The 124,464-nt window shown below is 40.8% G+C and overlaps 1 protein-coding gene across 1 annotated transcript; it reads right to left on the bottom strand.

Moving 5' to 3' along the window:
* Window positions 1-8,269: 8,269 nt before the first annotated feature.
* LOC311046908 (solute carrier family 23 member 1) lies at window positions 8,270-86,650 on the bottom strand (the record flags this gene model as incomplete). Its single annotated transcript, XM_084059487.1, has 12 exons — window positions 8,270-8,802; window positions 9,911-10,006; window positions 28,634-28,742; window positions 31,174-31,338; window positions 32,394-32,647; window positions 36,776-36,932; window positions 46,289-46,406; window positions 49,886-50,067; window positions 50,760-50,952; window positions 58,373-58,530; window positions 66,714-66,863; window positions 86,576-86,650. 12 exons carry the CDS (start codon window positions 86,648-86,650, stop codon window positions 8,615-8,617), a joined length of 1,845 nt encoding a protein of 614 aa, XP_083915613.1. The 3' UTR covers window positions 8,270-8,614.
* Window positions 86,651-124,464: the final 37,814 nt, after the last annotated feature.

The raw sequence follows: 124,464 nt of genomic DNA, 5'->3' as shown, positions 1-124,464 counted from the left end.
AGGGAGTGATCAGTGGTGTTCCACTGTCAGTGAGGGCAGGTTCTTTTGTTGATGGAGTATGCGATGCAAATCGGCTCACGCGGTTCAGAGAAGGGTAACGGGAAGAAACCAAATCTGTGTGTTTGACTTTTGAAGGGGATCAGTTATCAGAGTGAGTTTACTGCAATTTTTACAGGGTTAGGCTATTCGAAAGAACACCATTCAGGTGCTTCTGCTGTCAACAGTATGGACACGTCTCTGCAGTGTGTAGGGGAAAAAGAGTGTGGTGGTGTAATGAGGAAAAGTGCAAGGAGGAGTGTAAGGAAGTGTCCTAGGAAGTAAAGGAGATCAAAGTGAATAAGATTAGAACAGGAAAGAGGGGAATGTCCTATGCCGAAGCAGTGAAGAGAGTCGAGGGGACTCAGGGGAGTGAAGAAAGGAGCGAGGTAGGAATGGCAGAACAACAGGAGGAAAGGAGAAATGCAGCTGAGAGGGGTATCTGTATGGACACGATTTTTGGCGTTCATCGCTACGGTTATTAACCGTAGCGAGAATACCCTCTCTGCTGGCACAGATGTGGCGGGAATGCACAGGTTTTGAGCCAGGCGTGACAGATTCTTGTACCCGTTCTCGTTTAGTCCCACCACACAGCTGGGTCTTGTGTGTGCGAGATGGGGTCTTTCCCAGGTACCGCTCCATTTCAGACTGGACAGATGAAGTCGCCTCCTCTACGAAATATACATCCCCGAAGGAGTCTATGATTGCATCCGCATGTTTTGCTCTCTATTCGGGCTGCGAGACCCTAGGCTCCACATCCTCGTCCTCCTCAGTAGTAGCATCCAAGGTCTCGACGGCACAAAAGCATGTCCTCATGAGAAATCGTCCTACACCACACATCTATGTGAAACTTCCATTTTTAAGCCGGCTTTCAAGCATGAAGTAAACAAAACTAGTCAGCGCGCACACGACAACTGGCTATTGTGGAAAACGGTAACGTTTATAAGGTTTTTGAACAAGCCATAAACATATTTTTAGAATCGACAGGAGTATTAACATCCCTAATGTTTGTCTATAATGCAGTTACAGTTGATTCAGAATGATGCTGCCCGATGCTGTCCTTACTAATACCAAGAAAGTGAGGCATTCCAGTTTATATTAAACACACACACACACACACACACACACACACACACACACACACACACACACACACACACACACACACACACACACACACACACACACACACACACACACACACACACACACACACACACACACACACACACACACACACACACACACACACACAGTGACTGGAAACTAAGAGAGGAGAGACATGCAAGACAAGATGGAGGTTGGATTTAAACACAGGTCGGTGCACTAACTGGCTTAGCCACTATGCACCCATATATGCTGGCTTACTTTTTTCTGCCCTCAGAGAAGGGGGTTCTGGGTGAAAACGACTTAACTCCTCTACAACAGAGCTGCGTCTCGGCCAAGTATAGTGTTTCGGTCAGAGTGATTCCACTAGGAACGGTGAAACATCTGGGCATTAGGAAAGTATGGTAATGGTTTTGTCATGTCCACTAAATCAAATTCTTGGGTACTGCTGTAACTGCCTAATGGGGTCTTGGTTGACGATATTAGAGAGGAGAGAGACAATATTGAGAGAATGGCTGGAGGCACTATTAAGTCACCCCCGGGCTGAAGGGACCGTTATCTCCAACTTGGCCTGGTGAAATGGAGGAGGTTAGAGGAGGTCTTGGCAGTTCTGCTCATCTTGTTGCTACTACTCATACAAGCTGAAAGAATGTGAGGTTGATAACAAAAAACGCCACAATGACTTTAGCAAAACACATATCCATAATACTTCACACATCTGCTTTCAGTATACTGCAACACAAATAAACTTTTAGACAAAGTTAAAGAAAAACATCACATGGATGCACCTGGGACGTATCATCAGTGTTGTAGCCTGGGGTCGACGGGTGTTTCGGGTCTCGCAACATACATGTACACCCTCGCCCAGGTGACCTAGCCGGGGTTGATCAAGCCCCCTACTTACGTCCCAGTAGCTACCCACGGTCAGTCCTCTTAGGGCAAGATAGAGCCATTCAATCCGCTTCTCCGGAACTACTCTGCCGGGACTGGGGGAGAGCGGATATACATACGTCATCATTTAAAGATGGCGGACGACTTTGTAAAAAGATATTTGTCTCGGCCAGGCTGAACGCCGTGGCCGGAGACTATGTTTTCGCCCCTTTCCGTCCGTCCATGTGTGTGTGTGTGTGTGTCTGTGTGTTTCTGTGAGCAGCTAATTCTGTTGGACTGATCCGCGTCAAACTTTGTACGCACACTCCCTGGATGCCAGAGCAGAACCTCTGCCCCAAATCTTTCACATCGGCCTGTTATATAGCGCCACCAGGGGGCCGAGTTTTGCAAAAAAAAAATAAAAAATGAATAGCTACTCCTACAGAAATTGTCCAAAAATCACACAAATCTGTACACCATATCTCTATAATCATGTGATCAAGACAGATCCGTCAGATTTTTCATATTACATCCTGATTGTCTAAGATTGGCTTCCAAGGTTTGCAGGAGTGGCCTGTTTTGAACAAAATGCCTCAAATCATGAACGCAGCGTCCGATTTCCTTGAAACTTTCGCACATTCCCACTAGGCCATGGAAGAAATGCCACCTGACATTTTTCAAATGGCCCCATGGTGGTGCTATAAAAGGCAGATTCACATTTTGGCCTATAACTCTTGAACAGTAGGTCATATAATCAAAATAAATTTCCCTTGGATTCCTCAGATCATCAAGCAACTTTCCAAATCATCCACGCCCATTTCCACCTGAAAAGTTTTCTGTCATGTTTTTCTTTTTTTTTGCAAAACACACTTGTTGCTACTACTCCCATCGATTTTGTCCAAACCTCACCATAATTGCTGCACCGTCTCAGTAGTCATGTGATCAAGATGTATCAGATTTTTGGGATTCCGTTTCCGATTGACTACGTTTGGCTTTCTAAGTTTGCGGGAGGGGCCCATTTTGCAAGAAATGCCACCAGCACAGCTGGACCGATCGGTGAGAAACTTTGAACGCATACTCCCAGTAGGCCAAGGAAGAACCTCCACTCCAAATGTTTCAAATCATCCTGTTATAGCGCCACCATTAGGCAGATTTTTGCATAATTCTTTTTTTGCGGCTATTCCTACAGATGTTGTCCAAACCTCACAGAATTCGGTACAACTTACCTCTGTCATGTGATCAAGAAGTATCTGTCAGATTTCTTTTTCATTCCAATTGGCTATGATTGCCTTCCAAACTTTGCAGGAGTGGCTCATTTTGCACAAATAGTAGAAGATAGTTAGTTTAAACACAGGACCTGTACCACTATAAAAAAGGTGGCATAGTCGGTTTGATACATTTTTATCGTCTTGACACAGCACACTGCACTTTAACTAGCCTGTGTCGGGGCAAGGGCCACATACAGTGTGCCTGTATTGTATTTTTGCCTATTTTGTGTACGTTTAAACCAGAGGACCTGTACCTCTATAAAAAGGTGCCGTTGTCGGTTTTAATCATTTTTATTGTCTTGACACAGCACACTGCACTTTAACTAGCCTGTTTCGGGCGAGGGCCACATTTAGCTGTAGTCGGCAAGGACAAGAGAGCAACGGCAAAATTGAAGCAGGGTGTTCTTTTTAATAATAGCCTGTTTATTAAATAGCCATTATGATGATGCCAAGTGTTTAAAGGTGTAAAGTATTTTGAATGGAAAGAGCAAATTCTAGGGTTGCTGGGGTCCCAAGAATTGACATGGGAGAAAAGCAAGTAACCATTGTGCTGGGGGTGCTTGCAGGTGAGGTTAATATGAGTGGGAGGAATGGATTCAGGGTTGCAGGTACTGCCAAGTGCCAACGTTTCAATGTGGGAAGTTTCTGATCAAACAGCACTTGGCCTACGTAGCATGGCTATGGATGGGGCAGGATGATCCAAAATTGCCAAATATGTAGTTCACTCAACATACTGTTTTAGATCTTTGGGTGACTTGTGGTGTTAACAAACACGCTGCACAGCTGGGTTTGTAAAACAGGACAGAACTCGGTCCTCCACCCCTCCACATTGCTTTGGTTGGGACATTTTACTGCACAACCATATGTGCGGCAGCTGGTCTAGGGTTTGGGTATTACCGTATGCACGGTCCCACTCTGAGCTTTCTCTCTGGTGGATATCTCAATGGAGTAGTGAGTAGGGAGAGGAGCAGGCTGCCATCTCTTCAACAAATAGCCCTATTTAGATGATCTATGGCACAGGGCAGGGCACAAGGCCCAATGCATTGTGGACGTGTCTTTCTCGGCGCACAACGCAAAGGGGTTAGATGTAATCTCTGAATTAGTCATGGGTGTGTTTTGGGCATAACATAAATTAGACCAATCAGAGTGTCATCTCCCATTCCCTGTACAAGCTAGTTGCGCCTGCTAGTTTACTATGCAGATATATCTTGGACACTTCTCATATTCCCATATTTTATTTCATATATTCGTTTTTTTTTGCCAAAACTGAGCACATTTCGATCTATAGGCCAAATCTCATTTGTAAAAATATATTAAGAGTATATGATCCCCGTCTCTCTCTCGCTTGCTCGCTTTGAGACGGGGAGAAACAGTGAATGTAGGTTTTCATAGACCTAGTCGCTGGTTTCACTCATAGAATCTGTCAACATTGAAAGCAGCGTGGATCAAACCTTTACCCCTTGCTCTCCCCCCTCTTTTTAATCCGACGGTTCGGCGCAAGAAGTGAACATGTCGGGTTCCCCTGAGTCGGCCGAAAAGGCGGCGACGGACCACTTGATGGAACACTAAACGACAGGACGACGATATCCAACGCTTTCCGACGCCCAGTCGGGCCAAAATCGGTGCAGTGGAAAGTTACCTTTAGACTTAAATCTGGTACAATTTTTTTTCAGATATGGGGGCCAAATACGTAATCAATTTGGGTGTCCAATTGACGTGAAGATGTTTAATCCCTGCAAGGCCCAGATTCTTTTCAAGTTGTGATGATTCCTGGCTCTGTGGGGGGTATTTATATGCAAATATCCTGGCCAATGGCATTGTAAGACTAAACAATAGGACCCAATGAGGATTTAGAGGTGAAAAAAATAAAAAATAACAGAAAAGAAAAATGATTTAAACTCATTTCTCAATAAAACATACATGTGATCGTGCGATCACACTGGGCCTTGCATTAAGAACCACTGTGCTGTCTTCAACGTTTTTCAGCCCAAGGACCCCCTAGCTGAGAGAGAGATGAAGCAGGGACCCCCCACTACATTGCATACAATTGTGTTGCAGATTAAACTTTTTCATAGATTTAATAGATTCATTGACTATCATCAGTGTTGTGTAAATTCATGTTTTTGTTCTTTTCAGACATTTAACCACTTAAAAACCTTCAATACTTAGTACTTGATTGGCTCCCTTTCCCCCTAAACCAAACCTCTTTGCCGAAAATAGCCGATCTACTGCGAGGCGTTGTGAGCTTGTAGATCTGCTATTTTTGGCCAATGTATCTCAGAATGGAGATGCTAGGGTTCAGGTGGTTAATGTAAAAGAAAAATCCTATCACAAAGATTTGGCGGACCCCCTGGAGTAACTCTGAGGACCCCCTAGGGGTCCCGGACCCCCTATTGAAGACCACTGGCCTAGAGGGTCTTCTACTTGGCACAAACACTGTTCAGGGGTTTGCCATGACAATAGACACACCAGGGGCCACATGTGGCTATTCCTATATTAAAATTGCTAAGTGGGTCAACCGACGGCGGGTGGGTGGACGTCACAATCGTGGAATGCAGACCTGCGAGGCGCAGCGATGCTCTGATCCACACCAAACTTGGCACCAACACTGGTCAGGGGTCTGTCATCAGAATAGCCACACCAGAGACCACGCGTGGCAATACGGGCCCCTGGGTACCACAGGTGCACCATTGCTCCGCCCCCTCTGTGTATTTATTGGCTTGGATTTAAACAGCCATAACTCCAGATCTATGCTAAATGCCCCAAACTTGGTAGGTGCTTTTAGACGGCCAATAGGGACAGGCTGTAATTGCTCAAGCCCCGCCCCACTGTGTTCCTAATGGCTGACTTTAAACAGCCATAACTCCAGTTCCCAACCTGCTAAAGGCTTCAAAATTGGCTGGTGGTCTCTCGGGACGAGCTGTAATTGCTGAAGTCCCCCCCCCCCCCTGCTTATTGGCTACGATTTAAACAGCCATAACTCCAGTTCCCAGCATGCTACAGGCTCCAATCTTGGTGGGTGTCTCTGCTCTAATGACCACTTGCGTTTTTTCCTTCCCACTTCCAGTTTGTCTGATTGCCTTGAAACTTCACCCACACACTCTCTGAGGGGTGTGGAGTTTAATGGTGCAACCCGGAAGTGTATCTGATTCACTTCAGGTTTTACCAGGAAGTGTCCGTAGACCCCTACCTCCTGAACACAAGGTCGCACAGCTACGACAGTGGACCTGGGTGCTGCAAGTGCATCACTGCTCGGCAGTACTGTTATAGCAGTCTTTAACACTTCAAATGGCCATACTTCGGTGACCATTGCTCTTATCAGCGCAACATAGGACTAGGTTTGAAGGCCGCCATGCGGCCTGAAAATCTAGTGTTGCATATTCATGTATTTATACAATTGTTTGTCTATGGTGGTGAATGTGTCCATTATGTTTTATATATATTGTATATCTCTTGCTCACTTTTTTCTATGCAAAATGTCAGTCACCCCTGCAAAATAATAAAACGTGCAGACACAGTCGAGTGCTCCAATAGGATAGGATATCCCCTGATAGGATGCTATCAACTATCAACTATCAAAGTGCGTCACAAGAACAATGTGGTGTTAGATAATCTAATTGCTAATTTATTTATAGATGATCAACTATGATCCAACTTTAACACTCTTCATAAGTTTCACCTTCAGTTCGCCAGGCATTTCTTCAGATTTGTGATGTCATGGACGTACAGTGGCATGAACTGTTTACTTTTAAGGAGACAGTAATGAGTGCAAAACAAGGAGAAACAGGCTTTATTCCTCCATTTTGAAAGCCATCCTTTTATTGGGTCATCTCAGGATCGATTCAAAATATATTCTATAAAATTTAGTAAAATTACAGTTTATTGTAAAACATTGAAGATTTTAAATAAAAAAATAGCAATCAAATAAATGAGATGCCTTTTAGAAGCAACTCTTAAATGTACCACATACACAGTAACTGTTAGTTTGTTTTCTAGTTGGTAGTAGTATTTCGTTTTTAAAAAGTTTCTGTAATCTGCTCACTGAGGTAGTTATGATCAAACTGTGTTATGTGAATGTGATGCTTAACACTGGAAAAAAATATGTTTCCTTTAGTCTATTAATCTTGCCTTAAGACTATGTTGATATCAAGTGATCTGTCTTATTTCAAAGTAACGTGACTTTTTATACAGGATTATTTTACATTTATGGAACATATAAAACCAAGTGGCATGGCCCGACCACACAGGCATGTATTCTTTCACTTGTTTTAAGAAATACAACTGTCACTCAATATGATACACGATTAAAAACTCTGTTTTAAGATAGATATTTCTCTATAGTATTTTCAGGTTATAGTTGTTAAATTATGACTGTAGGCCTATATACAGCTACACAGCAGCTCAAATCTGTTTTATAATATAGATACTTGCAGGTCCTCACTCACTGCAAACAATTTATCTTTTCCCTCAGAATAGTATGCTATCTCAGCAAAGAGGGTTGGGTTTGTCAGTATAGGCAAACCTATATCTGGAGTGGTACAGTAGTCCAAAATTTATGACATTTGATGGCTTGACCAAAACTCACCCACACTTCTCCCCCCAAAACACGCCTTCTCTTAGTCTCTTTGTACAAAAGAGTCAGACATTAAACTCCATCTCCAAATCTGGCAGAGTAATGCTATATTGCTTAATTGACAACTTTGTGTACACCAACATCGGTTGGGCACCACAATTGGGTGACAAAGTAGTTTCAGAGAGCAGTGACATAATAGCTATCTGTATTAGAAGATGATTTAAGGTCTTAATTGTTTCTCTTCACTGGTAAGCTAGCCATTCTAACAAACAAGCTAACATTGTGGTCCATCAAACAATCCTTTGGGTTAGCTGATGATCAGGTTTGCCCGCATCATGTGGTACTGTACCTGGTACAGTAAAACAAAAGAATAATAGAAAAAACATGACATGACAAAAAATGAATTAGAGAGAGAGAGAGAGAGAGAGAGAGAGAGAGAGAGAGAGAGAGAGAGAGAGAGAGAGAGAAACACTAACACTAACACTAACAATTAGGAAAGGTTTTTAGTCATAATTGTATGTGGCACAGTATCCCCCCTCCCAATAGCAATGTTACATTAAAATGCCAGATTTCACTGTGATTTCAGTGAATATGAAGCATTGTTCTGCCCTCTGCTAACAGAGCGAGAGAGAACGCCAAGTGTCAGTGTTAACATGTAGTGAACTCAAAGCCACTTCAATTCTACTCCAGGCTGTGAATAGATGCTACAGATAATACTGTACGTTGGTATTCACAGCTAGTGGGTAATTCCACTTGATCGCTACATGGGTATTCTCTGTTCTGGGGCCTTGTAGGACGGTAGGAAAGGTAGATACTGGCAGCATCTGACCCGCCGCAAAAAGCCACTGCATAGAGGGATGTCATAGCAGGACTGGTCCACCACGTGACCTTTGCCCTCCTCCTCGACTTTCTTGCGCCAACTCTTTAGACCCCTCTCTTTTTCGGTTCCTAAAACAAAAAACAAAACATGAAACAAATGAAAGAGACAAGGAGCTATGAGGTGATGACGTGGCTCAGTTATTGTGTCCCTATTTGGGGCATGTCATTATGGGAAATGAAAGAAATTCCAAGACGATTTTCACAAAATGTTAAAGAATTTCAGAATTTTCAAAATGTAAACAAATGTGGAAATGGTGAAAATAGCTGTCCATTCATCGCATGATGAAATACGTATATAGGGCATATGTGGTTACAGTTCATTGTTTCTTGTGTACAGGTACTTAAAAGTATTAAAATGTTATATTTTGTTCTGGTTCCTCAGACATTGTAGCAGCAATAATAATAATAATAATAATGATGATTATTATTATTGAACAGAATCAGAGCAGAGACTTCTCTTTATGTTCTTATATAGGATTGTGTATTTTGTTTATTACAAAGAAGACACATAGGACACTGATTAATTTAGCAAATTCCTTACTTGTGGCAACAATTTGAAGGGCTGTTTTCACACGCACCCTTCGTATGTGGCCCAAATGATCCAAAATAAAGGCCTATGTTCAGTGCTTAATTTGTAAATGATTAGGTGCCGGAGCTCATGAACCCGTCAGTCTTGCCAACCCAACCCCGCCAACAATAATGATGTTTCCACATCGTTATTTCATAATGATGTGGATTCAGAACTTTAACATAGGAATGTAGCAATAGAAGAATGCTATTATTTATGAACGATTCTGACAACAGAAAAACAGGATGGGAAGGGACGCACATTGAAACAGCTTGCTCGCTCTCTCTCTCTCTCCCCCTCTCTCTCGTCAACTGTGCATGCCTTCTTCACTGACTTCCCTTGTTTCTCTTCTGTCAGGATTTGCCAGAGAGGGGGGGACATATGGACAAATCTTGTTTTAAAATGTGCGCCTAAGAGTGCCATTCTCGGCATTAATTAAGCACTGGCCATGTTGGGAAAGAAAGAAGAATGCGCAATTCCCTTTTAAAGTGCTTGAAGGTGCTGTGAGCAAGGTTGTTACTGCTCTATAAACATCTATTTACATGTCTGTGTGTATAAAATCAGTAAAGTGGTTATGGCTTTGGTTGTGAGGTGGGGATGATGTCATACCTGGTATGGTGTTGTCCAGAACAAAGCCAAAAAAGCCTCCAATGAACATGTGTGTAGTGAACAGAACCACAATAACTTGATCCAGCTCTTTAACTCCTGAAAGCAGAGGGAAAAAACAAACAGAAAACATTTGGTGGATGACTTAATCTGAATATATTTCCTGTTCACAGAGATTCTAAATCAGCTGCTATTTTAACCAGGCACAAGCGACTGTGATTTGATATCTGCTGCCATTTTTATCTGCTGTACATGTTTCTGTACCTGCACCAGAAGCATTTCTGCCTAATTGTATTGCTATTTTAAGCATAGAGTTGACTTAGCTCTTATTACATTAGGAATATTTGACATATGTGACTTGTTTTCTTTGTTTCTTTCTTTTACTATTCTTCGCCCATTTCCATCACCAGGATCAACACTAGAAGGCCTCGTTGAGACATCAGACATAGAGCAGGAGATGTACGGTCAAGCAAATACCTAGCTGAAACAAAATGTTCATTAAACAGATCAGCAATACATTGTTTATTGCCTGCACGATTTATTTGAAGTGGGAGCAACACAGAGGGAGTTGGGTTTAGAGACTTTAGAATTTTCCAGAATTTGAAGGGGTTATTTAAGTTGTCAGAGATACAGTAGAATGTAAATCAAATTCAGCTTTCGATTTCCTAATGCAAATACTGCATTTATTATGGAGATGTTGAAATCTAGCCCAGAGAGAAGGGGAATTTAATTATCTGGCTTCATGCCAGGCAATGTTACATTCATGAAGTAGAGTAGAGACCTCTGAGGAACACCATGGGTTACTGACTTTCATTATAATTCTTTGTCGTGGTGCGTGTTTCTGTGTAACTATTTTCTGTTTAACTGTTTTCTTAACCGGTACACACCATCCACATCTGGGATCATGCTAATTCTGCCCAGGTCACCATTATCGAGATCATGCAGTTTTGGGAAGCCTAGTATATCTGACACATGTGTTAGCGCAGTGGTAGTCTGGGAGGCATTGCCTCGGAGTTTGGACAGCGGGGGCGCGGCCACTGCGTTGTGATTCAAATCAACAGCCAATGAAGAATAGGGGGCGGGATCCACATGCAGTGGGTGTTGCATCTAAATAGGATCGACGGGAAGCAATTTCCCCTTGAGAAATTTCGACCGCCATTGTTGTGTACTGCTGTTTGCCTCTCGTCGGACTTTTTAGACGAGTTGCAACCGGTAAGAGGCGTGTCCGCTCAGATTCAGAGCGTGACGTACATCCCGCCCACAAATACAGGGGGTTTGGCCCAGAAGTTCCTCGCCGAGCCGGCGAAAACTTCTGGGAACTCAGATTAGCGCAGTGGTCACTTTAGATCATTTGAGAAAACTCAGACCAGCAAGAATTCATTAGGATTGTTGGTTATGATTAGGTCCAAGAGAGTAGATTTATTTTCATACTTAGAATTAGGACGTGTTGTTAAATTAACAAGCTGGGAGAGGTTCCACTCACAACAGACGCCTTTCAAACCGTCTGAGACAGGAGTGAGCCAATCCCACTTTAAACTTCCTAGAAGCACAAACTGAGAATCATGAAATTCAGCCAATATATCCAAACGAAAAGACAGGAAGCAGAAGGAGCTTTGCATTAATCTACTATAACTGTAATGTATTGTCAGGGCCAGTCGTACTGCCACGAATTCAAGTAGTAGGGCAGTTTCGAGGCTCCGTGAGCACCCCAAAAACACATCTCTTAAACCTGTTTTTTCAGGACCCTAAAGGTGTCTAGTTATGATTTCTGCTTGTTGCCCATGTCAACTAATGTCCCATGGGATTTATTTTTAACCCTTTCTGACACCTACCCCCAACCCAAACCATAACATGGAGATAACAGAGAATACCATAACTCTTGAAGTAAACAACATACAGCAACAAATGAACACATTTTTCTATATCATTTTGACCCAAGGAATTCATTAAAGTAGTTTTTATTCAGATTCAAACACATATTGACTCTATTGCAGGGCAGAAACAGCCAAAAACTAGCAGAAAATGTTGAAATCATAATGATCACATCTATATTTCTCTTTGTACTAAACCTTTAAGGTGTATTCTTTTTTACCATATGTTTTTTAGGACCTTTATGGTGTCTAGTTAAGATGTATTCTTGTTGCCCTGGTCAAATAATGGCCCATGGGGTTCATTTTAACCCTTTCTGACACCTATTCCCAATCAAACCATAAAATGGAGATAACAGAAAATACCATAACTCTTGAAGTAAACAACCTACAGAGACAAATTAATACATTTTTCTATATCATTTGGACCCAAGGAATTCATTGAAGTGGTTAATATTAAGATTCAAGCACATTTTGACTCTATTTCAGGACAGAAACAGCAAAAGATAGCAGAATATTTTGAAATCACATTTATATTTCTCTTTGTACTACGTTTTTAAAGTGTATTATTTTCTACCATATGTCTTTTAGGACCCTAAAGGTGTCTAGTTAAGTTTTAATCTTGTTGCCCTGGTCAAATAAGGTCCCATGGGGTTTATTTTAACCCTTTGTTACACCTATTTCCAACCCGAACCATACAATGGAGACAATAGAAAATACCATAACTCTTGAAGTAAACATAGAGACAAATTAATTCTATATATAATATTTATATATATAATGTTGACCCAAGAATTCATTAAAGTGGTTATTATTAAGATTCAAGCAGGTCTTGACTCTATTTCAGGACAGAAACTGCAAAAAAACGAACAGAAAATGTTCAAATCACATCTATATTAATCCTTGTATTAAATACTTAAGGTGTATTCTACTTTACCCCATGTCTTTAGGACCCTTATGGTGTCTAGTTAAGATTTCTTCTTGTTGCCCAGGTCAACTAATGTCCCATGGGGTTCATTTGGTGACCATTTTAAATCGATGTCCACAGGAGTGGCGTTTTCATATCTGAACCAAGACAAATAAACCCACCTTTTCATAGAATGTTTACACCAGGAATCTAATGGAAAGGTCACTGACATGGTACAACCATTCTTTATTGGTGAAAAATACACAAATATCAAATTCTGGCTTATATCAAAACACAATTTCACTGATCAGTATCATCCATCTCATCATCAAACTCCTCCTCTTCCCTCACATCATCACTGATGACACCAGCAGCCAAGAGGTCAATGAGAGATAGGGGCAGAATTGGCCCACAAGACCAGACAGGCTCCAAAATCCCTCCTTCTGTCTTCTGCCACCCCTGACCATCATAGGATTTAGGCCTCCAAAAGATTGGCCCAGCTGCTCGCTTGTAACAGGTCACTCTATAGTTCACCCACTGGATGTGGGGGATGAGTGTGTCCTGGCATGGGGGCAAGCGAGCTGGTCCACGCCTCAGCCTCTACTGCGCCTTGATGGAATGAAGACCACTCTTGATTCCATCAAGGGCGCAGTAGAGGCTGAGGCGTGGACTTTCTGAGAAATTCATAGTGCAAGGTCAAGCCACCAGGAAACCCCAGGACTTTAAGTTATTTCTGGGCAATGCGGAAAATATGCGACAGCTCTGCCAGTTGATGCTCAAGGTCTGGGGGAGTAAGGAGGCAGCATCCCGGCTGGCAAAAACAGCTGTGAAACAGCTGCTCTCATCGTGGAAGGAACAGCTCATAAACTTGTGGCATTAGATTGAGAAGTGAGTTGATTGATCAATACCTATATAACTTTGGTGAGTTCTTGTGTTAGCAGATTTTAATGATTGTTGATGTTAATGACGACATCAACCTGCTCATCTACCTTGACACTGGCACAGGCAGGCACCGTCAGCTGGTAAATGTCACAGAGCTAGGAACCTCTCTTGGGCAGCCATACTGTAGCACCCTGCTTGGGTACCATACATGTATTCAGTGATCAGGGCTGTACTAGTTCCTTCAAGGGCAAGGTGGCACCACTCAAAAAGCTCCAGAAGAACCCCAAATTTCAAAAGGCTTTCAGGTTGGTGTATGATCATCCTAACAATATTTAATGATGATGATGATGATGATGATGATGATGATGATGATGATGATAAGAGGGAAGAGGTTGAGATGGATGATACCGATCAGTGACATTATGTTTTGATTATTCAATAAAGTTATATTATGCCTAAATATAAGCCAGAATTTGATATTTGTGTGTTTTTCACCAATAAAGAATGGTTGGACCATGTCAGTGACCTTTCCATTAGGTTCCTGGTGTAAACATTCTATGAAAAAGTGGGTTTATTTGTCTTTGTACGTTGTCTGGTTCAGATATGAAAACGCCTCTCCTGTGGACATCGATTTAAAATGGTCACCAAATGAACCCCATGGGACATTAGTTGACTTGGGACTTGGGAAGAAATCTTAACTAGACACCATAAGGGTCCAAAAAAAACATGGGGTAAAGTAGAATACACCTTAAGTATTTAATACAAGGATTAATATAGATGTAATTTGAACATTTTCTGTTAGTTTTTTGCAGTTTCTGTCCTGAAATAGAGTCAAGACCTGCTTGAATCTTAATAATAACCACTTTAATGAATTCCTTGGGTCAAAATTATATATACAAATGTGTTAATTTGTCTATGTATGTTTACTTCAAGAGTTATGGTATTTTCTATTGTCTCCATTGTATGGTTCGGGTTGGGAATATTTGTAACAAAGGGTTAAAATAAACCCCATGGGACCTTATTTGACCAGGGCAACAAGATTAAAACTTAACTAGACACCTTTAGGGTCCGAAAAGACATATGGTAAAAAAGAATACACCTTAAAAATGTAGTAAAAAGAGAAATATAGATGTGATTTGAGTGTTTTCTGCTTGTTTTTGGCTGTTTATGTCCTGAAATAGAGTCAAAATGTGCTTGAATCTTTATAATAACCACTTCAATGAATTCCTTGGGTCAAAATGATATAGAAAAATGTGTTCATTTGTCGCTGTATGTTGTTTACTTCAAGAGTTATGGTATTTTCTGTTATCTCAATTTTATGGTTTGATTGGCAATAGGTGTCAGAAAGGGTTAAAATGAACCCCATGGGCCATTATTTGACCAGGGCAACAAGAATAAATCTTAACTAGACACCATACAGGTCCTAAAAAACATATGGTAAAAAAGAATACACCTTAAAAGTTTAGTACAAAGAGAAATATAGATGTGATAATTGTGATTTGAACGTTTTCTGCTTGTTTTTGGCTGTTTATGTCCTGAAATAGAGTAAAGATGTGCTTGAATCTTTATAATAACCACTTTAATGCATTCCTTGGGTCAAAATGATATAGAAAAATGTGTTCATTTGTTGCTGTATGTTGTTTACTTCAAGAGTTATGGTATTCTCTGTTATCTTCATGTTATGGTTTGGGTTGGGGGTAGGTGTCAGAAAGGGTTAAAAATAAATCCCATGGGACATTAGTTGACATGGGCAACAAGCAGAAATCATAACTAGACACCTTTAGGGTCCTAAAAAAACAGGTTTAAGAGATGTGTTTTTGGGGTGCTCACGGAGCCTCGAAACTGCCCTACTAAAGAAGTTTAGGCTTAGAGAATGATTTTCGCAATCATATCGAATCATATTAGTAAGCCTGACATCAGTTTAGTCGATCTGCACGACACAGATTGTAAGCATTTATTACAACCAAATGTAACAACATTATGCTTTATCCTCAGTATTCTCTAGCCAGATCCCTATCCAATAATTCATTGCATGTGAATATGTGGAGCACTGTTGGAGAAAATAGTTGCTCTTTTGCGTTTGGGGAGATCCAGGTATGGTATCTCTCTACAAAACACAGAGAAATGTAAGGAGGGGGAAAACTGTGAGGAATTTCACTTGTCTGTGATCTGTCACTTGTCTACTTTTGACGTAATGGCATGCACATATCTCTATGCACAACTTAACTACGTAGTTAACCACATATACCCTCTAGACTTAGTGGACCTGAGTTGGCCCTGTACTTGGACCGCTTTTTTCCGTCTACACAAAGTTTCTTTGACAAAAATAGGCTATTTTTGGCTAATGTTGCCCCCAGAATATCGATGCTGGGTTTCAAGTGATGAAAAAAAAATGAAAATGAAATGTATCCCAAAACTCCATTTTAACATTTCACTTTTTTTCATGGACTGAAGAAGAATTATTTGGATCTCGTAACATTACTGCAAGATCGTATGAAAAACAGACTTTGCACGGCCAGCTGATGTAATTTAACAACAGCGGTGAGCCACACACGTGAAATAATATAACTAACCCTGACTTGATATTTATACAAAAGTTCTGACTTTTAGGTATATGATACATTTAAAATCTGTGTTCTGTCTCATTCTCAACCTCAAATCAATTTAGGCACCTTTTTTAGCTCGCCTGTAAAGTGTGCCCTTGCATGAAACCCTAACCCTTGCACGCACACACACACACACACACACACACACACACACACACACACACACACACACACACACACACACACACACACACACAGTCTCCTCTGAACGGAAAACAACCAAACAGTTATGTTCACAAAGAACTCCAGTTGCCTATTGCCCTCCTTGGTGTGGGTGCATTGTTCACGTGTGTGTGTGTGTGTGTGTGTGTGTGTGTAGGATGGGATGGTGATGATGGTAGGTGTAGAAGAGATCTGCCGTCAAAACGGCTTTGTCCTGGCCATGCTGATTATAGCAGATTACACACAGTGACACAGGATAGTGTTGGCGGTTGCGCTGGGGAGGCTGCTATAGCCAAGAGGATTTGTTTAGGTAAGTAGCCCAGACCTTAAGTGACCAGACAAAGTCCTCGTGCCTAGCTTTTGGATTAGCTACGACGGATCAAGGTGTTACACATGCAGAGAAGAGTAGGTTTAATCTAGCAGATTGCTCTTTTGATGTTGCATGTAAATGGGCGCAAAAAAAAGGTTTTTGATTGATTTCTGTCATGTGTCAAGCTTTGTGAAAAAGCTTGGGAGCACTTTCTACGTATATAATGCATTATAAATATACTTATATATAATATTTATATATAACACTTATATACAACATTATATAACACTGTACAATTATAGTTATACTCACTCATAATGCTTTATTACAATAATCATAACACATTATTATTATCATTATCATCATCATCATCAGAGCATTACGCCCATGTGGTATGAGCCCAAACCATTCGGCTGTTCCAGTAATCATAACACATTATAAAGCATTTTATAATGACTTAGAAGTATAAATACATTCTAATCAGCATAACACTCTATAATTATAGGTGCTGGTCCATACCCGTGGGGGGATATGCGCATATGATCTGGCAACCCGGGGGGCCATCCCACAGATGGGCAGCCGTAACCATGGCATGTTGTTACGCAAAAACAAACAAAATAACCGGCAGAGATTTGGTGAAATAAAAAAAACGGGCTTTGCTGTTCCGTGCACATCGTAAAGTGAAATTGCATTGATTCCGTGCAAGAACATCCCAAAACATCTCTGCCTTCAACTTGGGGAATGTCATTACTTTACTTAAAGCACCAATGACCACTTACAGGCACTTACAATAACACAGTAATCACACTATAATGCATTATTACAGTGTATAATGCATCATAAAATTATCATAATGAAATAGTGATGGGTTTTTGTTATGGGTTTCTTAATCCCGCAGTTAACTCATTCTACTCCTTCTGTTTATTCATGTATAGTTAATCCAGCTGCATTGACTGGAAGCACTTTATGTCAAATCCTGTTGTTGTTTAATGTGCTGTATAAATCAAAGTGACACACGCACGCACGCACGCACGCACGCACGCACGCACGCACGCACACACACACACACACACACACACACACACACACACACACACACACACACACACACACACACACACACACACACACACACACACAGGATAGAGGAGCGGGACCTTACGTAAGGAAAGCTGTCCCCTTCCATTACATTCTGTAATCAAATAATTGATGAAAAACAATACTTGTGTTACGACTCTTGGATTCCACATTGGCTGCTGGTGCGCAGTGCGCAATGCAAGCCTTTTGTAACCCTGCTAATCTCTCAAGCTGGAAAACACATTATAGCATGTTTTTATGCATACACACATGACAATGGTTAATTGCTTGTATCTTAACAAAACTGTTGTACGTCATGACGCGCAGAGAATGCTCGGCATCAATCAATCTGTCGTGAATTTGACATGAGCATAGCCAACGGTCAAATGTGATAAATGGCTGCATCTAAACATATGCCGCCATTTATTTAATTAAAAAAGATTTAACCTATGTCAAACAATTCTATTTCGTAAAGATCAACATTAACCATAACTTAACGAAGCTATCCTGACATAAATAGGTATTTCCAAATTGTTTGCAATTAATGGCATGAACAGGAGACTGCTGGTCACTCGCAGACTTTTTCATTTGGCCAGGCTCATACAGTAGCATATTTTAATTCTCATAGATGTAAAGAATTTTAATAAAGTAATTACAAGCAATTAAAAACAATGTATATCTCCAATGTTATAGGTTAAATGCTTAATCACCTACAGTATTTAAACAAGTTTTGACAGTCAACCACAAACCAAGTCATAAACCTTGGTGTAGTCCTGGAAATGAACTTTAACAGCCACATTAATAACACTATCACCTTAAAAATATACCACGGGTTAAAGGACTTATGTTCAAACAGGATTAGGAATATTTCTTCCTATTTCCACTTCTTTGTTCTTACTATTTTTTATTGTGTTTTTTGCTCTGTGTCCTGAATAGGTGTTTTCTATTAGATACGTGTTTAACTTTTTTGTCTTTTCTTTCTGTTTACTGAATTAAAATGTCCTTTTATAATGTGTTTCCTATTGCTTAATGTTTTGCGTAAAGCACATTGCATTGCCTTATTGTTGAAATGTGCTATACAAATAAATTTGCCATCAGATCTCGACAATGGCAGATCTGGCTCTATTAAAACCTCTATGCGCGTGCAAGTATTTTTGTATCTTTCCATGGCACGTCCTTCTGGAGTTATGCCACAATTTGTAACCTCACTTAAGGAGAGAAACCCAACAATCAAATGCCATTCCTTTGCCAGTGCATGTGATCTCCAGGTCGAGGGTTTTAGCCACTGGGACCTCAGCAGGAGATCAGGGATAAGTCCAGTATATCACAGCCAACCATTAGCGATGGAATCTCTCCTGAACGTGGCAGTCTGGTGGCACGGGGGGACGCACGAAGCCTTAATTAGTCAAAACGGCAGCTTAATTACTCATCTCCAGGAGGGTGCACTGCAGGGTCCGGGAAAGAGTAATTTCCTCTGTAATACGTTAAATTAACCACATGTTAGGAGCTTTGATCGGCTATTTTCAGAAATTTGGTGTAGAGGAACAAGTATATACCCCCTGGGGCCCCTGGCCAACAAAGTGGTTTTAGTAGGGGCTGCTAACCACATAAAATGGCCAAATCGTTACGCGGCGGATAAAAGCACCAAATTTGATACAGATGTCCCTTGGGTCATCCTAAAACATCCTAGAAGGGGTGCCCAAAAAAATCTTAAACAGGAAGTGAGTTATGGACAAAATTCAAAATGGCCACCTAAACTGTTGACCGTTGACTCAAAAGACACCAAAAGAATCTCCAAAAATATAAAATTTGGCACATATGTCCCTTGGGTCATCCTAAGACATCCTAGAAGGGGTGCCCAAAGGAATCTGAAACAGGAAGTGAGTTATTGACACAATTGAAAATAGCCGCCTAGTGTTGTCGATTGACTCAAAAGACAACTAAAGAATTTCATAAAAGCATACAATTTGGCATACATGTCCCTTGGGTCATCCTAAGACATCCTAGAAGGGGTGCCTGAAATGATCTGAAACAGGAAGTGAGTTATTGACTAAATTGAAAATGGCCGTGTACAGTGTTGACAGATGATGCAAAAGACACTCATAGAAAATAATCTCATAAAAGCATGACATTTGGTACAAATGTCCCTTGGGTGATCTGAATGCATCTTAAGGGGTGCCCAAAAAAAGTTTTAATAGTCTCTCAATGGAAAACACTCCTCCCCCACGGGCTGCACTGCTACAACATTCAAATCGAGCAGTTTGCCAATCTGGCATTTGGTCCAGAAGCCTGAAAGCTATGCAATCTCTACCATCTCCTGACAAATATGGATGGATTAAAGTCGCTGATTCGTGGACACCTTTATGGACACCTTTATGGACACTCTTGCCAGAGGCTGCCAAAGTTTATAGAGAACTCAAGTGTGGCTGCAAAGCTGAGCCCTTCTGTTCGAGAAAGTGTAGATGCCGGGATGCTGGATTACCTTGCAGAGCATTATGCCAATGTGCTGGTAATTGCGAAATGGCACACATGAATACATGTAGTTACTAAACACTAATCACAAAAAAACAGTAATGATTAAGAAGAAAATACATGAGAAGATAGAGTGTAAAACCAGCAAGAAGATGTAGAGTGCAAAATAAACAATATGCAGAGAGTAAAATAAGAATATGCAGAGTAAGATAAGATGCAGAGTAAAATAAATAAGAATATGCAGAGAGTTAGATAACTAAAGAAGATTCAAAGAGTAAAATAAAAAAATAATGCAGAAAGTAAAATAAATAAGATGATGTAGAAATGAAAACAGAAGGTAGACTACAAAATACGGCAGGTTATGCACTGCATAACCTGTCATATTGAGTCTGCATAATATGCAGACTGCCGTGGTCAACTGTTTAAACAGCCATTTAGAATTTCTTCAACATGGTCCCTTCCTAAAAAGTTTAATAAACAAGCAAACAAACAAATAAATAACCCCTTCTAGGCTATATTAAGAAGCACTCAATGTACGTACCAAATGGTACACTTTTAAGACGTCCCTTTATGTTTTCTTTTGTGTCAACTGCTTTAGGCGGTCACTTCCTGTTTAAAACCTCTTTGGGCACCCCTTGTAGGATGCGTTCAGATCACCCAAGGGACATTTGTATCACATTTCATGCTTTTATGAGATTCTTTAGGTATCTTGCATCATCTTTCACACTGTAGACGGCCATTTTCAATTTAGTCAATAACTCACTTCCTGTTTCAGATTATTTTGAGCACCCCTTCTAGGATGTGTTAGAATGACCCAAGGGACATATATGCCAAATTGTATGCTTTTTGGAGATTCTATAGGCTTTTTGAGCCAATCGCCAACACTGTAGGCGGCCATTTTCAATTTTGTCAATAACTCACTTCCTGTTGAAGACTTTTTTGGGCACCCCTTCTAGGATGTCTTAGGATGACCCAATGGACATGTGTGCCAAATTTTATGCTTTTTGGAGATTCTTTAGTTGTCTTTTGAGTCAATCAACAACACTAGGCGGCCATTTTCAATTGTGTCAATAACTCACTTCCTGTTTCAGATGTTTTTGGGCACCCCTTGTAGGATGTCTTAGGATGACGTAAGGGACATATGTGCCAAATTTTATGCTTTTTGGAGATTCTTTTGGTGTCTTTTGAGTCAACGGTCAACAGTTTAGGTGGCCATTTTGGATTTTGTCCATAACTCACTTCCTGTTTAAGATTTTTTTGGGCACCCCTTCTAGGATGTTTTAGGATGACCCAAGGGACATCTGTATCAAATTTCATGCTTTTATCCGCCGCGTAACGATTTTTCACTTAGCAGCCCCTACTATTTAAGTGGTTGGTGGTTTTCGGTGACGTAGTATGTGGATATTCGGTGGCGTTGCAACAGTGATGTTCGGATGGGGGAGGCAGGTATGGAGCCTCCGTGGAGACAGGAGAGAATGGGGTCTTAGTGGAGATGGGAGAGCATTGGGTCTCAGTGTCAACATGGAGTTGAGTGAAAGGTACGGTTTGTTTCCATATGGAATTCAGCATAAGACATGTTTGTTCTGTTCCTGTGACATGTGATTATTGAAGATATCCTTTGGGGGAAAACGTTCAATGTTTAGGGGTCAAGGTGTTATGACCCTGAGGTTGTGTGAGGTTGTTCATTTTATGTTTGTTTGTGTTGTAATCATCACTGTGCCTCTGTGTGTGTGTGTGTGTGTGTGTGTGTGTGTGTGTGTGTGTGTGTGTGTGTGTGTGTGTGTGTGTGTGTGTGTGTGTGATGAGCTGCAGGTGTGCTTGGCGTATTGAATGAAGTGGATGATTGAGTATGTATGTTGTTCCAGGGAGCTGATTGGTTCCAGGCTTCCAGCGGTGGGTTTAAAGGGCCGGCTTTCCCTAGTGCCTGCGGGCTTTCCTCTCTGCAGTCCAAGCCAGACTGCCAGCTAAACTGTCACTCTGTGTGAGATGTCTTCATAGAAGTGTTCATTGATTTCACAGCACAGAGCACACTTCATCATCCACTCATTCAATCAGTCAAACACACCTGCAGCCCATTAAGCACACACACACACACACACACACACACACACACACACACACACACACACACACACACACACACAAACACAAACACACCAACAGAGACATAAACAACAAACACAGAGGCGCAGAGAAGATTAAAAACATACAAGCATGGAATGAACAACCTCATACGACCTCAGGATCGTATCACTTGTGTCTTCCAGTAGATGCCCGCTGCTTAAGAGCCGGCAGTCTTGTCTACACATTCTCATTCTCACTCGCAGGTCACAGTATTTAGGCATGTCGACTTTTGCCCCGAGAGGCCCCGAGTGAGGCGATGTTTCTTTTACTAATATTTTTTAGCTCAGTTTTCTTGATTTATGTTTTAGTTTTCTGTTCAGAATTTCTTTCCGTTCTTGGGCTTTTGTTTTTCTCACGTGTTTACCCTTAGTTCTACTTTTAGCCAATGTTGATAATCATTATAGTTTTTTTTATATGTATTATTAGACCCTGCTATGAGGGAGCCTGTAAGAGTGAACAATACAATAAAAAATATCTAATATATAACCACAAACAGAGAACGAGAAAGGAGCGTGGTAGGGATTTATGGTCCCCTGTCTGAGGGAGAGAGAGAAGCAAGAGGATGGGAGGATGCATGTGTGAAGTCACTGTCCCCAGCTGACCACACTGATGACTAAATGAGAGGACACTGTCATAAATCATATGTACACTGTCAACCTGTCATGGGTGTTACAAGTCACAACTTATACAGCATAATATCATAAATTATACCTGTCAAACACACATCATGTGCATCAACTCACGTGCATGTGTGGCACAGCAACTTTATGTAAAACTGGCCTTTTACTGTGTGTTCTATTATGTAGCAAGTGACAGCTTCGCTCATATGGTTATAATCAGAGGTCCTATGATCCCCACACATACTGAAACATTTTGTTGGTAATATTGTCATAGTAACAGATTTGCCTCATTTACTGTCTTGTCTACAGTAGGTCTTGTATGCGTTATATTCCCTCATCTAGTCTTCATAGTTCTACAGTACGTTCACGTCTTTCTCAGTTGTATCTGGTTTGCAGTCGCCGCTCATATGAGGAAAAAAATGGGAAAAGTGGACACCTGGGAACTCTGGGCAGAAGAAATGTCCCCGGAACACATGGGCACCTAATTGGCAAATTTCCTAACTGTAAAATAATTCAGAATAAATGTATGCTTTGGGAAATGAAGTGTATGACAACCTGTTACACATGGATGTCTGACTATATGTAAGAGAGTCATTAAGAGATGAGATTTTTCTTGAAATGTTTAGTGTTGGCTTGAATGAATAGAAAGAAGTTACTATGTAATAGCGTTTGTGCGAATGTTCTCATGATGCAAACCGTTCCAAAGAATATACAGTATTTCCTTTCAGAATATGACTCTCAGAATCCTTTCAGAATATGACTCTCAGAATCCTTTCAGAATATGACTCTCAGAATTCTTTCAGAATATGACTCTCAGAATTCTTTCAGAATATGACTCTCAGAATTCTTTCAGAATATGACTCTCAGAATCCTTTCAGAATATGACTCAGAATTCTTTCAGAATATGACTTTCAGAATTCTTTCAGAATATGGCTCTCAGAATTCTTTCAGAATATGACTCAGAATTCTTTCAGAATATGACTCGGAATTCTTTCAGAATATGACTCTCAGAATTCTTTCAGAATATGACTCAGAATTCTTTCATAATATGACTCATATCCTATGCTTGACGGAATGTGTCCACACAAAGTGAGCGGAGGAGCGCTTTGTTTTCGCATGGAACATTTATTGACGCCCACATTTTTACCATATTTACCAGGTGCCTAGTCTTCCGAGGTCGCCGGATTTGCGAGGTGCCCACAATGTTTAGGTGCTCACAGTCAGTCCATTTGTCTTGTGTTGCATGTCTTGTCTTTGTTACTTGTTTCACCTTTACAGGAGCTGTATGTATTAAAACACCCAAACTTGGGTTAGTGTTAAACCACCCAACTTGTTTTTGATTTCTGCCTGCCTCGCTGTCCTGCATTTTGGTTCTCACCACACCAGCATATGAGAAATATGAGGTTTAGAAATAGCTGCCACTATTGATTTTGCACAAAGAATGGGACAATTCCAAATAGAAGAAATTTGCTTTTATGGCTTTTGCCATATAACGCCTTGGAACCAGCTCCACAAACGTCTCTGTGATGGCCATTATTATGTATTATGGTCTACTCTAAACATTCTCAAGCTCCTTTGTACACTTGTGGCAAACTCCACCCATCTGACCCTGAGCCGGTACGGTACACAGCCTGACCTACAGTAATTATATTACATTGCCTCTAACCTTAGCACTAACAGATACATGCTTAACCCTTACCCTAACCATAAACCCTAACAGACTCCATGCTTAACCAACGCTTAACCTAATCATGTGAAACTGTCGTAAAATCTGGGGTCACCGATTTTGTCCGCAATTTGATATTCTGTTTGTAATAAATAAATCAAGGTGTTAACCTTGATCTTTTTATTTTTTTTGTATTTAAGTTGTGGGTTCTCTGTCTGTAGTTTGCAAAAGTAGTAAATTATGTTAAAAATGCTAAAACAGTTTTTTTTTTTTCATTTGTCACTTTAAAGATTCTTTCCATTGAGAATTATGTGGAAACACCACTCACAACCTTGGTGCTGAAAGCAGACACCAGAACTAAAAGTTTCATGTGTATGTCAAGATGTGTGTGTGCCTACATGCATATGAATGTGAGTGTGTGCGTTCCTCCATTGTCTAGTAGTCATTTTCAGATGAGTGTGAATTCATCAGTCTGAACACAAATTTAGGATCTTATTTACTGTCATCGGAATGAATGACCTGTAGATCAAGAGTAATGTAAATAAATAAATAAATTATGAAAAATATATCATGTTTCTGACATTTGTCACATCCGTGCCTCCCCACGGGTCTAAGTCATAGGTTCTTAAAAACATTTATTTCAAAGATCCCCAAACTTCGGTTTGGTTAGAATGTCTGGCCTACAGTATTGGCAGCCTGAACGAAAAGTTTGACACTGGATCGGTCCAGTGGTTTGCGAGATAAGCTCCAGACACAGAAAGACACACACAGGGGCGAAAACATTATCCCCGCACCTAGCCTTCGGCCTGGCGGAGATGATGAGCTGCGTGTGACTACACATCTGTGGTGCATCCAGCTAATCGATGCACACAGGAAATCAGCCATCCCAACACTCATGACAACTTGTTCCATCTGCACTCCTTGGATTCCAGAAGTTATGTGTGGTGATACAGCATCTTTAGTGAGTTTAATACTTAAGGCCTGGCAAGCAGCTGGATGTATGTTTCCGTACAGCTCTGGAATCAAACGAGAGCAGATGGAAGTTGTCATGACTAAGGTTCTCATTTGAGTGTGTGACTGATATAGACTGAGTGGACATAATGATAATAATAATGTTGTGGAAATTAAATAATTCCTCGGTGAGAGAATGACGTGTCAATACTGAAATATGGTTTCAGTAGATGTATTAAATACAACAGATGACATTAATATAACAATAATTCCTATGTAATATAATAATGAGAATAATAATAAAGAACAGAGAGGGAATGGGAAAAGGGATGGACGGACATGGAGGAAGGGAAGGTGGACAGGGTCCGGTTGTCTCAGAAGGCAACGGGAGTCCGACACAGATCTGTATGTTGGGGCAGCTTAAATACAGATTCTACATGGATACATACACATTGTTAGGATAACACTGAGGACTGACATTCTTCTGTCTGACCAAAAGATGTGTTCTTAGCACTTGAGTATGGAAGGTCAATTCTGCCTGACTATGAAATGTGCAGCTCCACGCTCAGCGTCCAAGAGCAGCGACACTACCCTGCCCAACTATAAACATGTGTTCCATTCTCATCGACTGAGAATGGAAGGCCCACTGCTATGCCGAGGCCATAGTCACTGCCCTAGCCAGCATACTGACGCCTGATACGAGAAACAGTCTCCTTGCGTTCATAAAATCGTATAACTCGTCGTCTTGCTGTCTAGGTCTGCCGCTTGCCTACAGAGGAATAGCTATTTGACCTTGCTGTGTGAGCCTGCTGCTTAATAAGTACATATGGGGTTAAAAGGTCTGTGATGTAAGGGCCTATGCCAAGTTATGCCTTAAAGGTTTCATGACGTTCAGTTTTACCACACATTAAAAGTCTTTGTCATGGTCCTTCAAACGTGTATAAAAAGTTTTAACAAAAAATTCCACTCAATGTTATGTTTTATTTATTTGATATGGACATCACAATTACATTGGACAAAACCAGATGCATTGTTTACAGTGTATATAGCACGAGTGCTAATTTTCAACACCTGTCCACAGAAGGAAAGGATAGGGGAGGGGAGGGGCTAGGAGGAGAGTGGGCGGGATTAATCGGCTGTGACATCACTGCTGAAGGGCCAAGCTCAGATTACTTTTCAGCCTAATTATTCAGAAAACCCCAGACCACAGAAAATCCACTGAATGTTCAAAGTTCAGATTTTTTGGGTGTAATTGAGGTCATAAACCCCCCCAAAAAACATAAAAAAGTGAAAATGAATGTCATAGAACCTTTAAAAGTAATCAACAAAATCTTGAAATCAACTAATGAATGGAGGCTAAAAGAGGTATAAAGCTTGACTCACACTACAGGATAATTGGGACAATTTTGGGTCCGATTCATCCCTCCCGATAATCGAAGAGGTGTTCTCAATTTGAGGCTGATCGGAACAGACACAATTGTGAATTTATAGGCAATAGTGCAAATCCAAAGCGCTACAATGTGCATTACATTCACCCATTCACGGACACATTCACACACAGATAGCAGAGAAATCCATACAAGGCACCAACCTGCTCACCCGAAGCAGTTAGGGATTCTTTGACACTAACCCAGGGGGAGCAAGGGATCGAACACTCCATTGTTGAGGTGGTGCGTTGTTAATAATATCCCGAAGTGTGTGATGCGCCATTATATTCTAATCTTGTAGTTTGTGCATGTTTGAGATTAGAGAGAAGAACATTTGTGAAGATTGTCATGTGTGTGTCGCAACAACAATTTCAAAATCGGTTATGATTTTAAAACTCCTGTAGAGTGAGCCCAGCTTAATTGCTCTGCTCTTCTGTCATTAGTTAACAGCTGGCTGCTGCACTCTGCATAATTGGAGATGGGATACGTTTTTCTTTTTGATGCCAGAGCATATATACAGTTGAGCAGCAGTAATCTAGACGGGAGGAGATAAAAGCACAGGTGACTTTTTCTAGATCAGTAGGAGTCACAAAATACGTTTTAGATATTTCTTAGCTGGTATAATGTAACTGGACCATCCATCTTATTTACCTGTATGTTAAACTAAGATCGCTGTCATAGGCTTTACAGTAGCAGCTAAGTCACCAACATTATGTTGAATTATTACGGTGGCGGATGGACGAAACAATAGAATTACTTCTAGGGTTTCTTACCTCACCAGCCCAACAATATTCCGTCATCTTTCCTAGGAAAGAAGTAGTATACTATACTATGTACTGTATATGTATACGATACCTGTTGTGCAAATCAATAAATTAAATAAATCAAATCAAATCAAATCAATTGCTTGAGAAAGTTGAGTTAGGCTATGAACTCACATCTGTCTCATGTAAAACAATCATTGCTTAAAATGTTCCTTGACAGTAGGGTGACTGTACAGTCTGTACCTAGATACTCCTGATAATCTTGCTAGATCATCCTACTAACAGAAAAAACCTGTTAGTTCTCAGTCCATTCTTTCTTACGCATTTTTCTCCTCATTGGGTTGACCAATCGATCTGACATACCTGAGCATTGAGGACTGCCATATGCAGGGACTGATGAATTACAGCTATTGTTTAGCTGTAAAAGGGTGTGAGCTATCCAACAATGTAAATAAGCTAAACATGCTTTGAGAATTGTTAGGCAACCAGATTCCGGAGAATTAATGGGCAGGTAGAGTTGTGTATCATCGGCAAAACAGTGGAAATTGATGTTGTGTTTATGGACAACTAGTCCATACCCGGGGTTATGTGCAGTCAAAGTATGTGCAGTGTTTGGGTTATGAGCAGTGCAGAGTATTCGACAATGACATCATCAATGGGGAAAAACATAGCCTTTCTCTACCTGGAAAGTTAGCATGCTGAAATATTGTTCTTGCAAATCAAATCTGCCTACCGATGATGTCACTGGTGTGTGTGTGTGTGTGTGTGTGTGTGTGTGTGTGTGTGTGTGTGTGTGTGTGTGTGTGTGTGTGTGTGTGTGTGTGTGTGTGTGTGTGTGTGTGTGTGTGTGTGTGTGTGTGTGTGTGTGTGTGTGTGTGTGTGTTAGTCACCTGTGTCAATGATACCAGGGTTGGAGTGAAACCAGGTTGGTAGGACAAGGCCACTGAACGTAGAAAAACCAAGAATGAGGAGGTTTCTGGATGAATTGAGATCCACATACTGGAACACAGAGAGAGGGGAAGTGAGTGAATGAGAAAGGGGGGGGGGGAATAAGAGCAAGAGTTTTGTGTGTGTGAGAGAGAGAGAGAGAGAGAAGAAAAGAGAGGGGAGAGAGTGAAAGGGAGAGTGATAGGCTGGTGCTGGCATGAGTAATGAATTAGACAGAGGAATACAGGTATGTGAATGTGTGTGAATCAGAGAGATTAGAGAACGAGTGAGTCATTATATTGAGTGAACGGTTGACAGTGATAGTTGTCAAACTTTTTCATGTCAGGGACCCCCAAATTAATATGGATTTTTAGGGAACCCGGACCCCACTTTGAGAACTACTGCTACAGGAAACATATCTGTTTTTTCTTTCCCCTCTTTTGTTAAAATTGACATAATACAAACAAAGTGAAAACATAAAAAGACATTTTGGGGGTCAGATCAAATTAGGTGCAGGTCAGAGGGAAGTAGAGAGACAAGACAATGAGGACAGAGAGGGGGAAGGACACGCATCACAGGCCTCCAGCCTGGAATTGCTGCACCCATGTGGTCGGCATAATCTCTTTTCAGCCATCAGCGTGCCCCCATCACATGTTTTCAATCCTGTGGCTCACTCACTTATATGTTGTCTAACGCCATTATCAAATGTCTAAATGTATGTCCTGTAATGTCCTGTAGCACTGCACTGTACATCAGCCTTATACTGTATGTCCATGTGACTTGTTGTCTGTGTTAAGGGACCATTTTCACAGCAGACATTATGCCAGGTAAACACAGCCAAAGGTAATAACATTAATAGCGGGTGTGTTTTCATTTAGATGTGTTTCTGTGTGCCAGCATGAAATTAACTGGCACTACAGGAGTTGTCCACGGTAACACATACAGTACATGAAAGCGTTAAGCATCAGCTGTGTTTACCCTTCACAATGTCTGCTTTGAAAAGGATATTTTATAACACTTTCTGTGTCTGTAATGCATATAAACATACTTTTATTGCGTTATACTGTACGTTACAAATTTAGAAAAATGCTTCATAAAAGGTTATGATTATTCTTATAAAGCATTATGAATATGTATGACTTCTTATAACTATAATTAAACGGTGTTATAAGCAGATCATAATGCATTATATATCATTTATAAAGCATTATAGACATGGTTTTCATAGATAATGTTACAGATCATTTTGATTAATTTATGTGGTCCCTACCTTGAGTGTTTGATGAAGAGCCGGAAGGCTCGAAACATCACGTCCAATGGTGGTGTAAAGGAACCAATAACATGTTTAAGCTTTGGAGCATGACCCAGTGTGCAGACTTTATTCTTTTTGGATTCTGACCTCAGCCCAGCACCTGTTTTTTAGTGAGTGGATGTGCGTGACTTAGTGTCTGTTTCCTATCTGGAGTGCTCACTTACACATGGACCCCAAAACAATGAAATAGTATATACAGCTGCCCTGAAATACCCTTAGATCTCCCCCTGTCCTGTGCTGTAGTTCAGTCAGTGGTTCCCACAATTTTCTGGATCAGGGCGCACTTGAAAATCTGCAAAGCGTTCGTGGCCCACACATCGGGCCACTTAAAAGTGGACAGATGTGTGCATTTTCATAGCATGTTTATTTTAATGATCAATCAATCAGTCGATTGTGTTCCAGCTTGGGTCATTGGAACAAACGTAGTGTACTTTAATCTCCTATTTATTATTATTTTATTAAGTATCACAATGAAAACATATTTTTAAAGGTTTTTAAAAAAGAAGATTTTTATATATATATATATATATATATATATATATATATATATATATATATACATATATGAACCAGCTAACTCCATTTTTCCACTTTTGCATTTTTTCCCATAAATCAGTGCTATTGAACACCCTTTACGTCTGTGTGTTGATCCAAAAGATATCGAACCAATGAAAAGTATTAAAAAGTGCTTCTGACAAAACCAGCTGACTCCATTGGAGCCTCAAACCTTCTGCTAAACCAGCTAAGTCCAGCAAAGGGGTGTGGAGTTAGCTGTTTTTTCTGACTCCAGGCTCCACCCCCTTTTGACCTCCAACCTCATTGTGAGCATGGAGGTCCATTTAGCAGCTAAATCCTCCATCCTCCATCCTCCTAACTCCACTTTTTGTTTTGTTTTTGTAATTTCCTGAAAAATTTACATTTGGGAGTTAGCTGGTTGCTGCCGGACAGCAGAGATATATATTTATATTAACGTTACATTATCATTAAAATCTTTTACCAATTATTTGGCGGCCCACTTGCCATATCCTCACGGATACGGAACCAGAGTTTATAGCTGTAGTTGTAGTAAACCCTGCCAATTTTCCTGCCATCAAATTACAAATGAAAATACATTCGGCCAGGGTAGTGGAAGCAGCATGGACCTAATTAACCACCCTATTTGTTTTAATAGTTTGTTTGTTCTTTCCATACCTGCAGGTTGGATATTCCCACCGCTGCGATCATTCCGAACATGACGAGGAACATGCCACCTATAACAGGGTCTGGGATGGTGATGAAGACCGCTCCGAACTTCCCAAAGATCCCCAGGACTATCATCAGCAAGCCTGTTGTCTGAAGAACCAATCTGCTGCCAACCTGGCACCCAACAACAACGAGGGCTTCATTATCAAAGCAGAGCCACTGAGACTATTCATCATCCCAAACTCAAATACATGCACGCACGCATGCACATACACACAAACAGCCTGATAGAGGGGGACAGGGAAGAACTGCCATGCCAAAAAAAACAATGTGAAATTTGGCAACATTGTTTTTGCAGATTTTCAAATCATCAATCCTGTTGATTTGTTGGTTTTGAAGAGCGGTAAGAGAAGAATAATGAGGTCAATGTTCAGGAATGCATGACATTTTAGTAGTAGTAGTCAACTATTAGTACTAGTATAAGCAGGGGTTTTACTTTTAAACGATTAGTCTTGTTAAAATGATAAAATAAAGGACACATGAATCCTGTTGATGATGGAAGTGAAGAATAATGATAGAGAAGGTCAATGTTCAGGAATGCTTATTATTAGTCTTGTTAAAAGTACTATAAAATAAAGGACACGGGCAGAGTGATCTTGTGGTTAAAGGTAGGGTAAGTGATATTTTTGGGTTAAAACAAAAAGTATTTTGTTAAAAGGTTAAAGCACTATATTCTGATAGTAATCATTGCTATAGAGTGTTTGTTCAGTAACAGGAGTCTCCCCGTCTCTCCAGCTTTTTAATAAACAGAAAATACATTTTCCGGTAGGTGTCAAAATCTCAGCCAATCAGGAGAAAGTACCCATTTTTAAGCTTCATTTTGATAGTGTTCCAGTTCCAATTTTGCCTGATCATTTCTTAGTGTCATCACTTCCAATTTCACTTGTTTAATCTATATCCTGATTGAGTTCTCTATCCTGATTGGATAAAATTGGAAATGAAACTGAAACTGAAACTAAAATGCATTTTCTGTTTTATAAAGAGCTGGAGAGACAAGGAGACTCCTAATACTGAACAAACACTCTATAGTCTATAGAGTCTATAGCAATGAGTACTATCAGAATATAGAGCTATTTAACACTTATTTTAACCAAAGATAATCACTTACCCTACCTTTAAGTACATAAACATAAGACATGAATAATGACATAATTAGTATAAGGCAATACCTTTGTAATGCCGAGTGCTGCGATATTCTGGCTGTAGGAAGTGGTGCCGTTCCCAGTGCCCCACAGGGCTGCTAAGATGCACCCGATGCCCTCGACAGCAATGCCTCGGTTAATGGCATGGGTGGGTGGGGGAGGGGCCCCGGATAAGCGGGCACAGGCATAGTAGTCCCCAATGGATTCCATGGTGGAGGCCAATACCCCCGCCATCATGCCCAGTACGGAGCTCACACTCACAGTGGGAACACCCCACTGACCTACAGGGGAGGCATGAGTTGTTGGTGTTAATAGCGCGCGCACACACACACACACACACACACACACACACACACACACACACACACACACACACACACACACACACACACACACACACACACACACACACACTAGATTAGAGCCTTTTGAATTTAGAAATCTTTGACATTGGTTACAGTTTTTAGCCCCGCTACTGGTGGGGTTCTACGGATGGCAATGTTGGTTTGTCCATCTGTCCAACACTTCAGTCTCAAACAAGATATCTTGAAAACTACTGACTGAATCTATATGGAATTTGCTGTTCATCTTTATGCTCCCCGGAGGACAAAGGTGGCCTTTATCCTACTGGCCTTTCCTCCAGTGCCATCCTTAGACCAAAATGTCAACTTCCACACAAGATATCTTTAAATCTGATGGCTGGATTAGCATGAAACTTGGTGAGCACATTCAAGATCACCAGAGAATTAAACCAAGCCATTGAGTGACACCATGATCTTTGCTTTTAGAGCTACCCTTAAACCCAAATTTCCATTTGTATTCCATTTTAAAGACACTTTGTATTTTTGGTACTTTATTTGATTTCTCTTTAAAGCTTGTGTTAACAATTCCGTATGTTAAGTGGATTAAAAAAATCCCCAGGTCACTGTGGCGCTTTTCAACTAGAGAACTAAGCAACACGTGTGGTGCCGTGGCGTGTAACACATGTCATGGGTTCTTGTTTCTACACACAGATATGGTTCTCAGAACCTAATTACTACTCTGCTCAGGGGGTAGTACAAACCATGAGTTACAGTAGTTGGCCTTTTAGACTCCTCTAGCGTGTTATGACTGTAACTACACAGCACAGTGTTTTCTATGTCTCATTGCTATGGATGTGTCTTTCTGATGTGCATGAGTCAGCAATAATTCACTGACAATGTGCCGTTTGATTAATGACAGCTACGTCTAAACTTATTCCGAGAACCATACTTTTTCAACTGGGTTGGGTGCAGAGATGGTGAATTAAAACCCTCCAAATCCACCCACACACAAATACACAAATTAATGATACTAAAACGGCCAACACATAAATTTATAGCATACTTCCAGGATTCAAATCATGAATGGCAAAAACAAAACAAAAAACAATACATTCCTTATCATCTGTCACTTTCAGGATTCTCCATAGACAATTAACTGGCAAGATGGCTGACATTCCTGGAACCACTTACTGAGATCTGATAGTGCCATTTATCACACTTTCCAACTTGTTCATAAACAAGTTGGAAACTGTAAAAATAATAAACTGTAAAAATAATAAAAGGCCTGTGGTAAACCTCAGCCATTAGTGTTGAATAAAATAAACACTCTACTGAAAGTAGTGATAGCGTGCAAGGGAAAGTTAATACTACTGTAAACAATATCTTAAGTTGTTTGTGTGTGTGTGTGTGTGTGTGTGTGTGTGTGTGTGTGTGTGTGTGTGTGTGTGTGTGCGTGTGCGTGTGCGTGTGTGTGTGTGTGTTTAGGGCTTGGTTTGGACGTTTGACAAAAAGGAACTTCCAGCAAAGGTGAGTAAAGCAGATAATAAACGGGGCAGGACTGGGAAACTGACAGCTGTTGACAGGTTTATAACGTGTTTATGAATCCAATTTAAAGTGGATAACGATACTGCAGACCAACTGTGTGGCTTAAAGACACCCAGTAATATTTTGAGCACGCTACTTTTCATCTGATGAAGCATACTCAACATGTTACTGTGTTCAGCTGCTTTCATGAATGCACCATGGGAGCTCATCTGCAGTGTTATTTGTACTATACTATATACTATACCCATATGACATTGTCGTGTGCAGCACGCCTTGTGAGCTTGTAGATCTGCTGTATTTGACGTGCGACACGTCATTCGACTAAGTATAAATCACACTTTATGCACAGCATCTCTGCCTATAAAGATGTCTTATGTACAGCATACTTTTTCCTCAAGTCCCATGATCCATCAGTGCCTTGCTCAACACCAGTAGCCAAATCATCATGATGTCACCACAATACCAAAATGGTGTACAAAATGCACTTTGCAATTTGCACTGTTAACTTTAGTATTTTTAAAAGCAAGTACTCCAGTTCTTTAACTCAAGCATACATTTGACAGAACAACCTTCACTTTAGTTGAGTAATATTAGACCAGGAGTATCTATACTTTGACTCAAATACTGGAGGTTGAGTCAACTGGTGGTCAGTTGTTGCCTTGCTCATCTGCTAAAATAAATCAATATATTTTTTTCACCTGAAGACGGAGTGCCTCAGTATTTTTTCCTTAGTCTGCCTCACCACAAGCAGAACTTTGGTTTCCTTTGCTTCTATTCCTATACTGGGGTTGAGTACTTTGTCCACCACTGCTAGCAGGGATGCACTGGGGCAGTATTAACCATGGTATAATTCCTGTCATTTAACGTTATTTGTATGACGCAGCTCTGCATGAATCTAGCCATCTATAAGATGGTCTGCCGTCTGTCTGTCAGTCTGTGTGTCTGGAGTTAATCACCCAAACTGCAGGATCAATATTGTTTTTACACAGAATCAAATGTCTTATGGTCATGATTCACCAGGAGCCTGGATGGCTTGGTTCCAGGCTTAAAATAATTCATATAGGCCTAAATTATTTTCGGAAATCTCTATGGGAAAAATGCATGGGTGTTCTATCTGTGGCACCACAAAATGGCCGCCACTGCTATGCCCTAGGCGTATTTTTCACTTACTTTACTTTTTGAAATATTTAACTGTTTTTATGGATGTCAATGTGGCTCTGATCAGGCTGAAACCGTACCCAATTGTTTTATTATATCAAGATGACCAGCACCTCTGGGTGCGTCCAGGACATGTCATCTTCTTGGCCATGTTTATAACCTACATGATGCGACACGGTGACGGAATTAATGCACAATTAATACGCTTGTGTATGTTTACGTGTTTAGATGTCAAAGCAGGAAAACGGAAAAAGCCTATTATTAATTTATTACATACTGAGCACTTGGTTTTAAAGCCCCAAGCATGACATGATTCCAGCATAACTGCCAATGTTTAGTTCAGGTTCAGACCTGCAGATAGCCTGGGCGGATGTAGCATATCCCTTCGGAAATAGCCCTTTCCCGTTTATTTACAAACATTCTGAAGTGGTCTATTGGGTCGGAATTGTTTTACAGTAACATTAGAATGCCAATAAAATAACAACAAATGTATGTGAGTTAAGTAATGAAAAATTACATACTGCATTGACTAATTTCTATTAGTCTATCTGTTTTAAACTGAATTTGCTAATAATCATGTAGTATGTTGTTTACTGGTACTGTATGTGTTACATATTGTCGCTGTTCAGCAGAAACCTTGTATTTCTACTACTGTTAATCTACAGTATACAGCTTTGAATGGTTTACGGCCAGAATACATTTCTGATCTTGTGCGATATCATGAACCATCCAGACCTCTCAGGTCATCTGGGAAAGGTCTGCTTTCTGTTCCTACAACCAAAAATAAACGCGGGGAAGCAGCTTTCACAATAACCGCAATCCGGCACTATTGATAAGCCAGCCACAGGGGATGGATGGCCGCATTTATTGCATTTAGCACATTGAATTGTCTTGTTGTTGAAATGTGCTATACACATAAAATTGCCATGCCCTTGCCTTGCCTATAATCATATTTTTTTCATGTTTTTTCATAAATGACTGCCCAATGTGATACTTTGTCGTGTGACAATGTGATGCAAAAGTAGCCAAAAAAGGAGATCTACAAGCACACAAAGGGTCGCGATGTGACACGTTGTGAGCTTGTAGATCTGCTATTTTCTTGTTGTTTTTTTTTAGCAATTTTACAATGTCCAAATTAGGGATGCCAGGTTGAAAGTGGTGAAGTCTGTGGGTGTATTTTATAAATATTCTATTAATAGAAAGTACTAACAACAGCTTATTACTACTGTAACTTAATTCGATCCACAGGTTCCAATGTAGGAACCACAGGTTATTTTTGTCCTTCTTCCTTTATGGCCAAAAAAGCTGGAAAATTCCTAAGTTTCTTTTTAAAATAAGGAATGGACCTCCCACTCTCTTTACACAAAGGAAAACAAAATACAGTAATCATTAGTTTTTACACACCTGGGTAAGGCACGTGGAACCAAGGAGCGCTCGTTACGGCGTCCAGGTTGGTGTCGGTTCTCGCTAGGTAACCATAGCGGTCAGGTTCTGATGGCAGGACATCAAATACAGTCAACAGGAAGCAGACCAGCCAGCCCCCGCACATGCCAAACAAGGCCTATAGGATTGGGATTCAAAACAGAGACACATTAACAATTACGTCTAGAATAAAGGTTTATATATGTTTGTTTATATATATATATATATATATATATATATATATATATATATATATATATATATATATATATATATATATATATATATATATATATAATATAATATATATATATATTATATATATATATATATATATATATATATATATATATATATATATATATGTATGTAAGATGTAAAATGTATTTATGTTTATGATCAGGACCAACTGGTTTTCAGCAGTCTCTTTAAGGAAGACTTACAGCTAACAAAAGTGTTGATTGACATGATGCCTGCAGGCAAACCATTCCACATACTGCACATTAGAGAATATTAGTCCTTTCCCAAAACGTTTTAAATCTGCATGGCATGAAGTTTGTGGAGCTACCTCTGGTGGGGTAGCTGTGAACATCTGGAAAACTAATTGCACACATATTTTGGGAGCAATAATTCCGTGAACCATACACATTTTCCTCCACTCTGGGCCACCCACGGCTGATAAAGTGAGCAGGGAGGAGTTCTTGAATGGAGATAAAGGCTCAATCTAACACATTTATTTGGGGAGGTATGCAATGTATTTTTTAGACTCTTCAGGATATTATTGTATCAGGATGTACATGCGTAATCAAATAACATTTGACAAGCATGTCTGACAATGAATGTGGATACTGTGGCTAGAAATGTTACTCCTTGATTGACCTTTGCGATAACTCTGGTCATATACTCTCACCAGATACATTATTGTCTAAAATGTAGCCTACGTAGGTACTGTAACACATTGGTTCTCAAAGTGGGGTCCGGGGACCCCCAGGGGTCTTTGAGGGAGTTCCAGGGGGTCCCCAGCTAAATGATAGATAGTTATAGGAACCAAATGGACCCTTATGGGTCTGTAACTCTGAGAGTGTACAAATGGAACGGGTCCATGTGGTTCCATTTGTACACTCTCAGAGTTAAATTAACATTGATATTACAATATAAATTGGGGTCCCAGAGATAGTTATGGGGGTCCCTGGCATACAGTATCATCATAGATGACTCACAGACTCACAAAGTGCTGACATCACAGCAATGTCATAGTTCTCACATGAAAGACTGGCCTCCAAGTACTCTGACAACTGGTACTGACAATCTACAAATGCTTTTGAGAATTTGAAAATACCTTAGGGTTGTCTGTATCTCCCGTCATGCTGTACATTTGAGCCATAACAAAGTCACAAACAAATGCATCGCATTACAAAAATGTATTTAGTATTAGTATTTTAGTATATAGTATTTTGTCCAAATGGCAGTGTAGCCAAATGTAACAACAAAAAATGTAATACATTGTCTTTCTTAAACATATTGAGAATGAAACAACGCAAGGAGCAAGCAGTTAGGAATCCTGCCCAGGTTAACTTTAAAACACTCACAAACTTCAATGTATGAATTTCACATGACTATACTAGCGGCTAGAGAGAGAGAGAGAGAGAGCGAGAGAGTGAGAGAGTGAGAGGGGGAAGACACTTCACACATTTACTGTAGACTGTAGACCGCGAAGCAGTGACTGATTACCAGAATGCCTCTCTACCCACTATAGTATAGCTGCAGAGTGAGAGTGAGTGAGTGAGTGAGTGAGTGAGTGAGTGAGTGAGTGAGTGTGAGAGAGAGAGAGAGAAAAGAAAGTGGAGAGAGTGAAAGGGAGAGTGATAGGCTGGTGTGGGCATAAGTAATGAATGAGACTAGAGGAATACAGGTATGTGAATGTGTGAGTCAGGGAGATTAGAGAACGAGTGAGTCATTATGTTGAGTGAAAGGTTGACAGTCAAGGCCGGATTAATCCTTCGTGGTGCCCGGCCTGGACCCGGTTTCGTGCCCCAGGTGGTGGTGGGGGGGGGGGGGGGGGGGTAATTATTTGTAATGTAATTATTTTCTGCAGCGCAGAAAATAATTACACTTAACCGGCGCGTTTCAATGTTGTAGCGCTCCTTTAGCAGCCACTGCTTCTAAATTTTGGCGCTTTTCGCCGATAGTTCTGTCTTCTTTCACTTTCTCCACTCCATTTGGTGCTCCCCCAAGGTTGGTGCCCTGTGCTTCAGCACCTACACAGCCCGTTGGATAAGCCAGGACTGTTGACAGTGATGGTTGTCAAACTTTTTCATGTCAGGGACCGCCAAATGAATATGTATTTAGCCACAGACCACCACCTGAAAATATTTTGTGACAGGGAACCCGGACCAAACCCGGATACAAACAGACAGGCAGACAGACAGAGAGACAGACAGGGGGCATACAAATTTGATATGCAGTATTTCTAGTTTGCCATTTTCTCTTGGTGCTTCAATTTCAAGAAGCCAAAAACCAACAATGTTACTCTCTTAAACATGTATATTGGGATGCAACTTTAATCTTCTCTTGGAAATATTCACTCACACAGCAAGCAGTTCTAATTGACTCTGTTATGGTGTCACGGTCTGCCCCTGCGCCAACCTCCAGCAGAGGACACATTTCACATTATGCACAGTGACAAATAGCCCAAGAGAGGAGAAGAGAACATGAACATTTCCTTGTGCTTTTAGTTTGTTATTTCCCTCTTCATTTTATTTCGTAATGCCAGTGTTTCTCCCTTGGTGTTTTGGTTGTCAGTTGTTTCCTGTCTCCATTGATTGGTTTACACCATGTGTTCCCCAGTTTCCAACCTTTTCTCCCACCATGTGCTTTGGTTTACGTCACATGGGTCTTGATCTATCCCTTTGTCTTTCATGTGTTACACTTGTGTTGATTGTCTATTGTATTTACCTGTGTCCTGTTAGCCCTTGTGTGTATAAGAGCGCCCATCCTCTGGTAGACAGTTGTCTGAGCGTATTTTCATCTCCAGAGCGTAGTCCTCCCATTGATGTTGCTGTTCTGTAAGCCTGCTGATCTGTGGAATATACTCTTGTATCCCTACCTGTACCAGTGCCTGATTATCGTGGATACCCATGCCTGTTCCGTACACCATCTGGCTGGACCAATACACTTGGGTTAGACCCAGAATTTCCCCTATTCTGCCCTGCCCTTACTGTAGGTTTGTCCCGTTTAAAAAACCTTGGCACCACAAAGTTTGGATTTAACATTAGTAACTCCAGCACCTGTACCAGCTCGATTGGATCTACAGTATATTGTAATGAACTAGAGTCGAGGGGGGCGTGCGCGGGGCTCTAGGGCTGTGAGGGCGCACTTATTTTGGGGTGCCAAAATGGTGGGATAGAACTTTCCAAAAGTAAAAAAAATATATATATAAAATTGAAAAACATGTATATATATTTTTTTTACGTGGGGGTCCGCGGACCCCCTGGTGGGCCGCGGACCCCCTGGGAGTGTTGGGACCCCCGCGGACCCCTGTGGAACATGGCGGACCCCTTCGGCTGTTTTATTATTTTCCTGAAGGTGTTTGCTTGTTTCTGGCGCAAATGTGGCAACACTGATATTCAATATGGGGGACCCCCGGGTCCCCTGGGAGTGTCGGGACCCCCGCCAAACATCGCGGACTCTTTTGGACCCCGGTGAAACATCGCATGCAAGAGGTTGCACATGAACTCTGCAGCCGCACTGAGGCGCTCCAACACAAACACTCTGATGCTCCCCTAAATCCATTCCAGGGTTTGAAAATACCCACTTGACAAAGGGGTGACGTGCATCACCGTTCCAATGACCAATAAACTCCACTTCGGGATTTCGCAAAGACCCACAAAAGCGTGCAGTAGTCCACACACAGACACACACACACACACACACACACACACACACACACACACACACACACACACACACAGCGTGCTGACAGCTAAAGGGAACTAACCTCGCGTCACCAGTCTTTCCACCTCGGAGGAAATAAAAGGTAACAAAAGTGGTGTACAGGAAATGTTGTCCGCCTCGCGGTGTTTGGGTCTCGCTGGGCGGTGGTCAGCGACTCAGCGATGACGCTAAGGAACAACATGGCCGACCGTAATGTTGTGAGTTTGTGTTGGCCGCAATTAATTATGCTTCGAGGGGGCAGATGTGTGCTGAGCAGTGAGAAGTGGCCTACAGACTGCGTGAAGTAATTGTGCGCGTTGTGGCTTGTGTTGTTAGTGACATTGATATGTTGTTTGTGTGTTTATTCCGACACAGTGACACGGGGAAATTATGGGTTTTGGTTTGTGCAATGTATTATAGGATAACTATTAATTGTGATCATATTGTCAGGTATTGTTTCTTCAGAGTATTATGTCTATGTTGGTTGTGACAATAGGAGCTTTATCATTTCTATTTTGGAGAGAAGACATCTACCGTCTCACAGTACCTTTCACAATAACCGCAATACCGCACTATTGATAAGCCAGCCACAGGGGATGGATGGCAAGAAACCCCTACAACTGTTCACTTGAATGCCATTATTGAATTGCCCCTGTCTGTCCGTCCGACCGTCCGTCCGTCCGTGACCAGCTAATCTCTGCCACCGTTGGCCCGGTCGCTGTGAAACTGCGCACACACACTCCCTGGATGCCAGAGCAGAACCTCTGCCCCACATTTTTCAGATCAAGCTGTCATAGCGCCACCATGAGGCCGACTTTTGCAACACACATTTTTTGATACTACTCCTACAGATTTTGTCCCAAAAACACACGATTCGGTACACAGTATCTCTATAGTCATGTGATCAACACGGATCTCTCCGATTTTCCATATTCCATCCTGATTGGCTAGGATTGGCTTCCAAAGTTTGCAGGATTGGTTCATTTTGAACAAAATGCCTCAAATCATGAACGCAGCATGCGATTTCCGTGAAATTTTCCACATAGATTCCCACTTGGCCCAGGAAGAAATGGCACTTGAAAACTTGAAAACTTTCAAATCAGCCTCATGGTGGCGCTATAACAGGCTGATTAACGTTTTTACCTATAACTGCACCGATCTGCGTGAAACTTTGCACGCACACTCCCTAGAGGCCAAGGAAAAACCTTTGCCCTGCATTTTTCACATATGCCTTTTAGAGCGCCACCAGGAGGCTGACTTTTGTAAAACACATTTTTTGCTCTTACTCCTTCAGATTCTGTCCAAAAATCACGCAAATCGGTACACAGTATCTCTACAGTCTTGTGATCAAGATGGATGTGTCCGATATTTCATATTTCATCCTACTTGGCTAACATTGTATTGGCTTCCAAAGTTTGCAGGATAGGCCCGTTTTGAACAAAATTCCTCAAATCATGAACGCAGTGTGCGATTTTTTTTGCATGCACATTCCCACTAGAAGAAATGCCACCCTTTTCACATTGACCTGTTATAGCGCCACCAGCAGTTCTAATTTAGCAAACCACATTTTTGGAACAAAATGCCTCAAATCATGAATGCAGTGTCCGATTGCCTAAGAAGAAATGGCACCATTTTCATATTGGCCTATTATAGCGCCACCAGGAGCTCATAATAACCTTCCTGACCTGGCGGAGACTTGTGCTTCGTGGAGCACTTTTTCTAGTTTCCATTGGAACAACTTTCAGTCGAATGGAAAGTGAGAGCCCCCCAATTTAGACAAAACATCTAACAATAAAGCATACAGCACTGAAATCAGGATAAATTAAGTAATGTGTAAAAACAAAACAAAAAATGGCGCTAAAACCATATATTGCGCTGTTGAGCCAAACTAAATCACTGCAGGGTAAATTCCTTCACTGCAACAGCCCTATCTTGGGCTATAAAGTGCGAGGATATAAATATTTTGCATTTTTGTATGACACATGCCTTGGGTGTCAACGAGCTCTCGTGAATGAATTTGCGTGTAGGAATTACGTGGGAACGAGAGAACAGGCTTCACTAAGAAGTGCTGACAGACTGTTAGCTTCAGGGCAGGAGAACATCTTAAACTAACAGCATTCTATTATCTACCCATGAAGCTTTGATGTTAAAGCCCTTGCCTTGACACAGTTTGTAGTAATAATGTGGAATCGTAAAGTACGATTAGTTAAAGTCAAAGAGAGACATGAAACGCATAAATATGCCCAGCCAAATTATCCGAACATAGTCATCTCCAAGACTAGGGTTACATACTGTACTGTATTTAAACCAACCATTTGCCATAAGCAGGTCTTGACTTGAAACACTTGTTTACTCTTGAATGCTAAACAAACTAAATAAAAACTGAGAAAGCTGCACCTGCTTTCTCAGTTTTGATTGCCTTACGCAACAAACCGCACCCCTGTGTAAAGGGCAGTATGAAAGAATTATGTTTTTTTCTTTTTATTTAATTGATGGGATGTGAGTCACTGCTGACTCATTTGTACTGAAAAGAAATGTTTTGATTTGCTGTTCATTAACCTTTCCTAAAAACTGACCTGGGGCAGAATTTGTACATGATGTCTTAACTCTAAAGTGGAGGTTGTGCTGTAGTGCGGTGGTTGGCAACCTGTGGGCCCCAAAATAATTATGTTATTTATCAATGTTAATAAATAACATTGATATATTTTAAAACATTAACGTAAAACCTTTTTTTTTATCCACTGATCCAAGCCAGAACACAAATAAACATGCTCTGAAAATGCACACGGCCCACACATCTGACCACTTAAGACAGCCTGCCATGTTAAGTGGTCAGATGGGTGGGCCGCAAACACATTCAAAGATTTTCAAGTGGGCCCTGATCCAGAAAAGGTTGAAAATCACTGCTGTAGTGTATTCAGTTTGAAGGCTTACAGTTAGAAATGTGTTCGTTGTTTGATGCCACTTTTAACCCGTTCAACCCAGGAACGCATATATGTGTCATTTTAGATTTTTAGCTATACCATTATTTTATACTTTGGGCTATTCAAAACTTTGTGCAAATCTTTGAATACATTTTGAGATGGGGGTTCCGCGGGCAAATACACAATTTTGAGGTTCCTTGACATGAAATTGTCTGAGAACCACTGATATTTTAGCAACATACGTTTTTTTCAGAAAACTGTTAGGATCTAGAAGACATTTGTAGAATCGGAACTCAGGTCTAAATGGGTTAAATGGTTGCACTTTCCGTTATTATCTGTTCACTGGATAGTGTGGCTGATCCGATGGTTGTTGTTGTTCCTGGGGTTGTTGTTGTTGATATACTGTAGAAATGTGCACAGCTTGTGTTGAAATGAGGCTTGCGTGTGCCTTTTAGATTTTCCAAGTTTTCCTGGACGTAGAACAGAAAGACTGATGCACTGAACAGACAGCTGAAGGGAAATGTGTGGGAAACATTTTCCAACGTTACATGTCACCCATCATAATATGATGGGTCTATTATAATAACCCTATTTGGTCTGTCTGGCTCCAAAAGATATGCGAAGTGGAGCCTCTTTGGCCACAGTTTTGTTATAGTTTGTGTCACTAGTACTAGTTATAGTTTTCTAATATAACGAATGTAAAAAGAATAGATATTGCCAGGAAAACTTAATGAAAAACACTCTCTCACCTTCTCACCTTCAGCATCATTGAATTATCCATGAGCAAGGGACATCATTCACTGAAATTGGATGATACTTAGTCATTCCAGCAGAGTTGCTCCTGACTAGAGGAAGACTGATTGTATGTACGCTCTGAGGTACGAATATGGGTGGGTGGTCTGGTCCTTCAAGGACAATATGGGTGTTCAACCCAACCCTTTGGTGGTCCACTTTGCTTCATCCTAACTTTGAGGAAATTGTTATCAAGGATATTAATACCTGAGGGGCCTAGAAACAGGTCCTGTCTGCAGCACCACCTCACCTACTGTACATATCCTCATTTACCCCTCCAAAGGTTTTGCATGGGCTTGTATTTGCTGGAGGGAATTTGTAGACATGAATCCACAATCACTCATCATCATTTGTGTTGAAGTATGTACAGTCATTTAGTTTCAGAACATGTCGACAGTTGTATCTGTACCATTAAACACAATGTGATTCAGAGAAGGGTGCCTCAACCTTTAGTGGAAATCATTACAGAAGGTTAAGTGTGTTTTTCATGAAGGAACGCTTTAGCCGTCCCACTTCATTTAATACCTATAGAACTTGTTTTGTGCTCATGCCAAACCACACGTTTGTGGTCAGGCTGTTAACTTCCACACTGATTTGAACAAGTCACACCATACAATTTGGGCATGGGTGGTTTGTTGCATGGGCTTGCCTAGGCTGAAGCCCAGGGCCCCAAATTGTCCCTCCTCAAAATGTAACTTATATACCTAGTAAAATATTAACTTGATACAAATAAAATCTGGGCCCCCTCTGTCAAATAAATAAATACCTGTTCAAAGAAAGATGTATTTGTTCACTTATTGCATAAAAAGAAAGAAATAATGTGTGGGTTTGTTTGAAAACCAGGATGTTTCAATCTTTTCCTTGTTGATTTGTGGCTGTTTGGTTATCTAATCCACCAGGTGTCAGCCCCAGGTCATGGTGTGTAGTTGTATTTGGCGTATTGGCGTGGAACACATGTCGGAATTTGGAAATCATGAGCTGATCAGTGAAATGAAAATGACTGAAGCTGAAAGAACAACAACATGAAAAAGATCTGCCGCTGGCAGATGCTACTGATGATGAACTGCTAATGTTACACATTACACGCAAACATCGGCAGCCAATCTACATAATAAATGTCCCTCTAGGTTGGGAGGGCTTACACAAAACTGTAGCCCATGGCTAACTTAATCCAGCCCATGCAGCATGGGTGAGGTGGTTTTACTGCTCCACTTTATTAGCAGTGACTATAGAGTACATCCATGAAACCTTTACAGGCATCAAGGTTTAAGGCCTCTGGTGTGAACCTACGTTCCTCTGCACCGGAGCTAGAGCGCACTGAAGACTGTGTGATTATTATTGCCATTCTGACAAGTAAAGAAGATACAGTATAGGTGATAGTCCTCGTCCCGAGTATTCCCCTATCCTGCACGTGGACACTAAAAGTATCCCTTGTTGACGTACAACAGCAATGGATGGATGGATGGATGGATGGATTTGCACCTGCTCGTATAATACACTTATTATGTAGGCTACAATTGTTTTTCCATGTCCTCTAATGCGAATACTATCTACAGTATGCATAAACCTTGACATGACAATAGGAAACAATGAAATGTGGTCAAAATAAAGCAAATTATTCCCGGTTGTGAGAAAAGAAACACAGATCTTAACGCAATCTGAATGCTTTAAAATCAGTTATTTTGGGGCGGGGGACAACGACATTGCCATGTGATGGAGTATAATGCCTAACTAATACTCCTTTGTTCAACAATATTCAGTGCCGAAAACAACAGATCTGCAAGCTCACAATGTGTCGTACGACAACGAATAAATCAGGCTTTACTTAAGCTTGAGAGTGACTCACCGAGAAGAGCTTGAACAGGGGATACTGGAAGACCTTCCACTTCTTGTCCTTGTAAGCGATCATTGGAACATCTACTTTACTGAGATACTGGGAGAACAGAAGGATCAGGCACACAGTCCTGGAGAAAAAAAAAAGATGCCTTTTTTAGAAAACAGAACCAGAATCACAGTATTCACCAAGCACAGTAGTACAGGATATTTGTCTTGGTGACACTGGTACAGTCAGATATGGACACAACACAGGACGTGAAGAAGAATAGATCAGGGGGGTCCTGTTCTGTGTTGAGGGTCAGGGTGGCAGAGGTGTTGGAGCCCTTCCTCACCTCCTGAAGATTTTGTGTGGCATATACTGAGTTAAACAGGCAGCCGGCAGGTAAAAGCCAGCATGCTCATATTATTTATGTACTAATATGCATATATTCCTCTGTCCCTGAATTGCCACATACTGTATGACAGAGCAGAACTAGTTTCAGAAATGAATTAGAAAACTAGCACATAGTGTCATTGTTCTACTGATACTATAAGCCTCTTCTTGGGCTGAGCTGACTGTGTGGCGGGAAAGAGCTGGGTGATGAAAGGCTACTGGGTTAAGAAGGATGTGGCTGATTACCATTCAGACATGGCGGCAGGCACTGGACGAGCTGACCCTCTTAAATCCCACAAAGGTTCATTCAATGTAATGAGTTTAGTCAGACATCTAGGGCCAGCAGTAGGAAAATGAAGACAAATTTCACCAGTGGGTTGGGTTGGAGTTGGCTAATGGCCAAAGGTAAATCAGAGGGCAACTCCCAGGAAAGCAGCGTCATGAAGATTAAATACTATAGATTAAAGGACAATTCCGGGCAAAAACAACATTCAGCCCTATTTTCCTGTGTATTTAAGCAGACCATAAGACCATTGCTCCTGATATGCAGTAACTCCCAGTCCCACCACCTTAGAACGGGTTATAATGCTCCTCAGGCTGTCCCACAAAACTGCTAATTCTTTTTCACAGACGGCGTTAGATGGTTATTAATGCATAACCTTTTTCTGAGAGCTCCTTGAGGTAAGCAGTGACTTCGCAAATTTAAGCCTAAACAGCCTGAGGAGCGTATATTCCATTCTAAACTGGTGGGATTGGGGGAGCTATTGCATAACGGGAGCAATTATTGTGAAAATAAATCGACAGATTTTACACATACAACTATAGGAAAATAGGGATAAATGTTGTTTTTATTCGGAACAATGTAGATTTTTCTGAGCTTTCACACCGCAAGCATCAATCTGTACAAGGAATAGTTTTGATGCAATATATTTGCCGGCGAGTAATTCACATTTTTGTCCAAAATCGGACAGAGGCCCAAAGATGATTTTGTGAAAATGTGTCACACAAGTTCTTAAAATATATGATCTATGAAGGTTTCAATGATACACCACTGACTAATAGGTGCACAAAACCTGCACATTGTCAGCCTTCTGGCTATCCTCTCCAAGCTCCTAGATTTGTTAACACAACTTGACACCCTCCTTATTCTTGAAAATATATTCACACCGTTTCCATCCCTATGCTCGCCACTATGGTGGAGTTTCCAGTGCAGGTTTACTTCTAACTGCATTTTGACTTAATGAACCCAAATTGTGTTTAAATGAATTGAATTGCTACATTCACACAACACTGCCTGTAGACAGCCGGTAGTTGCCAAGTCGAATGCATGTTAAGTTGTTTAAATGAATAAACAAGGGATGAGGGAGGGTGGTGGAAATGCTGCAGGAGAGGGCTGGCATGTTTTGAAACAGGCTTGTTCAGTACGGTACCTCCCCTTGTTTATCTGTAGTTATATCTTGGCCATCATGCATTATTCTGCACCTGCATTATTGCACCTTATCACATAACTTCTCTAAATTAGTACACATATAAATAGTACAGTATTAACATTATTTAGGGTCAACATAAAACAAATGTGAATTAGGCCTGTCAACTAAGCTAAGACCCTGTATCATGCATGCAAATATCTTCACGGTTCAGAGTGGATTGTCCCAAAAGTTATACGTTGGGATAATTCCCAACGTATAACCCCATAACATGCATGTTTGGAGGAAACCCACGTGCACACGGGGGCAAACATGCAACTTCAACACAGAAGTAATAAGTGTGTATTCCTGATTCTACACAACAACAAAACAGCCTTAATCTTTGATAAAAATCCACACAAACATAACAATGCCCTAGTTAATTTACAGTACATACAGTATGTGTACAACTGTACCCTATCCACAGTTTATACTAGTATATACTATACTATGTTGTATGTTTCATACAGTATAAGCTACAAGGCTTATGGTGTGGCTTGGATACACATACTGTAGAGCAGGGGTCTTCAACGGACCCCCTTAACTGAGAGAGAGAGATGAAGCAGGGACCCCACAACTACATTGTATAACATTGTGTTGCAGATTTCAACTTCATAGACTTGTTTGACAGAACTATCATGAGTGTTGTGTACATTGATGTTTTTCTCTGTTTATTTGGTTTATTTACACACTTTTTTATATGTTGGATACATTTTGATGTGTATTTTCCAGACATTTAACCGCTTATAAACCCTCAATACCTAGTAAACTTGATGTTTGGCTCTGTACTCTTTTTTTTGCCTCTACACCAAACTTTGTCACCAAAAATCGACAAGCTGCACGACGCGTTGTCAGCTGTCAATCGGCTATTTTCGGTGAATGTTCCCCCCAGAATAGGGATGCTCAGGGTTCAAGTGGTTAGTGTAAAAAAAAACTAAAGGAGAGAGAAAAATCTCACATAGATTTGGTGGACCCCCTGTAGTAACTCTGAGGACCCCTTAGGGGTCCCCGACCCCCTGTTGAAGACCCCTGCTGTATACGTTTATAATTATGTCTAGGCATGATCTAGATGTAGTAGTCATTCAAGGCAAGCCTGCATTTTGTCATGTTATCTTCTTGCCGGATGTCTGTGAGATATCAGTCTTGATGTATGGTGGGTTTACGACTGTTCATATCTAGCTATCGATTCTCATCGACTTAGTTTTTCCGGTTCAGTTGCTCAAGGCTATAATGAGCTCCAGTTCATATCACACAACTGCTGAAATGCTGTATGTATTGTACATTGGTTCTAACTGCAGCAATATGAGTTTAGGAGCTTAGGATGTCAAGGAATAATCTAGACCAGCTCTGTGTACTGTACAGTAGCTTGAGTTTTATCATGGCGCCTACATCTAGGAGGTGTCCGTGGGCAATCTGTATGGTGGGTGCCTCATTAGTCATAGTGTAGTGGACGCCAGGCTCTTGGTTATACAATGTGTTGTTTTCGGGGTTTAGTAATTGATCACTTTTAAACAGAATGTTTTTAACCCATTTAGACCGGGAAAGAATCTGTGTAATTTTTAGATATCTTTGGCTATTCAAAAATAGCAGATATACAAGCTCATAGCGCTACGAGCTTGTAGATCTGCTATTTTTGAAAATTTGTGATGTTTCTTTTGCAAAATTTACTACCAGGCCCTTTACATTTAATTCTTTCAAGCCCAAGCTTACAGTAAGGTATCTTGTACTAAAGACACTGACTGGCAATGAACTTGCACTTTCCACTCACAGGGCTGCTATTCCCCAGTGGGCTCCAGACTTCTTCCCAGCCTCGATGAACAATGACAGTCCGATGAGGTTGATGGTGGGAGCGATGGCTAGAGGCCCGATAAACTTTAGCACCAAGCCCACTAGTCCAGATAAGCCCAGCACGATCTGGAGCAGAGAGGAAATCAAGATGGCTCCCTGGATCTTTAATAAAAAGAGAAAAGAGATACATTACTGCTTTTTTTTAATTGTATGTTACATACTGTAGCCTATCAAGATTAGGATTATGACAAGAATGTTATAGATGTTCATTGAGACATTATTAAACTCTTCTAAATATAATGGGAACTAAAAGAACAGGAGAATATACAAATATCATGCATCCATGACTCTAACCTTAATGTAACTTTACATTACCTAACCCAGTGGTTCTCAAACTTTTTCATGTCAAGGACCCCCAAATTGACACTTATTCGCCCGCGGACCCCCATTTGAAAAGATAGGCCAGGGACCCCCATAATAAGAGATGATTTTTATGGCTCTAGCAGTGATTCTCAACAATTTTAATTTCAAGGACCCCCCAGTTTGACATGCATTAGGGCTACAGACCCCCATTTAATGGCATTTCTATCTCTGGGACCCCAATTCATATTGTAAAATCAATGTTAATTTAATTCTGAGAGCGTACAAATGGAACCAAATGGACCCTAACGGGTCCATTTGGTTCCATTTGTACTCTCTCAGAGTTACAGACCCATAAGGGTCCATTTAGTTCCTATCCATCATTTAGCTGTGGACCCCCTGGAACCCCCTCAAGTACCCCTGGGGGTCCCCGGACCCCACTTTGACAACCAATGACCTAACCAATAGAAGGAAATGATGAGAATATGAGGTACCTCACGCATCCGTGACATCCACACCTCGTCAGAGCTGATCTGCATCGGGGAGCTGGTTCCGTTCTCCAGCTCCATGGACACCATGACGGGGGCCTCAGGGTCCCCAGGGTCTGGACACTTCCACTTGGGAAGAGCAAGGATGGCTAAGGTCGGAGTGATGAAGCTGAATGTCCCTCCCTGGAGGATTGGTAACCTGTGTAGAGGGTTAAACACATTCATCGTAATTGGTGTGACACTTCATTATTACAATTACATTCCAAAATAAAGTGACACGTTAAAAAGTATAAAAACATTTGTAGACTATAGTGAGATTGAAGAAAAAGTCACTCTAAAATACAAATGTTGATATACGGTCCTAGGCTCAGCGAGGCTCAAAAAGAAGTAATGTCGATTTATTTCCAAGTAAGTACTTTACTCAACAGAGCGTAATGATCAAGCGTTATGATAAGGTTTCTTTAACCCATTGGTTCTCAAAGTGGGGTCCGGGGACCCCCAGGGGTACTTGAGGGGGTTCCAGGGGGTCCCCAGCTAAATGATGGACAGGAACCAAATGGACCCTTATGGGTCTGTAAGTCTGAGAGTGTACAAATGGAACCAAATGGACCCTAACGGGTCCATTTGGTTCCATTTGTACACTCTCAGAGTTAAATTAACATTGATTTTACGATATAAATTGGGGTCCAAGAGATAGAAATGCCATTAAATGGGGGTCCGTAGCTTAATGCATGTCAAACTGGGGGTCCAAGAAATCAAAATGCTTGAAAATCACTGCTATAGAGCCGTAAAGATCTTCTCTTATGGGGGTCCTTGGCATATCTTTTCAAAGGGGGGTCCACGGGCTAATATGTGTCAATTTGGGGGTCCTTGACATGAAAAAGTTTGAGAACCACTGCTTTAACCTATCCATTTACATTTTATAGACATGAACTCTCAAAAGGGCAGTGGTGGAAAAAGTAATGTTTTACTTAAGTAAAAGTACCAATACTGCAATATAGAATACTATAAGTCCAGAATTCAAAATGTTCTTGAGTAAAAGTACAAAAGTATTGTATTGGCATCAAAATATACTTAAAGTACCAAAAGTAAAAGTGCTAAAATATTTGAAAATAGCAGATCTACAAGCTCACAACGCGTTGTGATGCGACGTGTTGTGAGCTTGTAGATTATAATATATTTATAAAATAGGGCTAAAGTGGTTAATGTATGTTTTATAATATCATAATTTATATCTGAAAAGTAATTAGTAATTAAAGTTTTCAAATAATTGTAGTGGAGTAAAAGTACAATATTTGCCTCTGAGATGTAGTGGAGTAGAAGTAAAAGTACTGGAAATTGGAAATACTCAAGTAAAGTACAAATACCTTTTACTTAAGTACAGTACTTAAGTAAATGTACTTAGTTACTTTCCACCACTGCAAAAGGGATTACACAGGTTTGTTTGGTTACGAGGAGGTTCAGTATTCTCAACAGGCAACTCCCTGGTGTCTTAAAGGCTGGAGTCAACCCAAGGAGAGATCTGATCTACACATAGAGCTTCACGGTGACAAGCATGGCCGGGCTACACACCGAAGCTTAGTATGTCCAGGGATGACCCTGGCCGCCAGGGGGGCAATTGGAAAAAAAAAACAATAATGAACATACAGGCATACGTACGTATACTAGGCACAGCACGCACGCACGCACACACGCACGCACACACGCACGCACGCACGCAATATATTAAAAAACATATCCACATTTTGCTATGGCTGGTGTGTGGCTGTGAACCGCCGATACCCCCTAGAGGCCATTTTCTTTATCCGAGTGCTTGACACTCGACCCAGAAATGTTCTATAGACCCTTACCTTCAATTTAGCAGTGAAAACGAAACTTTCACATCAATTTGAAATTAAAACAAAAAATTACCCATACTCGGTCCCCCACTATTTCTAATTTTGTGGATATGTGCCAATACTGGAAAAAAAAATAATTCTATGGGTAATACTCTTGAAGTACCAAATGCTTAGCCTGGTATCCAGCCTGCTTCGCTACGTTCGGCGGACTTTTTTTTCTCTCTTCGCTTCTCAGTCTGGAATGCACCCCATCGACTCGTTTTGCAGAACTACACTGGAACTACATATGTTACACTAGGCAACGTCGTTGCTGATTGGATGTTGTTCAAACGAATGACGAATCACAACGATCACACTGTTTTTGTTTGTCCCGCCCCGCACCACAGACCAATCAGAAGCCACGGCACGACTCGAAACGTTTGTCATGTCCCGCCTCCCTTGGAGATAGGAGGCATTCCAGACTGAGAAGCGAAGAGAGAAAAAAAAGTCCGCCGAACGTAGCGAAGCAGGCTGGATACCAGGCTACCAAATGCTACTCCTGATCCAAATCCATACATATCTCATTATGTTCGGATCGGATAATGCAATCGAATGTTATAACAGTTAACATATTTTGCTAGGGGGGTGGGGGGTTGGGAACTGCCGACACCCCCTAGAGGCCAATTTATCTGAGTGCTTGACACTCAAACCAAAATTGTTCTATAGACCCTTACCTTCAAATTAGTAGTTAAAATTAAACTTTCACATGAACTTGAAATGAAAACAAAAAATTCAATACACGGCCCCCCACAATACTGGCTTTGCTAGTAAAAATTGCTAGTAAAAATGTAATACATTTCCGTTCCAAAGCACTTCCATAGGGGTTAAACACCAGCAGACACTCACATGCAAAAATTGTAGGCCTAGAGAAATGGTCATATAAATATTTTACAAAGTGAAACTTTCACATGAACTTCAAATGAAAACAAAAAACTAAATACACAGCCCCCACTATACTGGCTTTGCTAGTAAAAATTGCTAGTAAAAATGGAATACATTTCCATTCCAAAGCACTTCCGTAGGGGTTAAACAAACCAGCAGACACTCACATGCAAAAATCGTAGGCCTAGAGAAATGGTCACATAAGTATTTTACATTTATGTGAAATACTTCTGTATGTGCAAAATATTCCAGTGAAAGATTATATTTATTATTTGAAAAAGTTACCAAGTATGCTTGCATTGGACTGGAATGACCTCCGGTTTGAGATGGATTAGACAGGTTTATTTAAAACCTGTCTAATCCATCCCATCTAAAATTATAAAAGGGTAATTCAAAAGGAGCATTTACCTATAGTACATACACATTGTACTGTAACAGCAGGAACACTGGTAAACGTGTGTGTCGAATTGTATGATGTACCTGTCTACACAGTATGTGTGAAAGCACCTTTTTGGCAGTGATGGTGTGTGTGTGTGTGTGTGTGTGTGTGTGTGTGTGTGTGTGTGTGTGTGTGTGTGTGTGTGTGTGTGTGTGTGTGTGTGTGTGTGTGTGTGTGTGTGTGTGTGTGTGTGCGTGCATGCGTGCGTTATTGTACCTGGGACTGTGTTATTTTATACAAAGTGTTTTACAATATTCCCAGAGGCTTTGTCTCATTAACCCATTGGCTGCTTCCCCAGATTGCGCCACAGTTTTCAAAACCACAAATTAAAACCACCCAAATGATGGAACAGTACCAGGGTCGTTACAATCTAGAACAAATCCACAAATTGAAACAACCCAAACAATGGACCAGTACCAGGGTCGTTACAATCCAGAACAAATCCACAATTAAAACCACCCAAATGATGGACCAGTACTAGGATCTTTACAATAAATAACAATGGAACTATTTCAGTGCTAATCGGCAGGAGAAATCTTATCAACTGTATAAGTGCTGTCTCAACTAGACCCCTGTCTTGCTGGCTTGAATGATTTACTGCCATGCAAATCTTTATATGAGCTTAGTTGACCTATAACCCAGAGGTGTGTAAATACGTACAGCTCAACCGAACACTGCTGTGTCTGGGCATGAACCTGCACAAACCACTCCAGGGTAAACAGTACTATGTGGTAATGTGCATTGTTGTGAGTGAGTAGGGCATCTGTGAGTCGTGATGAGGTGAGTGGTGGGTATAGGGGGTCACGGTGGGAGTGGGGGTTGGAGTTAAAGTGGAGTAACTAAACAGTGGAGTTTAGCAGGTAAATACAAAAAACTTAAGTTCTCCAGAGAGAATTTCAGTAAACAGCAAATTACACATGTCAGGGATTCCATTCCATCCCAATTTTAGAATGCTGAGTGGCTGCTACTGTATGGATACATGCAACTACTGAACTTTTGACAAGGTTTTATTATTTAGCAACAGAAAGGGAATTATTCCAGCTGTTAATCCGGTAAACACATCTAAGTTACACTTCAATAAATAATGGAGGAGGAGGATGAAAAATGGTATATCTGAATACTGACAGACCCCCAAAAAAACACACACATTTTGACCAGAAAATAACTATTTTATTTTTTTGCCAACCTGTTTGAAGAGCTGACATACTTCCGTTACTATTGCTAAATTCCCATTCCCAAGAAGCAAATGCACATACAGTAATATATATACAGTATATATGTGTATAAGGATATAATTTAGAGAGATAGAGAGATTATACACATACTGTACATGCAATGCTTGTTACGAGCCACATGTACAGTATATCTATCTACGTAAGTATGTAATGTAATCTGTTAAAAAAAACACACACACACACACACACACACACACACACACACACACACACACACACACACACACACACACACACACACACACACACACACACACACACACACACACACACACACTATATGAATGAGATTTGCCTTGTACGCCCAGAATCATTGAAATCCCAGATTTACGGGTCTTCTGTCTGTGCAAGACATGCTCTTATTCAGTATAAAGTGGTACACCGTAGTGACCGTACCTACTTCAAGCTTTGTTGTCTAGAATTTATGATGGTGTATCTCCAGCCTGTAATAGATGTCAACATTCTCCAGCAGACCTCATACATATGTTTGGGCTGTGCCCATCCCTTCATTAGATGGACATCTTTAATACTTCAGAGATAACAGGGGAAAATATAGAACCAATTAAGTTTGGTACATTGTTCGCGGTTTTCCCTTCATTGCCTTCCCTCTCTAAATAAAAAAATGTTCTGGCTTTTGTCACCCTATTGGCTAACTGATTTTCATTTATTTCATTTATAGTCTCCCTCTCATACACACTGGATGAGAGCTTGTCCTTTATTTTTCTTAGACTGGAAAAAAACAGACTCATTGAGTGGCTCCGCCAAATTTGGGAAAATATGGGGTCCATTCTTTCAATTTGTGAGGAGGATAAATGTAGCTTTCATTCCTAACCGAAGCATCACATTTTGGTCTGGTGGAGTATTGAAATACTAAGGACGCTTGGGTGCACTAGTAACAGATTTAAACTGAAAACCTAAAGAATGCCCTGGGCATCCTATTTTCTCCAAAGCCCTATTGCCGGACTGTTGTGCTGCTCAGCACAACTCAGCTCAGCTATGCAGATTGAAATATACAGTAAGACCTATATGGTTGAGTTGACGTGACTTTCCTTCTTGTCTTGTGAGGTATTTTTTTGGAGGGGAGAAAAGTAACTGGTTACATGACAATTGTTCATGTAAAACGTATTTATGTTAACCTATTCAATGGTTGCATGGTGGTTGGCTGAATACAACGAATGCTTCTGTAAAAAACCCAATAAACATATATAGATACTCTTTATAGAGTATCCATCTCTGTGAAAAAATATTCCTTTCGTAAATCCCCAACAGGAAAAGAAAGAGAAGGTATTAATCCTCGCTAATGAAAAGATTCTGATGCACTTCTTTCAAAGATCTGGGAGTTTTCCCTATTTTTTCAGGGGCTGTCCAATCTTGTACCGGGGTCTTAAGAAGAACACTTTCACTCAAAGTGAAAGTGTTCTATCCATCCGCAGGCAGTGAGGCCTCAGTTCAACAACTTTCTGAAACTTTGACTGACTCCATTATTTAGAGTGAAGGGTGAATGTAGGCAACACACTTGCATGCACACGGAGCCACACACTCACACATCACCAATGATTTGATTTGACGTTTTAATAAAATGTAATTTTTAAAACAAAAACAGATATTGGATAGCTCTTCTCTGGCCAGGACCTGGATCTGTCGTCACCAACCTAGGCGTGAGAATGGACCCCCACCTCAACTATGAGGCCCACATCAAACACCTTTGCACTTTCCATTTTAATAAAGCATTCGGTTAGCTATTACGGTTTTACCCCCTAGGTTTTCTTTGCCCCCCTTGCTTTTTTAAAATTGTTTTTAAACCTTAAACCTTTTTAGATTGTTTTAAGCAAATGTTTTTGTATCCTGTACTGTAGCACTTTGAGATTTGTTTCAATGTCATCTTTGTTGTTTTATCCCAAGCTTTCTTTGAGTATTCAGTAAATGCAAACACCTTATGTTATGTCATCAAATATACTTAATTAAATAAGTGTTGTGTGTGCGTGCGTGCAGCCTAAAATGCAGCAGAAGCCAAGTGAAAAGAGTGAAGAGAGAGAGTTTATGATAATTTCATAAAAACTTGTTGGATGACAGTTGATGATAACATTAATGTGTATTAGGCAAACCAAATTATTCATACAGTTAATCTTTAACTGTATCTTATCAAGTAAAGTCAATACTGCAAGTCCAATGACAATTCATCTTGAATGAAAATAACTTTTGTGTTCAATACAATCTCTAATCCGTAAATGCTCATGTGATACGTATGACCCCTACTCCAGTCAGTGAAGTGCATAAAAACAGTGTTTTATTTGATTACCTTCCTGCCCTGGTATTTGGCCTCTGTGCCCTCAAAAAATGACCACCAAAGGCCAAGTGGCCTTGCCCCTAAAGTGACGAAATTGGAGGCCTGCTGAGGAGATAACAGCTTTTAAAGGATTAACAAATCAGTTAGATCATGAAATTTAAGATCAGGCTCTGGAGCAGTCGGCACAATTTTATAGGGCACCTCCCTGACCTTAGAGCTCTTGAAACGGACACATTTTGGGACATGTTTTGAACATCAAACTCATAGGGGATGGTAGTATTGGAGGAGTTTCATAGGATTAGGCCGGATTAAGGTTCGCAGGTGCATATCGTTAGGGTTAGAGTTGTTAGGTCGACTGTGGTTAAGTTAAGGGGCTAAGTAAAGAATGTAAGTCAGCCGCCACATATTGGCAGAGACGCTGTTACTTATACCCATAGAGTACTGAGTCCGTATACCCAAAATTGTTAAAAAATGTTTAAAAAAAATATGTGAGTGATAGGCTTATTGTATCATGAAGACGTATGCCATGATTTTGTGAATGTAACCATATAACTATACGTTTAATATTTGTGTCCTTGTATGCTCTCCTTTATGTGGACATGAATGCATTGTTAAAATGTGTGTGTGTGTGTGTGTGTGTGTGTGTGTGTGTGTGTGTGTGTGTGTGTGTGTGTGTGTGTGTGTGTGTGTGTGTGTGTGTGTGTGTGTGTGTGTGTGTGTGTGTGTGTGTGTGTGTGTAATAATAATAATTTTGTCCCCACTCCTTGGGATGTTTTGTGTGTGTGTGTGTGTGTGTGTGTGTGTGTGTGTGTGTGTGTGTGTGTGTGTGTGTGTGTGCGTGTGCGTGTGTGCGTGCGTGTGTGCGCGTGTGCGCGCGTGTGTGTGTGTGTGTGTGTTACCTCGTTCCTACAGCAGTCTGGAGCAGGGTGCACAACCCTGACACAAAAAATATGGTTGAGATGAGCTGGCTCTTAGCAGCGTTGTTGTCACCGATGCAGAGAGGCTCCGACAGAATCAGAGGGATTGCAATGATGCCTCCAAAGGCTAGGATATAGTGCTGTGAAAACAGATAAATGACAATAGTTCATTAAATGCAGAAGATATAAGGAAGACAGAAGATAAGTCTTTATTTTGGTCACTATCTACATCTGTATCCTGTTACTGGCTGCTTTAACATAAATAAGCTTTCTGGGTAAAGCAAGGCACTATTGCTGCCAGGGTTGCGGGTTCTATCCCTGTGTACCTCAGCAGGTAAACTAGAGTTAGGAGTTTGGTTGTCAGAGTGTGTGACTTCCGGTTACAATAATTATTGTTTCCCTGTGTTCGGGTGAATGCATGTTTGAAGCGTAGTGCCACTGCAAAGCAAGAGTAGGCTATAACACCGGTTTTGAATGTTTCGCTTATCTAATGCCAGGGGTCCATAGGCACAGGTTTTTGGATGGATGGTTTTATGTGTTCAATAAAACCTCTGTGACAAGGGGCTGGGAACACATTGCCTTGCAAATTGTAAATCTGCCAGTGGACTGGCCACAAAGATGCTGTTTGAATAAATGATACTGGACATACAGTACATTAACCGGATCTCTGAGGAGAAAATAAAAGAAGGAACAGAGAGAAAAATAATTTGAGACAGATGTTGGTTATCTTGTACAGATTTATGGGGTATTGTCAAATTCACACCGTACATAAATCAGAGGAAAACAGCCAAAGCCATTCAAAACCAACCAGAATTTTGGGAGGGCACCCAACTTAGCGTTGCAGGTAGGTCTAGGGCTCACATCTTCATTGTCTATATTTGACCAAATTAAGCTCTTCTCTGCATTGTTTTAGTACAATGATTGTTCACAGTTGAAGATGTAAACTACAGAATGTAGAATTTAACCACTGAAACCTTCTAGACTCAGTTGGCTCTGTACTTGAACTGCTTTATTTTTCAACGCGTTGCAGCGCGTTTTGAGCTTGTACAGTAGATCGGCTATTGTTGGCTAATGTTCCCCCCAGAATATGTTGGGTTCAAGTGGTTAATCACCTGAATTCAAGTCACTGACATTTCTCTCTGATATAATGAGCCCTTTCGGACCCGGCACCAGAACAAATTTGATGGCTGGGCTTTATTTTTCTACTACCGGGACCTGCATTAAATAAGCATATGAGAGCTACAAGACTGTCAACAGATCCAGGATGAATAGCCAGATAGCTGTTCTAAGCTAATAGTATATTACATTAGACTAGAGCATACTATACCCTTACAGAATGAATATTGCTTGACAATCATATCGCTTGTTTGTGCACAGTAAAATACCATCCATTGTTTGCCTAAATCCTTAATTATAGAGAAAATAGAAGAGGAAAAAAGGAAAAACCTTAAAGACCTTATCAATGATCAGCATAATACTGTATAATGTTCCATTAATGTCATCAAAACAGTCTTAAACACAGCAGCATCTCCATTAACTGGTGACTAGTCTATGAACCTGTTTTTTTAAATTTGGTAAACACTACTGATTTAAATCATGTATGCCTATACTTATACTACTGTAAGTGTGGTGGTGTATGTACAGTAAATTGCTACACTTTTAATGATCTCTATGGGGAAATCCAATACATTTGACCCATCCTAACTATTAGGAGCGGTGGACAGTCACCTAGCACCACCCAGGGAGCAGTTGGGGTGTTGAGGCAAGGATGAGTGTTGGTGATTTACTTCCCCAGAATCCCCAACCAGATTGTTCCGAAACTGGAAACGTTCAGCCATAAAGCTCCTCTAACCTTTTGACTACCGCTGCCCCCCTTTGTAAGGGAAAGTGTATTTTGTTAGAATATTCCTAGGTGATGCAATTCTGGTGAGAGTTTTGCTGTGACATCACTTTGGCTGAAAGTTGGACTGAAGGGAAAGCAGAAAGTCAGCCATGTTGGCATAATATCAGTCTAATGCAATTGTAGATGTTGTTCTAGATCAAGTTAATAGCCATCAACATATTATCCAGCTTTAAAGCATAACATCCTGCCAAGGCACTGGCTCTGGAGATGGATCTATTGTAAGGCCATTACAATAGATCCAGCTCCACGGGCGAGGTGTGTGTGCTAAACAAATTATCACCTGTCATTCATTATTACCCTCAGTTGGATAAAGGCCAACAAGGACAACAACAAATGCCTAGGTGATAGTCTATCATCCACCAAGGCTAGTATTCTGAAAAGAATAATAATTGTAAAAGCATGGCACTTTTAAGGGTTGCCTTTTCTATGCTAAAGGACAACTTTGTTTGTTTTGAAAAAGTTTGTTTTGCATATAATCTAGAGAATCTTAAATCAATTCTGAAAGAACTGAATCATCATCATGTGTTTCCATGACAATTTATGGAATTGTGTGGACTTGCACCAATAGAAAATTGACTACAGAAACAAGTTATTTGTTTCAGCACATTGTCTACTAAACAAATAATGTTGTATGCCAACACATTACAAGAGGGTTGAACCCTTAATTACATTTTTATTAAGTATTTTCAGCTATTATTATGCAAGTAAACCTTGACGTCCCATTGCAGTAATGTAGACCTAATCAAACTATAGCACATTATGGTGAATGGTCAATTACCTGGCAATTAAGGTACAGAAGCTTCTGTAATGTTACCTAAAGGAAGACATGGTTTTTATGGCAGAACAGTAGCATAAAACGAGGGGCCTACTGTGCAGTGACAGAACCCCTGCCCTCCATTATGCATAATATCCCAAGAGCCTTGTATGCATACTAGAAGTTCGGCCCGGGCCGAACGTCTAGCACCCACGCAGCGCCCACTTGGCAGCGCAGATCACTGGCGTAGCGTCATGAGGGCCAGTGGGGCCATGGCTCGGTTAGTGAAGCCCCTGCATGGCACGTATAGCTGGCCAAACTCCTGAGCAAAAAAAAAAGAACCTCCTGGGCCAAAAAAAAAAGAGAAAAACTCAGAGGGTCCGGCAAGCCGGGTACAAAATCATGGGATAAATGAAATAAAATAAATACCCAGGGGCCCCCCCCCCCTTAGGGTCCCTGGAGACCCTTGGGGGTCCCTGGGACCTACAGACACGGCGAAGGAAAACTGCCACGCATGCAAGCTGTTGCACATGAACTCTGCAGCCGCACTGAGGCGCTCCAACACAAACACTGACATTAAGCTTCACACAACAAACATCAGCACCACACACAACATTCACCACACTAACGTTCATTGTTGACAAAGTGATTGCACATCCGCTTCAGCCATGACAACCACGTTAGTGTTAGCTACATGCTAACGTTGAAAGTGCGTTAGCATTAGCCGCATGCTAAAGGCTCATGTTAAGCACCCTTGGAAAGTAAGCAGTGAAATACAACGATCGCTATCACAGTAGTGGACATAAACATGCGTTACATTAGTAGGAGGCTGCAGTGACCTCAAAGTGTTGACAAAATGAATGACAGGGTGATTTATTAGAGACACGACAGTGATTGTGCTATCCAGCTCGGTGCGTCCGACTGTAATGGCGGCAGCGAGCTATGTGAGGCAGTACTTGATGCTGCTGTCTGGAGACTGCCCTAAGCATGACACGACCAATGAGAGTTAGCGCTTAGGTTGTCGCTAAGATACGGTGTATGGCACAAAGCGTCTCTGCCCCATAGCTTGTAGATCTCGCACACATGATTGGCGTAGCCTGCGTTGCCAGTTCTGCCTTTTGTATAAGCGATTTTGGGCGTATTTGGGCTCGCTTTTGGGGCTCGTTTGCATAGACCACAGCAGCGCTTGTTTCTCGCCCGTTTCACGGATGTGGCAAGGAAGGTGTTGGGTTGCACTGCGCTGTGGGGTAGTTGGGGTTGCTCGTGCGCGCGCATCCTCTGCGAATCTGCCAGTGCAAAAAAAAATTAAATAGCTCTCAGCAGTTTTGGTCTGGCCCTGCTTGGTTGTGATGGAAAGTTGTGGGGCACCAATCAGGACCCGGTATGCAAATATGGGGCGGGTTTATATCACCAGAGGCATTTTTGGAATTTGGCCCTTGGAAATGCAGGTTCCATACTGAGATTTCAGACTAATATCTACGCAGTGATATTAGTCTGGCCATGCAAGGCTAGAAGGTTCACGGTTCACTCCCTGGCTCCTCCTTGCATCATGTCAAAGTGCCCTTAAGCAAGATGTCACCGACGCCTGTGTGTGTGTGTGTGTGTGTGTGTGTGTGTGTGTGTGTGTGTGTGTGTGTGTGTGTGTGTGTGTGTGTGTGTGTGTGTGTGTGTGTGTGTGTGTGTGTGTGTGTGTGTGTGTGTGTGTGTGTGGTGCGCGCTTGTGGTGCGACACTATATGTAGACCATTCGATTGAAAGCTTTTATATATGAACAGCTGAAATATGAACAGCTTCTCCTGGTTGACACTGTGACAGAGCACGCAAGCAATGCATGCAGATGTACTTTCAAACTCTGTTGATTTATGGGGTGTGTGTAGTGGCTTAGCCAGTGCACAGACCATTATGCTATTAGTACCATTAGTACCATTAGTGAGCATGTGGACCGGGGTTCAAATCCAACCTCCGTCTTTTCTCACATATGTCTCTCCTCTATCTCTCTAGCCTTGGTTTCCTGTCTCTCCACACTGACCTATCTAAAATACAGCATAAAAAAACTATCAAAAAAGAAAAATATTGATTTATAAGCTCTGTTAAAATTACACTGAATGACTGACTACCTGCCTGTTAGACCTGAATTTGAAATTGTAGATGTTCTCTAGATAACAAATAAAATAATGGCCATCAATAATAGCCATCAATATCGTATCCAACTTTAAATCATAACATCCTGCCAAGTCACTGGCCTTACAATAGATCCAGCTCTGGAGCTGTGCCGTGGCAAAAACTGTAAAAACAGTTAAAAGACAGTAGTTGTGCACACAACTACTATTTGTTATGTTTTTGTATTTTTACTGTTGCAACAGCAAACATAAGACAAGCACAAACTTAGGTCTGGGTGTGAAAATGCACCTGAACTTTGAGGCCCATATTAAACAGTAAACACCTGTGTAAAACCTCATTCTACCGCCAAACTCTGTCCCATACTCACTCTGTCTGATTCCGAAAAGCTTGTCCATGCCTTTGTAGGCTTGATTACTGTACCGCACTTCTCATTGGGATCCCTAGTAAGAGCCTTCAAAAGCTCCAATACATTGAAAACAGCACTGCTAGGATCCCGCTGAGAGTGTGTATACAGTACGAGCACATACTGTAGCACCCATCCTCCATTCACTGCACTGGCTTCCCCTCCCGGACTGAATAGAAGATCCCTTCAATGCATCCATGGTTCTGAACTGTCCATAACCCACCAATGAGACACAGAGTGAGTAGACAGAAATGGTGCCATCTTATAATGAACATTAGTGAGGATCAATTATATGAAGACAAGGTTGAACGTGCTTCTTTAAAGCTGCAATCCGCAAATGAATTTAATGAATACAACTTTATTTCAACCAATCTGTATGGTAGAGTATGTAAACACAAAATAACTAGTATATTTGCAGAGGTTGAAGGTGGTCTCCCTGCTCTTCCATTAACATATGGAAACCCTGGTGTCAGGTAGGACACATACTGATTGACAAGTAGCCCTGCCTGAAGCGCATACGCCCAATATCTCCCCTGGCCTAGTAGGGCTTCCCTGTTGGAAGAGTGTCAGATGTTTGGTCTCCCACGCAGGAAGCCGGTGTTTGAATCCTGGGTGTTTATCTCTCTCCGTTGGCAGAGGACATAAAACGTACAGATTGCAGCTTTAAATATACATTGACTTTAGTTAATGGACGGGCAGGGGCGGGCAGTGACACGCATGTATCCGAATAAGGAAACCTATTTTGGGCATGGCCGTCTCAAAAGTCCCGTTGCGTCACATTAGTCTGGAGGTGGTAAAAATGCACTGCTGATTGGCTGAAGGGGAACAACGATCATTGGCTGAAGGGGTTGACAGTCAATGGTATTACTCCCGCCCAACTCCAGCCCACAGCCAATATTGCAGAATGGGCGATCATGCCAGACTCACTCCTGAAATAAATTACAAATGAGATTTCCGGAGGGAGGGTTTACCAGGCTATCGGTCATGATGAGTGTGGCTATCCTTTTCTGACAATCTTAACAATTTTAGCGTCACATTCTGCCCATTGAGCCATACATAATAGAACCTCCAATCCTGGCATGACACGTTTTTATTAACCCATTCAGACCTGAGGCCAGCAAATGTCTTCTAAATCCTAACATGTTGCTATAGCAGTGGTTCTCAAACTTTTTCATGTCAAGGACCTCCAAAATTATATGTATTTGGCCGCGGACCCCCATCTCAAAATATTTTGTTCCAGGGACCCCCAGAAGCAAAGATTTGAGTTAAAAATGTTTGCTTGAAAAAACATATATATTCAAAGATTTGCACAAATGTTCAAGATACTTTTTTTTTAGCAGATCTACAAGCTCGTAGAGCAGCATATCTGCTATCTTTGAATGGCCAAAGTATAAATTAATGGTTAATTGGTTATTAAGTGGTTACACAGATGCGTTTTACAGTTTTAATGGGTTGAAGGGGAATTATTCAAAAATAAAAATACACTTTTGTTTGACATATTATTAAACAAATGCAAATTTTAAGATTATCTGAGCCCAGCATGGCTGATGCACACACTTTGCAGAGATCCTGTGTAACTAATTATTACTGTATGAGTCCCATCTCATGGCTGTTATGCTGTGAAGTTCAACCCGAAGTTCAACCTTCTGAGCGTCTCTGTGACACATTTATTAACTAGTGCACATAGGATGCCGCTCAAAGCGAGTAATTTTCTTCTGTGTGATCTAGACTTACTGGTCTTCAGAAGAAAGGAGCAAAGTATATCAGCAGTAATGGGAGTGATCACACTGAGACACGTTGTTAGAAACACGTCGCCAGAAAAACGATTGTATTCCTATAGTGTGGCATACTGTACCTCTCATGCGCTTTGCTCTTGAGCCGCAACAACAGTAAAATAATACATCACAACTGTAGACTAATACTGCATTCACACTAGTGGTGCCAAAGCTACAAAACGACAAAGCGTGACCGCCTAATATTAATGCCAACTTAAGTCGTTAAGCCACACTGCATAATTAAGGGTAGGATTAAATAGCAACCGTTTGATAGCCAGAATGAGTAGCAACTAGCTCCTCGGAGCACAGGTCTTCGCCAGGTCAGGTACGTTATTGTGGCCTCCTGGTGGCGCTATAATAGGCCAATGTGAAAAGGGTGCCATTTTTTCTTTGGCCTTTCACGGCAATTGGACACTGCATTCATGATTTGAGGCATTTTGTTCCGAAAATGTGTTTTGCTAAATTAGACCTGTTGGTGGCGCTATAACAGGCCAATGTGAAAAGGGTGGCATTTCTTCCTCGGCCTAGAGGGAATGTGCATGTGCAATTTCACGGAAATCGCAAGCTGGGTTCATGATTTGAGGCATTTTGTTCAAAACCTACCAACTTTGGAAGCCAACCTTAGCCAATGAGGATTGAATATGGGAAATCGGACAGATCCTTGTTGATCACATGACTATAGAGATACTGTGTACCAATTTGCATGACGTTTGGATAAAATCTGTAGGAGTAATATCAAAAAATGGGTTTTGCACAAATTGGCCTCCTGGTGGCGCTATAACAGGCCCATGTGAAAAATTTGGGGCAGAGGTTCTGAATTGGCATCCAGGACGGACGGACGGACAGGGTGCAAAACATACTCTCTCGCCATGCCTTTCGGCCTGGCGGAGACAACGAGGAACAGGAATTGTGGGGGAGAGGGAAGGGCAGTGGAAATGGTAAAACCAAAGCATGATTGTTTGATGCAGTGAAAAAAGTTGAGTCCAGCTTGTAGCGTGTCACACCCGTCATGTATAGCAACGAGTGTTGGGTGTGACTTACTTTGTAGCTTCATGTCGCTGGCTTCCTTTGAAAAGGACTTGTAGCCTGTCACTTTGATGCTGCCATTGTGAGCATAGCATAATGGAGGTTAGGTTATACATGTATTGTATTCATCTTTCTGACTTTGAAAGTTATCTCCTCTCTCTCTCGCTCTCTCTCTCTCTCGCTCTCCTTTTCTCTCCGCCCCTGTCTCTCTGTCTCTCTCGACTTTACATAATGTCTACATGTTCTTGAGAAGTATTACTGTAGTGAGGGGAGTTTGATCACCACAGTGCCCACCAATCCAATCAAACTGTCCTTGAGCAAGGCGTGAGAGTCATAACCTACCTGGAAGCCTAGCAGAATGCAGAGGTACCAAGGCGGTCTGTCATTGAGGGAGTAAACCAGGTCCTGACTTTTATCAACATCATCCAGGGACTCCGTGGGACTGTCCTCCAGGTCTGCAGTGGGGGGCTCTTCACCATCTTTGTCTGGGCCCTTAAAAAAAGGAAAAACAGTAACACTCATCATTTTCTTCCTAAGCAAAATAAAATGCTAGTTAACAGCTTATATTTGAGAGAAGTAAAACATCTGCTTTGTCAGTCCCTGTATATGCCAATGGTCAATGCACATGTGTCATTTCAGATTGTTTGACCCACCCCTTGAGGAGGAAAATGAATGAAAACCACCATGTATGTGTATAATGTCCCGTTCCGATGATTGGTTATGTCACTGTAGCACGCTCTGTGGGTTCTTGCAGACAAAATAGAAATACTTTATTAATCCCCGAGGGGAAAAATAACTCATAGTTTTGTGTGTTTGTGTTTTGGTATCCACCAGAACAGCTGATGTATTGCTATCGCAGGGAACATTATTCTTTTAGTGATGTACCTTTGGCCATTTAAGCAACCATTGGTGTAGATCAATATCTTGACCAGCTGCAGTTATGTGAGCCAACACCTTACCCTGAAGGTGTGTGTGTGTGTTGGTATTTAAGTTGAGGTCAGTCTTGAAATAGGCTGAGTCAGACAGGGTTTCCATTGCAAATGTGCATGTAAGTTTGGCTTTTCTTGTCTTTGCGTGTTTTTATGTTTTATGAGTACCCACTACAGATTCTGACAGATGTCAGACACAACAGAAACCACGTCAAATGCATATATGGAGATTTTCAACATTCACTGATGTCAGACATAACAGAAAACAATTATTATTAGACGTGTCATTTTCGATTCATATAAAAAATGATGATGATACACCAATTTGCGCATGTGTCCCCTCGGTGCCTCTGATATATGCCCATAATGTATAAGAGCATATCAGTTGGATCGACAGCGCGCGCAGCCCGAACGTCTAGCGTGACGCGTCGTCCACTTCGCATCGCAGATCCACCTTACAGCCACCTCACAGTGTGAGAGAGAGTATTGTGTGAAAGTAGGGCAAAGTCGCTTATGATTTTCAGACATGGCAACGCTGTGGTGAAAAGTAAGGCAAATGTGCGTATAATCAGCTCCCCTCTTTCCGCGGACCCTTTGGAGTCTTGGGACACCCGCGAAACATCGTGGAGCCCTTCGGACCCCCGCGAAACATAGCGGACCCCTTGGGGGTCCCGCGAGACCCTTGGGGGTTCCCTGGAGACCTTTAGGGGGTCCCTGGAGACCTACAGACACGGCAAAGGAAAACTGTAAAGCCACAGCCACACATGCAAGAGGTTGCACATAAACTCTTCAGCCGCACTGAGGCGCTCCAACACAAATACTCTGACGCTCCCCTAAATCCACTCCAGGGTTTGAAAATACCCACTTCACAAACGGGTGACGCGCATCACTGTTCCAATGACCAAAACTAGATTTCGCAAAGACCGACAAAAGCGTGTGTGTGTGTGTGTGTGTGTGTGTGTGTGTGTGTGTGTGTGTGTGTGTGTGTGTGTGTGTGTGTGAGAATGGAGCACAGCGTGCAGGGGGAAACGCGCTCGCGCAACACTGATCTCCCGCACGGTGAAAGATGATCCCTCGCAAACTGCAGAGGCACGTCCACGCATTGTGGAGTGTCGCTTGGGGCCCAAGCTATCTGGCGTCTCCACCAAGGCGAGCAGAGGGCTGAGGAGAGGTTTCAGCACCAGAGACAGTGCAGAGCACTTGGGCAAGTAGTGGAAGGAAGGTTATGTGCCTGTTTTCATCCTCAATCAGCTTGATATGATGACACCTCAGGTCTGATTGCCAGAGTGGTGACAGCCTGGTCTGATCAGCCCAACCCTATAAATGTTTGCTGAACCTCTCCTCAGATGAAACTCACTCCCTTGGTGAATGGACGCTGGCTCGGGCGGTAAGCTAAAACACACTCCAACATTTTGTCCTTATATGGCTCGTTAAGACTGAATTAAGACTAATTATGGTTTCTACTCTCTTCCTAGGCACCATAGGGCACTTCATGCATGCACTAGGAACTGTTATTGAAATACCCCAGTCCGGGAGGAATTTGTGTTATAGTTTTCCCCTACCTGCCTTTGTTAAAGTTTCCCCCCAATAAAAGACTGCTGCTTATGCAAATCAAGTGACTCTGTGGTTGGTTTTGGTCAGCACTCCTCACAGCATGCGCAGTTTTGCGTTGTATTACAAACAAACTAACTGCAGGCAGTGGCACTCCGCGTATGGGCAGTTATGCCAATTGTATTATAGGATGGTCACACATGAACAATGGCAGTCGATAGGCCAACGTATGCCGAGGCGTCAAACGTGTCAACGTTCAACAAAGTCAAATGACTAGATCCTACAGCCTGTGGCAACAATTCCAACAAACAACTTAAATGTGGGGAATGTGGAAAAAAAACTGCTTCTTCACTCCCTGCATATTGCCAATGGTATCTACTGAAGTTTAAGTTGTGGGTGTATCTGTCTGGTGGGCCCGCATATATGGATTGGACATGCCTGAAGACACCGCAAATTGGCATACTTATGCCTATAGACTGTTATGGCAATATTGGACTGTCATATATTGATCTACAATTTCTTGATTGTATGCATATCACAAGTTGCCATTCGCCTCACACCCACTGTTGTGGGTGTCCTTTCAGGTGTTAAGACACCTCCTTTGTGTTTATTCCTCCATGTTAAATCAACCCTTTTGATCAAGCTATGTAAATGGCCATGCCAGACCTATTGTTTCTTGGTCACTTGGGATATAGACCATACCCGGTGAAGTGCGCAAGCGAAAGTAGTTGCAAACGTGGGGTTATTGCGCGTGCTGTCGCGCGTCCTGAGGAGAACCGGGCAGAACAATTTTTGGTCTCAGAGGTTTGGTCTCAGACGTTTGGTCTCAGAGGTTTGGTGTCAGAGGTTTGGTGTCAGAGGTTTGGTCTCAGAGGTTTGTGGAATTATAGGAGGATATATGGAGATACCCTCGGGTGTGCGTACCCAGATTATGTTCATATAATTAGATAGATAGATAGAACATATGATGATCTCCCATTCAATCTACATTTTAGGGTTCTGGTCAACTGTTTGTAAAACGTAGTCCCTTCCTTTGGCTTGGCTAGCTGGCATCCAAAGGAAATGCCAACCAACGCCAAACCAAAGTAATTGTACAACATATTGGCCCTCATTTATCAACGCGGTGCAGACCAAATAATGGACGTACGGCGAGATCACCGCACCTTTCGGCATTTATCAATATATCCTGACGTGGGCTTCATCCTACCGTAGGCTGAAATCTCACGCCTGGTCGGGACCAGTTGTTGACTTTGGCTGTGCCCGTTTATTCCATTCTAGACCTGCAGAGCAACATTGTCTGACAGGCATCTAGACACATAATCCACTCCTAAATGTATATCTACACTAATAAATAATCCCTGTGAAAATATAACATTTTATAAAGTAATTTAAACAAACTGCTTTAACAGTCATTCAGATTGTAGATCTGGCTGCATTGAAAATAGCAGATCTACAAGCTCACAAGGCAGCGTCGCATCGCGACGCGTTGTGAGCTTGTAGATCTGCTATTTTCAAAATATACGAGCGCTCAGGAGTTTAGACCGGTGCAGCAGCGCTGCTGTTATATTTTCATGGCCACCGGGAGATCAGACATTTAACCCATGGTCCAACACACACCAGCCTTCATCCATTAATGTTCTCTCCAGGCTATCTCTCATTAATGCGGAGCGGGACGGGACTCGCCCATCCAACGGTCCGAGTCTCACTGGGAAATGGGAAGCCTACATGACGGCTTTATTTTAGTGTAACTCGAACGCGCACTGCTCTGTATGGGTTAAATAAATTAATATACAAACGTATTCCATTCATGGCGATGTGATTGGTATCATAATATGTCATTCATGTAGGCTACAAGCCTACGTGACAAAGATTGTACCGCTACGGTACGGATTACATGAAAAACACAGCTGGGCGGGCGTGTGTGTGTGTGTGTGTGGGTGTGTGTGTGTGTGTGAGAGAGAGAGGCGTGTGCGTGTGCGTGTGTGGCGAGGCGAGCGGGGGACACTCTTTCTTATTGGCTTTTCATGCTTTGTTTGGGTCGTATTCTGGTTCTTCATGTCGTGAAGTCGGGGCTTTTGTGAATATTTAAGGGCGTGTTATTTAAATGACGCTCGTTTTCAGACGTGAGATTTATCAAAGCTCCGACCTGATGTACGCTAAGATCGGCTGTATAGGATCCTTTGATAAATGTGACTTCGACGTTGGTGTACGGCCAAATATATGGAAAAATATACGCCGGTTTATACGCTGCGTTGATAAATGAGGGCCACTGTGCTGTAATTACTGTCAGAGCCAGAGGCTCCTCTTTTGTCATGCTTTTGTTGACTTTGAAATTAAATTACAGCTACTGTACATTCAGGATAAGCATGCAGTAAATATCCACTGAAAGTAATTGTTTCTTGTCACTGAGGTGTAAAATTGCAGTTATTATATACGCCATAATGTCTGTCGGGCGCCAGGCCTTATGATGAATTAAATCTTATTGTGTGGAGCTGGGCCTCTTAAGAATACCCATAATAGAGTATTCATAGTGTAGTGTTTGTTCAAAATGTTTAAAAAAAGCACATCTACTGTAGAGAAGGGGTTTGTAAGCGAGCATTAATTCATATTATAATGCACATCCCTTTATGTAGCAGACTGGCTCAGAGCCTCTGCCTGAAGACCAGCAGCCTAATATCTCCCCCAGCCAAAGGGGATTCCCCCGTAAGGCTAGTGGATAAGATGATTGGCTTTAAGTGTCCCTTCCTTTGCAGGAGACCCGGGTTTGAATCCAGAGCGTTATATTTACAGAAGAAGATTCAGCATGAGTGGGTTAACTGTGGGCATACGTTTTCCTTCCTTTAGAAGTCATATATAGCTGAATGTTGGATTACTGCAAGGGATATTATCGTTAACTCAATTACAATGAGTACATTTCATTGACTATACACTGTTTATGACCATATAACCATTGCCAGAGAATTCACATTGTTGTGAGGAAAAAAAGAGAGGCAGCTGGGAAATTGCTCCAAAATGAGCCATACAGTATGTGCATGGCAACTTCAACTGACATGGAACCTGCATACACAATGTTTTGAGTCTCAGACATGGCTTCTGCTAAATGAGAAATGAAAGAAAACTCTTGCACACATGTCACATGCATTCTGTACTGAAAGAAGAGGCTAATCCATCTCTGCGCAAATACGGGACGCACACAACCTGACGCCTCTTGTTTTTTGGTTTGGTTTACTACTAGAATCAGTAATTCTGGGAAATTGATTGTTTGTTCTAGTTTATTTTGATGGGATCAAAAACGTTACCATACGTCACATTATACCATATCGTCTTCTTGAAGAATGCAAGAAAGTAATATAGGGATATACAGCAAACCTAAGAAGATCCTTGTGTCACCTGATGCTTTCACTCTGATGGAGCAATGGGCCTCATGCAGCAACATTCTCTTAAACTTGTCTTATATTTGCCATTAGTTTTCTGTTGTTAGAAAACTAAGAGCAAATAGAGTTTGACTGCTCAATTCAATATGGACAGACATCATAATCAAATGATAATTCCTCATCTATATGCTCAAAATCAGGTGAACATTCTGATGTAAATCTGGGAATAGTGGTGAATGCTACTACTGAGCAGTAGCGCAAACAACAAACTCCTCTGCCTAGAAGAACCCCCAGCCCCATTCCAGCAAAACAACTCAACTCCCATGTCAGAGCAATAAATATTGTATTCATATTTATGGTTATTGTCTCCGCCAGGCCGTAAGGCATGGCGAGAGAGTATGTTTTGCACCCTGTCCGTCAGTCCCTGTCCGTCAGTCCGTGTGTGTGTGTGTGTGTGTCCGTCTGTCCGTCCGTCCGTCCGTCCGTCCGTCCGTCTGTGATCAGCTAATGTCCGGCACCGTTGGCTTGATCACAGCTAAATTGTGCACACACCCTGGATGCCAATTCCGAACCTCTGCCCCAAATTCTTCACATGGGCCTGTTATAGCGCCACCAGGAGGCCGCTTTTTGCTAAACACATTTTTTGACAGTACTACCACAGATTTTCTCCAAACATCACGCAAATCGGTACACAGTATCTCTATAGTCATTAAACCAAACGGGTATTTCAGATTTTTCATATTCCATCCTGATTGGCTAAGAATGCCTTCCAAACTTTGCAGGACTGCTCTGTTTTGAACAAAATGCCTCAAATCATGAACACAGCGGGCAATTGCCGTGAAATCTTGCACGCACAATCTCAATAGGCCGAGGAAGAAATGCCATCTGAAAATGTTCAAATCAGCCTCCTGGTGGCGCTTTAACATGCCGATTCGTGTTTTTACCTATAACCGCACCAATCTGTATACGACTTTGTATGTGCACTCCCTGGGCCAAGGAAAAACCTTTGCCCTGCATTTTTCACATCTGACTTTTATAGCGCCACCAGGAGGCCGACTTCTATAAAACACTTTTTTTGATATTACTCCTTCAGATTTTATCCAAATTTCACGCAAATCGGTAGACATGTCTCTAGTCATGTGATCAAGACATATTCCATCTTGATTGGCTAAGATTGACATCTAAAGTTTGCAGGAGTGGCCCGTTTTGAACAAAATGTTGCAAATCATGAACGCAGCGTCCGACTGCAGTGAAACTTTGCACGCACATTTGTACTACGTTGAGGAACAAATGCCACCCTTTGAACATTGCCCTATTAAAGCGCCACCAGGAGGCCGATTTTTGCAAAACATTTTTTTTAAATGTTACTCCTACTAATGTTGTCCAAACATCACGCACATGAGTACACATGTACTCTTTAGTCAAGTGATCAAGACGGATCCGTCCCATCCATCTGATTTTTCACATTCCAGCCTGATTGGCAAATTCCGAATGTTGCTGGCCCACACTATCGACCTGACCTGGCGGAGACCTGTGCTCCGAGAAGCACTTTTTCTAGTTTCCGATGTTTTGGACACCCCCCCTTCATTTGTGGCCCAAATGATCCCCAAAATAGGGCTCAGGTTAAACAAATAAAATAATTTGCCCTTTAAATATAGGTTAATAATTTGTCTTGTTGCCACTGGGGATGAGATGTCCCAGTATGTACTACAGTAACATACAATACATTTTGTATGGACAGCAGGACCTCATACAGTATATAAGAATACAAAAACGGTCGGTACAAAAACCTAGTCGGAGTCGGACCTGGTCAAATCGGGCGACCTCGGAATGGTCGCCAACAGGTATTCCTAAACTTAACCTCAGTAAAACTATGCCTAACCCTACACTTATTCCTGACCTTAACCTCAGTAAAACGAATACAAGAACCACTAGGGCCAAGTCCGAGAAAAAAAAGGGGTCAGACTAGGTTGTTGTACCGACCGTTACGGTTACCATATATAGTTTCAAAGGCACTGTAGGAGCCACATCTGCCCACTCTGCAGGTCTTGAATTATAATAATATATAAATACATCTCTATGGTGTATGAAATGGATAGCATTAACTCAAGCTGAGCCCTTCTCTAATATTTGCAAGGACAGAACAAAGGAGTCTGAAAAAGCAGGGTTGGGGAGTCTGTTTTATGATGAACAATAACTGATGTAATACACAGGAGATTGAAATCCTCTCGTGCTCCTTCTTGCATGAGCTAGAACATCTGATGATCATGTGTCCTCCATTCTACCTCCCTTAGGAGTTTTCCTCAATCTCTATGGCTGTGTACACTCACCCACAGGCAGACATCAATAGGTGTTCCGTTATTCTGGAATTCTACCTAACTCCAAAATCTCCCCACAGACCGGGGACGTATACATGCAGATAGATCTGGCGTAAATCACTCAACAGCTCTACAACTAAACACCAAAGCACGCTACACCACTCGTCTCTTTTGTAGATTTATTAATAACACACACACATTCACACATAAACACACATGGTAACTACACTAAACTACAACTTTGAACAGAACGGGCTACCCTCAGCCAGCCCACAATAGGCTCTATGCACAGCACGCAGCCATATTGGAAAGAAATTGGGCCTCTTCTTACTTCCTTCACAGGTGTTACCAATGATACTAATGAAGGCTCTGTTCCATTCTGGTCAGGGTGCTGATATTGTGCATGTTGGCTCACTAGAAACACTCCATTTTGGTTCCCAAATGGCCCCTTATGGTGGGTGTGTAACTCTCAGAGTTGTGGGGGTCCTTGAAAATAAGACAACCACTATGCCACACTAAATGGAACAGAGCCTTAATTAGTATTATTGGTAACACCTGTAAAGGAAGTAAGGCAGGGGCCCAATTCATTCCCAATATGGCTGCTGTGCATAGAGCCTATTAACTACGTTAGCCCTCGCTTAAAATGGGATATGCGTATAGTTAGTTGGCGTATAGTTAGTTTTTAAGTATTTAAGTATTCCTCTGTAAACAAGCAGCAAGCATGGAGAACAAGATGACACCAGGCAGTATCACATGACACGTTTATTAAAGACACATAATTACGCCCAGTAATTATCAAAATTAAAAGGAGAGCATTTACATACTTGATAACTTCACACCATTGAGATAGATATGTCTCTCTCTGCAAGCCTTTGTGTGTGTATAGCCCTGAGCCATATGGGTACAGCATACTGAGAGCACAATTAGACAATTAGAAACACCTGACAAAGCTAGTAGTGGTAGAAGTAATAATAATAACCCATTAAGACCTGAGGCAGATTCTACGTGTCTTCTAAATCCTTACAGTTTTCTGAAAAACGTACTGTATGTTCCTATATCAGTGGTGCTCAAACTTCAAGGAAGCGTCAAGGACCCCCAAAATATTTTGTTCCAGTCACCCCCAGAAGCAAAGATTTGACTTAACATTTTTCACTTTAAAACAATATATATATTCAAAGATTTGCACACATTTTCAAGATTTTTCAAAAATAGCAGATATGCAAGCTTGTATGTCTGCTATTTGAATAACCAAAGCATAAAATAAGGCTTTTAACTCAAATCTAAAATGACACAGATTCTTTCCGTTTTAATGTGATGATAAATGTAATAATAATAATAATAATCATAAAAGTAATAATTACATTGCAGAAACTATTGTAGTATAGGACACATATGACAGTGTGGTGTGGTCATTAATTATTATTTAGGGCATGACAGGGCATCACAGGTTTCTACAACAGGAAACAGGGCTGAGTTTAGCTGTTCAACCTCCCTGAAATGAGTTTTTCTAGGATGTCTGCTGAGAAATTCTTTCATAGACTGATCAGCTGGTTGACACACTTTGTCTTCATGCTTTATCTACTTATTTTTATGTAAATCTGGACAGATAGGGAGGCCACTGTCATTTACATTCCGGGCTGATTTGTGTTCCCAATGCAAAACAATCAGCATCATACAGCCCTTGGCCCCTATTGCCCTGTGCCTTTTCATACATGTCCACAACACATTGTCATTAGATTCCTCCCACACACTGAAAGATGGGGGCAAGAGGGTGTGCCTCCTGAGCACACCTTTCTTGTTATTATACTGTAATTGCAGTCACCACTGTACAAAGGTGAGTACGCAACATTTATTCTGGCCGCTAGGGGCAACACTATTCACTACATTGCATCAAGTACAAAAAACAGGCACCCCCACATGCTGTTAGCACATCACTATCTTGTCAGGTACGGTGTAGACAAAGGAGGATACAAGCCACACACTAGGAAACAAATTTCAGCATTTTGGTCAATATTGGTTAATCAAATAATACCATTATTTCTGATGTAATAAATCAATAACAATGCAGGTACCTTCAATGAGGAAAGCAATTTGAGCATATTTTATAGATTTGTCGAGGGAAAAACCTTTGGGAATGATCAACGCCTCAAAAGGAAGAAAACCATACATGGTCCTTTGGGGGGAAAAAACGATAGCCGGGGACGATAACGAAAGGGAATGGCCCGATGTGTGTGGGCAGTCATAGTAGCTTTGCATCTACAGTAAACAAGGCCTAATGGCCCACGGAGGTTTATTGATATATGAGAACAGGCGCTGTCTTCAAATGCAAAGAGGTCAGGTGCCTCTTAACACATGCCCCATGGGTCGGATCCCTTTCCATAAGCTTTGTGCAAACTCTTTTGTGGATGTGACTGTTTGAAGTGTAACTGTGTTTACAGTGGAAGGCTTTCAAATATGCTGTGGTGTTAACTGAGGGTTTCAAAGGAGTCGCTGATTATTTATTTGGTAACTCTGCTTTATTTGAATGGTATAGGGCAGTGATTCTCTGTGAGGATATCGCTAGTGGGCCCCCAAAATAACTGGCAAACACAAAGATTTTGTAATAATATAACATTAATATAAAATAATTTATGTAACAAAATAAAATCTAAACATCATTGTATTTTTTCTTTAAAACGGACTGTTATCATTGCCCACAGGGGACCATGATTCTATACGAACTACAAAGCGGTCAGAAGGTGCTCATATCCATATATCTCCTCAAATTACTGGCCATCATCACTTTTTGACCCATTCCCTGAATACTAATAATAATCATAAATAAACTGTTTGAGAGCACCAGTGATCATGGAAGATTGTCATATGCCCTGTTTTTTTTTAATGTGTACATTAATGCGTAATACCTAAGGCAGAGAGTGTCTATAGGGGCGGGACTTCTGTCGTACGAAGTTCCCCCGGAAATTATATTTTCACAACACTCGTTTCATTCACGGAGAATGTAAACAGATTTGTAAGGCGTCAACGTAATTTCCCTGAGCGGTACTTCCACCAAATTCTGGTACTTCTGTTTAGACACTCAACCGGCTGAAATTACTGGCCAGCATCACTTTTTGGCCCATTAAATACTAATAATAATCATAAAGAAACTGTTTTAGAGCACCAGTGATCATGGTAAGATTGTCCTATGCCCTGTTATTACTGTATGTGTACAGTAATGCAATCCTAAGCAGAGTACCCATTAATTACTGTTAAGAAATTCCACAGTGGGGTTATGTCTTTTATAAATAAATATTTCCAATGGAATTCCTATGTATTGACTCAAGTGTTCTCTTCAAATGGCATTCGTAAAATGAGAAAAGCACGAAACAACAACAGCAACAACAACAACAAAACAAAGACATCTGAGACAGCACATTTCCTGATGACCACAAGGCTTTATTTATCAGCCAAATAAAACCCTTAGATAATTGTGATTTATGGGTATCTGGCAGCTGCAGCACAGTTGGAAAGCTCAACTGAAACTACCTGTTCCATTACCAGACTGTCTCATTACAGAGCAGTGCCGATGGCCCGCAATGTGTCACCAATGTGTCAATGATTAGTAATTACATATAATAGCTGTAATTACCCTCAAGAGAAGATGTCTGCGGATTTCACCACATTTACAAGAAAAATGTCAGTGGCGGATACAGAATGTGTCTATTTATTGACTAGGCATGGAAAGATCTGGGTGGGCCGTGATCTTTCTGTGTGTGGCGACCTGGGTTTTGTGGACATGCATGAAAGTGGGGCAATGAGGGGCAAGGGCTATGATTAACCCAGTAAGACCTGAGGCGATTCTTAAAAATGTTTTCTAAATCCTAACAGTCATGATTTTTGAATAGCCAAAGAAATCCAAAGTGACTCAGATGTGTTGGGTTAAGGATGCTGGTTGTTAATGGCTTGCATCAATTATTTTTGCACAGCGGTGGACTGAGAACGCAAATCAGCCCAGGCGACATGCTGTATGTGTGAGGGCCGCAAGGCGGTACGAACCTCTGGTGAGAGGTTACAGTTTCGGTTTCTATGAAAGGTACTGTAAGTGAGGACAAAGATCACTAAGAAAGTCTAAATGACAGTAACAGTCAAAGTGTTGTCCAGCAGACCATAACACACAGCGTTTGTATCTAAAGTGCACAGTGTAAGAACCATAAACTACCATAAGTTTGAACCCAAAACTAATGACATATCTATTGCTAATTCACAATGTGCTGCTTGTGCAGACTGAGAAAACAGGGACTACTGGAGTCACTCACTTTGACAGACTGTCACTGTCACCAATTAGACCAATTCTGGCCTAAACGCGCCTGTTAATCACAAACATTGTCTAGAGAAGGGTTCTTCGAAAGGGGGTCCCATTAACATGAATCCAACAAAACAAACTAATATTATGATAGTTCTGTCAAACAACTATAAGGCCATCGTGGCTGCAGCATCACTTGGAGAGAACCCTTAGTCAGAAAAACCTGTGGAATACTGTACTTCCAAACTAGTCTAAGATCTCTCAACAGTCAACAGAAATTGATGAGATAATCAGTTAAATACGGTGAGCTAGCTTTGAATGCCTCTTATAAAGTTGCATGGAAGGCTTTCTCAAAAATATATGCAGACACAATTTTATACAATGTCGTAGGGGTCTCTACTTCGGGGTCTCAGCTAAGGGGTCCTTGGCCTGAAAAACATTTGCTCCCAAACTTTTTCAGTTGAGTCCCAAAATATAAATATAATGTCTCTCAAAAAGCATACAAAAATACATTGTGAATTAACCACTTAGGCCCTATTTAATAGCGAAAATAGCCGATCTACACACTCACGATGGATCGCATTGCAACGCATTGTGAGCTTGTAGATCCGCTATTTTCACAATTTCTTAAAATTATTTTTCGTTTATGGATTTATTTTATATTTATTTTTTGAAAAATGTTTGAGTTTTTTAATTCTGAAAAAAAAAAAAGTGGGAAAAAGGGATATTTAGTCGAAAACATGGAATCCCATGTTTTCTCTGATCTCATACGATGGGACAACCTTAAAATCTGTCTGGACCAGGCCTCATCCAGCAGGCACTCCCGTATTTCTGCCCCTGAGTCTCACACTATTACAATGTTTCATTGTATCTTTGTTGAAGAGATTTACACTCTTGCTGAATCATCAGGACATGCATAAAGAAAATCTTGTGTCTACCCTCTGCTTCCATTCAACCCTACAGCGCATACTATGTGGAGTTATGTACAGTCTACTGTCTACTACTGCATGCTGCATCCTCCCATTACACTGTACATTCCTGTAGTCCTAGTACAATTATGTGCCCACTAAAGACACATTCATATACAGTCATATAATACTTGATTTAGAAATCCTGATAGAAGAGGTTATTAAAAGAGCTGAGGTACATTATACACTGGTTATTTCCTGCCATCTGCTGGTTAAGCACCTGAAGTTCTACTTTTTGGACTTATAACCACTTAAACCCTATCTAGTTAGTCCCCAAGGGCGTGGTTGTGGTTGGATTAAGGATAAAGCTTAGATAAAGCTGAGAAATGTATTTCATAAGCTTGTGGGTTTGTGTTCAAATCCCTTTGAGTAATCTTGAAAGTCAAGTTTAGGAATTTTAGGATTTTAACTCAGCTTCACCTGGGCTCTCAACAGCTTTGGTCATCTTAACCACTTAGTAGTGTCTTACTCAAGTTCACACAACTTATTTTCTTTGCCAATACGCAGTGGTGGAAAAAGTTTTACTTAAGTAAAAGTACCAATACTGCAATGTAGAAGTACTCCGTTACAAGTAAAAGTCCGGAATTCAAAATGTACTTGAGTAAAAGTGCAAAAGTATTGGCATCAAAATGTACTTAAAGTACCAAAAGTAAAAGTGCTAAAATGTTTGAAAATAGCCGATCTACAAGCTCACAACGCGCCGCGATGCGACGCGTTGTGAGCTTGTAGATCTGCTATTTTCAAATAGCCTAGGTATAACATAAGGCTAAAGTGGTTAGTGTATGTTTTATAATATAATAATGTATATCTGAAAAGCAATTAGTAACTTAAGATTTAAAATAATTGTAGTGGAGTAAAAGTACAATATTTGCCTCTGAGATGTAGTGGAGTAGAAGTAAAAGTATTGGAAATTGGAAATACTCAAGTAAAGTACAAATACCTCAAAATTGTACTTAAGTACAGTACTTAAGTAAATGTACTAAGTTACTTTCCACAACTGCAAATACGTATGTACCCAACTGGTACATGGTACTGGCCCTGCAATCAAATACTGCAGTGGCATAATTGTTGAAATATGTTATCTTACAGTATGGCTTACAGTGATGTGCACCACGCCAAACACTGTCTGGGTCTTGGAGGTAGATATAACTGATTTCCTCACCCTCGCCACTGTGGAATGTGGGAACATGGCGTGTACAAACCACCATGACATTCATATCGAGTTGCTTATTCCTGGATTGGACGGACACGCACGCACGCACGCACGCACGCACGCACGCACGCACGCACGCACACACACACACACACAAGCTGTGGCAGAGCAAAATAATTTTAGAATTTCCTTGTTAGTTTAGCTGTGATGCAATTGCAAAACTATTGTAATGTGGCTGTCTGTATCACTGTGTGTGCACGCGTGTTTGCGTGCATGTGTATTTACTGTATGTATGTATGTACTGTATATGCATGTACTGTATGTCACTGTATGCAATAACTCAATACACTGTATCATCATTATATCATCAAATTACAAAACAGGCCATTTAGTGGTCAAAGGTCAAGGTCGGCAATGAGCCATGGAGCTTTGTATGCATAACTCTAGATTGCCCATGTTATTCTGATTCGTTACTTAAGATTCTTCCTAACATTTGAGGAAGTTCAAAGTATGGACAAACCCTGATCAGTCAAGTAGGCTATATTGCTCAGTTGTTAGCATGATACAGTATGGCCTCTGTTGGCTGCGTTGGATGTGCCTTCATTCTGGCCACATTCCACTAGAGTAGTGTAATTTAAAAAAAATCCCCTTAAGCGTCCTGAACCTGGGGAGAACAACATCATATGAATTTCCCCTAGTTGAGTATTCCTCTATTGGTACAGCTCAGAAACAATGATATAATTGTATTTACACAAGGTGTCCCCCAGGGGTCAGTAACATTACATTCACCATCTTCATTTCAATGAGAACACAAAGTGATGTTTTTATTTATTCATTTAAAATGTTACAGTATACATATCCTTGATGGTTCAGATACACAAGGTGTACTTGAATATATTTACAAATGCTGAAACTTGACTTTAATTTATTTACTTCGGTCAGGACAGCGCACATTGATGAACACAAGCCAGGTGTAAGTAATACATACACATGAGCAAGTGTAAATATGCCGATTTAGTGAAAGCTACTTTCCATCCGTAGTCCCCAAAAAAACAAGAAACAATACAGATATATAATGTAACAACGATACAGCATAAGTTAACAACAACACAAGGTAGATCAACAATCAACAAAAGGCATATATTAAAATCAAATTTAGAGTGAGCAGAGTGTATAAAAAATACAATATACGTGATCACATGTCTGGTTATCTTTCAACCACTGTTTTAATTGTCCTTTGAAGGCTGAGAATGTGGGCCTCTCCCTTAGGGTAACTGGGAGACAGTTCCAGTTCGAACAACCTTTGATGGAGAGGACATTTTGTCCAAAGGTGGTCCACCTATGGTGGACCTCGCAGTCCCCTCTAGAATCTGACCTACTGTAGTGCCACAGCCTGTGTCCCTCTTCCTACTAATTAATTCCCATAGGGGAGGGGGAGCCAGTCCGTGTAGGCATTTGTAGATAAAACAGGCACTTTTGAAAGTTCTACAATTTTCAAAAAAAGTGATGTTTTTCCAGAATGGTACAGTGATGATATGAGTTGCGGTTATAACTAATTATATAGGATTTGAAGTGTCATCACACACTGAACTGTTGAAAGAACTCACTATGTGGATGGATGAAACATGTTTGCTGGGGATATGGTAGAATTCATGGCTAAGGGAGACGCTGGCACCAAAGTGCAGAGTGGAAAACAGTGACCTTCGACGTAAATCGATGGTTCACAGAATGTCTGCATAACGCCACCAGCCATGTTCTCAGCCAACGTTGCAATAGCGAAGGGACTAACGGGAAATCCCAGTGGGACTGCTAATTCACTCAATGGGGCAGTTCCTCCGTGATGGTAATATTGATTAATTTATTCAATTAAGTGTTGATGAAATACTATTTCCTCATTGTCTTTGTTAACTCTTTAACTGCCAGAGTTAAAACGAAACCAGCTTAATTTTGTTGTGATCACGTGATTTCTGGGTGTACTCTTCATCATGATAATCATTCACAGGCTTCAGAAGAGCGCCCTCTATCGTAAACCACTGAAAACACCACATAAAGAGAATATCGGCATTGCTGGTCTTGGAGAGAAATGACTGGCTGTCAATGAGTTAATAAACAAGGCTATGGCTATGTAATAAACAAATAACCAACTGGCATTCATCGTTGCCCTCGTTATCCATCTCACGGCTCAGGCTGATATGTTGGCCCTCGGTTGGAGGGCCAGCCTCAGACATCTGACGAATGCTGGGTAATAATCTATAGGCCTATATTGTGTTTTCTGGCTTAGATATTCATGGGGGATTTCATGCACAGTGAATGTTTTAACCTATTTGAGCCTTTAACCGAATATAGGCTGTAGGCCCACCAACCAATGAGATTCACTGCCCCCTCTGGAACCCCCTCCTCTCACCAACAAGTCAAATGAAATTAACAGCCCTGTGCTAGCTCAGGTTCCAAGTAAAGGCTGCAGTGTTTTATCACCAGTGTACATAAACTTTCACAAGCTCATGGTGATTAAGTCAGCCTCTGTCTGTCTGCCTGTCTAACATTCTAACACATTTTTCTGTCACTCTTTTGCTTAGATGTATACAGATAGATACACTGTTGTGCAGTCAGACTATTACACTGTTACATAAGATTTATAATCACGTAATAATCGCCACAAACAGGAGCCAAACATAAAATTGTCATAAACTCCATACGGCACCAAAACGAAAACCTTTAATCCAAAAGAGAAATAATAATCTGATACACTTCAACCCAATTGCCAGAGAAAAAACGCGGTACTGTACGTTACTGCTCGCTTGCCGACACAGCTAACTAGAACCCTCTAGCTTTGCCTAACCTGCAATCTTTTTTCTGCTGCAATTTTGTACGGTATTTGCCGGTGTCACTCACCTAAAGCCTCTACTGTCACCTGAAACCCATAAATGGGCAGAAATTACACTCAAAGCTACAGAACATTATGAAACAATGAGTCTCCTGTCCAAACCACCGGGCAGTGAAAACAGAGGAAGCATTTTTGTATTTTTTTATAATGTGACATGAATGTTAAAGCTGTATTATGTACGTTTTTTTTGTCTGTATGGTAGAGCATGTTAACCCTTTAAGACCGGGAACGCATCTGTGTCATTTTAAGATTTCTTTGGCTCTATAAAAATAGCAGATCTACAAGCTCATAGCGCGGCACCGAGTGCCGCGCTATGAGCTTGTAGATCTGCTATTTTTTGTTTTAATCGTGAAAATGTGTGCAAATCTTTAGTTTGAATATATATATACTTTTTTAAAGCGAAAGTTTTTAACTCAAATATTTGCTTCTTTTTTTTTATACTTATGTTGCTATATTATCAATGGTTTTCAAACTTTTTTCATGTGAACGACCCCCAAAATAATATGTATTTGTCCGCGGACCCCTTCCCATCTGAAAAATATTTTGTTCCAGGGACCCCCAGAAGCAAAGATTTGAGTTAAAAATGATTTGCACAAATTTTCAAGATTTTTCTAAAAATAGCAGGCACTCGGTGCCGCGCTATGAGCTCGTGTATCTGCTATTTTTGAATAGCCAAAGAAATCTTAAAATAACACACATGCGTTCCCTTCCCGGCCTTAAAGTTAATACAATATAACTTACACAATTGGGGTGGTTGTATTTGGTGTCCCTGCTCTTCTATTGAGACATTTAGATCCTGTGTCTAGGTGACATGACCTTTGATCCTGTTTCTGGATTGACGAATTTTGAGCTGAGGGTCAAAAAGTAATTTCTCCCCCAACAAGCAGGCAGATACTACAAGTTCAGTGGTAAAAAAAACTTACGAAGGAGACAGCGGTTCAAATCTGAGTTAGAACAGGAAAGTTACAAACATAGAGTTACACACTCTAACTATGAAAGAAAAAGTGCAGCTTAAAGCACACAACATCACATACATGGAGTACAGTATGTTGCATTCTACTCACTAAACATGGTTTGGATAGGCTATGTGCATTGAATATTGATGTAGGAATTCACAGCTGATCTAATTATGAAGGCATTACATTTCTACATTAAACCACATTTCATTTCTACATTAAACCATTAAACCAGGTAGTGAATCCATCTTAAGACGTTTGTCAAATAAATAATATAGTTATCTACAGTATCTAAAGTGAGTCCATCTTAAAACATTTGTCAAAGAAATACTATTTGTTTTTGTCCTACATTCAAACCCTGATTCCAACATACAGAAGTTCAATTTTCTTCAACAGTTCTCTTGACTCAAGTTACTTTGTGAACACAAATGGAGTGCCATGCTGCATTTCTTGACATTCATTTCCCTCAGAAAGATCCTTGAACTAATGGAAACTGCACTACAAAGAAGAAATTGCAATTTTATTACTTCACGTACAACTAAAATATCTCATAAAAAGTACACAATTGCAGTGATTTACACATTGTCAGTGCTTTTTTTTGTCTCATTCCTTCTGTCTCTGTTATACTTCCTACATTCCTACAAACTTACTTCACTCTTATTCTAAGATCATGGGAACAATACCAGAACCTTGCATTTAATTATTTGAGGTATATTAGGCTACATGTACTTTATGCTGGAGATCTATTCAATCTTGTAATTGTAAAAGCTTTAATTGGTGATCTAGGAAGAGAAATTCAGCCATTCTGAAGTTGTAAAATGTAAATGCTACGCTTTAGATTCTATGGAGCATTGCATTCATACTGTAAATGGCCGAGTCACATGTATTTCATAAGGAACTTTGTAGTGTGAATGGAACTGATGTTATAAAGGAAAATAAATGACTCGCATGAATGTGAATGTGCTTACAGCCAAATCCAAGCCCTGGCTGTGGTTTCAAAAGTTCAAAATATGTTTTTTAATCATTATTAAAGGTATAAAATAAAAGCAAGAAATGCCATTTATTAAAAGATCTAGTGAAAAGTCTATACTGAAAAGTTGACATGAATGCCAAAAGCAGCAGCTTACTGTACATAGATTTTCTCCAAATGACTTTCCATCAAAAGTGAAAAGAGTCTTATACAGATGTGGAGGTTTTGTTCCCATCTTGTTCATACAGGTGGTGTTTAGGTTTTGCATATTTGTTGCTGTTCCATGAATTAAAAAACTTCACCAGAAAATAGAGGGTGGCTGAGAAAGCAAAGCAGCCCTGTAGCCATGCAGCTGTGTACACTTCGAGGCAGTCTCATGCTGTTGAGCCAGCACCCCTTCTAAATACCAATGTCAAGTCACAACTTCATTTCATTCACTCAATTACTTTTTGATTATTACGGTCACTGATTTTTCACATTTTTAGAAAAATGAATTTTGGCCACATACATTCTCTTATAGAGCATGTGCAAGCACTGGTCAAACCACATTCCACACCAGCTTACATTTAGCTTTTACTTTGCTTTTGCAGGCTATTATAATCTCTGTTTTCCTCACGTGTCAGTCAAAAAAGCCAGTAAATATAAACGAAACAATACACAATAGAGGCCATAGCTTATTTTTCATTTTACAAACACATGCCGTTTGTTCTGGATCGAGTCCCTTCTGAAACAAGGCTAGCCTGTTACTCTTTGCAACTTAACCAAGCTACGGAGATAACAGCAGTCCCTAACTAAGGATCAGCATGACATGGCACTTACCCCAAATGCAGGGTTCACTGTCCCTTGACTGTCTCTGAGACCCAGCTCTATTTTCTGATCGTTGGAGAAATGCATAGCGGCTCTCCAGTAAGACACATGCAGTTGTCGGCGGTGTCACCGTGGCACCCAAGGACTTCACTAGAAGAGAGTAGACACACACACACACACACACACACACACACACACACACACACACTCTCACCCGCGCACACCCACTGAGGTTGAAAGTTGGAGAGGGCCACAGGGACTTTAGACAAGAGTCTGATTGGCCAGGTCACGTTGTCATGTTGTCACGTCGCATTTTCACGTTGTCAGGGTAACCGAAAGCTTACTGGATGGTTGTGAATGGTAAGAGTAATTTTCTCATTTCCCCTCGAGCCCTCGGAAGTCTGCTGTCTCTGTTGCTGAGTGAGTGTAAGACCTTAACGGTCATATGTCTCATCAAGTGTGACAAAGACCCCATGGGTTGAGATGAGTGCACGTCACATGCAATATACTATCAATTCATCTACAATATGTCACCCTCATGATGCTCGTCTCTCCACAAGTTACATCATTTAGTTGTGTTTATTGTTTTGTAATTTGAATTGAAGTGTAAAATATGGTTGATAGGTCTGTTTTTATCTCCTTTATCAATGAATAACGACCTGTATGTGTAACAAGTCAATTAAGCCCAAATCATATAATTCTTCCTGTCTCTGAGGCATCGTGTAACCAATCCCACTCTCAGCTGTGACCTTTCATCCAGAAAACAGACCTGCATGTGTTTTGAGCTCAAAAGGAACGCATGCAAGGACACTGATTATCTCTTGAGGAATACAATAACAGCTCATTGGATTTAACTTGACCATCTATGACAAACCAACAATACCTGCAGCGACGACCAGCTGTTCATGTTTTCCTCTTTTCTAAAGCATGTTGTCACAATCTGCCTGATTCTGAGCTCCTCCTAATACTTAGTGATCCATTCTCCAATCAGATTTATTGAAACAGCCTTGCACCTCCCTCGCATTTTAAAATCTGCTCACCCCCTCCAACCCTTCCACATTTCCCACAACTTGTGAGCTTGTAGATCAGTTATTTTTGACATGCGACAAACAGTAACAGTACTGTATGTGTATAGTATAGTAGTATATAAATTGCCTTTTTTGTCTTCACATTTTCATATTTTGTTTCAACAAAAATCACAATAGATTTTAATATTTAGTGCGTATTTAGCGTCCTTATTTTCATTTAGTGTTTGTTTAGTTTGTGCATTAAAGCATAACATTTTCAGTTGAGTGGAGACGCCTCTGCATGCTCTGCAGATTCCTGCAAAAACACAGAAAACTGTACTGCTACTCTAGTTGGTGTGGCGTAGTATGTCTTGGGGAGTGAGTCTGCTTGTTGGATAGTCATACGCATTGCAACAACACCATAATTAATTTTCAACCAATTCCTCACACTCAAAAAAGGCTTAATACATCATTGGAGAGGTCAGCCAGAATCGGCAGCTATTGACAGAGCAGCCTGTGATGCATAACCTGCTAAATTAACCATTACTGGCCACTTATACTCTTTAGTACACCTAATTTGAATTTTAAACTCTTAAAATACATTGATCATTGATGTCATATTTATGGGCTGTTGTGGCATCTTCCAACTTTTCACCTCCATTCAGCAACCGTGGTCATGTTTCGTTCACAAATCATTACACCACTCCGAAAGACCACCTTTGGGTCTAAAGTAAAAGTTCAAGCAAACCCTATAAGTCCATGTATGGCTCAGAGCTTTCTTAACTGTTCCATATTAAACATGTGAAGGCATTTTAACTGTATCTGGTTGAGTGTCTTTCTGCTTTTCTCTGCTTATTTATTCTCTCCCACCAAAGAGCACCTCCCAGCCATTCTTTTGGAACTTTAATATTTGTGTATATCGAGGCAAAGTAGTAGTAGGTCCAAGCCACTGTCAGTAAAACACCCCTAGAGTGTGCATATTTAAGTGTTAATCCTTAATATTATCATATTAAAAAAACAGCATATACATACTGTACTGTATTATTGTTGTTGTTGTTATTATTATTATTTCATATTTTTCTCACTTTCGTTTGTCAATATAATTGTGTTATAAGTGCTCATCCCATGGTAGATTCCATTGGTGCCTTTCTATTCCAAATAGGAAAATTGATGTACACAGTAAATTATGCATGTATGCATGATAATATTAGTAGCAGTAGAAGTAGTAGTAGTAGTAGTAGTAGTAGTAGTAGTAGTATAGTAGTAGTAGCATTGTTATTATAAACATTCGTATAGCACATTTCAAAACAATCGATCAAAAACCCAGGTAAAATATAAGTTCAATAGGGTATTATAATGATTAACAACTGCTGAGAGAGACATGAAGGAAAAGAGATCATTTAACATGGATAAACATGCAGTGTTAGGAAAGTTCACTTTCTACATGAACTAGTTCAAAGTTCAGTTCACAAATTTTAAAATGAACTAGTTCAGTTCATAGTTCATAATTAAAACATTTTAACTAAAGTTCATGGTTCCAAAAATGAACTAGTTTATAGTTCTTATTTTTTTCAATACATTGCTGCGAGCTATGATTTGTCAAAATTATTGCTACAGCCCATATAGAACCACAGAGAGCAATTATTTTATCAGTTTTAACACTGAAACTATGCGTCAGATTCATCTTCGCCGTTAGCCTTAGATCAAGACTATCATAGATGTATTTTATCGATTTTAACATTTTTATATCTACGAGAGTCTTAGCGACCACCCCCCCAGTTTGCCATGGAATGTCACCATGTAAAGCCCGTATTTCTGCAAACATGTACAAATGTGAAATATAAGGTGCTTACCCGCTTGCCCCATTTGTTAACTAGGTGTCCAGGGTATTTGTGCAATGTATTAGTCCATATTTTTCAATTAAGTGTTTTAATCCTGTCTGTGGCCGATTCTGTCGGAAGTTCCCAATGGGTGGTAGTGACGGGGCGCATCCGGTGAAAGCCGGAATTAGTCAATGTAAACAGGAAGTAAACGAGGGGGGAAAAATGGCGTTCGGCCACAGACGGGATTAAAACACTTCTTTATTGAAAATACATTGCACAAATACTCCGGACACCTAGTTAACATTTGGGGAAAGCAGGTAAGCACCTTATATTTTGCATTTGTGAAAGAGCGCCGTTCACAAACTCCAGAATGAACACGTTCACAATAACGTTCATCCAGCGGGAATACAGTACGTTCAGTTCATGTTCGCCCAAAACACGAACGAGTTTGTGAACGATCGTTCATTGAACGTGTTCAGGCACAACACTGCAAACATATTAACAGGAAAGCATCAAAGTGAACAGCAACTGATATAATAATGAAACAGAGTATAAATTAATTATAAAAAGGCTTTCTCATAAAAGTTAGTTTTAAGAAGAGATTTAAAATATATTTAAAACAGGTGATAGGCTACCTACTACATGTTTTATTTTGAATGGAACTGTTGAATCTATCATGAAAACACATGATGTGATGTGATTGTGATTGTGATGTTATCACAAGTCACAGCAAGTGTCACTAAATCCACAAAAACAGTTCATACATGTTCAGTATTAACACTTTAAGAAACAGCAAAAGGTCTTGATTCTTGGACCTCTAGATTTAAGAGACAGTTGCTCTTGTTCTCAGTCACACTGAGCTGTCTAAATCCTTACTGCCAGCCTATATGACCTCTGACACAACCCTTAAGCCTCATGCCCTGAGCTGGGGGTGAACTAGGGTACTTGTCCTGACTAATGGGATTTGAACCCAGATCATGTCCTGATTTCACTCTTCTAGCCTACCCTTCCAGGGATGGAAAATAAGAGTGCCCTTTGCACCCCGGCACTTTACACATAATGCATTGCATACCCAAGAACATGAATACTCAAATATATGCAGTTTTTGATACTGCGTGGACCGGCATGCAATACCTACTGATTATAATACAATAGATGCAATGCAAACATATTGTATTGCCATACTAAGAAATAACTACATGGTCAATAGGTTTCTGGCTGTTTGACTGACTATATACTATTGGTTGCCAAAGCAGGGTTTGTGGGACAACTTTAACCTTCAACAATTATTGGAGCCCCTCCAAAGGTTCCTCTGTATTTGGTCTACTTTGGTGCCTTTTATGGAGTGATTTGGTTATGCTGTAAAAAGCGTTCCAAGTAATAAGTGTCCTTATTTTGGGTATGTTATTATACAGTAGGTGAACATTTTCAAAGAAATTCAAAATGTTTAATAAATTGTGAAAATAGCAGATCTACAAACTCAGCTATTTTCACTATTAATCATACAATGAAGTATACAGTATAAAGTAGTGAATGGGCAACGTCCCAAATGAACGGTCATCATTTCTTACATTTCACATCTCCACTTGTGGTCTAAAATGAGGTTGAGGTAGTCACGCTGGATAGAATCAGTCAATCAGATGCATGAATACATTTCAGAATACATTTCTTAAATGTGCCATAGCGGAGGTTAACAGAGGTTAATTAAAGGTGATATTTAAACAATATTTCCTTGCGTTCACAGATGCCAATATTGTCCAGTGAATGACCAGTGAACATGATAGTGTGACCAATCTATGAGAATATTATATATCAGTGGCGTATACAGGGACAAGAGCAAGACTGAAAGGATATGTTGGGGGAAAGAGTGGAGGGGGTTCTATATTTAAATGCAATAAAAGGAAGTGCATATACATACAGTATATACTGTGCATATATGAGACAGGGTTTCCGCTAGACATTTTTTGGGCCAGTCACTTTGACCGACAGGATTATATTTTACCGGCCGAAGAATACATTTATCGGCCATAGTATAATTAACGTCACATGCATGTTTGATGCATGCACCCAACTGATCATTACACCTCATTACGTTAGCGCTGCGCTTCTTTCCACTTTGTCACAGATGGGATCTGTTCCTGTTTTTTTATAGTTAACTAAATAATATCTAATCTACTCCATTATGCAGAGATGTATCGCGGATGTATCGAAAATAGCAGACGGTCTGATATTTTCAACGCGCAACACCAACATACGAAGAATAGGCTGATCTATCAGATAACTGCAACGCAGAGCGCACTTGATGGGTTTTAATAGTTGTACTACTTTATCCAAATAATAATATTAATAAATAGGCTGAAATGATAAAATAGCCTATTAACAGCATTTTCCCAGCCGGCCACGGTGGCCGGTGATGTTTTTAATTAACGGCCAATTAAACATTTTATCGATCAATGGCCGGTAAATAGCCATTTTTTGCTGAACTAGAGCCAGGCTTCAATACAGGTCTGTAGAAACTGATGGGTGATGTCACAGTTCTTTCCACTGCATAGTCCCGGCTCGGCGAAGAAGAAGTACTATAATATTGAACAGAAAATGACCACATGTTTGCTTTGAGTCATCACGTATGCATAATGTATGCTATTTAACCATAATAGACATGCCCAATGGATACAATAGTATCCTTACATCTGAGTGAGATAAAATATTCATTCACTTACACAAAACCACCAAAATACAAGTTGGATGACCTCTACTTATTTCTGCTAATTTATTCAAATATGCAAATTATCTAATTAAATATGCACAATACGAAAATGTATACCAGAAATGTATTCTGTGTCAAAACTCTTCTTAGGAACAACTGGTAAAAGTTCATTATCACATTTTTATAGCTTTTGTCCTGTCTAAATGTTTGGGGCTAGAGTAGCCTACTGTAGCTTCACTTCTTTTTATAAAATGTGAAATCAGCGACAGCGACCATAAGAATCAAAAAGTAATGAAGTGAATGAAATGAAGTTGTGACTTGACATTGGTATTTAGAAGGCTAAACAGCATGAGATTGACTGGTTCTGAGTACACAGCTGGCTATAGGGCTGTTTTGCTTTCTCTACCACCCTCTATTTTCTGGTGAATTTTTAAACATAATGAAACAGAAAAAATACCCCAAACCTAAAAACACCACCTGTGTGTAGAGACTGGCCATAATTGTTGCTTCTTATTGTACTATATAGTACAATGTGAGAGATATTATGTCTCTCACAAATACATTAGTTCCCAAAACTGGATACAAATAATAATAACTAGAAAAAGTGCTCCTCGGAGCCAGGTCAGGTAGGTTATTGTGGCCTCCTGGTGGCGCTATAATAGGCCAATGTGAAAAGACTGCCATTTCTTCTTAGGGCTTTCAATCGGACACTGCATTCATGATTTTGCTAAATTAGACCTGCTGGTGGCGCTATAACAGGCCAATGTGAAAAGGGTGGCAATTCCTCCTCGGCCTAGTCCATGTGCGTGCAAAGTTTCACGGAAATTGTTCATGTTTTGAGGCATTTTGTTCAAAACGGACATCTCCTGCAAACTTTGGAAGCTAATGTTAGCCAATTAGGATGGAATATGAAAAATCGGACAGATCTGTGTTAATCACATGACTATAGATACTTTGTACAGAATCTGTAGGAGTAATACAAAAAAATGTTTTGCAGAAATCAACCTCCTGGTGGCGTTCTAAAAGGCAGATGTGAAAAATGCAGGGGAAAGGTTTTTTCTTGGCCTGCAAAGTTTCGTGCAAATCGGTGCAGTTATAGGTAAAACCGCAAAACGGCCATTATAGCGCCACCATGAGGCTGATTTGGACATTTTCAAGTGGCATGTCTTCCTCGGCCTAGTGGGAATGTGCGCACAAAATTTCACGGAAATCGTATGCTGCGTTGATGATTTGAGGCATTTTCTTCAAAACGAACCAATCCTGCAAACTTTGGAAGCCATTCGGACAGATCCGTGTTGATCACATGACTATAGAGATACTGTGTACCGATGTGCGTGAGGTTTGGACAAAATCGGTAGGAGTGATATCCAAAAATTTGTTTTTCACAAATCGGCCTCCTGGTGGCGCTATAACAGGCCAATCTGAAATATTCGGGGCAGAAGTTCGGCTTTGGCATCTAGGGAGTGTGTGCTCAGTTTGGCAGCGGCCGGGCCAGTGGTGCCGGAAATTAGCTGTTCACAGACAGACACGCGGTCGGACACACGGTCACACGGACACAAGGATGGACGGACAGGGTGCAAAACATACTCTCGCCATGCCTTTCGGCCTGGCGGAGGCAATAATATGGGCCCCACTCCATTGGCTCTTTTCCCTTCTTTTCTTTTGGTCATGTACATTTGCACATATGTGAAATTTGTCCTCTGTATGTAACACATCCTAGCTATTTAGGAGCAGTGGGTGCAACTGGGGCAGTGCCAATGGAGCTGGCTATAGGGCTGTTATGCTTTCTCTACCACCCTCTATTTTCTGGTGGATTTTTAAACTTAATGAAACAGAAAAAAGACCACAAACCTAAAAACACCACCTGTGTGTAGAGACTGCCCATAATTGTTGCTTCTTATTGTACTATATAGTACAACGTGAGAGATATTATGTCTCTCACAAATTTGGACATTTTCCAGTGGCATGTCTTCCTCGGCCTAGTGGGAATGTGCGCACAAAATTTCACGGAAATCGTATGCTGCGTTGATGATTTGAGGCATTTTGTTAACACATTGATTGCCAAGATCGCATTGATGCGTTCTTTCAAATCCATCACGCACACACCGACGGACGGACAGGGTGCAAAACATGCCTTTCGGCCTGGCGGAGGCAATAATATGGGCCCCACTCCATTGGCTCTTTTCCCTTCTTTTCTTTTGGTCATGTACATTTGCAAATATGTGAAATTTGTCCTCTGTATGTAACACATCCTAGCTATTTAGGAGCAGTGGGTGCAACTGGGGCAGTGCCAAGGGAGTAAGTAGTTAGGCGAGTGTCTTGTTGCTCAGGGACAATTCGACACATAGGCCGGGGCCAGGGTGCAAACCCACAACCTCTCTACCCATTCAGCTATGGCAACCCTATATAGAGAAATAGGCTAAATACTTGTTCTTAAAAGCTCAGATCTGGGATTTTTGAATGCACGCACACATTCCAGATGAATAAAATATATATTTATTAATTAAAATAAATCCCAGACATTCATTGGCGTGTATGACCCTTACACGGATGTTCCCAAGGATGAATAGTTCCATGGAGAGGAAATGATGTGGTGCAATGGTTAAAATTAGAAGGTCTGAGGTAGAGCCTGGTGGCTCGAAACGTTACCATTAACACATTGAGTGCCATAAACGGTCCGGACCGTTTTTGAGACGCCATGCGTCATGTGCCATAAATGGTCCGGACCGTTTTTGGCCCATTTTTAAAATATATATATTTTTCCCACGTGGGGCGCTCTAACGAAACTTTGGGATCATCCAAGGAGTCTCTGAGAAGGAGAGGCCGGATGTCGATCCATGTCAAAAATGCTTCCGGTCGGCCGCTCCAATGTTAACTCCTTGACTAAAAGCTTAATATCTCCATTTCTTTTTAACGTGGTGAAAGTGAGCCGTCTGCAATGGAGGATTGTGGTAGAAATATTATTGTTCCAGGCGTTAGTCGCCGTCTCGCACGCACACTTTGTTTACATGCACTTCCGCGTCGGGGCTTCTACAGCACGAAACATATCAACGTAAGTGGATGGAAGATATGCTGGCACTGAACGTACCCTATTTCAATAAACCTCTGGCACACAATGTGTTAAATACTTATGTGGGAGCATAATACTGGTGTATGGATTTTTATAATGTTTCAACTGTTCCAACTGAAATCAGCCCAGGACAAAAACAGCAGGGGCAGTTCTGATCCTGCAAAATGTCCGTCTCCACTTGAAAACCTCATACGACCTTAAAGGACATTATTGCTCTGTCATGTTTGCCAGCAATACGCATGCTCAGGGAATCCGACACACTCTGGGAACTTGAAAATAAACACTATAGGATCTTTAAGATCAGCTGGAGAGTGTTCCACATACCAAACGTGAACCCATTTGCAAGCAAAGGGTAACGTGAAATCCATTCACTCCCATGTCATGGTGCAAATGGAGGCCTGTCATGAGAGGACTGGCCATTGAGAAAAGGTAGTGTTGGGACTGGAAGTGGTGATGCTTCAGGTGCTTTTTGTCGGAAAATGGAAATTTGATATGGGAGATCATATGAAGCTCACATGTCCCTGGTGTCTGGATGGGAAAAGGAGGAGCTAGACAGACAGCTGAGATGAGAATGTTAAATGCGGATATCACCGCATATCACCATCATTATCAGTATTATTATTATTATGATCAAAATTATAGGTGTGAAAGAAAACTCCAAAACTCACTTCAAACATGACTAATATGATATGTTATAAATTATGAAAAGTGATGGATATGGAATCCCAACCACACCTGTTGTGCATTGATTAGCTCGATCCTCGATGCACAACAGAATTGCAGTCACAGCTAGCTAATCAAATTAGTTTGACTCAGGCTCGATGCACAACATGTGTGCATTACAACTGGCCATGGCTTAATAGGATGACCAGACATCCCGAAGAACTCGGGACAGCGCTTGACCGGAATCCTGTCCTGTTTGTCCCGAAAACCAGAGTTATATTTTTTTGTTTTCATTATAACATTACAACATACAAAAACAACATCATGCAAGTCATGCAACATCATCCTTCTGACAGGTGCGATGAAATTGTTGCTAGTCATTTTAATTGTGATTACATATGCACTCATTGACCGAAATTGATTAAAAAAAAATCGCCAAACCTTTAGAATGGATTTGATACTAAATGATATGACAAAAGCTGACCCTGAGTCACAGCAATTCATTATTGGGTACTCTCGCGTGGGGAGAGTTCTCTTAATATAAACACTAAACAGTGGATAGAATGAGTGAGCAGCTCATAGGCAGGGCCTGGAAAAACTGTGATTGAGTAGTGGTATTGCAGAGCATTAAGCCCGGCTGGGTGCGAAACTAATTTAGATCCAAGTACAATTTATATCTATCAGCAAAAATGGAAGAGAAATGGATTAAAACATTGCCGAGGTATGTAGTGTATGTGCTCTGCACAAAATAAACCCAACACATACAGTATCAACAGCTTTTCCTGGCGTAACATTATTTGGTGGATGTGCCATGTTTGTTGTCTCCGCCAGGCCGTAAGGCATGGCGAGAGAGTATGTTTTACCCCCTGTCCGTCCGTCCGTCCGTCCATCTGTCTGTGACCAGCTAATCTCCGGCACCGTTGGCCTGCTCGCTCCGAAACTGTGCACACACACTCCCTGGATGCCAATTCAGAACCTCTGCCCCAATTTTTTTACATAGCCCTGTTATAGCGCCACCAGGAGGCCGATTTGTGCAAAATCCATTTACTCCTACAGATTTTATTCAAACGTCATGCAAATCGGTACACATTATCTCTATAGTCATGTGATCAACACGGATCTGTCCGATTTTCCATATTCCATCCTCATTGGCTAAGGTTGGCCAAAGTTTGCAGGATTGGTCCGTTTTGAACAAAATGTCTCAAATCATGAACACAGTGTGCGATTTCCGTGAAATTTCACACGCACATTCCCACTAGGCAGAGGAAGAAATGCCACCCTTTTCACATTGGCCTGTTATAGCGCCACCAGCAGGTCTAATCTTAGCAAAACACATTTTTGGAACAAAAGCCTCAAATCATGAATGCAGTGTCTGATTGCCGTGAAAAGCCTAAGAAGAAATGACACCCCTTTCACATTGGCCTATTATAGCGCCACCAGGAGGCCACAATAACGTACCTGACCTGGCGGAGACCTGTGCTCCGAGGAGCACTTTTTCTAGTTTCACAGTGTAGTAGTTTATTGTGGACACCTGAGTGAGCCCCTCCCCCTCTATGCAATGGCTCCTACCCCTACTGTCAGTGGCCCAGACCCCTTCTATTCACTTTTCACTTCAACATTCTCCAGGCTTTCTTTCTGAGAAAGCAAGCCTGGAATCCGAGGTTAATTATTGGATGAGTACACACAGAGCGCAACAAATTGGAATGCCGTGGAGGTGAATCCCTCCACAAAAATGGTATTGAGTGTTCATGGAGACCATGGCCACCAAGTTCACATGAATAGTGTATACACACGTGTATTCACGTGAATACAGTTCTTTGTGTATAGCGTGGCTGCCTTATGATACACTGTAGCAACATCTCATGGTAATGCAGTGTTCTGAGAATTATCCTACAGTACATACATTCTATATAGTATTTATAGTATGTACTGTATGTAGGGCACTTGTCATTGTACCTGGTTGGATCAAGGTATGGGTATGGTATTTGGTATGGGTAGACCAAAGATAAGTCCTCTACTCTGTTAAGAATTTGAACAATAGGCTATGTTTATCAGAATTAGACCAGCAATCACTGATACTGCACCACACACATAGCCTACACACACGCATAAGGCCGGATCATCCATAGGCCGTAGGGGGCGAGTGATGCCAATGAGGGCACCACATGATTTAAAAAATAAAAAAAACGTGAATACAGTTCTTTGTGTATAGCGTGGCTGCCTTATGATACACTGTAGCAACATCTCATGGTAATGCAGTGTTCTTTTATCCTACAGTATATACATTCTATATAGTATGTATTTATAGTATACTGTACTGTATGTAGGGCACTTGTCATTGTACATGGTTGGATACCAAGAGCAATAACGAATGTCAGGTGATAATTTGCTTATGACCTGGCATATAACAGTTGATCCGATTTTTAAATGAATAAATACATTTACTATGCCCCAGAAAACTAGTGAGGAAACTTGACAGAAAATAGATATCTTAATTCAACTAGTATGCAGTTAATTAATTGATCTGCTCTCCAAACAGCTGTTGTTCTGTTCTGCATAATGCTCTTCTGATGGGGGAAAGAGGTGGTTGCTTAATGGATGCTTTAAATTTAAAACCTTTCAAACGGCTCTTAACTCGGACAAAACAACCTCTGAGCAAATCTAGATGCAAGAGAATATATACTATATTCACTTGAGACAAATGCTTCGCTCCTTGCGAAAGAGTTTGAGAGAATCAAAAGGTATAAAGAAACTGAAAGGGATCATCAGTCATGACAACACCACTGAGACAACTTGAAGGAATTGAAAAGGGTCCCCCACCCCACCCCCAGAACTATATAAAAACAATAAAAAAGAACCATTTACAGTTTCTCTTTGCATGTTCCCCAGCAGCCAACTACAGGGCAGCCATCAACAAAAGAAGGCCATGCTAGACCAAGCTGTGTTCCGAACAGTCCTCCTTTTATCTTCACTTACAATATCAATCACCTGCTTGAGGCTGAGACGGGCAACGGTCACAGTCTGCATTTCTATAATCACCAAGGCCGTTTTAAGTTCTGTCCATTTCATCAGGCAACACAAGAGGAGTGTTGACTTCACAAACACTAAAACTGTTATAAGGTTCTACACATACACACCCATTTGTTCTGACCTAGTATTTCATTTCCACAGTCACAACATCAGTGAATCTACTTGTTATTAGACATGGTTAACGATGCATGGGTGTTCCTACTGTATCTCTCTCCCCCTCTATGATGAAGAACTAGCCTGGTTCCAGACGAATCTGCCATTGCCCAAAAAATTGCCCTCTGCAGATTAGGTCTGGCCCCTCTCAATTGAGATTGGATTTATCTCCCTCCGAAGTTGTGAGGGACCAATCAGGGCCCAGTTTGCAAATATGGGTCGGGTTTATTATCACCAGAGGTATTTTTTTAATTCACCCCTTGCCCCCCTCCATACAGAGATTCCAGACTAATATCTACGCAGTGATATTAGCCTGGCCATGCCAGGCTACCAATCAACTGCCCCCTCCAACACACACACACACACACACACACACACACACACACACACACACACACACACACACACACACACACACACACACACACACACACACACACACACACACACACACACACACACACACACATTATTATAAGCGAACTTGGGCTTGTTTTTCTGTAAAGTGGCTTGTAAATACTAGTTGCGGGTTGCATTTTTTTGTTTCTAAATTGTAGTTACTTATTTGGGCTTGCTTCCAACATTATACAGTAGTTTGACTGAGCTCCATAGTCTGTCATGTTGCAGAATCCAGCCACAACCTCACATCACAAGGCTTTTCACAGCCAACAGCACCTGCTCTCAGCCCCTTGTGCCCCCATAAACGCGCACACAGCCACACACACACCCAGCGACTCGCTCCAACACACCTCACAGGCATCAAGGCGTTGCTATCAGTGCGCCTGCCATGCTGCCTAGTGATGTATAACGTCTTGCATTTGTAAAATGTTCTTTATTTAAATAAATTCAACAGTTATATTTATAACAATCAGTTATCTTTTACTACAACAATAAAACACATATCATGTAATAGCTATAAGGCCTATAGCTAATGAACTTGGTGCTGTAGGCATCAACTCACTCACCTACTGGTGTCCACTCACCCATTTGCGACGACACTGTGTGAGTACACGGCCATTAGGTCTCACGTCCACACACCCATGCGCCAATGCCATCGCTGCTTCTCTCTAAGTCTCAAGATATAGGTTTGTACATTCTCTCCTGCGCGCTGTGCGCACCCATAAAATAAAGAGCGCATTTCTGCGACTGAGACAGTCTCTTTATATAAAGCGTCTAAGTATTTAAAGATTTTTGCCACTGTGTCACGTTCGCCCTCCTCAACCACACTAATTTGCCGTTTAGCTTCGTTCGTTGGTGTTTTAATTACAATAGAAACTTTTTTTACTGCCGTTAGTTCCTGGGTAGTTAAAGGGGCTACACCATGAATTTCATTTTTTTTTAGGTTTTTAGTATTTTTTGGGCTCCCCAGTGTCTCTTGTACCCAAAAAAATATTTTTTTTTAACATTCAGTCATTCATGCTCATTTCATGGATTTCCTGAATGGGCGTGTCTGAACAGGCCATTTCAGAATGGCAGGGCAAGTGATGTCACTTGCCCTGATTTTGCATTGATGATGGCCAGACAGAATTGCTCAGTAGCTCCCCCCTGCCCAATAGGACGTTTTGGTATTGCAGCTGAAAAAGCTTGGAATGATAGACAGTCAGATTGTGAGAAAAAATATCTGGATGTTTTTTAGGCTTACAACCTGTTTAAAACGTATTAGTGGGCAATATTTATATATAATATATATTTTTTTAATTCATGGTGTAGCCCCTTTAATCATCCTTGGTAGCACTTTACAATAATGACCCGTTATAAAGCATTTATAAACGTTTATAAGTAGTTTGTAAACTATTAACAAATCATTAACAACCTGTTTGTTGACATTTGTAAACGATTACTAAAACCTTTATAACTACACTTACAAATCATTTGTAAAGTATTAGTAAGTAGTGAACTATTCATGAATAAGCCATGTATATACATCTGTAAAAGATTATTAAATCATTTGTAACGACCCATTCTAAAGCATTTATAAACGTTTATAAGCAGTTTGTAGACCAGTGTTTATCAACCTTTTTTGTGCCAAGGCACACCTGGCTTAGCCAAAAGATCCCAGGGCACACCTAGATATACGGTGTGTGTGTGTGTGTGTGTGTGTGTGTGTGTGTGTGTGTGTGTGTGTGTGTGTGTGTGTGTGTGTGTGTGTGTGTGTGTGTGTGTGTGTGTGTGTGTGTGTGTGTGTGTGTGTGTGTTATATTGACGGCTCCGCAGCTTGGAGTTGCAAGCGATTCTCTCCGTGGAGGAGTAATTAAACACCAAACTACATGGATGACGTTGACAGAAACACACTGGAGTGATTTAGAAGCACTTTATAAGAAAACTAACACTTATGTATTGTTTTATTGTTGGACATTCACCATGGCATGTTATAACATGGGCTTTTGGGACAGGACAGTCCCTCTTAGCAGGTACGACGTTCAGGTCCGCGTATCGACCCGTTCCGACCCACTTAGTAATACTGAGTGCTGCCAAAGCATGTAGGCCTACCCTGTGCCCTTTTTATACAGTACCTGTAGGACAACATATTTGCATTCCAATGGGTGATGGGCGCTACGCTGAATGGACTCGGCCGTGGCATGTGTGAAACGGATGATGGCCGTATTGATTGACGGACGATCGGCACTTTTGTTCTCGAGGGGCTGGGTTCACACTTTCTTCAAACTTCGCGGTACACCTGAGCAGTACCCGCGGTACAAAAGTGTACCTTCTACCAGGGTTGATAAACACTGTTGTAGACTATTAACAAATCATTAACAACCTGTTTATTGACATTCGTAAATGATTACTAAAACCTTTATAACTACGGTTACAAATCATCTATAAAGGTATTAGTAACTATTCATGAATAAGCCATGTATAATACATCTGTAAATGATTATTAAATCATTTGTAACTGATGTTACATAATATATACAAGCTATTGGTAGCTTGTTCATGTTTAACATATGCTTTGTTAAACATTCCTAAAGTATCTATAAATCCTTAGTACATGTTATTATGTGCCCTATAGTAAAGTGAAGACAGTTCATCATTTACAACTGTCTGTTAATGTGTTTGTTCATGTTTAACATGCTTTGTAAAACATTCCTAAAATATCTATAAATCCTCTGTACATGTTATTATGTGCCCTACAGTAAAGTGAAGACAGTTCATCATTTATGACTGTCTGTTAATGTGGACTTTCTCCTTACCTGTTGCAAACTACCTGGCTTTCATGAATGCAGACACCAAACAATTACTAGAATTATCATTCATGTTAAGCAAATGATGCGTAAGACATTCGTAAAGAGTATGTAAACCATTTGTGGTGTTAGGGACCAAAAAAGTCACTACAAAGTACTACCAATCAACTCTAAATTGCCTGAAACGTACTCCTAACAGGTTTTTGGGGGGACGATTTTGGCCTCCACACTTAGTGATTATTTCGGATTTAACTTTCGTTTCGGTGGTGACCAACTTTCGTTTCGGTAGTTTTATTACAAAATGTAAGTTGTGTAAAAAATAATCTGACTATACTAAGTTGTTATTTGTTTGTTTAAGTCAGGCTATACTCTACTCAGAGTCATAAGTTTACAAAATGTACTAAAGTACAGTGAACGTCTGTGCGGTTTGTCTTCATCACTGAAAATAACGTACATGTAAACTGATGTCATGTGCAGTTGGGGTGAAGAAACACAACCATTTCACTCCTAATAATACCTATTTGATTTGACATCCTGACTTGCTGCTGTAGCTGAGGCTTGAACCTGTTACCTGCAGCTCACTAGTCAGTGACTCTATCCATTCACCTACAGCTGTTTCCTTGGAATCTGTGGTTCTGAAACGTTTTGTTGTCAACCCCCCAAATTGACATGTATTTGGGCAGTGGACCCCAATGTGAAAAGATGTAGTGTCAGGGCCCCCCATGAAAAAGATTTATATTTATGCTGTAACACATTTTTCTGTAACACAAGTTATTTGTCTTGTTTGTTGTTCAAGTCAAAGCACCAGGAAGGCTGTACTTGTCAGCCATCTGTTAGCTCAATGGGTTGAGACGCAGTATTCATGATCCAGAGGCCATGAGTTCAAATCCCATTGATGTCTTTCCTATGATTCTTTCCTTTGCAGACTGGCTTCCAGAAGATCAACTGAAGACTACCAGGAAGGCTATATTTGTCATCCAACTGTTAGCTCAATGGGTTGAGACGCAGTATACATGATCCAGAGGCCATGAGTTCAAATCCCATTGATGTCTTTCCTATGATTCTTTCCTTTGCAGACTGGCTTCCAGAAGATCAACTGAAAACTACCAGGAAGGCTGTACTTGTCAGCCATCTGTTAGCTCAATGGGTTGAGACGCAGTATTCATGATCCAGAGGCCGTGAGTTCAAATCCCATTGATGTCTTTCCTATGATTCTTTCCTTTGCAGACTGGCTTCCAGAAGATCAACTGAAAACTACCAGGAAGGCTGTACTTGTCAGCCATCTGTTAGCTCAATGGGTTGAGACGCAGTATACATGATCCAGAGGCCATGAGTTCAAATCCCACTGGTGTCTTTACTGTGATGCTTTCCTTTGCAGACTAACTTCTAGAAAAACAAGTTAAAACCACCAGGAAACCTCTAACTCTCAGCCAACAGCTTAGCTCAACTGGTAGAGCGTCTGTCCAATAACATGACTTGACTTGAGTGGGTTCGATTCCCACTCGAGTCAAGTGTCCCCGGTAACTTGGGGCAACGGATAAATTGACTGATATCCTTAGTGATGCTTCCCTTTGCAGACTAACTTCTAGAAAAACAAGTTAAAACCACCAGAAAACCTGTAACTCTCAGCCAACAGCATAGCTCAACTGGTAGAGCGTCTGTCCAATAACATGATTTGACTTGACTTGAGTGGGTTCGATTCCCACTCGAGTCAAGTGTCCCCGGTAACTTGGGGCAACGGATAAATTGACTGATATCCTCAGTGATGCTTCCCTTTGCAGACTAACTTCTAGAAAAAACAAGTTAAAACCACCAGGAAACCTGTAACTCTCAGCCTACAGCATAGCTCAACTGGTAGAGCGTCTGTCCAATAACATGACTTGACTTGAGTGGGTTCGATTCCCACTCGAGTCAAGTGTCCCCGGTAACTTGGGGCAACGGATAAATTGACTGATATCCTCAGTGATGCTTCCCTTTGCAGACTAACTTCTAGAAAAAACAAGTTAAAACCACCAGGAAACCTGAAACTCTCAGCCTACAGCATAGCTCAACTGGTAGAGCGTCTGTCCAATAACATGACTTGACTTGAGTGGGTTCGATTCCCACTCGAGTCAAGTGTCCCCGGTATCTTGGGGCAACGGATAAATTGCCCCAAGTTACCGGGGACACTTGCCTCGAGTGGGAATCGAACCCACTCAAGTCAAGTCATATTATTGGACAGACACTCTACCAGTTGAGCTATGCTGTTGGCTGAGAGTTACAGGTTTCCTGGTGGTTTTAACTTGTTTTTCTAGAAGTTATTCTGCAAAGGGAAGCATCACGAAGAATATCAGTCAATTTATCCGTTGCCCCAAGTTACCGGGGACACATGACTCGGAGTGGGAATCGAACCCACTCAAGTCAGGTCAAGTCATGTTATTGGACAGACGCTCTACCAGTTGAGCTAAGCTGTTGGCTGAGAGTTACAGGTTTCCTGGTGGTTTTAACTTGTTTTTCTAGAAGTTAGTCTGCAAAGGGAAGCATCACTAAGGATATCAGTCAATTTATCCGTTACCTCAAGTTACAGGGGACACTTGACTCGAGTGGGAATCGAACCCACTCAAGTCAAGTCAAGTCATGTTATTGGACAGACACTCTACCAGTTGAGCTAAGCTGTTGGCTGAGAGTTACAGGTTTCCTGGTAGTTTTCAGTTGATCTTCTGGAAGCCAGTCTGCAAGGGAAAGAATCATAGGAAAGACATCAATGGGATTTGAACTCATGGCCTCTGGATCATGAATACTGCGTCTCAACCCATTGAGCTAACAGATGGCTGACAAGTACAGCCTTCCTGGTAGTTTTCACTTGATCTTCTGGAAGCCAGTCTGCAAAGGAAAGAATCATAGGAAAGACATCAATGGGATTTGAACTCACGGCCTCTGGATCATGAATACTGCATCTCAACCCATTGAGCTAACAGATGGCTGACAAGTACAGCCTTCCTGGTAGTTTTCAGTTGATCTTCTGGAAGCCAGTCTGCAAAGGAAAGAATCATAGGAAAGACATCAATGGGATTTGAACTCATGGCCTCTGGATCATGTATACTGCGTCTCAACCCATTGAGCTAACAGTTGGATGACAAATATAGCCTTCCTGGTAGTTTTCAGTTGATCTTCTGGAAGCCAGTCTGCAAAGGAAAGAATCATAGGAAAGACATCAATGGGATTTGAACTCATGGCCTCTGGATCATGAATACTGCGTCTCAACCCATTGAGCTAACAGATGGCTGACAAGTACAGCCTTCCTGGTGCTTTGACTTGAATAACAAACAAGACAAATACATTTTAAAAAATGTGTTACAGCATAAATATAAATCTTTTTCATGGGGGGCCCTGACACTACATCTTTTCACATTGGGGTCCACTGCCCAAATACATGTCAATTTGGGGGGTTGACAACAAAACGTTTCAGAACCACATATTCCAAGGAAACAGCTGAAGGTGAATGGATAGAGTCACTGACTAGTGAGCCGCAGGTAACAGGTTCAAGCCTCAGCTACAGCAGCAAGTCAGGATGTCAAATCAAATAGGTATTATTAGGAGTGAAATGGTTGTGTTTCTTCACCCCAACTGCACATGACATCAGTTTACATGTACGTTATTTTCAGTGATGAAGACAAACCGCACAGACGTTCACTGTACATTTTGTAAACTTATGACTCTGAGTAGAGTAAAATATCTATAAATCCTTAGTACATGTTATTATGTGCCCTATAGTAAAGTGAAGACAGTTCATCATTTACAACTGTCTGTTAATGTGACTTTCTCCTTACCTGTTGCAAACTACCTGGCTTTCATGAATGCAGATGCCAAACAATTACTAGAATTATCTTTCATGTTTAATATATGATTCGTAAGACATTCGTAAAGAGTGTGTTGACCATTTGCTAACGTTATCATGGGCCTTGTTGTAAAGTGAAGACTATGCATTATTATTTCATGTTTAACAGTGATTAGTAAAACATGTGACATCAAAAAGTGGCAAAAGTAACGTTATATAGTATACAAGTATACAACAATTTATTAAGATATAAAATGTAGCAACTCTTGGCCACAGCACACACACTGACATTTAAACAAAGAAATTAATCACAAAAGAATCACAGAGTAGCAGCTTGGAGCCTCTGCAGTCACCACCTCCCAGTGCAAGTTAGCTTTAGCTGCTAAGCTAAACTGCTAAGCATGGAGGACATTACTAGCCTACACATCAAAACAAACATTGTGGATACAAACAGCCACCATCAAAATACCCCCTAGTCATAATGCTACTTCATGTGTGTAAGATTAGCCATTTTATGTTACCTCGATCACCTGCAACAAGACAGTTAAAACACATAAAACATGAATTAGACATATTTCTGTCCAGTCTGCAACTGCATCACTGTTCACTTCCTCCCTAGTAGGCTACTGCAGGTGTAATGCAGGTAATCAGTGTGTTGCCAGATTTTGCAAAAGAAACAAGCGGACAGGTCTATGAAAACAAGCCCAAAAGAAGCAACTAGGCTCAGGCTCATGATAACGTCTGCAAATGGTTTACATACTCTTTACGAATGTCTTACGCATCATTTGCTTAACATGAATGATAATTCTAGCAATTGTTTGGTGTCTGCATTCATGAAAGCCAGGTAGTTTGCAACAGGTAAGGAGAAAGTCCACATTAACAGACAGTCATAAATGATGAACTGTCTTCACTTTACTGTAGGGCACATAATAACATGTACAAAGGATTTATAGATATTTTAGGAATGTTTTACAAAGCATGTTAAACATGAACAAACACATTAACAGACAGTTGTAAATGATGAACTGTCTTCACTTTACTATAGGGCACATAATAACATGTACTAAGGATTTATAGATACTTTAGGAATGTTTAACAAAGCATATGTTAAACATGAACAAGCTACCAATAGCTTGTATATATTATGTAACATCAGTTACAAATGATTTAATAATCATTTACAGATGTATTATACATGGCTTATTCATGAATAGTTACTAATACCTTTATAGATGATTTGTAACCGTAGTTATAAAGGTTTTAGTAATCATTTACGAATGTCAATAAACAGGTTGTTAATGATTTGTTAATAGTCTACAAACTGCTTATAAACGTTTATAAATGCTTTAGAATGGGTCGTTACAAATGATTTAATAATCTTTTACAGATGTATATAAATGGCTTATTCATGAATAGTTCACTACTTACTAATACTTTACAAATGATTTGTAACTGTAGTTATAAAGGTTTTAGTAATCATTTACGAATGTCAACAAACAGGTTGTTAATGATTTGTTAATAGTCTACAAACTACTTATAAATGTTTATAAATGCTTTATAACGGGTCATTATTGTAAAGTGCTACCGAACAAAGAATTAAACAAACCATGTAAGGGTAAATACAACACAATGAACATAAAGAATAAAACATAAAACCATAAAGGGTAAATACAACACTATGAACATAAATAAAACAGACCATATAAAATGGTAAATACAACACTATGAGTAGGGCACTGCAGGGAATTGAACCCCGTCCCGGTAAACCAGGAGAACCACACCAGAGCCTTTGTTTTTATGTTGTTATTTACAAATCACATGGTAACATTCACTCATTTACATTTCAACAGTAAAGTCACTTCACAATTTTCAATGTAGATATTCATCTATACTCTTTGTCCAGAGTGACTCACAATAAACAAGGTAAACACATACATAGAAAACAGAGACAGTGTAGTGTCTCAGTAAACTAGGATCACAGGTAAACCAAGAACCTAGCATCAGTCTACACGGTATAATAAATTAATCTGTACATAGAAACTATAGGATGCCGGGTCAACAAATGAACCCAGCATCTGAGGTATTTTTTACTTTACTGGAGTATTTCCAATGTTCAGTACTTTTACTTATACTCCACCACACCTCAGAGGCAAATATTGTACTTTTACTCCACTACAATAATTTGAAACCTTTAGTTACTTTGTAGATTTTGATTATTACTACAAAACATACAAACATTAACCCTATTTAAACTTTGGCCATTTGAAAATAGCAGATCTACAAGCTCAAAATGCATCTAAGTACTACAGGATGAGGTGGAGTCTGAAGATGAGTCTCTTCACATTACAACAATGATGAGCTACGCTGTTGGTCACAGAATTCCTGAAGCAGCACAGCTGTACAGTTACAGATAATGAGCCTATTGAGATCAGATACGGTAATGTTTAGTGATATAGTGCCTTTATAAAAAAAAGAAGAAAGCAATAAATAAAGAAATAAATACAATAAAAAAAACATCACATTCAAATACAGTAAATGGAAGTTAAAACAAAACATACATTACAACTGAAATATTTTTTGTGCAAATATTACATAATTTCCAAAGATATTATCCATCAAAGACTAATGCTATTATGTAATTTTGACAAGCCTATTAAGTCATGACGACCAAGAAGAAAACAGGAAAACAATAACCCAAAATACATGTCAATAATTAACATTACAACAATAAAAAAGGAGAAAAACTATAACAAAATACAGATAAGATACAATAAACTAACAGATATTCAAATTAATATTTGCACAAAAAAAACTTTTTCTGACCTCCCTCATCTATCCCGTCACAGTTCATCCATTTACCAATTTAGTTTATCCACTTAACAAGGCTGCCATGTTAAAGGACAAGTCCGGACTAGAATAACAGCCTTTTTTCCTACTTTTATTGATCCCAAATGACTGGCCATGGAAAATTCATTAACAGGCCATAAATAGGTAGCCATGTTTTCACTCCACACAAACTTTAAGGAAAACTCCTTAGACAGAGACTAAGAAAATATATTTGCATTTTATTTGTTCATGCTCATAAAGTGCTCCAAGAGCTAAGTGAAAAGTGCAGCAGCAAACTTTTGGGTCAAAGGACCATCGTCAGTGCCTCGCCTACTGACCGCCGTGAATAATGAAGCTTTACCCGCAAATGACAACACATAAATCCACATCACATACAGCGCCTATGGTCATATGTGATGTGGACTGACGTGATGAAGACTTACCTGCACATGACTGAAGTGACGTGAAATGATAAGACGAGACGCAAATCAAATTACGCAAAATGAAACGAGACAAATCCACATCACATACTACACTACACCAGACATACACTATGGTCATACGTGATGTGGACTGACGTAATGAAGCTTTAACCGCAAATGATTAGATCTGATGATATAGCACTGACGATGGTCCTATGACCTAAATGTTTGCTGCTGCACTTTTCACTTTGATCCCTTGGAGCACTTTATGATCATGAAACGAATAAAATAAAAATAGCTTTTCTTTTTTTGTGGAGGGAGTCTTTTTCTGCCAGTTTCGGCAGTGGCTCAGGGGTAGAGTGGCCGGGTAGTGTGAACTGGAAAACCGCAAGGTTCCCAGTTCGATCCCGGGCTGGGGCGCTCCCCTAGAGTTAGTGTCGAAGTGTCCTTGAGCAAGACGCTGAACCCCTAATTGCTCCCGATGAGCAGGTTGGTGCCTTGCATGGTTTCCTCCGCCATTGGTGTATGAATGTGTGTGTGAATGGGTTAATGGCACAATCAATGTAAAGCGCTTCGGATAGAAGCGCTATATAAATGCACCATTTACCATTTACCATTTACTATGGTCATACGTGATGTGGACTGACGTAATGAAGCTTTAACCGCAAATGATTAGATCTGATGATATAGCACTGACGATGGTCCTATGACCTAAATGTTTGCTGCTGCACTTTTCACTTTGATCCCTTGGAGCACTTTATGATCATGAAACGAATAAAATAAAAATAGCTTTTCTTTGTCTCCGTCTAAGGAGTTTGTGGAGGGAGTCTTTTTCTGCCAGTTTTGCTTTGTTTTTGAGACCAGCTACAGTCAGTAAATATTCCTCTTTTTCCTTTTAGTTTCCTACAATAAAAAAAAAAGAAATGTACAGAAATAAAACGTTATTTTTCAAAGGAACCTCATATATTTAAGGAAACACATGGAACCAAATGGACCCTTGTCCACTGTTTCCCAAGTTATGGGTCGGGACTCAATGGGTCGTGGACACATTTTCTTGGGTCATGAGTAAATAACCCCCCCCCCAACCTGTTAATTAAGTATTCAATCAAAGCTTCCAGCAGGTGATTGGCCTGTGGATTACGGTTCATTGAACATTGTAATGTATTAAATACATTTGAAAATGACATTGGTTTGTTCTGAATGGAGCAGATATGACATATTGGAATATTGTTGATGTCCAAAAAACATTATAAAAAGTGAGAATAGCCAATCTACAAGATCAATGTCACAAATTAAAGAAAAACATTCAAAATAATGTAATTTAATAAAATGCTAAATAAGAAATTCCATAAAGAAAAGAAAATAATGAAAATCTACAAGAGTGAAGATCTACAAGCTCAAACTAATTTCATAAAGTAAATTATAAAAAGAAAAGCAATTCCATAAAGTAGGGGAATCATTTGTTTAACATACAACTTACATTTAGTTGAAATTTAAACCAGTGGTTCTCCTCCTAAATATTTGGCAAAAACATTAAGATTAAATATAAAAAAAGTTATACTAAATAAATAATTTATACTAAGTTAGTACCAATGGATTGATTGGTCTTTAAAGCATGCTCTGAAAAAGGCCCACCCATCTGTCCACTTAAAACGGCTGCCATGTTAAGTGGTCAGATCCAGAATAAGGTTGAGAACCACTGATTTACACATTTCAAAGATCTACAACTACAGCAGAAATGAACATTTAATTAAAGATCTACAACTACGGCAGATGAAAACCTAACCCTATGGATTAAGTACATGAGCAACATGTAATTAAGTTTCACAATTAAGATTGACATTTTTAGAGGAACTTTATTTTATTTAACACTTTTTTAAAGCTCTGTGGACATTGTTTTAATAAAAACCTGATAATGCTTTTAATCGGGTAAACGACATATAGATCATATTTGTTATCAAAAAACAAAAATGTCCACAAAACTTACAAGCGTGAAATAAAATCTTGACTCCTCCAACCAATTTTATATTTTTGAAAATTGTAATAATGTAATCATTTACAGACCATAAATGGGTAGCCATGTTAACATCTTTATAAAAAATAAAAAAACGGTTGAAGAAAAGACTCACTCCACAAAAACCTTATGGAAAACTCCTTAGACAAAGACTAAGTAAATATATTAGTGTTTTAATTTTTCATGCTCATAAAGAGCTCCAAGTGCTAAAAGTGAAAAGTGCAGCAGCAAACGTTTGGGTCAAAGGACCATCGTCAGTGCCTCGCCTACTGACCGCCGTGAATAATGAAGCTTTACCTGCAAATGACAACACATAAATCCACATCACATACAGCGCCTATGGTCATATGTGATGTGGACTGACGTGATGAAGACTTACCTGCAAATGAATTATAAGAGAAGTGAAATGATAAGACGAGACGCAAATCAAATTACGCAAAATTATACAAGACATAAATCCACATCACACATACTACACTACACTACACTACACTACACTACACCAGACATACACTATGGTCATATGTGATGTGGACTGACGTAATGAAGCTTTAACCGCAAATGATTAGATCTGATGATATAGCACTGACGATGGTCCTATGACCTAAATGTGTGTTGCTGCACTTTTCACTTTGAGCACTTGGATCACTTTATGATCATGAAAAAATAAAACAAAAATTGATTTTCTTAATCTCTGTCTATAAATCTTCCTCTTTTTCCTTTTAGTTTCCTACAATTTTTAAAATAAAACATTTACAGAAATAAAAAGTTCTCATATTTCAAAAGAACCTCATAGATTTAAGGCAACAAATGGACCCTGGTCAGCTGTTTCCCAAGTTATGGGTCGGGACTCAATTGTGGACACATTTTCTTGGGTCATGAGATATCCGTTGGTTCTGCACGGAGCAGATACGACATATTGGAATATTGTTGCTGTCCCAAAAACATGAAAAGTGAAAATAGCCGATCTACAAGATCAATGTCACGAAAATAATCAAAAACATTCAAAAGAATGTATTTTAAGAAAATGCTAAATAAGAAATTCCATAAAGAAAAGAAAATAGAGTGAAAATCTCCAAGAGTGAAGATCTACAAGCTCACAAGCGCAAACAAATTTCATAAAGTAAATAATAAAAAAAAGCAATTCCATAAAGTAGGGGAAAAATATTAGCAAACATTTATTTATTTTCTTCATTAAATATTCCTCTTTCAACTAAAACTTACATTTAGTTGAAATTTAAACCAGTGATTCTCCACCCAAGTCATTGTCAAAAACAAAGATCTAATATAAAAAAGTGATACCAATTAAATAGGTTGGTTCCAATGGATTGATTGGTCATTAAAGCATGCTCTGAAAAGGCCCACCCATCTGTCCACTTCCAGAATAAGGTTGAGAAGCACTGATTTACACATTTCAAAGATCTAAAACATCAAAACATAACCCTATTGATTAACGCTCTGTACATGAGCAAAATGTAGTTAAGTTTCACAATTAAGATTGTTTTTAAAGGGTTTAAAAAGGGTTATTTTATTCAACACTTTTTAAAGCTCTGTGGATTTTTTGTTTTACTTTTTTTTTTAAATGACAACCTGATAATGCATTTAATCATCGGGTAAACAATACATCATATTTTTAGCAAAAAAACAAAGCAAAAATATCCACAGAACTTACAAGTGTGAAATACAATCTTGACTCTTCCAAAGAAAAACATTTAGAAATTTGTAATAATTTAATCATTTACAGACCATAAATGTGAAGCCATGTTAACATCTTTATACAAAAGGAAAACCGGTTGAAGAAAAGACTCACTCCACAAAAACCTTAAGAAAAACACCTTAGACAGAGACTAAAAAAATATATTAGTGTTTTATTTGTTCATGCTAAAAGTGAAAAGTGCAGCAGCAAACGTTTGGGTCAAAGGACCATCGTCAGTCCCTCGCCTATTGACCGGCATGAATAATGAAGCTTTACCCACAAATGACAACACATAAATCCACATCACATACTACACTACACTACACTGCACTACGGTCATTATGTGATGTGGACTGACACTTTGAGCACTTGGAGCACTTGATGAACATAGAAAAAATAAAATAAAAATATATGTTCTTAGTCTCTGTCTAAGGAGTTTTCCTTAAGGTTTTTATGGAGTGAGTCTTTATTTCTGCCAGTTTTCATTTGTTTTTGAGATCAGTCAGTAAATATTCCTCTTTCCTTTTAGTATCCTACATTTGTTTTACATGAATAAAATAAAATATTTAGAGTAGTAAAACATTCTTATGTTTCAAAAGAACCAGATACATTTAAAAACAAAAATCAAAGAAATTCCATTTAAAATATTAAAATAAGAGTAATGAAAATAGCAGATCTACAAGCTCGGCTTGTAGATCTGCTATTCTCACTAGGTCCCAGGGAAACATCACATTTCTCTTTTGGGTCTCGAGCTAAAACGTTATGAAAATCTTTACGCTGAAATGTTTATATTCCAGTGTGTTTTTGCCATGGCTTGTTTATTGATAATTTCAGATCCAGATTCAAACAGTGACTATTTTTCCTGGGGTCAAATAGTAAAATTAAAATGAATTAAAAGCACATATAAGAAGCAAGCAAAATAGAACATGTGCTATTTTGTGAAAACAACAAATCTAAGCAATAAATTAGAAACAAAAAAATAGAGGTTGTGAAAATAGATTTACATGCTCGTTGTGAGCTTGCAAATCTATTATCTTCACTAGTTTGGGTCCTGAGCTAAAAGGTTTGGGAACCTCTGCAGTGGCACAATGCCTGGTAGCTGTTAAATATAGAGCTTACACATTTTTAATGACATCAGTTATGACTGTAATGTTTAGAATACAATCACACAGTTATGACTAATGTTTATTTTATTTTCCGGGAGTAATACAGTCTACAGTGACTTAACTGCCTCTTACACAGTGTCACAGTGGCTGCTAGCTGATGCCTATGAGTTCAATTAAAAGTTTACAATTTTAAATGGTGCATTTATCTATAGTACCTTTAACCAAAGCACTTTGTAATGTGCATTACATTCACCAACATACTTACCAGGGGGAGAGATATAGAGATGAGAGGGATAGAGAGATTCGTATAATTTACATCATTTGTGTACGATTGACATAAATTATACGAGGCGCATATGACGCAATGGCAGCAGCATTCTTTGCTTCATGTTCTCTGCATCAGTCTCAGTCCAGCATCAGTCCATTATCTTCATTATTCTCCTGCCAAATGACGAGCATTGTACGCAACCAACGTGAAACGAAGTCCACATCACATACTGGTCATATGTATCGTTTATATTATTATCATTATCATTATCATTATTATTATTATTATGATGATGTGATGTGGATTGACGTGATGAAGCTTTACTCGCAAATGACGGCACAAATAACGAGTAACTATACGTGATGCACATGCCGACATCCGTCAAACACCTTCACATCACATACTGGTCATATGTGATGTGGATTGGCGTGATTAAGCTTTAACGCAAATGACGCAACGCAAAATCAATTGTGCCAATATTTGTCAGCAATACAGCAACAGCATGAGTGACATTAGTACACAACATACAACACTATGAATGACATTAGTAAACATACAACACTATGAATAACATTAATACAGAACATACAACTGGTTATTCCTGTTGCTTGTGTTGTATCATACAACACAAGCAACAGGAATAACCAAAGTCATTAACCCTTTAAGACCTGAAGCCGATTCTACATGTCTCCTAAATCCCAACAGTTTTCTGAAAAACATAAGTTTCTATATCAGTGGTTATCAAACTTGTTCATGTCAAGGACCCCAAAAATGATATGTATTTGGCCGCGGACACCCATCAAAATATTTTGTTCCACGGACACCCCCAGAAGCAAAGATTTGAGTTAAAAAATATTTGCTTTAAAAATATATATATTCAAAGATTTGCACACATTTTCACGAATTTTCAAAAATAACAGATCTACAAGCTCATAGCGCGGCACTCGTGCTGCGCTATGAGCTTGTATATCTGCTATTTTTGAATAGCCAAAGTGTAAAATAAAGCTTTTTAGCTCAAATCTAAAAATGACACAGTTCCAGGTCTTAATAGGTTAAATGCATATGATATGAATGATGGCCCTACCATCTCTCCCTGTTCTGACCTACTGTAAACAACGGCGTGTACCTCGCCTAAAAGAAAAAATTGCCGACCGATGTGAATGACGAGCTATCCGCAAATGTCGTGAAATAATCACAATATCACATAAATCCACATCACATAAGACCAGTAATGTGATGTTATTATTATTATTATTATTATTATTATTATTATGTGATGTGGATTGACGTGATGAAGCTTTACTCGTAAATAGCCTGAAACGGTACAACGGCAATTAAATTACGCGAAACGACACACAACGTAAAGGACGACATGCATCACATACCTCCACATATGTTCATATGTGACGTGGACTAACGTGATGATGTTTTACCCGCATATGTTGTGAAATGACACAACACAACACATACATCACATCAATGCACATCACATACGGCCCCCCTGTACGGTCATATGTGATGTGGGCTGACGTGATGAAGACTTACCTGCATATGACGGAAGCGACGTGAAATCAAATGTAATTTTTACCCGCATGTGTTGTGAAATGACAACACATACATCACATCAATCCACATCACATACTACACTACACTACACCATGGACTTATGTGATGTGCGCTGACGTGATGAAGACTTACCTGCACGGATGTGACGTGAAATCCTGAGACGCGACGCAAATCAAATTACTTAACGCAAAATGCTACGAGACATAAATCACACAAACGCTGGCCGTGACCCAATAATAAAAAACACTGGTCCAGTCCCTTCTTACTTATTCTTCAAGAATGACGGGCATTGAACGCAAACGACGCAAACCGCTGGCCCGCCACCCGTTAAATGACGCAACGCAAGCGGCGCTACGCGAACGACGCTGATAGTGCAAATTTTACGGTTAAAGCTAAAAAAATGTTTAGTTGATACTATGACAGGGCAAAAAAAGCTATATTTTTAACTTTATCAAAAATAGATAAAGCACAAATAGGTTTAACTATGCGAGTTTGCTATGTGACCAAGAGCCACATACTGTATACTATACCCTGTCACTATATTATACAACCTAGTATACATATACTGTACCCCGTCACTATATTATACAGCTTAGCGTAGGCCTACACTGTACCCTGTCATTACATAAACAGCCTGGTATACGTATACTGTCAGTACTACAAATGGAACCAAATGGACCAGTGAGGGGTCCATTTGGTTCCATTTGTACACACAAAAACCACAAGACACACGGAAACAAAAAGGTTATAACTTTATTCAAGCAAATAATGAAGAGAAAAGAGGGGAAGTTAAAGTATGGAGGTCAGGCAGAAACCGTGTATGTCCAAAATTGTTACTTTTTAAAATGGACACAAAATAACCTGTGTTCCAATGGATCCAATGTAATTATCATGATCTTTGCGTTGTGAGCTTGTAGATCGGCTGTTTGTACTGCTTTAGTGTGTGACACTGTCACACGGTATGACCAAGTAAAGAAATGTATTTAAGACAATATATATATATATAGATACAAGGTTTCTGCCCGACAACCAATGATAGACCGTGTCACTACTATCACTTACCTTGAACAGCAGCCACGACTCAAACAGCAAATGAAATTAAAAAACACTAAGAAAGAAGCAAATGACACATCGCACATCATTTGCCTTCTCTTTTAGTTTGCACAGACCTACAGCATAGATGACTGTAAACACGGTGTTAATGGGGCTACATGCTACCATAATGATACCAGACATAAATCACATAGCTCCACATCACATACATTTGTACACACAAACCACTAGTGAAGAACTAGTGCAATAGACAGGCAAGAAGGAAGAAATAAATGTGTTTGTGAAAAGAAAGATAGACAAAAACAAAAAATCGATCAAATAACTCAGACACAAAAGTAAATAAAAACAAATCATTTTGTTATTGCTTTATTAAAGCAAAGAATAGAGAAAAAGAGGAGAAGTTACGACCACATATGGTCGTATGGGATGTGGACCGATGTGATCAAAGCTTTGGGCGCAAATGACGTGAAACAATAAATAAAATCACATAAATCCACATCACAGAAAGGCACATGGTCCTATGTGATGTGGACCGACGTGATGAAGCTTTACCCACAAATGACGCGATGCAAATGACGTGAAACGATAGACGACGCAAATGACCACATACATGGTATGGTAGCATGTAGCCCCCTTAACAAGCAGCAGCTGCAATCAAAAGGTTCCTACCTTCCTGCCATCTTCACTTACGGACGTCTTCTTCTTGTCATCTTCGTGTTCTGTAAAGACACAAAAAAGAAAACAAAAACGTTGAGTTGAGCAGGCCTTACAGGGTGACATTTTGGAAACCAAGAAGATGGTCTGTAGAGCCATAAGCTGGTCACTGACAGGGCTGTGCCACCATTATGGCATTTTACTTGAGTAATTGTCACAAATAATTGCGATTAAGGATTTAATTGTATTGTACATGAACATTGAACATGTTTGAAAATAAATCAACATTTTTGTAACCAGAAGAGTGGGCACCCGGGAAAAGTGGGCACTTCAACGTGTAATTGGCCATTTCTATTCCTCAAAGTAAGTAATTAAGTAACTTAAAGGAGTAGTTCACCCACAAAATGACTTATTTTCTATCAGTTGCACACGCCATGAAGCCTTGAATTCATGGATTTGTTTTTGTCGCATTCCTATGCCAATAATTAGATTCCCGTCTCCTAGCGGCTAATGTATCCGGTACCGGAAATACACCCGGTCATCAAATTAGAGACAAACTAAAACAAAATCATGAATTCAAGGCTTCATGGGGTGTGCAATTTATAGAAAATAAGTAATTTTGGGGGTGAACTACTCCTTTAAGTACATGATTTGAAGATGCTTGACTGGCCTACAGCCACTGTGGGCATAAAACAATACATTTTAGGTCTGATAATGATGTACTCACCCGTACATGTTCACATCATGTATACTTTACATTACTTAAAAAGGGATAGTTCACACAAAAACGTCCTTCTTTTCTATCGATTAGTCACCCCATGGAGCCTTGAATTATGGACCGGTAGGCAGCGCTTCCGGTAGGAGACACAAAGGAGACTCTTTGTGTCTCCTACCGGAACCGCTGCCGGTCATCAAATTATTGGTTTAGGAATCAGACAAAAACAAAAACATATTTATTCAAGTCTCCATGGGGTGACTAAGCCATAGGAAAAAGTGTTTTAAACTATCCCTTTAAGACAGGGGTCATCAATGTTTTCAGGCCAAGGACCCCCTAGCTGAGAGAGAGATGAAGCAGGGACCCCCTCTATATTGTATAAAATTGTGTTTGAGATAAACTTTTGCTGCTCTTTTTCCCCTCTACACCTATAACTCTTTGCTAAAAATAGCCAATCTACAAGCTCACTATGCCTTGCAGCACGAGGCGTTGTGAGCTTGTAGATCTGCTATTTTTGGCTTAAGTTCTCCTCAGCAAAGGGATTCTAGGGTTCAAGTGGTTAATGTAAAAAAGATTTGGTGGACGCCCTGTAGTAACTCTTTGTCCGGAATTCAAAAATAAATTACATTTGTATTCATAATGTTCCAATGCTCAACGACTAACACAGTTAAATCTTTGATCGCAATCATTTATGTGACAATGAATCGTCAACTTCCATTTTGTAATGGTGACACAGCCCTGGTTTATAATGGCCAGCAGTGGTGGAAAAAATACTGATTTGTTTTTACTTAAGTAAAAGTATCACTACTGCCATGTAGAAATACTCTGTTACAAGTAAAAGTCCGGAATTCAAAATTCACTTGAGTAAAAGTACAAAGGTACTGGTATCAAAATGTACTTAAAGTACCAAAAATAAAAAGTACCCATTAAGTAGAATATCCCCTTTCACAAGTTTTCAAAATATATTAAAATCTTTTGAAAATAGCAGATCTACAAGCTCACAATGCGTCGCATCGCAACGCATTGTGAGCTTGTAGATCGGCTATTTTCAAATGGCCGAAATGTATATAGGGCTGAAGTGGTTAATACATTTTTTTGTAATTATAATCAAAATCTACAAAGTAACTAAAGTTTTCAAATAAATGTAGTGAAGTAAAAAGTACAATATTTGGATCCGAGATGTAGTGGGAGTAAAAGTTAAAGTATTGAAATTTGGAAATACTCAAGTAAAGTACAAATCCCTTGAAATTGTACTTTATACAGTACTCAAGTAAATGCACCTAGTTATCTTCCACCACTGCTGGCCAGGTGTGATCCAGGTACGTACCGTGTGGGGTCTCCCGCCGCTCGGTTGAAGATAGCTGGTATTAATAGAGCCGCGTAGGTTGTATGGCACCACGTCCCGAGCACCGTACGCCTTGTATCTCCAACGGAGAACGTTCGTTGGCACCGTTATACGTTTCAGCTCTCAGGGCTCGTTGCTGTGTGTAAGTTCCATCTTCCTGCCCCTTGTCCTGAGTTACAGACACTCTATTACCAGCTATCTCCTGATGACTCCATCCATCCAGGACCTTCACTGAAGAACTCATACAGCGAGTCAAACGCTGAGTCATAGCTAGAAGCCATGACTCAGCGTTTTTAACTAACTGTATGAAGTAGATTTAGTCCACTCTGCAGAAGGTCACCACATGATTAACCTGCAAGACACAGATATACACCAATATTACATTTAATATATTATAGAATATTAAGATTGTAAAAAAAAAAAGAACCAAACAAAAGACATTATATACTCCTTAAAGGTAGGGTAAGTTATATTTTTGGTATTTTTAGTTTTTTTGTTTGTTAAAAGGTTAAAGTATTATATTCTGATAGTAATCATTGCTACAGAGCGTTTGTTTGGTCACAGGGGTCTCTCCAGCTCTTTAATAAACAGTACATGTTCAGGTAGGTGACAACATTTAAGCCAATCAGGAGAGGGCACTGAAAATGCATGTTCTGTTTAATAAAGAGCTGGAGAGACATGAAGACTCCTTTTACTGAACAAACACTCTATAGCAATGAGTACTATCACAATATAGAGCTATTTAACACTTATTTTAACCAATGTAAATCACTTACCCTACCTTTAAGTTTTATTTCAAATATTTCACTCGATGTCTCGCTATGGGAGAGCGCCCTCTGGGCGCGACACAGAAGTACTACCTTATACACTTCCAGACAATTTCATTGGCTGGACTCTGACTACTCCCTGACAGGTGGCTCCGCCCCCACCTTATATCAGTTCAGGGAGATGTCAGTTCATTCAATTCAGTTTTCTTCTCGTCCGACCGAAGACGTACCTTTTCCCCAGTCTACCTCAACGAGTCGAGCACTGCGAAAAAGTTTCAAAAGGACAGGATAATATCCCGGACCGCGAGACGCTGCCGACCGAAGGTATAGACTAATACAACTGTGACAAGATCACAAGTTGTCCGGCTAAGAACTTGATACGTTCCATAGCCAAGCTTAATAAGCTGAAAAGAAAGCATTGTCTGCTTACATAGTAACCGTGATCCGAAGGACGAGTTTAATACACTTTTCCCTAGTATCACCCCGATTACTAATCACAGCTAGCCTGGAGCTAGCTGGAAAGAACAAACACGCTAGAGCAATATACTGGCCCCAGTGCTTGTTTCTTTCGAGCCCTTTCCCCACGTCGCCTAGCTTAATAAGCAAGAGTGAACATGGCCTCTGCAGCTCCGAAACCACGGACCAGGTCCAACAGAACCCAGGTCCCACAAAAAGAGTGCGAGAGGTGCGGCACAACAATGACGGGAACCGATAGGCATTCCGCCTGCGTCTTGTGCCTGGGAAGGGACCATGCGGTCCGCGGGATGCAAGAAGGCTCAGACTTTTGCATGGCCTGCGGTGTAACCGAACAAAAATTCCTCAAAAAGAGAGTTAAAAAGTTCGACAAACCGCCGCGACCCGACGAGGACGCCATGGCGGTCGACCAGCCGGGGTTAGAACCCCCTAACCTGCTCCTACAGGAGACCTCTCCACCAAGGAGCTGGGGCGGTCAGATGGATACCGAGGACCCGATCCTCGACGAAGAGAACCCGATTCTCAACGGCGAACTGTCCGAGCTCCTCGAACATTACCAACCCGAGGACACGACAGAGGACCAGGGTGGATTCGAAGCCGAATTCTCTGACGGGTCAGAGGCTGAGGACGGTGAGGATGATATCCTCCCTCCAGCCGAAGACGCAGAAGCAGAGCTACCCGCGGCCCAACCCAGGCCCACAGCGGCCGCCGGCACGTCCTCTGGCACAACCGAGGCAACCACCGGCACCGCGCCACAGGCGGGACCAGCAGTCGATCAAGCAGATCTTTACGTGCTGCTGCAGCGAGCTGCCACCCGTGCTAATATCCCCTGGCCCCAAGAGGAAGAGCAAACTACACCGATAGTGTCGCTTTTCGACGGGTTCAGTGGGGCAAAAGCCAGGAAAGCGATAAAACGTCTGATTCCCCTCACAGAGGATGCCTCCAGACTCGCCTCTGGCTCATGGAGCAAACCCATCTCCGCAGCAGTCTCTCCCCTGAAACACCTAGAGTGCGCCGGGGCGAAGGAAGCTGGGTTCGAAACCCTCCCCCCGATGGAAAGGGGGCTCGCTTCCTATCTCCTCTCCACGGGAGCAACGGGACTATTGCGGGGCCCTGGATTCATTTCCAAACGAGACAAAGAATTCTCCCAGATCAATAGACGAGCCTACGGCGTTCTGGGCTCTTCTGTCCGGGCAACTAACGCCTCCGCGCTCCTGGGAGCCTCAGCCGTCGCTCTACTCCGGCAGGGAGGTGATGATCCCACACTGGAACAGATGGCAGAGGTTCGCAGAATTCTGGATGAAATGCTCAACCTCGCTCAAGCTACCCTCATAGCCACAGGGCGCGCTATGGCATACCAAGTGGCTCTGGAGAGAGCGAGATGGCTAGAATACGCCAAAATCTCAGACCAGGAGAGACTCGAGCTTCTCGATCAACCCATCTCCCAGAGTGGCCTATTTGGGAACGCCATGTCAGCAATGACGGCCAGGCTAAAATCTAAAAAAGAGGAGGACGAGGCCATGACCGTGTGTCTACCCAAAAACACACCTCAAACCGCGACTCCTGCTCCTCGCCGTTACGCACCACAAGCTCCCCGCGGAGCGCAACGCGCTCCAGCGGCGCCTGCACCACCACCACGGAGCAACTCAGCCCCACGCGGAGCTGGCCAAGGAGGGGCGCAAAACAGGCGCCGTTTCCAGTCACCACCCGGCAGAGGAGGCTCTCACGCGGGCTCCTACAGGGGTGACAACAAAAAGAGGAGAGGGACATAGCTGTCCCCACGCCTCGGGGAGACGAAGGACAACGTCTCCCCCCCGTTAACTTCCCCAGTTCTGGGAGGAGGGCAGAGCAGAGTGGACTCGGGACACATGCCACATCGCCCATTCAAAAGACAAAAGACTTTGCACATTCCACAGTTCAATGTTGTAAATGTATGCTTAAATGTCTGTGTTTCGAAAATAAAATTTCAAAGCCAAGACCGACTGATTCATTCAGAGGCAGGGCCATCAGAAAAACACTCGAAACAAACCCAGAACATAAGGGACATGAGCCCATCGTCCAAGGGGTCCCCCGGACCCCTCGAGACAATGGGACAGGTTTATTGCAACGAGAGAGGAAAAACATATCCTCTCTCGGGGCAACAAATCCACGGCCAATTTCTCACTCGGCCGCTAGAGGGCGACATTGCACCGCTCAAAGAGAGGGGCAGAGTACTGAATTTCCCTCTCTCAGAGAAATTACCAGCATGGATTCGAATCAATACGCCCCAATGGGTGCTAAAAACGATATCCAAAGGGTACATGCTACAGTTTGCCTCGAGACCCCCTGCCCTAGGGAAAATAATTTTCTCACAAGCACAGGGCAAGGCAGGCGATGTCCTGCAGGAAGAGATAGTCTCCCTCCTAAACAAACGAGCAATACAGATAGTGCCGAAAGATCAAGCAAACAAGGGTTTCTACTCTCGCTACTTTCTGGTCAAAAAGAAAGGGGGGGGGCTGCGTCCAATATTGGACCTAAGAGCTCTCAACCGATACCTAAAGGTGTTCAAATTCAAAATGCTGACAAACTCGTCCCTTTTACGCATGATGCGTCAGGGCGACTGGTATACAGTAATAGATTTGAAGGACGCGTATTTCCACGTACCCATTTACCCACCACACAGAAAATTTCTAAGGTTCGGGTTTCGGGGTCAGACATACCAATACATGGTTCTACCATTCGGCATGTCCCTCAGTCCAAGGGTATTCGTGACGTGCACGAAGGCTGCGATAGCACCCCTAAGAGGAGAGGGGATTCGCATAGCCTCGTACATAGACGATTGGATAGTGCTGGCCGCTTCAAAACTCGAAGCGCAGCAACATACTCAGAGAGTAATATCCCTCCTTTCGGATCTGGGCTTCAAAATCAATCACGAGAAAAGCGTATTGATACCAGCACAGACAGCGAATTTCATAGGCACGAGACTGGACTCGCTGTCATTCACAGCAAGACTGTCATCAGAACGGGTCCAGTCCTTCCTTTCCTGCCTGGCACAATTTCGGACAGGCCACTGGGTCCAATTCAAATTGTGCATGAGAATGGCAGGGCTCATGGCATCAGCGATAGGCCTAATACCGTTAGGCAGGCTGCACATGAGACCCTTCCAGCTGTGGATGACGTCACAGGGAATCCCCAGCGAGCGTCATCACACACGTGTGAGAGTCACGGGGGAATGCATGAAGGCTCTAAGCCAATGGAGATGCATACAATTCCTCTCAGAGGGGATGCCCATGGGAGTGATCACCTCCAGAGAGGTGATAACCACAGATGCGAGCTTATCAGGGTGGGGAGCCACCTACAAAGGCAAGCCGGCCAGGGGTTTATGGGACAACAGGCTGAAGACCTGTCACATAAACTACTTGGAGCTAATGGCAGTCTTTCTGGCACTGAAACATTTCCTCCCGTTTCTGCGGGCCCGTCATGTGTTAGTCAGAACAGACAATATGTCAACCTTGTCCTACATCAACAGACAAGGGGGGACACGGTCCAGTGTGTTACACG

The sequence above is a fragment of the Gymnoscopelus microlampas genome (assembly GCF_963454915.1).
Source record: "Gymnoscopelus microlampas genome assembly, chromosome: 6".
Taxonomy (NCBI): Eukaryota; Metazoa; Chordata; class Actinopteri; order Myctophiformes; family Myctophidae; genus Gymnoscopelus; species Gymnoscopelus microlampas.
Note: the sequence above shows the minus strand (reverse complement) of the source record. Positions and strands in the feature narration are given on the sequence as shown.